Here is a 121,896-nt window from a genome sequence, read left to right on the forward strand (position 1 = left end):
GTCAGCAGAGGCCTTGTAAATGTAGCCAGAAGGGGGCGACATTGAGCTGCAAGTGACAAAATATGAGGAACTCCCTTAAGTTTAGACTCTCTTGTGTTGATGTACTGTATGTGATATCCTCCTGAGGCCCAGGAAAGTACAAGTTTTGTTTTGTTTTGTTTTTTTACATTAAATAATTGTCTTTATTGGAAACAGCACCATGCAACAGTTTTTTCAGATGCATTTTAAAATTTTTTATGAAATGTCTTTTGCAGTGGACAGCATTTTTTTTCTCCAATAAAGCTGTGAAACTCTGGTCCCCTACAGAGGACAAAAATGCATTGCTGGGTCTCAGGAGAATATGCGAGTCCACTCTTCCATTGTATTCTTCATTTCCTGACTCTTTGTAGTATGATTAGAGTTCCATAGATGTCATAAATCAAAGCTGATCCACATATTGCTTTACATGGAATGAACTGTCAATTCTCTTACAAACTTAATCTTGTTTGAGAGACCATGCAATCACAACCCCCCCCCCATCAGCACCATTTTGCTTTAAAGGTAAAGTGCATGTTCAGTATATGTTAATTGATGGCCACTGAGCACAAAACAACACTTAGATGAGTTCTATTACCTGGGTTCAAAGGTGATAATGTTACATAACTGCAAAGTTCCAGTGATGAGATCTATGTCAGTGACTCAGGAGCAATTACTGCCCAACCTGCAGTCAGGGCATTAGCTAATAGGATGAGATTACTACATTTAAAAAGTTGGTAAATTGTACCGGAGATGCAGTAAATGTAGAAAAACCGAGGGACTTAATAAACCGAAAATAATTTTGTGAAATTTTTTGTAACTCAAACAACATTGTACCACTTTTGAAGACACATCCTTTTTTTTTTTTTTTTTTTTTTTTGAAGTACTTCATGGTAGCATTTGGCAATTTGGTTGCCATTTTTTAAAATGTGGCAATTTTAAGGTGTATTTTTAAGAAATGCACCACCTGATCACCTTTACCCACTCATCAGCATCAGTTTGCATTAATCTTTTGAGACCCAGGAAAGTAAAAGTTCTGGCTTTTTTACATTAAATAATTGCCTTTATTGGAAAGAGCAGGATGCAACAGGTTTTTTTTAGGGGGGGGCTGTCATGGAGTGGACAGTGTTTTTGAGCCTCTTGTCCCGTGCAGAGGACACATGGGACAGCCATGGCTCAGAAGGTAGAGTCGGTCGTCCAGTAACCAAAGGGTTGGCAGTTTGAATCCCACTCTGTCCCAGTCATGTGCCATTGTGTGTGGTGGTTGGTGCAAATTGGCAGCCACACTTCTGTCAGTCTGCCCCAGGGCAGCTGTGGTTACAAATGTAGTTTACCACCACCAGAATGTGAGAGCGAATGAATAATGGCTCAACAATGTAAAGTGCTTTGTGTGCCTTGAAAAGTGCTATAGAAATCTAATCCATTATTATTATTTGTTACAAATGCATTGCTAGGTCTTTGTAGGTTAACAGTAAAGTGTACGTGCAGTATATGTGAACTAATGAGCACTGAGCATAAAGTGATACTCAGATGAGCTCTACTATTGTCTGGGTTCAAAGGTAATAATCTTACATAACTGCCAAATCTACAAGTTCCAGTAATGGGATCTGTGTCAGTGGTCCAGGAGCAATTACTGCCCAACCTGCAGTCAGGGTTTGAGCTAATAGGATGAGGCTTTTGAGCTCTGTCTAAAAGGGAAACGACGTGAGGATTATGTGTTTATGTCAGCAGTCACACTAGAGACTATAAATATATTCAGGAGTGATAGAGAGTAGAAACACACTCAGCAGGATGTTTACAATATCAGGAAAGGAGAGGATTTCAGGGATTTTTTGTTTAACATGAGAAGAAGAACCTGTGTGCAGAACTCTCATAAAAGCGGTAAAACAGTGGAGGTGCCTGAATGCATCAACAGGTGGCCTCCTCCTTCAGACTGCTGCATCAGCTCAGCTCCCCCCACCCCCCCACCCTTTTCCGTCCACCAGGCACATGTCGGTGATGGCTGCACTCGCGCCTGTCACCGCCGCTGTGCTCTGACCTGGTTGACAGCCTTTCTCCCAAGTACCGGGACCTCGTCAGCTCCGGGATCAGACAGGGAGAAAGGCAAGAGGAGGACAAGTCAAAGCCCAGGGCTGTGGAGTGTGTGGACAGAGACACAACCTGGACACACAGACAGAACCTCCACCAAGACGGAAAAGGACCCTGACAGCAAAAACTATATGCACTTATCTACAAAAGGGTTATGTAAGAAGATGTCTGAGACAAATCAAGGTCTAGTTGGTCAAAAACATGATTCAGCATCTCAGAAGGAAAAAAAAGTTAGTGGGGAAAAAAACCCAGGAAAAAAATGTAGTTGGGGGGGGCAGGAAAAAAATGTAGTGGGAAGAAAAACAAGAAAAAACATAATGGTGGAAAAACCCAGGAAAAAATGTAGTGGGGACAAACAAAATTAGTGTGAAAGGAAAAACCAGGAAAAAAAATTAGTGGGAAAAAAAAAACAGGAAAAACATTTGGTGGGGAAAAAAATCCAGGAAAAAAAAATTAGCGGAGAAAAATATCCAGAATAAAAATTTAGTGGGAAAAAAAAACAGGAAAAAATTTAGTGAGGAAAAAAACAGGAAAAAATTCAGTGGGAAAAAAACCCAGGAAAAAAATTTAGTGGGGAAAAAAAATTATTGGGGGAAAAAAGGAAAAAAAAATAGTGGGGAAAAATAAAAAACCAGGAGAAAGACTTGGTCAGTTTTAAACAGTCCTAAATACCTCACATATCACTAACTGATGCCTTTGGGATAATTTAGAACTGTCTTCTTCCTGGAGTCTCTGTGCTTTATGACCTCACAGGCCTCCATATAAATGGCGTGTTCCATAAGTGGCGTATCTGGCATGAAACCGACAGTGAAACTTAACTTTGGACATTTGACTCCCAGCTTCTATGCTTCTCTTTTGCTCCAGAGGTTACACAAAGTTTTCACAACTTCTAACCTATAGCCACTGGACCCCTGGGATTGCTGGGCCCCATGAATTTGTCATGTCTACCCCCCCATTACTGTGCCCCAGGGTGGCGGTATGGTGACACCATCCAGTACCATGAACCAATCAGAATCCTGAAAAGAATCACAACAAAATATTACTTCCACTATGAACCTGTAGGGATGCAAGTGATGATGTAACTGTCACGAGTTTTCCTGGTTCCGTGTTCAAACAAATCCAAGATGTGCAACTAATGCACTGCAAATGGATGAACTGGTGAGTTTTTTTTTTAACCATCACAAACTGCTTTTCTGATGTGTCTGAGTGGATGAAAAAGGGTTTGCACTCTGTTGAGTCGTACTGTGTTAGTTTTGTAGTCGTTAACAGCTGCATCTGTTTTTCAGTCGTAATTTGTTCTTTCATTTACCTTCACTGACCTGGACAGAACAGATAAAGGACTGATAAACACAGTATGAAGGATGAAGATGTGGAAACACCTCATAAAACCCTTATTCTCCTGCCTCTGACTAAGATTTATCCAACAGCCTTATTTTTGGAAGTGGACATTATTTGTTTGCTGTGATTGTTATTGTTTTCTTTAATTTCCATCCTGTGTTGCCTATAGAGGTTTGTAGGAATACACATACAGCTGAGAAAAAGGGAAAAAAACTAATTGAACTGTATTTAAATGTATACATCATATAAAATCTAATAAAAACTTAAAAAAAAAAAAAAAGCCTTATTCTATATCAAGTAAATACATGTTAAGCAGATGGGTGCTAATTAGCTAAGATGCTAACATTCACTAGTACCAAACTTCCTTATTTTCTCATTTAATACTTGTAACTTCACTTATTAGCTCCATCCTCTTCCTCTATACTGTGTCATCACATGTGACGTGGGGGAATATTTTCTTCAAAAACTGTGAAGTCCGACAGAGATTTGCAAAAAAAACCCACTTTGGCCGGAATTTTTAGAAACCATCATTTTCAGTGTGCATGCCCATCACTGTCAGGTAAACGATAGGCACAAACGCAGAGAAAAATCTGTTTTGCCAGACACCGGCTATGTGTAAACATAGTCTAGACACAGAGGTATCAAACATACGATCAGACTGGTCCACCAAAGGTCCCAGTCCGGCCCACAGGATGAAGTTTTGAAGTGAAAAAATTACACTAACATTAATGATCAAGGGTGTCAAATTCATTTTGGGAGCGGCCGTGGCTCAGGAAGTAGAACGGGTCGTCCAATAACAGAAGAGCTGTTCGAATCCTGCTCGGTCTTAGTCATGTGCTGTTGTGTCCTTGGGCAAGACACTTCACTCTCCTTGCCTTCACCCTCCTTGCCTCCAGTGCTGCTACTCACACTGGTGTATGAATGAGCATGAATGTTCGGCAGTGGTCGGAGGGGCTGTAGGCGCGAATTGGCAGCCACACTTCCGTCAGCCTGCCCCAGGGCTAGTTTACCACCACTGGAGTGTGAATGTGTGAGTGAGTGAATAATGGATCCACTGTACGCGCTTAAGAGTATGCGTTCATAGAAAAGCACTATACAAATCTAATCCATTATTATTATTATTATTATTACCTCTGCCAAGGAGGTTATGTTTTTGCTGGTGTTGGTTTGTCTGTCTGTCTGTCCGTGTGCAAGATAACTCAAAAAGTTATGGACGGATTTGGATGAAAATTTCAGGAAATGTTGATGCTGGCACAAGGAACAAATGATTAAATTTTGGTGGTGATCAGGGGTGGGCACGGGGGGGCCCACTGATCAGCCTTGGCGGAGGTCTGTGCTCTCCGAGTGCTTTTCTAGTTCTTATTACCTCCGCCAAGGAGGTTATGTTTTTGCCGGCGTTGGATTGTCTGTCTGTCTGTCTGTCTGTCTGTCTGTCTGTCTGTGTGCAAGATAACTCAAAAAGTTATGGATGGATTTGGAGGAAAATTTCAGGAAATGTTGATACTGGCACAAGGAACAAATGATTACATTTTGGTGGTGACTGGGGGGGCACGGGGGGGCCCGCTGATCAGCCTTGGCGGAGGTCTGTGCTCTCCAAGTGCTTCTACAGGATGTCCCATAAGTCTCCATACATAGGAAAAATAAACGTTTCTTGACATAAACCATTTTTATTTATATAATATGCTCTATATGACTGCCATTTTGTCAGGAACACATTTCAATGCGTGTCCTCCACTGCTGAAGAACTATAAAGAAGAAATATAAAGAAATACATGTTAGAACCATATATGTATGGAATGTATTATGTCTCCTATGTATGGAGACTTATGGGACACCCTGTAGTTATTTTAGTTCAGGGGTCACACACAGACAAATGAGATCTGGGTAAGACTAGCAAAATCATTGCTTTAAAACCTATAAATAATGATAACTCCAAATTCCAAACTTCAAAATTTCAACAATATTTTGCCTGTTAGTAATTGTTTTGTACATTTGTAGATCCACTGTGATCTGGAAGTTGTAATGCACATATGATAAACTGAGGCAAAATATTGTTAAAATGACTTATTTGTTAGAAGAAATTTCAGCTTCTTCATAGTTATTCACATTTTTTCTGAAGGGATAGTTTGTAAATGAAAACCTTTTCATAATTGAATTTAACTTTTTTTGTACTAAAACAAAGTGACACATTTGGAGTTGACATTCTTTATAGTTTTTACCCTCAGCCCTCGCCACAGGGTATTGTCATCAGTATCAGTTTGTCATCCATCCGTCTGTCCGTCCATATGTGCTAAAACTTTGGCATGGACTGAAGGCCGGGGGTTTTCAAGTGCGGGCGTGTTATTTTATGCTGTTATTTCACTGGTCTGGCCGCTTGAGATCAAATGGGGCTGAATGTGGACCCTGAACTAAACTGACTTTGACACCCGTGGTCTAAAGTCTAGAAGAAACAGCGCTGACGAAGCAAGATGTCACCAACAATCTGAAGCTGCCTGTCTGACACGTGTGTTGAGATGAAAAGAGTCCCCTGTTTAATGAGAGCTTTTTGAGGACACTGTGTCAAACAAAACGCTGATGCTACACCAGATGAATGACTGCCCTTCATTTTCTTTTACAGAGGAGATAGAACGAGGCTTTTCTCTTCAGCCTCAGGTTCAGTCTGTGGTTCCCAAGGCTTCGTCTACATAGTTAAATGATGATTGATCAGGGCATTGATTGTTTCTACTTAAAGCCTCAGGGCCGTGCGGAGCTGAAGGGTTCGTTTTAGATGCATACCCTCACATTGATTTGGCTTCTCTATCCGCTTCTGTTTCCATCGAATCTCCTTTATCGATGCGACTTCCCTGCCCGCGGACGACCCCGCCGACCTCTGATCAGTGAAACCATGTGCTCAGGAAAGTCCTCTGTCACAAGAACAGCGCCGATGAGATCACATGTCTGCCCGCCGCCACCCACAGGCTTCAGCTCCAACCCACAGGACGCCCACAGACGGGCCCCAGCCGCTAAAGACGGAGAAACCAATGGCAAACACCAACCCAAATGTCAGGATGGGTTCTATCTGTCTATCCTTCATTCATTCTTTTTTCATCTTTATTCCACTCATCCTTCCTTCCCCTTTCTTTAATCTGTCTTCTTTCATTGGTCTTTTTCTTTTGTCTTTTATTCGTCTTTCTTTCTTTCATTTTCATTTCACTACATTTTTCCTTTCTTCCTTCTTTTCCTCATTTGGTTCCTTCATCATTTTCTTTCCTTTTCTTCCTTCTTTCATCCCCTTCTAACTCCTGTCTTTCTTCCCATCCCTCCTTGTTTACATGTATTCTTCCTTCCTTCTGTCCTTTTTTCTCATTCTCCATCCCCCTTTCTTTCCCTCCTTCCTTCTTTCCTCTTGTTCTTTCATCCTGCCTTTTTTTCCTTCTTTCTTTCCTCTCCTCATTCCTCCTGTCTTTGTTTCTTTATGTCTTTCTTTTTCTATCCATCATCCCCACCTTCCTTCCTTTGTCCTTCTGCCTTGTCTTCTTTCCTTTCATTCTTCCATCCTTTCTTGTTCTTCCTCTCTGCCATCTTCCTTCCTTCCTTCCTTCCTACCTTCATCTCCCCTCAGTCCCCATTCCTTTTTTTCTTTTTATCTATTTCCTTCCTTCCTTCCTTTTGTCCCTTTTCAACCCTCCATTTTATTTTTTTGTCTTTACATCCCCCCTTCCATTGGGTGTTTCTTTCTTTCTTTCTTTCTTTCTTTCTTTCTTTCTTTCTTTCTTTCTTTCTTTCTTTCTTTCTTTCTTTCTTTCTTTCTTCTTTCTTTCTTTCTGTCTGTCTTTCTTTCCTTCTTTCCTTCTTTCTTTCTTTCCCATCCTTCCTTCCTTCCTCCAGCAGACATGGGGTCACAGATCAGGGCTGAGAACCAGCTGGATGTGCAGAATGACTGGAACAGAGACACAGATAGACACACAGAGCCGGCCGGACGTGTCTGCCTCCCTACATAAAGACAAACCCAGATCCTCCGCTCTGGGGGAAGACAGAAAAAGAGTCTATTCAGAGCTGGACAAAAGCAGAGATGTAAGGGAACGGGACTGGCCTGTTTAATGCCAGTTTGAGGAAACGATTATGAATGCAGAGGACAAGGAATGCACCCAAATCTTGGCTTTAATTCCTTCAAAAAAGCTTTACAAAAAGATTAGATGTTTGATACATAATCCCTTCTTTATGTCTATAAAACTGTGTCTGACAGAAAGACACTGCATGACAAAATCAAAAAAACCTGGTTTTTGGAAACTCGTCAACCATGTTTTACACTGGAAAATAACATCCAACCATACATTCCTGCAAACACTGAACTAGATTTAACATGAAACAATAGTTTACACAAAATCCTAAAACCAGGATTAATTTTTTATTACCCTGCCCCCTGAAGGGAAGACAAGGGGTATTGTTTTTGGTTTGGTTTGTTTGTTTATTTGTTTGTTAACACTCTAGCAGCCAAACTGTTGATTGAATTCATACCAAATGGGGTTTATAGATTCCCAGTGACCCAGAATACATCTGATTACATTTTGGGAATAGCTGGTCAAAGTTCAAATTTTTTATGAATATTTAAAATCTTTTATTTTTTTCCTCATTTACTTATAATGGCTGAAAGTTCAAATGTCTGTAGCAGCAAAACTATTGGTGTAATTCATACCAAATTGAGTTTATAGATTGCCAGTGACCCAGAATAGATATGATTATATTTTGGGAAAAGTAGGTCAAAGTTCAAATTTTTAATGAATTTTTAAAATCTTGTTTTTTTCCCCATTTACGTATAATGGGCAACATCAATTTTATTTCAATTTACTTCAAACTTACCACTAATATAGAGGCAATTGATATGTTGACATCACCACATGCATACACACGATAACATCAGCTGGATTGATGCCAAAGTAAGTTACAATATGTGTGAGGGGTGGGGTTTGTTGTACCTGCTACCACTTGTTTTAAGATTGACTCGAATTATCTTAACTGCATTTTTTTAGTTTTATTTTTTATTTTTTTAAGTTTTGTCAATTTTTTTCTGTTTGTAGTAAATTAATTTGAGTTGCTGATTCATTTTATTTTCTTGTTCTGTCTTTCGGTTAGAGTGATTATAAGGCTCAAACTTGACTGTATTATTTCATAGAATGGTTTTATAGCAGGTCACACTGTCCAAAGCAAAAACACCAATATGTGTCCATATGGTGTCTTTATTTTCCACATGCCATGCTTTAGTAATGTCACATTTCCAAGGACAGGGCCCTAAAATGCTGGTTCGGAAACGCCAACTACACAAACAGCACAGGCATCACATTGATCTGGATGCTAAATGAAGGGATCGGAGAGCTCAGTGTCGCCCACAGGCTGCCATTAGTCCATCACTGCTCCAAATGAAAATGTGAGCTCACAGTCGGACTCCCCAGTGACTGGGAAGGTCAGGCCAGAAGAGAACACAGAAAACTGCCTTTCCAGATGATCCGGTTGTTATTACACTTGTTGGCGGAAGAGAAAACTGTGGCTTCAACCCTTCGATAAACAGTAGTTAAACAGAAACCCCAGTGGGAACCAGCGTTTCCTCGTCCTCTTTGATTATAGAGCAGTTTGCCAGATTCACAGTTTTACAGCCTTCAGTTAAGATGAGGCTTTTTCTGAGAAGTGGTGTCTTTGTACAAACTGATGAGGTCATGCCTGCTCTAAACTGGCTCTGGTGGTGCTATTCAGTGTGTTGACACAGTTGTCCGATCATTAGTCTTAAATAACAGACTCCTCCAAAGAAAGTCTGAAGTGCCCTGACAGCAGGACGAGTGGAAAAATGTCCCGTCTTTCCGCTTATCCCTTGTTCAGTCCCTATGTAAACAAAGCCCTTCTTCAGCTCAGTGTACCGCCTGTCTCTGTAAAACACATTCTGTTTGTATATGGAACAGACGAGGCATGGTCACCTGCTGCCGCTGACCGGGCCAACTTCACTGGAACTCACTTGTTTGGGCTGAGGCACGGCGAACAGACTGGTTGCCCTTTCCACCACTATGGGCTGTCAGAGGAGAGAGATTTTATTTCACATGGAGGGGTTGCCAACTGCGACAAGAGAGAAAGAGGGAGAGCGAGGGTGTAGAAGGAGGGAGTGAGTAGCTGTAAACACAGAAAGGCAGCGAGAAAAGAGAAGAAAGGTCAGGGAGGACGGGGCCAGATGCAGAATGTGGGAAATGAGGAAATGAGCTGGTGGATGCTTTAAAACATCCCAAGTATGATGGGATTGAGGTTAGCCAAAAGTGAGTCAACACATGGGTGTGTGCTGAAGGGATGGAGAGGAGAGAGACCAAGAATTCTGCTCGGGCTCATTAGTTAAAGATGTCTTGTTATTTTTACTGACGGTCTCTTCCGTACCTTTCAGCGAAACACTGACCCCAGCAGCAGCCGGCTGTTAACAGCCTACAGCTGGTCATTAGTGGATGGATCTGCTTTCTAAGGCTGTTGCAGTAATTAATAGTGTTTCTGTGGTCGTGAGGAATGGGAGAGTGACTGGTTGGCTACAGAGGAACAGCAGTGGAGGAGAACAAGAAGCTAATTTACAACTAAGACTAAAAAGATGTTTAAACCACAGTTTGACACATCCTGTCAGTGAATCCTTCAACATGTACAGTATAATTTTCAATCCTCTAAACCAGGGGTGTAAAAACATTCAGTCTGGGGAGAATTTGTGATGTGCAAAAATTACACTGAAGATACACTACCTAGTCAAAAAAAAAAAAAAAGTCGCATATGCAGTATTTGACTGCACCACCATTGGTTTTGATTCCAGGAGACATTCACTGGATTTAACTGAGATAATAGTTCTGATCCTTCCATGGGTCAGCACTGCAGTGGTTAATAATGTTTCAGCTGGAACAGGTTATTGAACTCTAACTGCAGTAAGTGTCCTCTCATGTCTTTAACATCATACAGATTGGACAATGCCAGGATTGATCAGGGTCATCAGGTTTGTGACAGAATGGTTCAGGGAGAATGAGACATCATTTCCACACATGGATTAGCCCCCATTAAGTCCAGACTCTAATCTGGAATGTGATGAAGACTTGATGCAGCGGTCCGATTCTCCATCATCAATAATCCAAAATTAATGCAACTATGGGTGGAAAAAGTATTATGAACCTTATTGTGATACGACAGAAGCATTATGTGGCAAAAAAGATGTGACAGTGAATGTCTACTGGGCTCAAAACCAAAGGTGATGCAGTCGAATATTGCATATGAGTCTTTTTTTTTGGCTGTGTATTAACAGTCAAGGGTGTCAAACTCATTTTAGTTCAGGGGCCACATACAGCTCAATTCTGTAACAAGTGGACCAGTAAAATAATAGCATATTAACTTATAAATGATGACAACTCCAAATTTTTCTCTGTTTTAGTGTGGAAAACATAGAATTACATGGTGAACATGTTTACATTTGGGTGTTTCGATGAAACTGGGTTTATTTTGGTATCTGGTGCTTTGCCATCTTTTTTAGATCCAATAAGAAAAGAGAAATGTAGATATATATCCCCCCAGGATGTACCTAATGATGACCTCAGATAAATGCAGCGAAATTATACTCTTGCTCTGAGCCATCCCAACTTTAATGAATTTTTAATGAAATACTGGAGCCAAAAATAGGACCAAAATTGGGACAGGAAAAGCTACCAGGTGTCAGTGCATTTGATCTGGAAAACATGGCTTGAAATGGTCTTATATACCGCTATAAATAAAGACACTGTGTTAAATTTGATGATCCTAGTGGTTTTTTCTAATCCAGACATGCAGGTTTTTCATGAATCTCAGTCTCATTCCAGGTTGTGTGTGTAACCCATTGTGTCCACTGGTGTTACATGCGGAACCTGCCCTTTTAAACACAAATAAATCGCAAGTGATTTTGCAACAGCGGTTATTTTTGTGAAACACTATGCCTTCCATATTTACTTTGATTCCCAAAATGTACCTGTGAGAGAAAAAAAAGATATCCGAAAAAATATTAGCGCATAATTTTCATGTCCTTTTTATTGTGTTACATGTGGATTTTTGTAGAAAAATAATATAAAAATGTGTTTTATCTGAAAAATAGTTTCTCTTTTATCTCAGTAAATATTTATTCTTAAAATAGACCCAAAGTGCTTCCAAGCTTGCTTCATAACGGTTACCAGTTTCATATAAGCACCCATTTATAAACTATCCTTTCACAAAAAATGTCAAGAAAAATATGTGGAATTTTAACAATACTCTGCCTGTTACTAAATGTTTTATGTCTTTGTAGATCCACTGTAATCTGTAAATTGTACTGTACATGTACAAATGAGAAGCTGAGGCATAATATTGTTAAAAATTACACTTCTCCTTTTTTGCTCGAAAACAAAGAGAAACATTTGAGTTATTATTTATAGGTTATTATGGTGTTATTTGACTGGTCCAGCCCACTCAGATCAAATTGGGTTATATGTGACCCCTGAACTCAAATGAGTGTGACAGCCCTGCTCTAAATAGAAAATGAAGTGAAGTAAAACAAACAGGTGGTTATGCTTATAAAATGGACAATAATATCTGTACATCATCTGCGCAGCCTCTCATTTTTATTTTTGGTTCCTCTCACTCCTCGTTTTCAAGCCAAAAGCTATAATTTACCCAGCTCCAGCTGCAAGGACGGTGAAATATGCATGTCAACTGTTGCTGAGTTTTTGTGCATGTCATAAGTTTCTTTATGTGAGTTGTTATTTATGCTTCATTTGTTTTTTGGATGTGTTCAGTGGGACAAAGCAGTGTCCAGCACCATGAGCCCAGTGAGTCGGCACAACAATGACATCAGTGTTAACCCTCTGCTCCCCTTTTGAGTGGATTACACCCACTCTGACAATAGGACTGTTTGTAGGTCGGTGTCCTACTGCCCTCCATTAGACCTCAAACAGACAGTCATGAGTTCAGCTGAAACAACGTTCTCACCAGATGACAAGCTCCTGACGTACTCATATTATACAAATCCTCTTTACCGGAATGTTTGGCAATTAATGCATCATCAACATTAAACCCATTTAATCCATACTAGTCACTAACAAGTTTGAAGAACTCTCAATACTTAATATGTACTGTATTTAAAATATACTTGATGTATTTACCAATTTCATATTGTTTAACTTAATATGACTTATGAGACAGAGAATCAGTTCAAGTTTATGTTGACCTCTTTACTCTGAAATGAATAAGAATAGTACACATTCATACTTATATCATGTGTACTGTCTGTTTTCATTTGTAAATAAGTAGACTTATTTGCCTTTTTGAACTTTGTCTTCCTTTTCCTTAATGTAAATGTAATACATGTTAATTCTTTTGTAATACTGAAGATGTCAAAATCCATGGACTACCTTAACTTACACTTGAATTCTACCAGTGAAATGAAAAGTGATGGTATTTTATTGTAAGATGGCTTTCTGAACTGAAATAAGCAGTGTTCTCTATATGTATATGAACATACAAAACCAAGAGAGCCTTTTTATTAAACAATCACAGTGCTATTTTTGTTATTATTATTATTATTATTATTATTATTATTATTATTATTATTATTATTATTATCATGGCTATATTTCAGCCAATAAACAGATCCACTCATTGTAATTAGTTTGTATGTTTTTTGTTGACTGATGTCACCTCTTGGTCTCTGAATGGCTGTTTTGAAGTCAGTAGTTTGCAATTTGGAGCCTGAAATGACCATATTTGGACAAAAGTAGTGAAACTGCAGGAGTCTGAGGGGTCAGAGGTGAGCTAGTGCTAATGCTATCTTAAGCCACTTTTACACAGAGATCCCAGAAAAAAGGTGAGATGGTGATCCCACCTTTTTTCCATCAGTGACAGGAGCCAAAGGCGTAACAGAGGTGAGACAGGCTGGACTTTTACACAGCGGACCTGCGTTCTGGAATCAAAGGGGTGGTGACGCAGCATATGGTGTGACGTTTAACTTGCGCCTCGGAAATACCCCAAGCACAGGGGTGTTGCTAACCTCTCCAGAGTCGGTCCGTCTTTCACCGTCCCACAAATGTTAGCATGGATAGAGTCCTCTGCCCGAAGTGACGACAGCTTGCGGATCTCCCCAGTTTGACATCTTTCTGGTTGCGTCACACATTGGTTGCGGAATGAGAGGTGTTCCGTTTACATAGCGTTCTGGAATCATGATTCCATCTTTATCAGGGCTCTGTTACTACCTCCAGAGGTGTTACAGAACTCCGATAAAGGTGGGACCAAATGATCCCACCATTTCATTTACACAGACGTCGTTCTGGAATAAAGGCAAAATATTCCCATAACAGAAGTGCTGTGGAAAAGGGGCTTTTCTGACTTTGTAATATGCTAAACTTGATAAAACATTATGGGACAAAATAATTTTACAGTTTTGTTTGTGTAACCTATTTACCCCAGTAAAGCTGTCTGTCAGGGAAAAAAAATGTGTTTATTAAACAAAAAGAAACAAAAAAAATCTGACTCGGGTGAGCAAGTTGTCAATCACTACTGTCAAACAAAGGTTCTGGCTGACCTGAGTGCTATAAATGGAAAAAAATAATTTACAGACGGACCACCAGATCACTTATTAGACGGTCCAAATTAAACAAATAAAACTGGAGTCAAGGATTTAGTATTGTCTGAGCAAAGTCCAATAGAACACTATGGACCCAGGATGATCAGATCAGCAGCCATCGGTGGTGGTATTACAACTTTAAAATACTTCTGCATTGGCTTAATTTTGGAGCCAAAGTCGCTGCTTAGTTTAATACCACCATCCCATAATAATAAAACAGTCCCTACTTGAAGCAATGCTTAAAGTACAGTCAGCTGTTTATTCATTCTAGTGCAGTCCTCTGCATGTCATTGAAAAGCAAAAGAAGATGAATAGGTGCTTGAATTTACATTAAGGGTTGCAACTACAACATCCTAGAGGGACAGATAAAAGTATTTTAATGGGGTTTTATTAGATTTTTAAAATATTCATCAGTGCTCTTCACAATGTAAATCAAACTGCAGTCATTAGAGCAGAAAACTGATCAAAGTTCAGTTAATCCCTTTATATTCATTTATGGCAATTGAGCCTTTAATCATAACCTAAAGTATCATCTGAGTTTTTATACACTGACTTAGTGCATTTTTTCTATCTTAAAGAGGTCATATCATAGGTCTAAACCCACTTTTATTAGTCTTTGGTACATTTATTTGTGTATTTGGACCCTAACAGTTCAAAAAGTTTGAATTTGAACCCTCTAGGTGCTAATAAGCTATCTTTATATTCATTTTGGCAAAAATCTAGTAGATTTCTACAACCCGTTTTAATTCCTGCTTAATTTGTTATGTCTAAAACTAGTTATATCATGACATTTGCATATATAAGGTCAAGACTTCCGACAAACATTTCTCAGAGTACGACATAATTGTTTGTCAGCAGCAGCGGTTGTAGTCCATACTGAAAATATGTCCAAACTTCGAGCCGATTACCTAAAATGTTCAGTTGTTGGTTGTATTAATGAACACAAGTGGCTGAACAGGACAGAAAGCATGGTCAACAACCTGGAGGGGGTGGGGTGTGAAGTGGCTCATCTGCATTTAAAGGGCCAGCGCTCAAAATGACCTTTCTGCTGTCCTTACTCAGAAATAGGGTTGATGATGGGCCTGTGGAGTTGAATTAATGAAGAATTCAGTCCCAAGCATAGCATTTACAATTTAAATAGAAACCAGGGAAATGTTTTAAAATACATAATTCCTTTTTTTTTTCCTTTTTTTTAAAAAAAACAAAACAAAAAAAAACAAAATATCACTTCTTTAACATCAGTTGGCTGAGGAGTCAGGCACTGATCCTTCTGGTTCCACTGTGTTTTTGGCACCACATTCATGAGACAGCTTTACAGCTATTTTTAATGTCTGCATAGAGAAATGTGGAAATATTTCATCTCTGACCCATTGTGACACGTGTATGTATGTATGTATGTATGTATCTATCTATCTATCTATCTATCTATCTATCTATCTGGTTAATTTTTGACTATAAGACTTACATATATGAAAACCAATACAGTAAAATCTTTTGTTTTTATTTTTGCTAATTTTCTCTGTGGAGTAACTAAATATTAAATACATTAACTAAACTAACAGTATTTCATTGTATTATTATAGTATGTGTCTTGTTTTGTCTTGACTGAACAGCTATTTTTCACTCACAGTTGTTCGTTATTGGCTCCTGCTCCTGTTCTGTCTTGGATCCCATTAGAACACCACCTTGGATTGATTTAGTGCCATGAACGGTGTTAAATAAATTAATTTGCCACTTATTTCTTATGTTTCCTTCTGGCAATATCAGTCTGTCAGTCATTGGTTTCCACATCATGTCTGTAATGGACCAAACTGGCGCTGAATCTGTGCCACATGGTTTACATGTTTAGAAAAAGCGTCCTCACAGTAAATTGCCTCTGTCTGTCCACAGAGAGTCATGAATACTGTGTAGGCCTGGAGGCGTCTGTTCGGTCTGTACTCGGAGGATTGACTTGAACAGTGAGTAGATGGATTTGTTAGTGAACTAATGAGAGGAGCTGGTCTTTGTCCCCAGGGCTGCACAGCTCAGAGGGCTGAAATAATGGAAACCTTACCCAGCCCTCTGTACCACAGTATTTACAATCACACATATAATTAATGTGCAGGACTGAGATGGCATGGGGGTGCTCTTTGTAATACATTAACCCTACAATGCCAAACGTATCATATTTGATACATGGGTTTTGAAGCCCTCTACATGATCAGTGTGATTTTTTTTTTCTTGAAAAACCTGATGTATACAATTAGATACCTGAAATACACGGGGGGGGGGGGGGGGGGGTCATTCACCAGAGGCCTTTCCAGTAACACTACAAGGTTGTCATTAATGAGGAAGAAGGCAGAACTTTGCCAGTTTTTTAAATGAATTACCAATTTGTCAGACATGTTTGTATTATATAATGTTTTTGTTTGTTCAGAAATAATAATATTTGAGCATTGAGACCTGATGTATCAAATATGATACAAAATTCAAACTCATACATGGAAATTGATATTTGAAAAAAATATTTTTTTGGTTGTTCGAAGGACCAATAAAGGCTCCAGTTTCAAAGAACTGGAGTTTTCTGTCAATGATTTAATGGTTCAGCCTTTACAGGGTAAATCTGCATCTGTAACATATGAGGTGTTCTGAAAATAACACAACAGGATTTTCACTTTTTTGCTTCAAATATATGCGATTAAACAGCTGAACATCTGCCTTCAACACATGGTGACAGTCAGTGCATTTAACCCATAAAGACCCAAACAGCCACCGGTGATCAAAACCATCTACTGATCTAAAATGTTTAACACCTGTTGATCCACTAATCCTATCAGTACATGTGAATAATTGGTGTAAAATACAGTTTGTCATCTTTTCATGGTCATCAGATATGACCCATTTGGACGTTCAGAGGCTTCATAGTTACATAGAAACACCATCATCTTCTGCAACATTTATTCACCAGTAAAACCCATGGAATTGGATCAATGACAGTGGATGGACACACTGGGCTTATGTTCAGTTAATTATATTTTTTGCTGAAAAAGTGGCTTTTCCTTCAGTTTTCTCTGTTTTTAATACAATAACCTTCAACTTTAATCTGAGTTTGTATGAATATCTAAATGATCAGTGAATTAAATATAGGAAAATACCTGATTTTTACTGAAAACGGCAAAATACAGAGGATTTGTCACAACAGTCACTTTTAGTCACTTACTGTTAATCACTCACTGAACATAAGAGATTATTTTAGTAACTATTATTAACTATTAACTATTATTCCACTGCTGTTGTTGTACTCTGCTGTTGGAACGCTGCAATTTCTCCATTGTGGGACAAATGAAGGTTTTCTTAACTTAACTTAACTTAACTTAACTTAACTTAACTTAACTTAACTTAACTTAACTTAACTTAACTTAACTTAATAAATTCTGATAAATCACCTGAGAAAAATGAAATACAGAGAAAAAAATATTTTGGAATGGCCACAAAAGTAACACTGGGTCTTTATGGGTTAAACATCCAACACCTGTTAGGTCTTTAATTATGTAAAGCCTCTAATTCCCAGATGAAATACCAAGGACATGACCCGAGTACCTCTGAGAAATACTGTGACTATCAAAACCTGCTAATGAGAAGAGAAAGTAAAACAAAGAGACTACAAGCTCTACAAGCCTTAGTGGGCAGACATACAGAGTCCTCAGAGTAATCAACTGAAGATACAGATGCTACATTATATGGATTTTTACCTCTAATTTGCTCATTAAACAGCATCTTCCTCCTCATTTCTTATCTGGGTCAAGTCCAAGGGGAATGAGCTCAGAATGTACGAAGAATAAAAACAATTCCTTCAGTACCCAGTGCCCTGTCTGACATCTGAAATCAAACAGGATTTCAACAGCTGGTCAGTCCTTCAGATCATCAACGTGCAGCTCTCTGGCACGTTCCCACAATAATCAAGATGTGTCAGAGCGGAAAACAGAGGCACATGGGCCGGGGCAGTGCAACAGATGGGAGACGTCTTCTCTGGAGTCACAGCCTGATCCTTTTTAGCCTCATGAAATCACACACTGATCTCACTGGGACTAATTCAATTTCAGATTTGTAAGGCCTATCTGGGTTGGTGTGTCTCTCGAACAAGCTGCAGACGCCGCTGCAGTCAGTCAGGTCTGATGAGATCTGTGAGCACAATCCCATTAGAAATAAGAGATCTTTGTCTGGAGCTCTGCGGTGGCCCCAATCCAAGCCTGACTCAGAGTGTGTATACGTGTGCGTGTGCGTGTGTGTGTGTGTGTGTGTGTGTGTGTGTTAGTGCGGGAATACATTCCAATTCCCCCTGTTAAGAATGTGTGACCTATTCACTTGATATTCGTGAACATTACTCAGGGTGATGATTCAACATTCCTGTCTGATTTTGGCTGGCACAGCACTTCGGCCAGTCACTTTAAGCAACATCAACACAACGGCAGCTATTTAACACACTGAGCTGAGCTGTCACTCCAGCTTCCACATTATACCGGCTCATGCCTCACACAGATGGAGCGGTTAATAAATTCAGTGTCAGTCATAAATACAGAAAAATAATAAACAGTGACAGAAATGCAGTTGTATATGACATTAATTTGACACCATTTATGAGTGGATTTCCTAGTTAAAGGTCATTTCTGTCATGTTAAATGTTCAGCAGCAACCTCTGACACCCAAATATGGAGAAGAATGGTCTCCTCTCTAATGTACTGCTCTATATCTAAAAATAAAAATCTGTGTTAATGGAACAAACTGGTTGCTCTTAGGCTCAAAATAGCCACCTAAAGTAAAAAAAAAAAAAAAAAAAAAAAAAAAAAAAAAAGGAGAAGTTTTTACTCACAGGGTAGACGTTTGTTGTGGATGTTGGCTGGAGAGGAGCTCATGTTGCCGGAGAGTCAAAGGAAATCAGAGATAATCAATCGGAGATGATCAGTGAGTCCTATGAGGGTTCATCTCCCAGCTCCAAAGTGACGACCGCCCCTTCCAGATCACGATCCTCTCCCCACTTCAGCCTCTGTGGATGGACTCAGTGGGTACTGAGCCACTTGGATGAAGCGAGAACAAGTTTGTGGCTTTGTGGATCCGACCGACTGACCAATGACGGGGAGGAGGAGGAGGAGCTGAGGGAGAGCGAGGAAGGGATTGAGAAGAGGGAAGGAGGGATTTTATGTAACAGAGTGGAAAATACCAAGGAGAGACAGACACATGCCTTTGTTATTTCTGTCTTCTTCCTCCCCCCTCCTTCCTTCCATCTCTTGTTCCCCGTCTTCTTTTTTTGTTGCGGATTTAAACCCCCTCCTCTTCTGTTTAGGGTCAAAAAATGGCACATACAGACACAGAATGTCACTCCTGAAGCCTTTTTTGCTCCAGAACATTTTATCCTTATAATATAACACATGCAGAATGCAATAAAAGCATCATATTTGCAAACAATATTACTTAACCATGCTTTGCAAAAGGGGAATTTCAAGAAAGTTGTTTTTTTTTTTTAAATGAGGCAAAAGAAACATAATTTTATCATAACAAGAAATGCAAAATAATTTAAAGAAAATGTACCTGAATGTACCTTAATGAGAGATGTCTAAATGATAGTTTGCATAATTTATAAGTACTGGGGACTGTCTTCCTTAGTTTAAAGGGGAGACCATTTGTAAAACTTCTCAATTTATGCATCTTCTCTCTATTTTTAACAACTCAATGAGCACAATTTGCCTATAGATTCTGCAAGTTTTTCTATTATTGTATTTCACTTACAATAAAATGACTCAAGAAAAAATTGCTTATCCCAATGGTAGATTTTTCAGCGCAAGACAATTTAGTTATATAGTATTTAATGATGTTTGACTTGCTTTTGCAGTGTGGTTGCAGGAACGGAAATAATGATCAGACTGCTGTCTCTACGGTACTTGAATGCATCTTCATCTTAATCAAAACAGTATTAATATTTTTGTTATTGTATTGATTACATGTCTTGTAATTAAATGCTTACAAAATATATTTTCCAAATATTAAGTTTAACCCTTTAAAGGTCAATCACTGAAATACTCTGAAATTCATATTTTCAACCTTAGTGTGTTACTGGAGGACATAATAAGATTGTATTACTTTTGTGAGAATTTTCAAAAAAGTTATTGTTATGTAGAAAATCAAGATTAATGAAGTTACCATATTTGGTTCCTTATCCAAAAATCCAAGAAGATTATCTAAACAAGTGGTGCCAGGCACAACAAACACTGCCCCTCTCATGTATTGTAGTTTAATTTGGCAGTGATCCAGCTGATGTCATCATGTCTATACATGTGCTGATGTTAGCATATCAGCTGCCTCTACATATGTGTCAAGTTTGAAGTAAATTGAAACAAAATTGATGTTTTCATAGACTTTTGAAATTTCATCCGTTGTAAGTAAATGGGGGGAAATTTTTATTTTAATTAATTTTAAAAAATTTGAAGTTTGACCTACTTTTCCCAAAATGTAATCAGATCTATTCTGGGTCACTGACAATCTAAAAACCCAATTTGGTATGAATTCAACCAATAGTTTTGCTGCTAGAGTGTTAACAAACAGAAAAACCAAACCAAAAACAATACTCCTTGCCTCCCCCTCGGGGAGTGGGGAAAATATACAGGAAAAATACATGTAATGTGAAAGGAACATGTATTTTAGAACATTAGAACAACACTTTTAGAACATTAGACCAACATAAGAGCTGATCCAGACCCCTGTCCACATCCACATTATCCCTTTGAACATCATTCCTTACATTAGTACCATTACTTCATGGTACCTAACAAAGCAGGTCCACTCACTGTTCATGCAGAGGTGGACCTTACAGACCCTGTAGACCACATTGGACCAGAAATTGTTGACTCACTGTCCTCACTGGAACTGCTGCTGCTACTGTCTTGTAATGTGTGCAGAAATTACCAAAAATAGTCACTTGTCTTATAAAGTGTTAGGTGAAACACTGATGAGACTCAGACTGAGGAAATTACCTGAAGTAATGTTACAAGTGAATATGTGTGTCCTGGACACCATCTAGTGGTGGACATGTATCATCTCCAGTTCCTCTTCAGTGGGACGTGCAGGTTACACAATATTTGCATGCAGAAACTTCACAAAACAGCATTACATCATGTGGCTAAAACACTGCACCAGCATTTTTGAGAGAAGCTTGAACCATGTCTTATTTAAAGTGCACATGGGAACGGTGCTGTTATGAACCACAGGATGTGTGTATTTAAGAAACAGCACAAATGGTTTTTACAGGTTAACCTTTGATGAAGATTATCCTGATTATCAGGAAATGTTGAATTTTTTTTTCTTAATATAACAGTAGATATGTTGTAGAGCACATTTCAAATAACAAGTACAAGTTTATTTTTCACACAAGAAACATTTTAACCACAAAGTCCTTTATGCCTACGCCTACGAACGAGTGCATAAGAAATGAAACTTTCACTATCAAACCTCACACTTGGCATCTATGCCAAGCTGCAAAGTGAAACTGTAAATACAGACTATAAGGGACTGTAGCAGTTAGGTGATGGTAAGAGTGATTGGCGATTTCTATCAATAAAAAAAAAAAACACTCTTTGCAAATGTCAGTGGCTGTAGTGGTGAAAATGTGCCGGTTGTGGCAAATTCTGCAATGAAACGACTCACAATGAAGTGAACTTTCTCCAGTGAGTGTGTGTGTGTCTGTGCATGTACTTCAGAGGGCAAAAAAGGCCGAGAGAAAACAGAGAAAAAACAGAGAGAGAGAGAGTGGGCAGAGGAAGCATGATGTGACTCAAAGTGAGAAATCCTCTTCACCTCAAACTAAATTATACGTGGGTTTTTTCATGACTGGGGGTTCACCTGCTGAAGCCGTGCAAAATCAATAGCTGAGAGTCAGGATGCTGTTACTAAAGCAGTTGAGAAGCCAAAAGCCAAGTTCTTTTTGTGTTTTAAAATGAAATAGATGGAGGAGGTAAGCAAGCAAGCAGTGCAATGTAAAGAAAAAATATATAGAAGTCCAGGAAGACTGAACCGTATCATTAATCCTGTCTGCACCAAAATAAAGATCTTATTTTTCTACTTTAATGACATCTTGACCTCTGAAAACTTTGATCAAAAGCAGTTACCAAGTATTTGAAGCATGCATTTAGTGTCTGTATTGCTAAGTCAGGATAAAACATTATTAATCTTAACCCATTGAGTTGAGAACCAGCCTTAGAGAGAAGCAGGAAGTGAGACACAGCAGGAGGAATTAACAACAAACAAAGGCTGTCTGCTCTGATATCAGCAATCTGCTATCACACTGCTGATGCCTTAGCTAGATTTCTGTTTGAAATCCCCCTTTTCCTGCATGTGTGCACATCCAGCCTGGTCCAAAGTGATGGTTTCCCGCCCTCACTACACCAGGCAAAACGCCAAAGCCATCAGGCAGTCATACGCCTACCATCAGCTGAGGAGTTGCACAGCAGTCTCATTTCTAATTATACACCCAACAACAGAGAGGAGGCAGAGTGTGTGGAATATGGAGAGAGGAAGAGGAAGGTGATTACAAATGGAAGAGAGGCTGAGAGTGCTACTCAGCAGCAAACAGAGGGTGAACAAGTTCAGATGTGAGCGACTGAGAGAGAGAGAGTGAGAGAAGAAGAAAAAAAAAGGAAAGAAGGGGTGATATGAAACGTGTCTGAGAAAGGTTAACAGGACTGACTGAGTAGAGTGGGAGTGTAAAATGTAAAAGCGAGTAGGAGGGAAGAGAGAGAGAGAGAGAGAGAGAGAGAGAGAGAGAGAGAGAGGTGGAGGAGAGAAGAGAAGAGGAAAGGAGGAGTGCGTGTTAGATAGACAGTCTGTTGAGCTTGTCTGGATGCTCATTCTGCTCTGTCTTTGCCATTTCACCTGCAGCCGGGGAGGACGACGCCAGACAGACAGGTGTGTGAGGAGCGTCTGCCGTCATTCTGTGAACATGGACGGATGTGCAGAATGAAGACGTCTGGATGAGCAAACAGATGGATGGATGGAGGAACATGTAAGTCTGCAATATGAGATCACCTCAGATCTTAAAAGCAGTTTCTGTCGACTTAAGTAGGTGAGAAAATGTTGATGTTTTCGTGAATCTAGTGAAAGGTGTTTACGCAAACACAAACTGCTGCTTGTGGTTTTATCCATCAGTCAAACTGTGCTTTCATGTTTGGAAACTCTGAGGGATTCAGTGCCAGGGGTTACATTTGGTGATACTGTGTTACAGCTCCATAGATAGAAACATCAACCTGACCGAGAGCAATATCACCACTACTGATATGCAAATGATCCTCAGTTACTAAAGATTAGACTTATGTAATCAAACACACTAAACCATACTGAGAATGCATTTCATTTCCATAGATGAGTGAGGTGTGAAGAAGCGTTCACCTCATAAGGTTACAGGCCTGGTGAGTCGGTCTGTCTGAACAGTCATTGTAAGCAGACTCAGTCCACACCTGTCTGTCATTTGGATGAATTTACATTAAACCGCAGGCATTTATGCTGACAAATTCTGTTTATGTATGTATGATAATATTCGGTCGTGCGGGGATGTCAGTGTGAGGGTGTTGTCTGATCTCCAGAAACAGCTCATATCAGAGGAAGAGTGAAAGGTCCATTCAGAGGCAGCGCTCGGTGTGGTGTTATGATGATGACATATTAGCAGGTGCAAAGGTGAGAACTGCAGCGTCAGTCAGAGTTCTGAGGGTTCCTTTTATAATGTATTTCACTACAGACATACCCTTGAAGGCAATTTGTAGCATACTCTGCATAGCTTGTTCAAAGTGGGTGGCATATTTTAGATGTTTTGCATGATTTCAACAGTTTCTTACATTATAATCACACAAAACGTGTGACTTGATGGTGCTATTCACACAATTCTGATACTTAAACTCAAATGATCCTGGAGTTACTCTGATTATATCCAAGCACTGTAAAGGACAAGGAGACAGTTTTTCCTTGACTTTTTGTTATATTCTTATTTTTTTTTGTTTTTTCATACCTTTTTTTTTTTTTTTTTTTTTAATTTTTACATAATAAACAAAAATACCCACCCTAACATACCCACCCCACCCATTCCCTACCCTTGGGGAGAGATAAAATAAAATTAAATAAATAAAAAATAAAATTAAACAAAATGAATAAATAAGTATCTAAAGAGAGAAAGAAAATATTTGAATAAATAAATAACTCTCTCTCTCTCCATGAATGTATATAAATAAATAATATATATATATATATGTATATATATATATATATATATATAGAGAGAGAGAGAGAGAGAGAGAGAGAGAGAAGAGAGAGAGAGACAGAGAGAGAGACAGAGGAGAGAGAGAGAGAGAGAGAGAGAGATGATTTTTTATTCTGCACAAAATTAGGGGGCAAGTAAAATGTGGATTTACAATTAGAATATTTTGTTTTCACATTTTTTTAGTTTCTTAAGTGTATTTTCTTGTCTTTAATTAATCCTGTTGGTACCAGTAAAAGCAGTTTGTAGCTGAAAAGGGTGACAATGAAATACTGTTAGTCAAATTAATTTTCTATTTCATCAAACATGCATCGTGATTGTCAATTCCAACTCCGTCTTCTGCATTGTCTGTGACAGGCTTTTAAAAAATCAATGCAAATAATGCAGACCTAAAGAAAGTGATGTCTTTTATTTAATCTATTGCCCTTGAACATATATAACTGTACACCATATCCATATATATTCCGGAGACCCAGGAAAGATATAAAGATTTTGGATTTTTTTTTTATATCAAATAATTGTCTTGATTGGAAGCATAATACAAAGTTTTTTTTCAGTTACATTTTTATTTCTTTGTATGGAATGTCTTTTGCAATGAATAGTGTTTTTGCTCATTTTTTTAAGTGAAGCTGTGAAACTCAAATGCATTGCTGGGTCTCAAGAGGATATGTAACTGTAACTGTAATTGTAACTGTAACTAATTAAACACACTTACTCATGATCCATCCATTCATTTTGGGATTGTGACGGTGGGCTATGCCCTGGACATGTCACCAGTTCATTTCTGCTCTATATACAGATGGACATCATTCACTCTCACATTCACATCAAATTATTCAGAACTCAGCTGCCTGGATCATCAGCCACACCGAATCGTCTGACCACATCACCCCTATTCTCATCCAACTTCACTGGCTCCCAGTACGAAAGCGCATCCAATACAAAACCCCCCCTCCTCACATACAAAGCTCTCCACCATCTAGCCCCCACCTCTGCGACCTCCTCCAAGAATACAGCCCCTCCCACACCCTCCGTTCAACCGCTGCTGTACTACTAACCATCCCCACATCCCACCTCAGTACCATGGGTGCCTGAGCCTTCAGCTGCTCAACCCCCACACATAAGACAGTCAGACTCCATCACAACATTCAAATCCAAACTCCAAACCCACCTGTTCAAACTGGTATACTCACTCTGACTGAACACTGGGCACTACACTTGTTTTTAGGTTGATGTTTTGTTTTAATAATGTTTGACGTTGTTATTTTATGGTTTTATTCCCTGTAAGGTGACCTTGGGTAACTTGAAAGGTGCCACCAATAAATGTATTATATCCCGCCCCCGAAGGGGAGGCAAGGGGTATTGTTTTTGGTTTGGTTTGTTTCTTTCTTTCTTTGTTAACACTCTAGCAGCAAAACTATTGGTTCAATTCATACCACATTTGGTTTCTATATTGCCAGTGACCAAAAATAGATATCATTACATTGTGGGAAAAGTTGGTCAAAGTTCAAATTTTTTATGAATTTTAAAACCTTTTTTTTCCCCCTCATTTACTTATAATGGGCAAAATTTCACATGTCTGTAGCAGTAAAATGGTAGGTTGAATTCATACCAAATTGGATTTATGGATTGCCAGTGACCCAAAATAGATGTCGTTACATTTTGGGAAAAGCAGGTCAAAGTTCTAATATTTAAATGAATTTTTTTAATTCTTTTTTTTCTCCCATTTATTTATAGTGGTTGAAATGTCTATAAAAACATCAATTTTGTTTCAATTTACTTCAAACTTGGCACATATATAGAGGCAGTTGATATGCTGACATCAGTAAATGATGACATCAGCTGGATCGATGCCAATATAAGCTACAGTATGTGAGAAGGGTGGGGTTTGTTGTGCCTGACACCATTGTCACTATTATTATTTACCTACAGGTGATTTTAGGTTTGACCAGTTAATCTAGTTAGTTAGTGCAGGTCTTTGGATGGTGGGGGAAGCCATAGTACTCAGAGAGAGCATGGAGGAGCCTTCTAAACATGTGTTTATTTACTCTCCAGCACTGGCCTGTCAACCTGTAAAAGTGTTGAAAAGCTGCTCTAACCTCCTCCCACCACCTAATCTAAATGTTGTGTCTGCAGACGATGGGTAGTTTTAAAAAAAGAAACTGTGTGATTATTGGTGTGGCCACAGGATGCGTATATTTAGCTCACCTCAGGATGGTGACGCACTGCAGTTCACACACGTACGGAGAATGATGGTGTTTGAGCAGCTCAAGGTGTTGAGCATCCCTTCAGTCCTGGGGAAGGGGCTGTGGATTTAACACCTGGGAGTCTTTTTGTCAATTTAGGTCATTTCTTACAACAGACTCAGACATCATATTAAGTTTAGAGAATGCAAAGGTAATAATAAAATCAAACCTCTAACCATACACCCACCTCAATCCCTTCACTTTGTGCTCACTATGTTCATTTCATCACCAGCCATACTGTGCAACACTTTGTTACCATAGTAACCTTTGTAACAACCAAACTGGAAGCGGTCCATCAACTGAGACACATCAGTATAGATGGTTGGAAAGCCTTAATTTTAAGCTCAGAGTGAAGTTACCATTGAGGCAAGGAAAAAATGACTTACCCATAAAATAAAAGAGAAAAAGTCTCTGGGTCAAGTGGACAGAATAGAAAATAACATTCTTTTTTTTATTATTTATTTATTTACTTTACATCAGACAATGTTATATAGTGTTTTATTATAGAGCTGAGCAAGATAAGCAGATATTGCAGCAGATGTTACGTGAAAAAAATCTGACTATAAATAACTATTTTGATGTTGTCAAATCACTGCTTCTCCCATATTTAAAGGGTTATTTTTAGTCCTGAGTAAAAGTTGAAGATTCTTTAAAACATCAAAATATATAATGAAATTAAATGGTAAAACAGTATGTGGTATTAATATATAACAATATGATATAATAATATTTAGCGTTGATTGATTGATTTCAAGCAACTGAATGTAGAAAGAAAAAAACAATAATCAAAGAAGATGAAAAGAGAAACAAAGAACAAAATGAATGTACAATAGTGTGAAAATAGAGAGAAAAATAATAATTGTATGTATATCTATGTATACACATATACATACTATCGCATTAGATGTGGTAGTTTTTATGTTGTTATGTATTCATGTATGTTGTGCCACATTTGTCCAGTAGTCACCACCAAAGTGTTCAAGGTATAGCAGCGTGACTAATATCTTATTAATATCTCCTAAAATATTGGTCTTGTGAACTTACCATTTTCGCTAGTCTGTCCCTTGACCAAAAATACATAAGTATGACAAACTGTAGCAGTCAGCTCTTCACAGATTTTGTGTGAATCCACAGACACACACAGACACACACACGCACACACACACGCACACACACACTCACACAGTGGCCACTTGGTTTTTAGAATATAGACACACATACATACATATCTATTTACAGATGTGTACATACACATATAAATGTATACACACATGGAAATCATATTGATATATGTAATAATACAAACACTTACATCTATGCATAGATAATTTATTACGCATCCATAAAATATTATATATTGTATTTGTATTTATATTGATAAAAAGACCTAAACATTGAGCAAGAGAGGATTGAAGCCAAAAATAGCCTGCAAAGATATCCACCGTACATAAATATCATGAGACTATACTGATAAAAATGTATGATTTAAGTATAAAGTATAATTTAATGTTGAAAAGCCCTCCAACAAAATATATAAACTCTTTTTTTATATCAAGTGCACCAATATGTGCTAATTCTCCTTTTCAGGGTGGGACAAGCTTGGACAGAACTAACACCTTTCAAGAGATTAATGGAATCTGTGTCACATGATCACACCTCCTCGGTTTCTGTGTGAGGCCATGCTGTGCCAGTGGTAGTGACAGGAAGTCTGGACCAATGAGTTCCCCATCAAACCCAGCTCTGGTGGCAGACAGGGACAGCCTCCCTCTGAAGAAGAGGGACCAAAGACCGAGCTCCCCTCCACAGCAGCAGCAGCAGTGTGATGATACCACGTTCAAAGCCCCCTACCCTTACAAGAGCCAGAATGAGTATAAGACCAGACACAGCAGCCTGTTCCAGCCCATTCCCAGAAGGGTTTCTTCACTGTACCAGCCCTGGATGCAGACGCAGACCTCCAGCCGCTCCAAACCTCATGTCCTGTCAGCGTTCAGGGAGCATCACGGCTGGGCAGAGTGGAGAGACATGACCCCTCTGCACCCTGGATGGGATTTATCACACCACTATCAGCTCAACACTCACTTATCTGAACACCCAAGAGAAGCTGGCCACTACCCAAGCCATCTACGGCATCCGTCCAGATTCAGTCCTGTTTCTATAGAAACTGGGGGTTTCCATAGGTTTGGTGCAGGTTATAGCTGGGAGCAGCTGAAGACTTTAAGGGACAAGGGTTCGAGCACAGAGAGGGACAGCAACGGGAGGAGTAAAGCACCATATGTGAGGAGAAAGGACAGAAAATCAGAGTATTTGACCAGAGGTGAAAAAGCGAGCACATGCCTACCTCACTCTGCATTCGATGACCTTACACTGCAGCAAAATATGTTCCACAAAGCATCAAAGATTCACAATCATTCGGTCTCAAAAGTTTGCCCTGGTGACAACTTAAAAAGCACATACACCTCAATGACAGAGGACTCATTAAGACCAAGCCTTCTGCCCCCCACTGAACTCACCTGTGCATCCTCCTCCTCATCCTCCTCTTCATCTCCTAGTCACTTTCCTTGGCTGCTCCCTCACTTCTTGGCAGGTTCTCTAATCGAGCTCAGAGATGGGCAGCTGAGGAGGGTGGAACATCTGCAGACTGAGGACTTCCTGCTGGGGTCTCTGGCCTGTCCTGATCTACGCCTGAGCTGCTGCACGGTGCAGAGCATCTCCCCGTCAGCCTCCTCCGCCACCATCTCCCGCCTCCTCATCCTCCTACATGACCAACAGTCCCAGGTGAAACACATGAGGGTGAAGAAGAAGCAGAATGACTGTGGCATTTAGCATTTTGAACGATAGAAAAAGAAGTGCTGTTAATATTATCACAGCAGATTCACTACAAGAACCTGTTCTTCCTCTAAATTATCTGTTGCTTAAATATAGATAAAAATCATATCATTGATGACCGCAGGGTTAGATCCAAATCTACTGCTGTCTATAAAATCTTACATGTAGAATATTAAAGGTCAAGGTGGGTGGGGCATGTACACAGAAATAAACAATCAGTGATTCAGTGATACGTTCCTTATTTAATCAGAAAAGGACTCTGTATTACTGTACTTTACAAGTAGAAAGTCATGTTTCTAGGAATTTTCTACTTGTAAAAAGCAATCAAACAATGTCCAGCAGTAATAAGTTACATGACTTTAGTTTGATGAAAAAATAATTATGATAACGTGGTAACTCCTCATCTATTACAATTACCTTATGAAACATATTATTTTCCAAAAGCGCCCTTTCCATATTTAACCTAAATGCATTCTGGGTGACAATAAGGCATATGTTGTGAATTAAAACCTTATGCTTGGAAGCAATAAAAGACAAAAATAAAACTCATGTTCCCACCCAAATGTCTACGTGCTGTACTCGTAAACAATTAAAATCTGATATTTGATTTCTGTCTTAATCAATGCAAAGTTTTTGTTTTAGTTCGACCAATTTATTCATTTTAGTTCAGGTTTATTTTTTATTTTTATTTGATTTTATTAAAGTTTTTTTTTTTCCAGGTTTTGATTTATTGCAGCTGGAAGATGCAGATTGAAATAATGCATTTAATCGAACATAATTTGTAAAACTATTGTTTATTAAATATTGTGTGACACTATCTTATTCTTGTACATTCTGAACCATTAACAAAGGAGCGAAAAACATACCGGCGATTTTGTATTTTATTTAAGATTTTTGGATTATCAGTTGTATTTTCCATGTAGATTACAGGCTAAAGCTGTTTCCTTTTTTTTTTGCATTTAACATAATTCTTATGTCACTTCCAGTTTTCCTTCATTTTTGTTAACTGTGATAAGCCTGTTTAGTCCATCGCTATCCTGGGACAATACTACCCCCTAGTGAACAAGTCTATCACCTGTGTTCTAAGCTAATCAAATGCAGGGGGGTCAAACTCATTTGAACTCAAGTGGGCCAGACCAGTAAAATAACACCTACAAATAATAACTCCTACACCTACAAACAATAACTCCAAATTTTTCTCTTTGTTTTAGTGCAAAGTACAAGAAGTACAATTTTAACAATATTATGCTACATTTAAACATGGGCATTACAATTTACAGATCACAGCAGATCTACAAAGCCTCAAAACATTAAGTATCAGGCATAATATTGTTAAAATTACACTTATTTTTCTTGTAAAAATTCAAGTTGTGTAGATTAACCTATAAAAACCCAAACAGCCGCTGGTGACCAAAAGCATCTAATGATGTAAACTGTTTAATACCTGGTGATCCACTAATCCCATCAATCCATGTAAATAATTGGTGTAAAATACAGTTTGTCATCTTTTCATGGTCATCAGATATGACCCATGTGGATGTTCAGAGGCTCTGTAGTTACCGTGGAAACACCGTCATCTTCTACAACATTGATTCACTAGTAAAACCCATGGAGTTGGATCAATGACAGTGGATGGAGACACTGGGTTTATGTTCAGTCAATGATATCTTGTTTGAAAAAGTCACTTTTTCTTCAATTTTCTCTGTTTCTGATATAATAACCAACTTTAATCTGCGCTTTAAAGAACATCTACATGATCAGCAAAGGAAATATAGGAAAATATATGATTTTCACTGAAAAATACAAAATACAGAGGATAATATTAGAATAAATAGTGATGAATCATTTAAGAAAGGTGAAATATAAAACAAAAAAATCATTTGGGAACTGACACGAAAGTAACACTGGGTCTTTTTGAGTTAATCTTGTTTTTTTTTGTTTTTTTTTGTGAAAGGATAGTTTTTAAATGTAAATATTTTCATCACATAATACAAAGAGAAAAATTTGGAGTTGTCATCATTTATAAGTTATCATGTTATTATTTTCCTGGTCTGACCCACTTCAGACATTATTCTGCTGCATGTGGCCCTTGAATTTAAATGAGTTGGACATCCTTGACTGTTTATATGTTTAGTGTAATCTTTGAACCTACAGATTCCTCCCATTTTAGTCCACGGGCCGCATGTTTGACACCCCTGGTCTAATGCCACTAACATGTGCACCCTCCTCCTGCAGGAGCTGGTGGACGTCTACGTGGAGTACCCGTTCTTTGTGCGAGAGCGGGGTTGGTCGTCCTGCAGCCCCCAGAGGACGGCCCGTCTCTGTGGCCTGAAGTGCCGCCAGCTGAGCGTCGGGGACGTCTGTCTGGCTCTCACCCCCGTCTCAGCCCCCACGCCTCGACCATCAGCCAACCTGGAGCCAACAACCCCACCCGGAAGGTCAGAGGGAGGGTGTGAACCCCTGGAGGTATCACATCCACACACTGCCCTGTCCACCAAGTGCTCCTCAGGGCCACAGAGGCCAGCAGCGGGGCAGAGGAAGGAACCAGAAGGGGTCCGGAGGAGACACTATTCAGCCCCCGAGCTGAGGAGGCCAGGCACAAACTGCACCTAGAGCTTTCATGGACAGCTCTGCTATAGTGATATATATAGATATTTACTGTACTTCTACCTCCTCTACATTTTTGTGCTTGATTGATTGATTTTTTATGTGCATTTAAAGAGTAACAGCTAAAGATTAAGTCTCAGGAGGTAGAGCTCACATCAGGATAGGTCAGGGATCACATTCTGTACAAGCTGAATCAGAGTTAGATATTAGTCTCCATTTTCAAGTCTATTAAACCGCACACATGAACCATGTATAAGAACTCAGGCAAATCAATCCTTGTTTGTGAAAAAGGGCTGCTCCAGGCACAATCAATATAACTAAAGACCTTATAAACTCAAAAATATGGTTTAAGCTTTACCCTTAAATTGAATATTAATGTTTTTGCTCGCAGTTCTGACTAAATCGGCCTACGTCTCCCTCAGGTCACCCACAGCTGATAATACCATCTACAGTTTTCACTGTTATGTAAGGCTTCTTCGAGATTACAAACCATTTATTTCTGATACTAGAAACAATATTGTCTATGGCATATTCCACAGTTTGACTGACAATCATGACAATATTTGACGGCATCGGCAAGACTTAGTGTTACTCTTCTACCTCTTTTTTCTATGTATGTTTCAAATAGCTTTGTTGTAATATGCTTTGTTAGAAGATTACAGTTTTTCAGTGAATATTGGTGCGCTGCCTTTGCTTGATTGTTAAGCAGCTCTTTGCTCTTGTATTGATGCTCATTTTTCATGTCTGTCCCAAGTGTTGAGATGCTTGTAGACTTCTAACTATTAAAGGCAAAACCTGTGGATGTGATGTCACACGTCAGCACAGTGAAGTCTTCTAATTGTGACCAAACATTGTTTTACATCAACTGAACATGAAGTGAAACGTGTCGTGTGTTACGCTGAGTTTTACAAAAATATTCATAAACAAATAATTAGCTACCAACTATACAATAAACGTTTGAAAGACATTGAATTGAAGCCAAATGAGTTAAACTATGGATGGAAAAGAAAACAATCATGTCAGTTTTTTCTTTTATTTATTGAACTTGCTTTATTCTTTAAAAAACAAAAAAAGAAAGAAAAAAGTAAAATGACTTACGGTCTCAAGTTGCGTACCTGCAGCTCTGAGCTGATACAGCTGCAGAGAGGTGATGGTGCAAATTCTGATGTCTGTCTCATGAAAATTAATCGCTGTTGTCCTGCAGACCAGATGCCTTGCACGGGTACAGTAATATACTGTATATATCTGCACCAGGAAATTAGGCCCAGTGGCCGAACCTTTCAGTCACACACAGTTATTAACCGTCTGGGCTGTCATTCCTCACCGAGTTCAACATCAGCAACACAAGGACAAGCTTCAGATGTCTTAAACCTGACCTTGTTTGTCTGATGAGAACAAAACCAGCAAAGTCTGTTTGAGAATACAGAGGTTTTTTCTCTCTCTCATCAGAACAAAGGTTCATGCAGCTGCTCCACCACACAAGGTACAGCGGTACAACAGCAAAATGGTATTTCACAGTTAATGAACTGTGAAATCCGTTATCAGTTGCACATCTCCACTGTGGCTGCATTTCATATCATAGCGCCCTCTAAAACTGAATTCTAATGCAGATATTGTATGTGTTACATGATCTTCCGAGCAATTACTGTTTGGTCGAGTCTCTGAGGTAACTGCACATACTTTTAGTGCATTTTCTAGCCACACAAAGAAGCAAAAACAATGGACAATAGCCTGTGTTCAATAGTTCTCTGCGGCAAATCACTCTATATCAATGTACTGGACTGTGGTAGTGGTTAATACTGCATGGGCGGCTCAGCTGCTGACCATAAAAACACACCAGATTAAAGCTGGCCCTGTGGCAGCAGCTCCCTGGTGACCAGGCAGTCAATCATCTCATCTCTGGTTCATCAACTTTTAACTTTCTTAAGTGTCCCACTGGATTTAAAGACTTCTCTAGGTGGGGTTGGGAGGTCAGTGACAGCCACAGGCTCTCACCACCATGTTGCGGTATTTCTTAAGGATAACATTGGAGCTGTCGTCAAAGTAGAGCACAGAGATGCCATGGAGCTGTGTTGGGGCACAGCAGGGCTTAGGCACCGTCTCCGGGTTGATAAAGTGCACCTGTGGTTAGAAAAAGGCATAAATCAGTCACCACAGAGAGTACATTCTGTAGTAGAAGTGTCTGTCATCAGGGACTGTTTGGGACTTACCAGAGTTTGCACAATAGCATGATTAGTGGCATTCATGTAGGAGTTGAGAGGAAAGGCACATTCTCCCTCACAGTAATACGCTGCATATCCCTCTGGTGCAATGATCCAATCCTGATCAGGATAAAACCAGAGGCGAATATAGGTAACATATCACTTTTGGAAATGAATTAAAACTGGTATGAAAGTAAAGTAGTAAATAATAGCTCCAAAGTTTTCTCTTTGTTTTCATGCAAAAAAGTAAAAGTGCAATTTAAACAATATTCTGCCTCAGTGTCTCATTTACACATGTATTACACTTATAGATCACAGTGGATCTACAAAGACACAAGACATTAAGTATCAGGCAGAACATTGTGGTTGAAATTCCACTTATTTTTCTTAACATTTTCTGCGAAAGAATAGTTTGTAAATGTAAACATTTTCATCATGTATTTTTACTTTTTCCACACTAAAACAAAGACAAAAATGTGTTGTGATCATTTGTCATCATTTATAAGTTATTATTTTAATGGTCTGACCCACTATCCGTGTATGAAATTAAAGCAGTGTGGCGTATTATACCTGCCATCCTAAGTCTCTAAAGCTGACGTACAGCTCATGCTTTTGACATCCGTGTTTAGAGAACCCAAGATTATCTGAAAATGAAAAAAACACATATTGAACAAAATTAACCAAAGCATGAATCAGAATCATTGATGTTATCTTGTATGTTGGTGATATTTATAACGGTTGGACACCTGTTGCTGCCTCCACTGCTTTGAGTGCATCTTGGGCTGTCTTCTGGGATTTGGAGCGATTACCGTGGCGCCCCTTGTGGGCGGAACGAATGCTCCGTAAACGCACCTCATTGGCTCTAAAGAAGGCGACCATGAAGGGCTGCTTGTCCTGGGACCCTCCGCCCGCCACCAGCCCTGCGAGGCGTGGGTTCCTCCTCTGTCCTACATGGGAACATATGTTTCAGAACACAAATTATGAGTCTACTCACCACAGAATGTGACAATAAATCACATGTGAGTTTCTACTGAAGAATATTTTCATCTATTCTAATATGACCACAACAGCCACAATTAAAGGTTGAACTCCGCAACACAGATTCATACAATATGTGGAGTTTTTATGGCCAGGCTACAGAGACATGAAGTGATGAAGTGATGACAGTTTATATGCAAAAGGTCAAAGGTAAAACTCATTTTTAACAAAAAATGCTTCACAAGCAACTTACATGTCAACATATACAGTGAAAACTTTAAATTCACCACAGATACTTTACACTTTAACCCACTATTAAATTCCTTCACATCCTTTACTACATGTATGAGTCTGGACAGATGTGGATGTAAACAGACAAAAAGCTACTTGTGTTTAGTTTGGCTTTAAGCATTGATGCTGTTCAAGAAATCATCATTTTATTTTATAAATCCCTTTAAGACTTACAACAACTTTTGTGACAACTTCCAAATGAAGTTTTCACTACAATCAACCATTTATCACCATTTATTCTTACATTATCCTTTACATTTTGCATTTTTCTGTAAAAATCAGTTATTTTCCTAGATTTAATTCACTGATTATGTAGATGTTCATAAAAGCTCAGAGTAAATTCAAAGGTTATTATATCAAAATAGAGAAACCTCAAGAAAAGTGACTTTTCAGCAAAATATATCATTAAGTGACTGTGAAATCAAATGTCTACAACCACTGTTATTTCTCAAACTACCTTAGTTTTATTGGTGAATCATTGTTGCAGAAGACGACATGTGTTTCGATGTTCCATACAGAGCCTCTGAACGTCCACAGGGGTCACATCTGATTATGATCAAAAGCTGAAAAACTGCGTTTTACCTGAATTATTTACATGGATTGATAGGATTAGTGGTTCAAAAGTTATTTTACCCATAAAGACCTCATCGACTTTTCTGTCAGTTCCCAAATGAATTTTCTCTCTATTTAACCTTTCGTAAGTATTTTATCACCATTTATTATAAAACTATCCTCTGTATTTTGTAAATTTTCTGTGAAAATCAAGTATTTTCTTTAATTTTTAATTTACTGATTATATAGATGTTCATTAAAGGTCAGATTAAAGTTGAGAAATTTTATATCAGAAACAAAGAAAACTGAACAGAAACTGACTGTTTCAGTCAAATCTCTCAATATCTGAACATAAACCCAGTGTGTCCATCCACTGTCATTGATCCAACTCTATGGGTTTTACTGATGAATCAATGTTGTAAAAGATGACGTAGTTACATGGTAACTACAGAGCCTCTGAATGTCCAAATGGGTCATATCTGATGACCATGAAAAGACAACAAACTGCATTTTACACCAATGATTTACATGCATTGATAGGATTAGTGGATCAACAGATATTAAACAGTTTAGATCAGGAGATGATTTTGGCCGACAGTTGATGTTTGGGTCTTAATGTGTGTTGATGTGTGTTAATGTGATAATGTATGGTAATGTGTGCTGATGTGTGTTAATGTGATAATGTGTGTTAATGTGATAATGTGTGGTAATTGTGCTGATGTGTGTTAATGTCTGTTAATGTGTGCTAATGTATGTTGATGTGTTGATGTGTTAATGTGTGTTGATGTGTGCTAATGTGTGTGGATGTGTTGATGTGTGTTAATGTGTTTATGTGTGTTATTGTGTGTTAATGTATGTTGATATGTTAATGTATGTTAATGTATGTTGGTGTGTGTTAATGTCTGTTAATGTGTGCTTATGTGTGTTGATGTGTGTTAATTAGGGTTGGGAATCTTAGTTGTAAGGACGATATGATACGCATCTTGATACAGCATCTCCAATCCGATATATTAAAGATACGTGTGTGGCATCCCACGTTGCGATGCGATACAATTCACACCCAAATCATGATACAGAGCAATTAAGCACATTCTGATTGAACATATTCATTCTGGTAAAAATATGCAGTGCAATTCAGTAAGCTTGATTATTTATTTATCAAATAAGACCATGACTTTTTACAAAGTGTCTTTAATTCAGTTTCAGAACACGTGCCTCACATACAGTCAGTGAAAAAGTTAGGACTTCGTTTCCAAAGTCATTTCTCTCCATGTTTCTAACACTCAACTTCTTGCTCCCTCGCCGAATCAATTTGTAATGTAATGTATGTGTAACATAGGTAAAACAGAAAAAGGTTCTGTCACTTTAAGAGACACCTGTGCAAGGTATTCTGGGATGCGCTGTTAGATATGTTGTATGCATATGTATATGTATATGTTGGATATGTATGACACTGTTTAAGGAAGTATTTCCGGTATGTACAGCAGTATTCAATGCAGTTGATATAGTAAAAAAGTACACGTTCACAAACCACATGTCGTCACTTTCCTTCTGTGTCTGTCACATTCACATACAGACATTACAGTATTCATCCGCAGCGCTTGTGCCACAGTCACACGGAGCTCATACTGTCGTGTGCAGTGTACACATCCGCGAATCTGCGGCGCACGTTAACGTAGGTCTGAAGGAAAGAAAAACTTTACCCAGATAAATAGTAACACTTTAAAATGCAAGTAAAAATATATTCTATTGAACGGATCGCATTTTATCGTTACAAACATTCAATAACCACTGCATCGCAATACCATTCCAAACTTTTCATTCACTCGCAGCTTCTCTACCGGTGCACTCGGATCGTGCACGCGCGTGTCTGCGCATTGATGCGTATCGGATAATCTTCCCATCCCTAGTGTTACTGTGTGTTACTGTGTATTAATGTGTGTTAATGTGTGTTAGTGACTGACCATGGCTGTCCTCCAGGACCAGGTGCAGACCCAGGTTCTGTTCAGGTCTGACCAGCCACAGGTTACTGGTGGCTGTCAGGTCAAAGGTCATCCATCCCTCCTCTGACGCCCACACCTCACGCTGGTCCAGCAGCATCAGCTCCATTTCACTGTGAGAAGAACATTAATTCATTATATTGAAAAGAGGATTTCTCTCTGTGTTTAATAGTAGAAATGTACTGACATGTTTTTATTGGTGTCCTCATACTTGTCTGGAAAGTAAAACCTTGTACTGCACTGTGTCACTGGATGCCTTAAAAGCTTTTCTATTCAACACTAACATAACTTGTTAATATGTTTTACAGTTCTTTGTAATTTATTTTCATTCCTTTGTGAAATGTATGAAAACAATGGCCTTCTGAAAGGCAAGGAAAACATCTAACAGGCTGTGGTATGCTTGAGAAAATGGTTCTCTGTCATGTCATTATTCAATATTAACATTTAACAGCCTAAGAAACTGTAAAAACACCTGTGTGGTCCTGTAATAGCTACAGTGTGGTCTTGAGCTATAGCAGCAGAGCAATTTGTTGTACATTGTTTTGGATGTGTATGCCAGCACTCTGGATGTGAGGTAAATCAAGTTCACATCTGACCACAGTTTAAGTGCTGACTCTTAGCTTTTAAAGTTTGTTCACATCCATAAAGGTGATAGGTGTAGAAACTGTAAACATGCTCCCACAACTGTTAAATGTGCAACTTCGCATGTTTAAAAGACAGGCTAAATACACTGTATACATGGGAGTTTTGAAGGTTTTCACATTTTTTAGTTGGGAGTAATCTGCTCAGAGTCATGTATCTCCATTACATTGAGCAGTTATTAGTCACCTTTACACAGAGATCCTGGAAAAAAGGCGAGATGAGATTTTTCCACCATTGACCAATTTCCACAGCCAAGCCAAACGAGTTACAAAGGTGAAACAGGCTGGACTTTTACACAGTGGACCTGCATTCTGGAATCAAAGGCCTGTTGCCCTTGGGGAGATCAGGCCATAGGGTAGGTGGGAGAAGAGTACAAACGTGGTCACTGAACCCATGCATCACCGTGTTTTGGATACCTGAGCCAATGGTGAATTTGATCAACATCATTATGTTTGGACACTTGGACCAGCGGTTGTATTATCCACATTCCTTCATAAGATCTTAGACTTCCTGGTGTTAGTCAGTCAACTGCTCTATCTTGCTGTATGTACTTGACTCCTTGCAAGTAAAGCCTTCTGATTCCAGAATCCAGTGACTCCATCTTTTGTCTCAGCGTGTATCAGAATTTTTCTATCAGGTGGTGACACAGCGAAAATGTGACATATAACTTGTGCGTCGGAAAAACCCCGAGCAAAGCGGTGTTGCTGACCTCTCCAGAGTTGGCCCGTCTTTCACGGTTTCACAAATGTTAGCATGAATAGAGTCCTCCGCCTGATGTGACAACAGCTGTACATGGCCCGCGCTCATTTTTAAATCCCCCCAGCACGGGGGTCACACACGCAATACGTGATCAAAACATCACACCTTCTACCAAGGGACATATTTGAGTCATTTAACAGGAAAAGACATACCAAGTTAGGATAAATATTTGATCAAAATCCTCTTGGTAGCATCTAAAAAAGCCATCCCAGGAAAATGGTGTAAGGAGGAACCCCCTACCCTAAATAACTGGAAAGACATTATGGAAGAAATTCATACCAGACTAACTTGAAAAATGTGAAGATTGATGGATGAAGTGGGCAATAAACAGGACAACAACTGACACTACGTTCTAAATGTTTGTGTTGTAAAATCTCAAAAATGAAACAATAAAATATAAGTTAAAAAAAAAACATCACATCTTGGTTGCGGAACAAGAGGTGTTCCTTTTACATAGCGTTCCAGAGTCATGATTCCACCTTTATCAGGGCTCTGTTACTACCTCCAGAGGCATTACAGAGGTAAAGGTGGGACCAAATGATCCCACCATTTCATTTACACAGACGTCGTTCTGGAATACAGGTGAAATGTTCCCGTAACAGGAGTGCTGCGTTAAAGGGGCTACAGTGATGTGCGTCGTCTTAGGGGCAGATTTGACATACAATAGCTGTGTTTATGAGTTTAAGGCCCTCGAGCAGACGTCTCTTTTATCCTGCAGCCTGCATGTCTGTGTGGAGTGGCCTTTGTGTGTCTGTGAATGACAATGGCACAGCATTTAACACCATCCTCAGCCTCAGTGTCACCGGTGAAAGTCACATGACCTCCCAGGTGGGCAGATGCCAGCCAGAAAAATGATTATGTAGGTGGGTGGTGAGACATGTATGATTATCCACTTTGACTCAAGAAAACAGTGTGTGAGTAGCAGGAAAACAGAGTGACAGACAGAAACATGAAGGGGTAACAGCCTGTGTGAAAGAAATGTAGTAAACTAATGTCTTAAGGGATGAGAGAGTTCTTTGTGGTCGGAGCTGTGTGTTATAAAAGTAGATCTCCTGGGGACCGTCCTGTTCTGACTGTGTGATAGTAAACTTGCTCCGGAGAGAGACACTCTGTTTCTGTAAATGACACTAATGTCTGTGTAAACAGCTTCAGTGCTGACACTAACATCAGCAGAAATAACCTGCAGGGAAATGGAGACAGACACGGCCAAAGCAGACAGATCTGTGTTCATACAGCCGCCTAACAACTGGCTTCCACAGAAAAAAAAAAAAAAACACTGTAAAATGAGGTGTTTATTTAGATTCAACCACACTACGTGCACTATGTCACATACACAGGAGTATAATCAGACGTATGTAGCAATGAAGCAGCAAACTAATGGAAAGTTATTGGTGTTTTAGACACATTTAAAGGAGCCTTATTGTTAGCCTCTTAACATAACTGCCCACATCATATTTTTGGCCAAACTGTGAAATCAGCATAACTTTATTCTCCTAATACTGCTGCTTCATTTTATGCACATATCACAATTTGGCCAAACATATGATATGACTTAGACAATTATGCTATGAAGCTAACAATACATAACATTTATACTTTAATAGGTTCGTTGTCAGTATATTGTTTTACAAAACATGAGCTGCATTTATTTACAACCACATCCTGATGTGTCACTGTGAAAGTATGTGACCACTAGAGGGAGTAGTGAGTCACTCTAAGTCTCGCATGGCAATGAAAACTAACATCAAGGAACTGAGGATGAGAACTGTTAAGAGGAACCTTTCAGATTCAAAAGAAAGTGACAAAATGATAAACTGGATCATCATTGGACACAGGTCTAAATTAACAGAATTTGAAAGAGTTTGAGGCTGAAATGGCAGTGTTTCTTCTACAGAGGTGAGCTTGATTATGATTATGAAGGAATAAAGTTATTATGGGATATTATTATCTTTGCTAAGTTGCTGTTGATCCGCGGTTCATTCACAATTCAGTGACAATTCTGACCTTGTTTGGATGATTCCAAACAGATCTATAGTTCACTTATTGACAACACAAACTGTACAGAAAATGGAGGTGATTTGTGGTTTTACTGTGGCTGTTTTACTGTGGCTGTTTTCTGTCTAAAAACAGAGCTAAGCTAACAGAGCTAAGCTAACAGAGCTATAATGTAAACCAGGGGTCTCAAACTCATTTTCTTTCATCTCTTTCATTTCTTTCTTTGATCTCAAGTGGGCCGGACCAGTAAAATAATAGCATAATAGCCTATAAATAATGACAACTCCAAATTTTTGTCTTTGTTTTGGTGCAAAAAAAACCCCCATTAAATTATGAAAATACTTACTTTTATGAACTAACCAAACAAAAAAGGTGTGCATAACCTGAAAAAAAAAAAAAAAACAGAAATTTCTCAAGAAAAATAAGTGCAATATTAAAAATATTATGCCTCAGTTTCTCATTTCTACATGTGCATTATGGATTGGATCTACAAAGACACTAAACTTTTAATAACAGTCAAAAATTGTTAAAATTGTGCTTAATTTTCTTTATACATTTCAGATACTTCATATTTGTTCAGGTTATTCACATTTTATTGTTACAGGATAGTTTGTAAATGTAAATATTTTCATAATTTAATGTTATTTTTTGCACTTTGAAGTTGTCATTATTTATAGGCATACTGTAATATTATTTTTTTCACATCAAACCGAAAAGAAAATATGGAGTCATTATTTTTTGTAGGTTATTATGCTATTATTTTACTTGAGATCGTATTGGTCTGTATGTGGAACAAACTAAAATCACTTCGACAGCCTTGACTGTGGGATTTTTGCACTTTGCAAATTCATCCCGTGGGCCACCCCTGGGCTGTAAACTATCAGCCAGTTGTACGTGAAGATGATAAGAAATCTGTGTGATTTTACCAAATAAATTTTGATTTGAAGGAGAAAACATGATAATACAGAATTACCTTCACCTTTTATTCACTTCATTTATTTAATCATTACCACTGATATTTTAGAATCCCAAATTTGTCAGCTCAACACCTAAGAAATCATTTTTTTGTCTCTTTGCTACTCAAATTGACAAAAATCCACCGTGAGTTGCCATGATGTCTACGTATTTGGTGACTCTTATAGTCGACAAACACTGAAGTGAATACACTTCACTGGAATGTCAGAACATCGGTCACAAATATCAATGTAACATCAACACACCACCAAATAACATTATTAGTGCAGTAACACACCATCACCTCCACCATTTAAACACAAACACACAAAAACATAACTGACTTTTTCATACCACTGTCTTCACCTTCATCCAGGTCTATTTAATGTAGTTTTTGTCTCATGCCTTTTCCGTCATTTTCATTTTAACTCTTTTTTTTAATAACACCTCTGTATTTCATATGGCTTCTGTTTTTTATTAGAAAATTTATTTCACATATCATATTATTCTTATGTATTTTATTCTGACAATTGGTTGACAGACAAAAACAGCTCCATGACTCATTCCATGTTTGGATGGTCACTTTAGGCAAAGCAGATTTGAAGGAAGGCCTCATATAGGAAATAATATTCACACATACTGTATTTTCTATCTAATTCACTGGTGTTATTTTATTTTTGCTCTTCTTGATTTCTCTGTCTACAATATTTTGTCCATTGCAAGAAGACATTTTTCATTTGAGGTGCTCTGGAAAAATATGTTTACTGTGTTTAAGATTATTTAACAGTATTTTCTTTCATTCACTGGCGACTTTTTCTTCTTTCCTCTCATAAGCAGAGCATTTGCATGTCACAACACCTGCCCATAAAAAGTGTTTAGGAGATGTCATCCATGCCTATAACAAAAAAAAAATCCAAGTGAAATTCATCTTTCAGCACCCTTTAGTAAGAACAGATTTGGATTTTATCTGTTATTAGAAAATTAAGAGAACATTTCAAAGGAATATTGCTTCAGGATGCCCAATGTGTTGTGTATATTTTCATACGAAGCAACAGAAAAAAAAACAACTGAAGGAGTCAAACTTGACTTGAGCTAAAAGTAACACACTCTCACCTGTTTGGAGGCTCCTCCAGGACCTGGTAGACACTGACTGTGAATGTTTCATTTTCACAGCGTTCCTGAATGAAATCTTTGTAAACCCTGAACTCTGCTGCAGTGACAGCCTCTCCCTCTGGAATACGGGAGAGATCAAATCTGAATTCCCTTCGGTGCTGCTGGTAATGAAGATGCTCATCCTGTTCAACTAGTAAAAAAAAGTAAGAAAAAGAAACAGAGTAAGAAAGTGCTCAAATAACAAAGACATATGAGGAATGTAATTAAAAATGTACAGTAGTGCTTTAGAGGTAGCTGAAATATTACTCGAATCACTAAAATGTTTCACAATAGATGAAGTATAGTGATGTTAAAGGTCCCAGTGTATAAATCATACTCCCCACGCATTAAGGAACATGTGTTTGGACTAAAATAACTGCAGTTTGATTTTCTTTCCAAACTTGCTGCGTTAATGTAAAGCCGATCACATTTTTAACTAACAGTGACAGAGCTTAGAAGATTACATCAACGTACCGCTTCAAAATATCTCAAGGATAAATTATGGTTTGAGATTTTTGTGACACTCAATAATGCGCCCGACCTTAAAAAGAAAGAGTTGTAAAATGCAAACCGCTGTGAGTACAATCAGATGGAAAATGAGCCAGTGAACCAAACAATTCTCTGATGTGTGCCACTCATTGTGCACTGTGTCAGAAATAGGAAAAATCCTGCCTCTGTGAGTGAAGTGATTGATCTAAACATCACTTAAGTTGACTCTGCCATACATGCCAATGTGGGAGAGAAAAACCCACCGAAGGCTCAGTTTGGCTCCCTGTTTAAATTACACACATGTGCTGACCACAAGAAAAGGCCTGTTAAGGCACTGCCCGGAAAACCACAGCAGCCAGTGTACTTTTATAAACACACTTATATAAAGTATAGAGGATCTCACAAATTCATGTGTGACTTAACTACCACAGTCTTACCACCCACACCTCCCTAATCACTTTGCCATGATTGCTGTCCAGTGATTTCATTCTGAGTGTGGAGGATGAAGTCAAGCAACAGGAGCTGGTGGCACTTCAGGGTTTCCACCCAGTCCTGAATCAGCTCAGACTTTCCAGGAGAAGGGTGGTCAGAAAGACCCCAAAGCTTCCTGCAGCTTTCCAGTGTCTTGTTTTTACAGCGTTAGTCAATGTGTTTGTCCTTGGAAGGAGCAGTGGAGGTCTTTGGTGGAGGTGAGCGCAGCAGAGCGGCGATTAGCCCTTAAACACATCCTGTCCTACTGGTCTACACTATGACTTCACCCCATGCACCGACTCATGGTCCATTATTGTTTCAGCGCTTTGACAACCATACACACAGTCGTGAAACACTAGTAAACCAACAGTTTTTTCACTGTAAGTATTGCACGAAATACTGTCTCAGTCTTCTAAAAACATTTCCAACAACACAAAAAACACACAAACGCGTTCATCGTTAAGAGCGGTGCATTCTGAACCCTGCTAGTCATTTGTTTGACCGCAATTAAATGCTGGAGTGGAACAAGGGGTGTTTTTATGAAAGCAATAATTGCTTGTAAGGACTTGGTGTGTTTACGTTAGGGACCATTAGCTGCAGAGATCAGACCTCAGATATGCAAACTTCCCCCTGGGAGGCATTTCAACACTTCAGATTACTTCTGACTGCAGGGCCACACAGCCATGGAGCTACCATTACCCTTTTCCAGTCGTATAGCAAGCGAGCTTTGATATTTTTGACAAACCAGCATGGGTGGTTTCATACAGTGTCAGCACTACAGCAAAACTCTGCAGAAGTGATGAAACAAACATTTTTTAATGTTATTTAATGCATCAATAAAGTCAATTTAATGTAGTTGATTGTTTACATCCAGATTACAGAGACCACCATAACATATACTGCATCTATAAATCTCTGAATGCTATAGCACCGTGCCTTTTAATCATTACATGAACCCTGCACAAAAAACAAAAAAGTGCATATCAGGTTTATAAGAAGTGATGTATGAGGAAAAGTGTGTCATCATGAAACATCCCATTACATTTGCTACTTCAGCTTCATTGCAGAGAGTGATCCTTCTGCACATGCAAGAATAAATAATGAGAAGGTTAATGAGATTTTCTCATGGGTCAAAACACATTCTTAGAATGATCTCCTTACGCTAACTACAGAGAGGCTTAGAAGGATGAACAGAAAAAAACACAATAGTCCTTTTCTTCAGCAACAGGACCATGCCTCTGACTGTTATGAGTGTTGTGCACTCTTTTTTTAAATGAAAGCCAGAGAAAATCTGGTATTAAGCCTTTACCCCATGCACTGCAGGTGTGTTTTGGTCCATGACAAAAAAGCCACACTGAACCCATGTGTATACAAAGACTTCAACAGCAGTAAATTAATGGGCTAAAGCTGCCGACGAACAGCAAAAAGCTACAGTGACTGATAAGGGTCAGGCCTCAGCGCTGCTATTTACTTCATGAAGAACTGTTAAGCAGAAAAATATGCAATCCAATAGCAGCTGCCTTGTGTAATGTTGCATGACAATAAGACAAATGCTTCCCACTAGTGAGTGTGTTGTATGACATGTGGTTTGGCATTCCAACAGGAGTAAACATATGTAGCTGTGTACATGTATCAGCATGTGTGTAGTGGTGTCAAATACGCTCCATAAGTACAGAAACAAGTCATGTAAAAAATATTAATAAAGATGAACACCATTCCACCACAGAATCACCTGGACCGTAAAAAAGTTGAGTGATTGTAGCTGATTTATCAAAAATGATGTTTTAACATTATAAGTGTATATCCAGGTGGGACAAACCCACCTGAGTGATCCCAGACAAGGGCCGGGCAGCTCCACAGCAGCTGTCCCTCAGACTGGAAGCTGTGGTCTTTGAAAGGGAAATACCATAATCCAGTTTGGTCTTGAAACGATCATTCAGGGACCACCAAGATAGAGTTACTTCAGCAGAATGTGGACCATTTGGGTAAAGAGAGAAATAACACACACTCATTGTCCTTTTTCCTCCTTCCTCTTTATAATCAAAGTCTTCAGATGTGGAACCGCATGAATCTGGTCCGGGTTTTCAGAAATGATGTTTCCAGATCTCATTAGTTAGTTTAAAGTGCACAGTACATTTAAGACCGGGGACATAAAATGTAATATCCTACGTTTTCTGATTGTTTTACAGACTTGTATTAACAACACGTTTAGCTGATTGAAAACAAAAACCACTAAAAGGCTTTAACTCCATCTTAATGGCACACACAAACTGAAAAGGTCAAAAGTTCCTTCATCTATCCATCTCAGATGAACAAACAGGCATAATACAAGGACTGTTTTGGATGATACCTCACACTGAGAAACAAGCATCAGGCACCATGCTGTCTGCTGTTTCACCATAGTGATAACACAACCAGGATTTCCAAAGAAAACAAAAGCAAAGTAAATCAGAATCTAAACCAGCTCCCACCTGTGATCAGATATTACAGGCACTCCAAACACATAAATACAAGAACATGCAACCCACATGTACTTGCACGCAAACACCTGCACAGAGATTACCTCAGCAATTACATATGTTTAGATGCAGTTTGTATCTTCAGTTTAGTCAAATGGTCTTGCACTCCCTAGGGCTTTAGAAATGCCCATCCAGTTCCTAGTCATGCGAAACAAAGCTGGGCTAAAGCTTGTCCCCCTGAGCTTTAAAGGGATTCTGCTGAAATCGGATACAGGAATGTTGTCATAACAAGTACAACTCACAAAGGATAAAGCTTGATCCTAAGTGAAGAAAGTGACCCAAAAGCCACTTTGTCAGAGTCACACACACTTAATACACACTTTGTGATGCTTTTGAGTACCTCCCAGCAAAGTGGAATGCACAACATTAGAATAATTAAGTTCTCAGGACTGTCATTAAAAGAGTCAAGGTAGAAAATTTTGGTCAGTGACTTGAAAACAATATCACTCTTCCATTATTATTCACTTTCAGGAATGATATATTGATTTTCAAAGCCTCAGTGGATCACCTACCGAGGTTGACAAAGCTCATCACCATATCTGCGTCATCCAAGAAGCGGCTGTCCTGCGGGGTGACCACGGGGGAAGTCTGGGTGGCTAAAGCCGGTTTATAGTAAGAGTATCCGGGCAGATGTGTGTCGGTGGAGATGGTGTTGTACAGGTCCAACATGTACATCGGGGCGGCGTTGTGCTTGGTGCGCACATGCGGCCGCGGACGGTGCGGCAGCCCCAGGATGGAGAGGATTTCCCGCTGCATCTCCCTGCGCTCCTGGCTCCGCATCCGCCTCTGGATGAAGCTGGAGCGCACGTCGTTGTCCAACGAAAAGTTGGAAAAAGCCACATGTGAGGCTAACACGCAGTAACCCCACGACAGAAGAGGCATTATCTTCGCTAACGCACTTGGCACCATCTCAGCCAAATTTTACGCACGACTTAAACTTGTTGAAATATGAAGTTTGAGTTACGATTCCCTGAATAAAACCTTAAAACAGACTAAAATGCACTTCTCTCTGTGAATTCATACATGTTTTATCATGTGACTGGAGTTACGCACTGTCTTTTGGTGTAATCCGTTGTGCGCTCCTCTTGATGTAACTTGGGAATGTTTTACATTGAGGAGCTTTTTCAGAGGAGGGGCGGGAGGAATGGGACAAACCCAGTTTGGGGGGGAGCCAATTAAATGGATCAGTGTCTTATAATGACAAGCACTTCTCTGTCTTGGTAAATATGCTACATGTAGAGTTTGCAGACACTAGTATCCTACCAAGGCTAGTTTTTTTTCTTTTTACATTGACCTGTGATTGTTAATGTCTTTTCTTGTTCCTTATTTATATTCTCTTTTTATTCTAGTCCATCATACATGGCTCCTCTTTGTTCTACTCTTTAATGTTGTGTGTCTTCATCCATCTCACCACAAACACAATATATTGTATTTATGTTTTTCAGTTGCCTCATCACTCTGCCAACTAATCAGACAAAAGGTAAGGAGGGGAAATCCCATAATCCTCTCTTCAACAGTTACTTTGAACTCAAACCAAAAACTCAGGCCCACCCTAATTGTTTAGGAGCTGTAGAGTGATCAACAGGGGCAACACAAGTACAAGACGGGACATGCCAATAGCCCTGAATGACTTAAACAATGCATATGCACTTCACTGGGATGACTTTAATTGAGAGTGGGGCCTATAGGTGTGTGTGTGTGTGGGGGGGGGGGGGGGGGGGGGGTGATGAATGACAAAGTGAGAATGCACCACAGAAGTACAGGTTACAGATGCCTCATGCTCAGGTCTGCCTATTTTTAGTTCTTTATGGAAAGGAACAATCTATTCACATATAAATCATGAGCTCCATGCTGACAACCGGTGGTCACTTCTCAGTATTTTCCCCCAGCTTTATGTGACTCATTCAAGAAAACACATTTAGCTTCAACTCAAAGGTTCTGTCTATACTGCGACTCCATATGAACATCACTGCATCTTGATGCGAAGGCTATTCAGGGATGTACACTTCTGTTCTGCTCAAGGACTCTGTGAATGTGCACCAAGGTCTTTAAGCTGACCGTCTCTCCAGCAGGATCATCATCCTCCCCTTTAGAAACAACACAATTTTAACACATGCTGTGAGTCATAACACTTGATGCACACAACGGCTGAAGGAAAATATGGTGCTTTGACAGTCAGACTAGTCCTGCTTGGCTTTTGTTTATATGAAGACATCTTGTCTTTGTTCCTGTACATTTGAGGTTTACTGTACATTGTCTGTGCACTACAGTAAACTACAGTAAATCCTAAACAAATGGCCTATTTTTTGACCATCCTGGTTTGATTATAAGGTCTAGTTCCCTCCATAAGGGGGACTTTAAAACCAGAGCCAGGGTTACCCACAGAGAACTTACCAGGGACCACAAACCCCATATAACATATTCATATAGCAATCTAATAAGTAATAAATAAGAAGTATGTGTTATTTATGGGACACATTCAGTGTGGATTGTAGATATCTATTCGCACAATCCAAGGCACATGTTACTCATCCGTTTGTCTGATAGCTTTAATAACTTTTCAGATGATTTTTCAAGTCATGTACAAATGATTTGATTTGGAATGTTTTTTGTTAAACTGAATGGCTCTGTCATGGTTAAATAACCTATTTAACATGGATTAACTGGAAAATGCAATGTGATAAGCCTGAAAATTGGGCTGTTTTTCTGAGCTCAAGAAACATTGACTTTTTAGAGATATGTAATTTTCACTGAAGAGCAAACACAAGATCTTATAGAATAAGATGCACTGAAGACTAAAACTACCCAGCAGATTATAAAGTACTTGAAATGACATCAAGCTTAAACATGTAGAGCAGTAAAATGCAACATAAACGAGACACAGCAGCGACATTAACCCATAAAGACCCAAACATCCACCATCGACCCAAAGCATCTACTGATCTAAACTATTTAATACCTGTTGATCCACTAATCCTATCAATCCATATAAATAATTGGCGTAAAATACAGTTTGTCATCTTTTCATAGTCATCAGATATGACCCATTTGGATGTTCAGAGGCTCTGTAGTTACCATGGAAACACCGTCATCTTCTACAACATTGATTCACCAGTAAAAGCCATGAAGTTGGATCAATGACAATGGATGGACACTTGTGTTTATCTTCAGTTAATGATACTATATATTTTACTGAAAAAGTGACATTTTCCTCCATTTTCTCTGTTTTTGATATAATAACATTCAACTTTAATTTGAGCTTTTATGGACATCAATTGTTGTCAAGTTGCATAAATATTTGACTTAGATTTTGTATTGATGATGGAGAGTTGAAGCGCTGCATAAAATCTTCTCTATCACATCCCAAACATTCTGTTTGGGGTTCAGGTCTGGACTCTTTGGTGGCCAATCCATGTGTGAAAATTATGTCTCATGCTCCTGAACCACTCACACAATTTACATTTGATGAATCCATTGTGACCTGGGAATGTGTCTGTACCCTTGGGGAAGAAAAAAATCCAGTGATGCTCAGATGTGGTGGTTCAGTATACTCAGGTAGTCAGCTGACCTCAGTTTGTGAACATATAACTTTTGTTGCAGCTGAAACATATTAATCACAGCCAAAAATATCAAATTAAAGACTCTTACCTATTAGCTTAGTTAAATGGCTTTTTTTTTGGCCATGCAGTGTACTTTTATCTAAATAAGGTCCCACATGCAGAACTTTTACAGTTTGTTATTAGCATTTTTACTTTAGTGTGTCTGGCCTTACACACAAAGCAAAGGCCACACTGAAATATCCTCCATCTAATTAATGTACCTTTCTCCTCTGAAAAGCACAGATATTCACTGCACCTAATCGTACTTTTGCACATGTCCATTTTTGCAAACTGAGTACAAGCTTCCATTTTAATGAATGGTATTTTTTCTTCATATCCTCCAATTTCCACAAGTCAATATAATTAGCGTGTTTTAAATTAAAGTTAAATTTTCATTTTTCCTACTTTTTCCTATGATTGTTGTTTGCTGATATCTCTTTAAGCATCTGTTTATTGTATGCACCTATAGCCTTACAGGTGAAAACAAAACTATTATCAAAAACACAGAGGAAACTATAAATGGCAATAAACCTATTCGTTATCTCTGTATCTTCTTCTGCAACTAGAGACACTGAAGTCAGGTTTTAGACGATAACAACCGAACAAAACCGCACTATCGTCTTCAGCCAGTACTTTTTACTCTACCCTTTCCACTATGAGTAATGTCTTGCCCACAGAGGGATGAGCGTCTGTCCGTCACGCACGTGAACAGTGTCCGGTCACCCACTGCCCTCTAGCGGTAAGCGGTTGATTGAGCTGCTACGTCATTAGTGTGCGACACCGAACCACTGAACAAGCGCCACATTTTTGCTGCGCCAAATTATTTTGGCAATTTCAGCCTTCATCAGTTTATTACCACATTAAGTCAAATTTACGGTATGTATATTCATGTAGCGATTATTCATATAGTGCGGTGCGTCCGTTTGTACAGTGTTTGTTTCTGGTGTTTGGAAACGTTGCTGCATTTTTAATTTAACGTTAACATCTTCCTGGCCCACAGAGTATTTTTAAACTGACTGAGCTAATTTAAGATTAATTATCTGGGCAGTCCTCTTATCTTTAACCTCCATGCTGGTTGAAAAGGGGTGCATACGCTCATTCATATTACGGATGTTACACACAATGGAATTGTATTGGTGTGGTTTGCTTGTTAGCACCGAGAAGCTAACGGCCGCAACTGACGTAATTAGCATTAACGCTTGCTTCCGTGCTATTGATTATTTGTCAAATGTGAACTATTCTGTTTTTAAATAACCTTAGTCTCTTTCATGATCTACTTACAAAGATTCACAAAAATGCGCCTTTCTCCATGATAAAAACCCACTAGGTATAGCAACGTAGTGTAGTTTATCAATGCAAGTTAGCTATCAAACATTTCATCTTCACTTATGTCTTTTTGCATGTCGTCCAGTATTGCTTTCACGAAAAGGACAATTTAATGAACTTGTTTTTTTCTCTCAGGACCCCCTTAAGGAACAACGTTAATGCATCATGAGTTTATTTGGGACGAATACCGGGTTTGGAACAGGAGGGACAGGGGTGTTTGGAAGCACAACAACAGATAGCCATAATCCCATGAAGGTACACAACAAAAGGGACCCTTTTGTTAATGATTTATACGAAATAAAATCATACCTTCATTCTTTACCTTTATCTGACTTGTTCCACAGGATGTTGAAGTGACTTCACCACCAGATGACAGCATCAGCTGTCTGGCTTTCAGTCCCCCCACCCTGCCCGCAAACTTCCTCATTGGAGGCTCCTGGGCAAACGACGTGAGTGACATGAGATGTATATTAGGCTTATTTAGGAAGAAAAGCATGATTTGACTGAAACACTTAATACGGAGTGACTAAAATAATGTTCTTTATTGCTTAACAGCAAAAACAACCAAAAAAAAACAAACAAAAAACCCTGCACTTTGGTGTCAGTATGCATCATGTGTTAAAAGAAATCTAAATATTAATTAAAATATCAGGAAAATAAAACACAGATGATAAGTAATGACCAGAAAGACAAATTGACAAAGAAAATAAATAAATAAATAAATAAACAGGTTGCCGTTTAATGTTTTGTTGAGTGAAAGTCTCTGGAGAAAGAATTTAGTTTGGTTTTGCAGTTCACGCAGTTGTCACAGTTTTCTGGAAAAACCTGACTAATGAACTTTCTATATATTGCCCAACCATACCTTTCTGGCTACTCTGTTACTTTTGTCTACTTTCTGCATTTGTTTTTAGTGTGTTAATGTTCACAGAGATGAAATGTTTTGTCACTCGACCTCAGGTCCGCTGTTGGGAGGTACAAGACAATGGACAGACTGTTCCAAAAGCCCAACAGATGCACACAGGACCAGTGCTGGACGCATGTTGGAGCGATGTGAGTCACAATGTTATTCATATGAAATGCAGTACTGTTTGGTGGAGTGTAGAATAATGTATGATGCACTTTTCTCTTTATCCAGGATGGGAGTAAAGTCTTCACAGCCTCATGTGATAAGACAGCCAAGATGTGGGATCTTAACAGCAATCAAGCAATGCAAATCGCACAGGTTGGATGATGTCGTCAGATGACATTATATGGTTGTAAAAATTGAGCAAGATCATCTCAAACCTCTGTACTTTCCTGTTCACAGCATGATGGCCCAATTAAAGCAATTCACTGGATAAAAGCCCCCAACTACAGCTGTATTATGACTGGTAGTTGGGACAAAACACTGAAGGTACAGCTGCAACTCAAACAAATCTATTAAAAAACTTTTATCAACATTTAAAGTTAATAATCAGCAAGTGTAATTCAAAAACTGTACTGTTTATTGTTCCTCTGAGAATATGTATCTTCTTTTGTCTAGTTCTGGGACACTCGTTCTCCCAATCCTATGATGTCTCTGCAGATGCCAGAAAGATGCTACTGTGCAGATGTTGTAAGTGATTTGTAAAGAGCATGTTGTGTATTTTAAAGCTCACTGATGGATGGTTGCCCGGGGATTTACATTTTATTTTCTTGACTCATCTGTGTAGGTGTATCCTATGGCAGTGGTTGCTACGGCTGAGAGAGGTCTGATAGTGTACCAGTTGGAGAACCAGCCCTCAGAGTTTCGCAGAATAGACTCTCCACTTAAACATCAGGTGATTAAACACAAACTCCCAGTCTGTTTTCATTTAATGTTTTCTCTGTGGCTTTTGTAGGTGTAGTTGTGTGATTTTATACAGTGTATAATATTCACTCATAATGAATAAATGCATGTATCAGCCGTGACATTCTGATGACTGATAGGAAGTGGTAATAATATTATCTCATTACATTGGCAGCTTTCACTGAGAAGGATTTATTAGACAGCAAGTGAATATTTAGTCCTTGAAGAAGCAAAATGAGCAACGTAAGGAACTGAGTGACTTTGATAAGGGCTATATTGTGATGGTGATGACTGGGTCAGAGCATCTCCATAACTGCAGGTTGTGTTGGGTGTTCCTGGTCTGCAGTGCTTAGTACTGAAAATGGACAAAGGAAAGACATCCCAATCTCTGGACAACTGATCAACTGTGGGGGGTGTTGGACAAGTAAATCTGATCTGTGTAGGTCCACCTATCTACTTCCAGGACCTCAGGTGTCTGCTGCTAACGTGTTGGTCCAGATACCACAGCACACCTTCAGAGGTCTGGTGGAGTCTAGGCCTCGGGTTTGAGCTGTGTTTTTGGAAAAACATGAAATCTGCACAATATTAAACAGGCAGTAATAATGTTCTGATCCCATAGATGCTTGACTGGTTGAGATCCAGTTGTTGTTCTTCAGACCACTTTTGGTTGGTACAAACTACTTTACATTGGGAATGAACAACAAGCTCTGGAGATGCTCTGGCCCAGTGATTTAACCATTGCAGTTTCTCCCTTGTCAAAGTTACTCAGATCATACTCTTGTTCATGTTACCGTTTTCAATACATCAACTTCAAGGGCTAAACGCTCACTCGCTGCCCAATATATGCCATCCACTGACAGGTCCTATTAGAATAAGCTAATGAAATGAATACCACTTTGCCTGTCAGTGGTCGGAATGCTATGGCTGGTTGGTGTATAACACTACTGTTTATTTTTAACTGTGTATATTTCTGCAGCATCGCTGTGTTGCCATATTCAAAGACAAGCAGAACAAGCCCACAGGCTTTGCACTGGGAAGCATTGAGGGCAGGGTGGCCATTCACTACATCAACCCTCCAAACCCGTGAGTTTATAGGGTCTCCTTTATCAGTCACTGCAACTTTTTGTTAAATTCAAATGACATTAAACGCTCACTATAATACATGTAATTTTTTAAAAATAAAATAATATTGTATTTTTACTTTCAGAGCTAAAGACAACTTCACCTTCAAGTGCCACAGGTCCAATGGAACCAACACAACTACTCCACAAGACATTTATGCTGTGAGTTCTACATTTGAGACAACAATACAAAAGATGATTCATAGATTTGTGACTTAAGGCAGAAGATGAGTTATACAACTGTTATTTAATTCACACTGAGTTCACATGCAGTTTGGATGATTATATATAAAGTTAGTTATTTAAAGAAAGTTATTTTTAAAGTTAACACTAAAAACAAATGGACAACCCCTCGACAAATTTGGTCATGGGACATTGTTAAATAACACATGAGCACATTTGTCCCAGAGCTATGTATCTCATCCATGAACTTCAATTGGCAAAGGTGACACTACACAAAGGCATAAAAAACAAAACAGTGACTTCATTTTTAGTAAGATGGTATAGAATACCACACAAGTTCCTCAAACTCTTTGTGTAATCATCTACAGGGTTGTGTGAATGTAACGTGAACTGTATAACTCATCTCCCTATATCTTAGGCCCTAAACTCATCAACCAGTCCTTGTTTTTATGTGGGCTCAGTATCTTGTGCTTTTAACACAGATTTTTTTTGTGAGAACATAGATACGTTTTACATGTAAATCTAAAATAGTCACATAGATGATGTCTCTCACAGTACCATGTGATTCAACCAGTCAGGCTGTGTCATTGTTATGGTATCTTTCTGGTGTCAGGTAAATGCCATCTCCTTCCACCCTGTCCACGGCACACTGGCCACTGTGGGCTCAGACGGACGCTTCAGCTTCTGGGACAAAGATGCCCGCACCAAGTTGAAGACCTCAGAGCAGCTCGACCAGCCCATTACAGCGTGCTGCTTCAACCACAATGGGAACATCTTTGCATACGCTTCCAGTTACGACTGGTCCAAGGTAAGGGGACAGATAGTGTCAGCCCCCTGTGGCTTTTCTGTGTATATACAGCAGTGGTTTTGGACATCCTTAAAATTTAACACAATCAGAAATATTTTGAAATATTTGCAGGAAAATATTTTTTGTGTTTCAAAATTGTGGCTGCCTGAGACTGACACAAACAAATGCAATTTGATTAGTTTATGGTTAACAAGGCAAATAACAAAACTAAATTCTTGAGTTGCAATGTGTCATGTCCTGGATGTGTTTCATTGTCTGCTGAAACATGTGAAGAAGCGAACATATTGGTTTGGAGAATGGAACAATACTTGGTAGAGTTCAATGACTTAAGAGTGATTCTTAAAGCAATATCCTATTAACTGTTGCCTTGATTGGAAATGGCATGATGCAACAGTTTTTTCAGATAGTTTTTTTATGCAATGTCCTTTGCAGTGGACAGTGTTTTTGTTTTTTGTTTAATCTCCTGAGACCCAGGAAAGTGAAAATTGTAGCTTTTTTACATTAAACAGTTGTCTTGTTGATTGGAAACTGCATAATACAACAGCTTTTTCAGATACATTTTTAAAAATTATTTTTATTTATTTATTTATTCTTTACTGGAATGTCCTTTGCAATGGACAGCATTTTTTAAGTAAAACTGTCAAAATTTTGTCTCCTACAGAGGACAAAAATGCATTGCTGGGTATATCACAAATGCACGGGGCATCCAAAAACGTTTTCCCATTGCTGTATATATATTGTAACTCACTGTGCTCCAAATGATTTCATTATGCAGTGCCAAGTTGATAAATTTATCCATCACCACAGTAATGAATGCATGATAAACACATGAAAGAATGCAAGCATGACTCCTCATGACAAAATGTCCAAACACAACAGAGAAATAATAGAAGCCATAACTAATTATATGACCAAGGGCATGATAATTTATATTACATTTGATTTTACAGTTTTGTATTCAAGAGGTATTCTTGTTAACTTTAGAAGAAAATATTTCAAAGGAACTAAAGGAAATCAAACACTTTCATCATAAAAACGTCATATTTAAATGGATGATCTTAATTTTCTATTATAAACATTGAATTTCTTGATTCAGTAAGCATAGGCTTTGTGTGTTTGGGATGTATGTTGACAGTTTACCTGTAAATCACAAGTCATATCGTCAACACTTTAAAATGAACAATGTTATCACACACTGCAGGTTTTCCTCTTATTGTGCTGGTCTTCTGTTGCTTCTAACTTGCCCCTCATCTCTCTCTCTCTCTCTCTCTCTCTCACACAGGGCCATGAGTACTACAACCCCCAGAAGAAGAACTACATCTTCCTGAGGAATGCTGCTGAGGAGCTGAAACCTCGAAACAAGAAATGGTGAGAGAAGGGCAGCCGCTGTCCTTAAACCTGGAGGCCGAGGTCACTGGATGAGGCTGCCCTGCGTCCTCAATGCCCTTGTGACTCGTGCTGGGGCATGCACGACTGTGGGCATGATTCAGATCTCAGTACCGCCGTGTACTGCTACAGTAGCCCTTTTCGGTGGGAATGGTGCTGTACTGCCCTTAGTGAAGTTGCTTTGAAGGCTTGTGTTGTTTCCGCTTTTGTAGTGTGTACAAACTGCCTTGTACTAGTAAAGCTCTTTGAGTATGAGGCCCACTGGCTTTTTGTAGGATTTCTGTTTCTGACATCTGTGAAGCAAAGAGGCTTTGTAGTGTATTCCTCTACATAAAAAGGTTTCAGGATTGTTATTTATCGAGTTCTGGTCGCAGTGGAGAAATTTAAGAAGCATCAGCAAACAATATTTAATCTAACACTGATTTTTGTCCTCTGAAGAGCGATGTTTTAATGTTCTTTGTGCAAAAACAAGTGAAACTCCTTTTCAGAAATAAACATATGAACATCAAACATATTCTTTGCGACTGACTGCTTCTTCCTGTCTTTAGATTCATCGTGCCAAGTCGCATCTCTTGTGGGGAAATGCGGAAGACCTGCTGCTTTAGTGTGTGTGTATACGCCCAAGACAGACTCCTTCCTATCAGCAAACACACGGACCAACGCTGCGGTGCTGCGTTCAGTGCATGGACCAATCAGAGGGGCCTACCCAACCTGCTGTTGATGACAGCTGCGTGACACTTGGTCTTAGATGTCATCATAGAAGGGGAGGGATATATTTGTCATTCATCTTGATGTATCTTCACTATATTGTGTCCAGCTCTTCGAGGTTTTTTTTTTTTACAGCTTTCCAAAGACTTTTGTTTTTCTTATGATTGGCTGTTTTTCCGTGGTTTAGCTCTATTAATGAAACTGGATGTAAAATAAATAAGTGCATACTCTTCTATTTGAACATTCTTATTTCAGCCTGTGGAACAAAAGTTAAAAGATGGCGTATTGTGATTGTATGGGATTCAACTTTTTTTTTTTTTTTTTATTGTGCATGCAAAACGGTTAACTTGCTGCAGTCTCATAATTCAGCTGTAAATCTCTTCATCATGTGGGTTTCTGACATTGGAATCATAATCAAAAACATAAACTTTTAGCCACACCTGTATCCTTTCTGCTTGTTTTAACCTAATTTTGCCAGCAGGTGGAGCACCACTCCTTTACCAGAGCAACTCAATTAGATAAGATAACTGTAGATAAAGAGCTGGAGCTAAGGTCCCAGAGTTAAGCAGGACAAATGAGATCAAAGCAGGGCAGTGGGTTTTGGTGTTTTTTTTATCCGGGGTAACGTCTTTTAACGGAGAAACACAACTGGAAAAGGGGGATTTACCAAGAGGATATGAATGAGGCAGGGTGGGCAGCTACAAAGGCCGTGTGTGAAAAGTGAACCGGTTCATAGAGGAGAAGGTGTGAATTAAATGCCTTTTTATTGAGGTCATTAGAGTATCACCTCACTGTTAACCTGACCTCTGGTACTTAACAGGAGAGCACCAAGGCTCCGACAGTGGAAGACCTCATGCCGCGGTCCAACAGCTCCCTTTTTTTTTTCTTTTTTTATAGGTGGTAAAAACTGGGACCACTTTTTAAATCCACTATAAAGTACAAACATTAGTGTTTCTCTTCAAACTGCACTGGATTTCTGTTAATAAATCATGATTAAAAGGTTCAACTGACACATGGAGATCAATGTTTATTTGAACAATCAAGTAAGAAAACTTATCAGGTTGCTTGAGACCCTTAGATCTGAGGTTATCAGGACTTAAATATGTAAAAAGTAAACTAATGATTTCATACTGGTAGAAAGCAGACTACCATTGACTGTTCACGCTTAAGATTTCAACTATTCTTGTGAAATTTGCAAATCATTGGCTTTTATGATGGGGTAATAAGTGCAGTGGGAAGCCCCATGAAATTTCTCATGTTGCACTTTAGCCAATCTGTTTTACAGATATTTAACTTAACAGATACATGACTGTACAAAAGTCTCGGATCAGTTAGGTTTTGTTGTTTTAGCTCAGTTATCAAGGTACGCCTGAACATACAGTAAACTTGCAGGAGATATGTAAATGGCATTAAAAACAGAAAGCACAGACCAAGTGAGGAGCATTTACTGTGACCTCCCTTTGCACTTAACATTTCTTGAAACGTTCTTGGCAGAAAACCCCATATGTGCACTAATCCTCTATTTCTTTATTATTTGCCCTACATGGAAACAGGTCACATGAAATACTGGATTTGCCTCTTGAGGCCATTTAGTTCAGATTTTCTGTTTTAAATCTGCACATATTTGACTGAGAAGTATGTAAAATAATGCAAAAACAAACCTCTTAGGCCACCTTTAGCTTTGTTTTTGCAGTATTTTATACGTGTTTTTATTCAGATACAATAAATCGCAGGAAATATGCATACTGTATATTATAGGAACACAGAAGTCAAAACTACACAGCCTCTGCAGCAGTGTTGTTGTACATACTTTAGAACAGGGGTCTGAAACTAAAATAGCAATAGGTCAACTTAGCTGTCCTCTCCATCTAAGGTCTGAACAATTACAAATGCAGGTACAACACATAAATGTTATCAGTTTTAAGTAGATAGATAGATAGATAGATAGATAGATAGATAGATAGATAGATAGATAGATAGATAGATAGATAGATAGATAGATAGATAGATAGATAGATAGATAGACTCAATATACCGCTTACAATAGATTTTACGATTTCATGCAAGATTGATGAGGAAGGTGTAAGCCATCTTTTATACTTCAATAATTTTTAATAACTATTGGATTTTTATTTTATTTTTTTTTCATTGATGTACATATACAAATGAAATACAGCCATACTTTTTGGATGGAAATGAATGTAATTCTCTTTGTCTTCTTATCTCAGATGCTTCTTCCTCATCATTGTATTGCTGTTAGTGGTGCTATTCTTCAATTTTCCCTCCACTTCCACACTTCTCTGGCAGAATAGTGTCACACTTGGCTGGCTGGATTTTTTTTTTTTTTTTTTTGGCCAAAGACAAGACTAATGCAAAGCAACACCAGATATGTTTATTAGAAATTTGGAAGCAAATACTTTTTTACAGCAATAGGTTAAATGGAACCCCTGGCTACAACTGTAGTTCATAGAAATTTTGTAAATAACTCCATATTGTATCAAATAATTAGGTTTTGTTTTTTGTTTTTGTTTTTTATCCAATACTGTTTCTCATCTTCCTATTTAAATGCCATGCAATTAAAGAAAAGAGACAAAAAAATAGAATAACAATAAGTGGTATAAAAGACCTATCAAACCTATTTACAGTTTTGGTGTAACTGCAAATACAGTGACGAAAATAGATATGAAAAAGGCCACAGAATGTACAGTAACTTAGTCTAAGTGTCTTTAAAACCAGTCTGGAGGTCCTCATTGTTTTTTTTAAATCTAACTCAACTCAACTTTACTTATAAAGCACTTCAAAAACAAAGTGCTGTACATGAATCACAAATGACATAACTATAAAACACATAATCTAAAACAATATAAAGGGTAGAAACAATAAAAACACTAAAACAAGATATTAGTCTCAGTCTGAGTCAAAAGCCAATGTAAAGCTCGAGTTTAAGATGAGTTTTTAAAATGGACAGTAAAGGGGCACTAAGGTTAAATGGAAGTCATTCATTTTCACAGTTCATTAAGTTTAGGTGTTTATTCAAGCCACGGTTATACACAGAGTGACAGTGAAATAAGTAGACTCCACTAAGTGCTTTTTAACTTCAGGTAAACTAATCAAAGCCACAATGACTTCCTCATTACTGTAGTACAATGCACCATGTGGACTTCTTCTTCTTCTCTTTGTGTTTTAAAGGACAAAAGCAGGTGCAGCACATCGGCCGGCGGGGCGGGCCAATAGGAGGAACCGCGGGGCAAGTTGGCACTCAGAGCCCGCGCTGATTGGCCAATAGTTGTAAGTGGGCGTGGCCGTGGCACTGGCAGATAAAGCGTCCCGGCGCATTTCCGTAACACCGCGAAGAAGCAACAGCCAGTGTCACCTGGTAGCTCCGAGTGTGAGTGGTAACACAGAAGAAAACTACTTCACACAGAGAAAGACGGAGGCTTTTACTGATGCTGGGACGTCGCTGAGCGTTTCTTGACTTAATTTTGTGTGTCCGCTGTGCCTCCGGTCCTCTCCTCCCCGGCTGACCAATGCTTCTGCATCAGTTCATGAACGGAGCCCTGGAAGTCATGCATCCCACACCGCTGCAGAAAGACACTACTTTTACCAAGATTTTTGTCGGGGGGCTGCCCTACCACACGAACGATGCCTCTCTCCGAAAGTACTTCGAGGCCTTTGGGGACATTGACGAGGCGGTGGTGATAACGGACAGGCAGACCGGTAAATCTAGAGGATACGGATTTGTAAGTACACACACGCACCGACTACTTTTCTATCATCTACTGCACATTTACTCTATTCCAAGTTGTCGCCAAAACATGCCAGAAGTGTTTTTAGTCCTATTTCCACAGCCCTGTTGCATGTGATCATTAATATCCATGTCAAAGGTAATCCTCCACTGAAGCATGAATGCATAATTGCTCTGCATCCCTGTTTTTTCGCCTGACTGGCTGTTATTTTAGCTTAATGAGGATGAGGGATCACAGGGGTTGATGGGTAACTAAGAAGATTATATTTCAACATATGTCTGATGCACCCCCCCACCACCACCCTTTAGAGTGAAGTCCCCCCTCTACTCACTCACCCCAGGCTTATGTCTTTGGAGGTGTGTTTATCTGCATGTATGTGTCTTCTCGGTTGCTTTATATGGTTATTTTGGAGCAGTGGGGAGGCTGACCTTGCACACCCTGCCCTCCATTGTCAAGGACTGGAGCACTGCTGTTTGTACCACATGATTTACACAAAGTCTTGGCTGCTGGGAAATAAATTCCCATACCAACAATTGGTCTTTCCAAACTTGGGTTCAGCCCCTTCTTTGATCTAATCTTCAGTAGGAAATATTCCTCAAATAAACTGTGTCCTATCACAGCTGCACTCTTTCATTTTATGGTTAAGGTCCATTACCGCCACATTAATCAAAATTTGACCCTTGGCCGCAGCTGTATTAATGAAAAATACCCCAAGGAACCTCCAGATGTCTGCCTGTTTTTTCCAGTAATGGGTGACTTATTGTGCTCCAGGCAGATAAAGGCCGCCGTTCTGTCTTTTGACACAAAGAACAGAAGCTGCCCAAGAAATGCAAATATTTACCAGAACCTTGGAAAGACGCATCAGCTCGAACGTTCTGTCAGGCCAAAGAAGGAATGGAAAACTGTTATGTGTGCATGTTTACTTGTAAAGGCAGAATAGTAAGACAATTGTGCTCTGTGTTTACACATCAGCTCCATAACTCCAAGGAGCACTGGTTCTGTGAGCAGCTCGGCTGAGTATGGAGGCTGGTGTTTCAGGTTAAACAGGCTCGATTATGGATGTGGGTGCCGTTTGCCGCTTGGGGTGAACTGATCAGCACTTTCTGCTCTTGTGTGGCATGAGGCAACCTGTTAGTTCTGTTTCTGAGAGGAGGGAGGGAGGGAGGCACCCTAAAGCTGAGCTCACCTTTTTTTTTTTTTTTTCTTTTTCTAAACACACTTCAGAGGTGGATTAGTAGAACCCCCCACAGCAAGGCTCCTCACAGTGTAAACACAGCCTCACTCCTTCCTGTGTGTTCACAACATAGGCCCTGGAGTGGGCTTTGTTCTGGATCCTTCCACTGTGAAGAGGCTTACTTACTGCCTTTTAAAAAAAATTGTCCTTTTAAACAATGCGAGCCATGGCCTACATTCTCGGTCCACATACAGAGGTGACTGAACCCTCTGAGTTGGCAGAATGTGGCAATCAAAACAGAAGGGCTTGTCTAATGCCAGAAGGGAGAGAGGAGGGGTGGACTAATACCAATCTCCTTAATATTTTGTCCCTAATTGGATAAGCTCCTTGTTACTCTTCCCAGATCCATATTTCAGCAGGTCTGCCCATGGCTGAGTGGCAGGCGAGCGGCTGGCTACTGCTGCTGTGGGCAGTTTTCAAAGCTTATCATTGTGCTTTGTTTGTTGTTTCCACTCGTCTTCAGACAAAACAGAATCTTAACAGTGAAAAGCCTGTAGGGAGATTTTTCTGATAAGAGGGCCAGACCAAAGCCTGTCTCATACATTCTGAGTGTCTTCTTGTTCTCTGTGAAATGCATTTTTTTCTTGTAAAACCTTTTTGTTGTTGTTGATGATGATGACCGGTCTGACTCTGCCTTCAGGTGACAATGACAGACCGAGGGGCAGCAGAGAGAGCCTGCAAAGACCCCAACCCTATCATCGACGGGAGGAAAGCCAACGTCAACCTGGCCTACCTGGGAGCCAAGCCCCGTAGCATACAGACAGGTGAGAATCTGAGGGATTACAGTTGGGATGTGTTTTCAGTGTGGTACTGCATTCAGAATTGTTGTGGTAGGTCTCAAACAGACTCTGCCTCTGTCTCTCTCCATTGCCCTCTGTGTATTGTTCTCTGGTCCTCCTCTGTAAATGCAAATGTCTGACAGCCAGCCTCCTATCTTCCAGGCATATCCATCGGAGTGCAACCCATTCACCCGGCTCTTATCCAGAGGCAGTATGGGTAAGTGAGCAGGAGCGGCCGCTTGTTGTGTTCTCTTGTGTTTTTACGCTCTGTGCGATGCCACTAGGGTTCCCATTTCTTTGACAAACAGGGCCTCTGGACAGTACATGTCAGTTTCTGTGTCTGCGTGCAACTCCACAAGTACCCCATTAGCATATTTGAGTTGTGTAGGGCTGGGAGATGGTTCACATATCTGTGGTAATAGATGAGCATTCCAGAGGTAAATGTGTGACTCACTTGTTAACTCCTGTCAGGAGCCTCTTGACTCTCGTGCACCTGCCTGAGTGGCTCTGTCACTGAGAAGCCTTCCTAGAAATGGTTGTGTTGTAGAAACAGGCAGGATAGCGTCTAAGAGCCACGGTCTGCTGAGAAGTTAATGAGCATTTCAGTCACCCCCTGCAGCTCTCACATATCAGCCCTCAAGCTCCTACAAGGTACATACCTCAGATCTGTGCACAAGAATACCATTTAAGGAGAAATGCAGTCAGTCAACAAGCAAGAACTACAGATGCAACTCTATCAACAGATAATCTACAATAATGATAGTTTTTACTTGTATCATTACTTATGTTTTCAGGGAAAAAGGCTGGCAACAGATTTTATAGATATACAATAATTTTTGTAAGGTTCTCAGCTAGAAAAGGAGATTTTACTGGTCTCTAGTTTTAATACATAAACATTTGCTGTTTATCTTTGTTTTCAGTGAATATCTTGATAATTGGCTCGACAAATTTAAAGGAATTTTAATAAATCAGTTTAGGAAACTGTGAGGACTTTCCCTTTTTCTAGATTTTTTTTTTTTTTATAGACCTCCAGTTAATCATTAATGTGAATAATTATCTGTTGCCACACTATGCATGACTTCAGTTGTCAGAGCACCATGGAAATCCCAGGGCGCTCCACAGGGAAAAGGACAAAATAAGAAAATGGTGGTTTTGGAGGTTGTTGAACCCAAACTCACACTGAATGTACAGCAAATTGGCTCAATTCCCTTGGGTGAGATGTTACTTTCTCCAACTGACAAATGCAGGGCTCCACTGGGGACATGTCCCATCATGTCCCAGGACCCTAGGAGGACACTGGAAAGTCCCGTCCTATGTCCATAGTCCTGCTGCCATGGTGAGCGTAGATGGCACCAAAGCCCAGAGGGTTTGAAATGTGTAGCACAGTGGTGCTTTGAGGCATGTGCCTGACAGGTGTTGGCTCATATTACAGCTTTTTACACCCCCCTAATCTCCCATGACCACTACCCCCGAGACGTAGAGAGGCGCACAGAGCACCTGTCCGCCTGCCTCTGAGTTGGCGGGTGACAGACGCAGGCCTCCCTAAGATGCAGAGAGTGGCTTTTCTTTCAGCCCCTTGATAACATATGGTGCGAGGACATGGTCTGAAGTAGGATTTGAAACACAGGACTTGTGTGTAGTCGTGGTGTGCCTGGTTTGGACTTAGTGATGTGTTTGTGTTTCTGTGTGCGTATAGCTGTGGTCAGCAGATGCTGTGGACTGAGAGGGCCAGAGGGGGTCACTGAGGCCGGGAGCTTTGTTTTTTTGGGGAGGGTGCGCTTGCAGATTCATCTCCTCTTCTCACACATCACCTCCCCCCACTCAGTCCACAGACTGCCCACCCTCCCATGTCATATTTATCCCCTTTGAACTCCTTTCACTTTAATTTCTCCCATTAGAGCGCTGTCACTACCAGAGACACAGAAAAGTGACACCTTTGTGAGACTGGGAGGAAGAAGCAGCAGAAGGAGGAGGAGGTGGGGGTTGAAAAAGAGATTCAGGGGGGAGGGGTATCTGAGGTGTATTCTCAGACTAATGCTTAATGAGGCAGGGTGCTCCCTAGGAAACACACCTCTACAGGTGTCAAACAAAACACCTTTTTTTCCCTACTTGCTTTCAAAGAATACTCCTTTCAACCAGTCCTGCTAACAAAGACAGAGAATCGGATCATCATACACGCATTGAAAGGTGTCGTTTAGTTCCCCCACTCAGTCCAGTGCCTTCTGTTTTCAGAATTTGTGCCGCAGTAGTGACACACTGAAAGTCATGTCTGGTAGGCATGTCACAATGAATACCTAGTAATTTTATGACAATTAAATGACAGAATTGAGTTCATTATTTTGCATAACTGTGATATTCTTCTTAGTTAATCTGTATAAGAACAGCTGGGGAAGGAAATGTAACATTTTCTATCATTTCAGATCTGACTGTAGCTCTTTGAATGCCATCATCTTGAGGTGCTTATCTTCTACTGATTGTCAGATGTGACCATTTACAACTAGAAATTCAGGTTCTATATCTGTCTTTCAGAGCTCAGTGCCAGTTAAAGGCTGCTCTTCTTCATTAGGTATATTGTACGAATAATTAATTATCCTCATATAATATGTCTTTGTCCTAAACTATAGGTGTGGCAAAGAGAAAATGAGGAGTGAATCAGTTACAGTTATTTGTATGACAAACACCAACCGAACATTCATTATCATGACAGGCCTATTATCAACTACAGATATTTAGGTGCTCTGTGTGATTATCGCTAAGATCAATCCAGATTCACCACAAAGAGGGTTTTAAGAATTATCTATATGCTTGAATTAATGTTATGTTTTGTGGCACTGTTTTTGTTTATTTTTTTGAACTGATATAGATGTTATACTGTGATGTTTATTTTATGAGTTTTCCTAAAATTAGATGTAAATAAACTCACTACATCACCTTGGACCTTAACCCCTGTACCTTATAACCACAGACTAAACCACAAATGCGACTTCTAATCTTTGACCAGAGTGAAATGCTTTTCGGTGTGCGTGCTTCACTGGTGTCTCACGCTGCTCTCCATACAGTGCCACTCTGTCAAACACACACCGACTGGCCGTCAGCACAAAACCAGCTGACCTATGATCTTCTGGCCATCATCCACATTCCCCTGCCACTCTCCCACAAACCACTTGGCATCTGGCATCTCTGTGGCCCAGGGACCTTGTTAAAGTTCACTCCCAATCACTCTTTTAGTTAAAATTAAACCTCTCCATCTATTTACCAAAGATACTGGAGAACTCCCTTAAGGCTTACATTATTTTATGTTACCTACACAAGGTCATGATTTGAATCCTAGATTGTGATAAACTGCCTGTGGCCAACCTCTGGAGAAGGCGTCTCATTATACACAATGTGAGTGAAAGCACATATGCCCCGCAGCATTAATGTATGGTCATCTTTGAAAGCTCCATGTGAATGCCTCTTTGTAAGCAGCTCAGTGCAACTGTGAGTGTAGACTGAACTGTGTGGGGGTTGCCTACATTTGCTTATGCTTACATGCACTGTAGTCTCCCTTTTATATGTTAAAGGCTCTGACACTGAGGTTTTCAGCTTTAGTTGCCAGATGTCTCGGGAAATATTCTTGGAAATAGTCAATTAGTTTATTTGTTTGTGTTGTAATATCCAATTTCCTTTTTTATTTTCCTGGATTTTTTAGGTTTTGGTCATGCAAGTTGTTTCCCAACAGTTGGAGAGTGCACTTTTCTGTCTTTTTGCTTCTTTGTCCCTGTTTAACTTGACTGACACAGTAGAACCTGTAGTATTTTGTTATCTGCCATCCTCTTATCCTTATCTACTGTGGTTGCTCCCTGCTGCCAGCTGACCAGTGTGCACCAGCAGAGGATCAGAAGATGCCCACAGTACAGGACTAGTCCCAAGGAGGGTTTAACAGCCCCCCCTCTCTGCCAGCCTCTCTCCAAGGTGCCAGTGATGGCTTGAGAGTGCAGTGCGGTGTGCTGTGATGGATTGAAGTGCTTTTTTATCTTTTCCTTTTTGTGTGTGTGTGATATGAACTGAAGAGGTTATGCTGATTGCAGTGTGACTCTTTCCCTATTATGGCATGGTTTGGGGTTTGCAGTGGTAACTGGTGTGTGGGTGGAAAAAAGGCAGGGGAGGAGGGGGGTAATTGTGGATTGGAGAAGGTGTATGTGTGTGTGTCAGTGTGAGTGTGATGACATCCCTATCCGTGCATGCTTCCATCTTTTGCTGTGCTGACTTCATGGCTGCCTCTCATTACGGATATGACTTTTTCTCTTCTGGACTGAATCTGTGAGAGGGAAATGAAGCCTGAAATTTACATACAGTCCATGTAACAGGGTTTCAGCAGGCTCTTTAAAAAGTCTGAAATCCAATCATCTGAATTTTAAGCCTCAAATGTGATTTTTGACAGGTTTAAAAACTGATTGGATTTAGCGTTTGGTTGAAACCGCTTTAAATAATAATAAATAAATTGAAGTAAAACTGAGCAACATGGCAAAAACTGTTATGACACCGGGACATTTCCATATCAGATGATGCCTATAAATCACAATAAAAGTCAAATCATTATTTCTTTCAACTTTGGAGGCAAGTGAAAGTTGGTGAAACCACGTGAAATGATAAAATGTTTAAAAAGTAATGAGTAAAATTATGTTAAAGAAAACATTAGTTTTGTATGTTAATGTAAGACAAAAGAAAAATACATGTTATCACAGAAATCTACTGTAATTTCTGTTTAATTTTTATCACTCAGCTCTATTTGGAAGCCTCATGTAAAAAAAACAAACAAAAAAAACCTCAAATTAGGAACTTTGGGCATAAAGGCTTATGAGCTGCATAGGAAGTCAGAATAACAGAAATCCACCAGCTTCCATCATCTACCAGTACAGTTCTGTATTCACAGAACAATTACTGAAGTCCAGCCCCACTGCAACAAAAAATACTTTTCATTCCGTTAATATTCCTAAAAAGTGCTATATTTAACCTGTTGAAACCTGCAGAAACCCTGATGTAAGGAAGGAGTTTTATCAGTGCTGGGATGTAGCTGAGTGCAAGTCAAAGTGGTGTCTGTTGTAAGCGTCTTGTCTTTGTCTCAGGTGTTGATGTTTTCCTCTTTAATTGTTTTATTAAGTGTAAAGTCTCTCAAAAAAGTCACTTTACATGGAGGATAGGTTTTCTCCTCACTGCCACTGCCATCCCTCCCTCTCGGGAGTAAGAAAAGCCGAGATACTCAAGTAAAAATAGCATTCTCTAAGGCTTTTCTTCATGGATGGAGTCACTAGGCAAAGAAATACAGAAAAGGAGACAGTTCAGTCCCCAGACTCCACAGCTCTAATCAGCTCCACCTGAGTGTCGGCCCACGAGGCCTGGCAGAGCCTGGCCCTGATGAGCTCCCTCGCCACTGTCACCTCCTCCAACTCGCTCAGTATCATCTCCTGCGATAGTCTGCACGAGATTTATATGTCACCTGTGACTTCTGCGCTGCCTTCACTCACTTCCCTTTTTGAGTGTGTGTGTGCGTTTGAGTGTGTGTTCGGCGAGTGAAGAGCAGCAGCTGTTAAAACACTCCGCCGATGCCTGAGCTTGAAAACCTGCCAGTAACGGCTGACACTATGGTTCACCCCACCCCACTGCCCCCTCCTTCTCGTCTGTCCCAGGAGGCCCTACCTAACAGGTTTGGTAGGTTTTACTAACTGACAGAGACAGAGGGTTGAGTCACCTTCGCCTCCTAACCTCCTCATCTATTTAGTTGTTAATAACAGTGGAAATCCGTGTGAGCTCTGTAAGTTCAGTACACCTACAGAGAGTTTACACTCCCAACACGCTCACCGTCTGGGAACAATGTAAACAGTAGGAGACAGGCCTTGGGATTTTTCTGCTGTGCTGCTGCAGCCCCTCATCTAACCCCCTCTGTTTGCTCTTTGTGTGTCTGTTCAGGTTGGCCCAGCCGTATGTCTACCCACAAGCCTTTGTTCAGCCCAGCCTGGTGCTGCCCACTCAGGTTTCCACCTCCGTCAGCACCAGCCCCTACCTGGACTACAGCGCCGCCTACACCCAGTATGCCCAGGCCGCCTTTGAGCAGCAGTATCCGTACGCCGCCTCCCCCGCCGGCTTCCTTGGCTACAGCTACGCCACCAGTCCCTCAGCGGCTGCCACCGCTGGTCCGGCCGCCGCCGCCACGGCCCCAGCCACCGTCCACCCCACGCTCCCCTCTGCTAGTGGCCCGGCCCCAGCTTTTCTGCACTACGCCCCCCAGCAGCACATTCAGCCGGACCGTATGCAGTGATCAGAAAGGGAGAAGCAACAGCGAAATGGAGGAGGAGGAGGACAGCAGCGGCGGCGAGGAGGAGAACCTTTGGACAGAGGATGGTGACACTCCCTATGGGGGATTTCAGGAAAAAAGGGTGGGACTATTGCACTATATGATCAGGATGGGCTGCCTGCTCATTGCGTAAAGATTTGGGAGGACTGTTGAGGATCAGATTGGGAAGCTAAACAGCATAAAGTATGTGGTCGCTTCCAAGGGCTTCCAGAAGCTGACACTTCAGTTTTTTACCATTATTATTGTTATTATTATTATTATTGTTTATCTTTATTATTATTATTATTATTATTATTATTATTGTATTAATGTCAATGTCAAAGTTTGTATGCCATTATTATCAATGTTTTCGGCTCAATCAGTGGAAGTTCTGTGTATCTGTGGTTCATACCAATGTCTGGGACAACTAACGCCTCTTTCCTTCAGACTATCTGGAGTGGATATGAAAGACACTGCTGCTTTAAGACACTGATGGACATTTAAAGATGGGAACATGTGAAGACAGCCCTCTACCATTTATCTGTGTCCCATATCCACGGTGAGGTAAAGTACTGTCCCATGAACAAAACTCCCAAAGCTCCACATGGGACACTGACACAGAGTGGGATGTTTCAGTATACAAAGCTGTGGGCGTTCTTTTGTTTTTTTTAGACTGCGATGTCAAGACTGCATCTTTTTTTATTCATTAAAGTAAAGAGGCCTTAATAAATAAACAAAAAAATCTTTCTGAATCTCCTGATTTTTGAAGTGCTCGCTCCACCGTCACGACCCTCTGAACACAGCGTAGAGACGCGTCTGTTTGCAGCTGTCAGTCACACCAATCCGGCTGGTCATTTCAGACGGATGTAGATAATCGCATGCAGTACGTGGGAAATGGGGACCAAGAGTGCTATGTATCGATGTTGAAAGGTAGCCGACACTGAGCTCAAACACCAGTGTATTTTCTTTTATTGTCTTTTTCTTTTATTCTTTTCACACTGTTCTTCAGAGATTGTGACAAACTGTTTTTTTCTCCAAAGGACATTCATGTACAGCATTTTAAAAATGTTTGCATTCAACAAGTACATTTACAATATTTATGTTAGGTATTTATAAGAGGTACTAAGTTAAAATAGACTTTTTTTATTACTGTGACTATAGTTGTGGCACTGATGTCATTTACCCTGCAGAGGTCCAGTTCATCTGCAGATTCACATTGTGTTTTATTCATTTTGTCCTGTCACCATGTCAGTGGATTTGCCTCGGTGTATGGCAACAACAATAGACACTCGTTTGTAGATCCTTGACTGGTTGCATCAGAAATTGTCTAGATTTTTTTCAATGAAACTGTCTTTTACAGTCCCCTCAAGAAGCCATAACAAAAAAAAAACTGAAATAAAGAATTTGTACATAAAACTGCCTCTTGACTTTTCCTTTGACTTTAGAGATGAAGCAACAGAAAGTAGAAGTTAAATGAGGGTTTAAATGCCACCATGGAAGTTGTTTTTTACAGTTCGTGTCACTGTGTTCATAATGAAACTGATCATGCTTTGGCAATACTCTGATGAACCCTGTGGGGTTCAGATGTGTGTTTGTGTTCTTGTTATCAAGTCTGTGTGTGCTGTTAGATCCTGTTTGGGGGAAGGGGGGCAGAAGGGGAACAGGAGGCCAAGACTTTTATCAAGCCACAACACCACCACCTGCCAGGGGTGCTGGGTGTTCCCGCAGCCAACACATTCACGTGCACACTCTGCTGCTGAGAGTTTCGAGCAAGAAAAAAAAACAAAAAAAAAACAGGTTTTTTGAAGTCCTTTCCCTGAGCTGCAAGCAACTGTTTTTTTTTTTTTTAAATTCACTCAAACAAACTCGGCTCTCTGTTACCCAGCAGCGTCTCTACATGTTTGTGCTTACATCAGCTACTTTAAAAGATGTGTCACTTCTAAGCCCCACTTAGGCCCCAAGAACAAAACACAGGCAAGGTTGGCAGAAACAAAAACACATCCATTATCTTTTTGCCCTTACCCAGGACAAAAAGGGTGTAATTTATTCCACCAATGATGATTTACAATATGGCTCTGGTTTCTATAGTTTTTTGGGGTTTTTTTGGGCTGCTTTGTTTTGATCGAAATCGTTTCAGAGCTTATTTACTCCTGAAATTCTGCACTTAAATTGCAGAGACGCGGACTTTTTAGTTCACCTGATAGTCTCTGGGTTACCTCAGCTTTTAGAGCTACGTTCTTTCTCAAACTAAGTGGCTCAAGTTTGTCACCAAACACAAAGACAATGTGTAAAATATGTATAAAGCAGTTCACAAATGATGGTTACCTAAGCATTAATATGTTTTATTCATTCAGCTTGTGTTTATAATTCACTTAGGATAAAAAAGGCTGTAATTTCTCCTGCCAATGACTGTTTACAATAAGGCTTTGGTTTCCATAGGTGGTTTGTGCTTTGTTTTGAGTGAAATCCCTTCAGACGTGACTCCTGAAATACTGCCATTAAATCATTCTGAGACACCATGTCCTTTCATTCTTTTCAGGTTTAGTTCGTACTATTGTTTCGTCATCTTTCAATCTCAAAGAGACTCAAGGTTATGAAAAAAACAGATGGTGTGTGAAATATGTCAGCCTTTTGTGTCTGTGTGTGTTCACAAAATAAATGGAAGTTTCATGCAGTTCCATTTTGTTTATGTTTGACTGTACAATCAAAATCTTCCCGCTAATATTTTAGATTTAGATTTTTTTGGAATCACATTTAAAAATTTCTTCCCTGTTGAGAACACAGGAAAAGACCACTACATTCAAAGTCTATTTATCAAACATGAATCAACAGTTACGTATGACATTTGAGTAACAGTACAAGTGAACTCAGGTTACAGCCAGAGTTCTGTATTTATCACCGATTAATCCAATTTGGTCTGAATTCATAAGAGCCAGGCTCTCACTTCTTTCATTTGTCAACAAAGGTGTGATTTAACATTCTAATGCTTTGGTTTCTGTAGGCTTTTTGTGCCATGCAGTGAAATCACTCAGTTATTGTCTCTTCTTCTTTTCACTTGTATTTCACACTATTGTTTCATCATCTTTAATGGCTGTATTATGACTCAAACACAGTTTCTCAAGTTTGCGAAGACACCCACTGAAGGTGTGTAAACTGTCTGCTTTTTGTTTTTCTGTATGACAGCGTTGTGTGCTCAGGAGGAAACACTGGCGTTGCAGCAAGCAAGCTTAAAAAAGGGCTTGCCAAAAGCCATAGAGAGTGTTAGGACATGCTGGAGAGAATGGCAGCACAAATGACAAGAGCAGTTTTATAGCTGAATCATGTCACAAATTGTTAAACACACTGTGTTCAACAGAATTGATGTCCTTGCTATTTCTGTGTTTACTGTTTGTTACTGCAGTCTCTTTGCTTTGTCACTGTTTATCTTTCACTATCTGACCTCCCTCTGCTCTGGTTCTGTTCTCACTCGCACATTTATTTACTCAACTTTTCAGCATGTCATTTGTGTTTTTCCTTCCAGCTCATCTTCCCCACTCCGGTTTTAACAGTCCTGTTTCTGCTTAAGTTCCTACCTCCCTCCCTCCCTCCTTTCCTCACCACTCCCTTCCCTCTCTTTCTCTTCCTCTATCTCTTCTCATTCTTGACTTCTCCTTGTGAATCACAACTGGGAAGAGGAGAAACAGAGCCGGGTGTCAGTTTGATGAACGAGGTCATCCAAGCCCAGCAGACCTTGTTATGCTGAGTCACCATTAGGCCTCTCGGTCTCTAGCTTTGACTCTCCCCCTCTCTTCAACCCCCCTGTCTCTCTTTCACACGTACATACAAAGTAGGTTGAGTCAAATCTCACTCTCCACACGCTTCTCGCTGTGTCGTGCAACTCTGACGTCAAGGGATTCCTCAGAACTGTCATAAATACAGTGCCACCTTATCAGACCTCAGCTTGACTTTAATCACGACCTTGTAAAGGCATCTTGTTTGTCGCTCAGGTTCACCAGCATCTCTTCACCTCATGTAACACATCATCTAAGTGGCTTGTGTTAGTATGAGAAAAATGCAGTCTAACTGTATCATCACATAGGTTTACATAAACAAAACTGACACACAGTGATGGAATGTAAGAACAAAGAAGTACTTTTAAGTAGTTCTACCTTAAGCATCTATCTTAAAAGGGTCATATTTTGCTAAACCCACTTTTAGTAGTCTTTGGTACATTTATTTGTGTATTTGGACCCGAACAGTTCAAAAAGTTTGAATTTGAACCCTCCAGGTGCTGGAAAGCTATCTTTATATTCATTTTGGCAAAAATCGAGTGGATTTCTACAACCCATTTTAATTCCTTCTTAATTTGTTGCGTCTATAACTAGTTACGTCACAACATTTGCACATATAAGGTCAAGACTTTCGACGAACATTTCTCTGAGTATACCATAACTGTTTGTCAGCAGCAGCGGTTGTAGTCCATACAGAAAATATGTCCAAACTTTGAGCCGATTACCTAAAATGTTCAGTTGTTGGTTGAACGGGACAGAGCAGCACAGCCAACAACCTGGAGGGGGTGGGGCATGAAGTGGCTCATTTGCATTTAAAGGGCCAGTGCTCAAAAATGACCTTTCTAGTGTCATTACTCAGAAATAGGGTTGAAGATGGACCTGTGAAGTTGAATTAATGAAGAATTCAGACCCAAGCATAGCATTTACAGTTTATGTAGACCACAGGGAAATGTTTTAAAATGCATAAATAAAAGCTAAATATCACTCCTTTAACACTTTTACACTATATTTTTCTACCAGTTTTTGTTACTAAATGCACAAAGTGTTTCTTTACAGTGTTTCTTCATGGGTTAATATCAAATTATGCTCCTTCTTACATTAACCCTGTTGGATTAGCTTTGCATTGTCACAAATGCATTCTGAGCTCCTAAAAAGTAAATTTTTCAGACATACATGGTTCTGACACAGTGATGACACAACAGACCTATAATGATTTTACAGAATACGATGCACTGCTGGAGATCACATTCTGACTATAAAATAATTTCAAAGCAACAATTTCTAAGATTCTCACTCCTTTAATCTTAAAAGAAATATTCATTTGACATTTATCCTGATAATTATTGACAGCTGACATCATGATTTTTACTTAAGTAAGGCTTTGAATACTACTTTTATTTGTAGTGAAATTTCTATAAAAGATGTGATTACTTCCCCTTGACTGTCAAAATCCTTCATTTACATGTAGTTTATGGATTATGGTTGCGTAAAATGTTAACGCTACTATAATATTATGTTACTAAAAAAGCCACAGTGATTGTTCTATGATAAGTAATAAAAGTAACAGTATTATAATAACATCACAACATGAATAATCTTCTATTTTAAAGATGAATAGATTCAGGATGATAAATGACACTTATGAGCATCCCTTTGAGCACTTCTCATTTAACCTTGTTTGGAAATAAATGTTTGTAGAGGAATCATAAATAGTGATTTTATAGCCTCATTATTTTCTTAATGGTTAATGATCTTGCATTAAGCTCATCCAAACATCCCATTCACAATAATGTCCCCTGTTAAATGGTGCCTATAATGCACCTGACTGGGCCTGTCTGTAGATCCTGCTGTGTCTGCCGTGTCCTGCAGATTATCAGTGCTGTGGCATCAGATACTTGGTCTCAGATACGGACTAAATTTATCGAGATTCTCTGGAGAAATGACCAGGCCTCACACGTGCCTTCTCCCATGGCCTTTTTCTCGCACCAACAGCCAATGCAGATAACATGGACACAAGTCTGGAGAGAGTCAGCAGATTACTGGGAACAAACAGCAAACCAACCTCTGAAAGCATAGGTGTCAAATTTATGGCCCATGGACCAAAAACGGCCCGCCAAAGAGTCCAATCCAGCCCATGGGAGGAATTTTTGGAAATGAAAATTACACTGAAGACATTACCAATCAATTGCGTTAAAATCTTTTTAGTTCAGGTTCCACATACAGACCAATATGATCTAAAGTGGATCAGACCAGTAAAATAAATAAATAAATAAATAAATAAATATTTTTTTAAACAAATTTTTCTCTTTGTTTTAGTGTAAAAAGCAAAATTTCATACAAATGTTAACAATTACAATGTTGATTTACAAATTATCCTTTCACACAAAATGTGAATAACCTGAACAAATAAGAACAACATGAAATGTCTTCAGAGAAGTAAGTGTAATTTTAACAATATTCTGCCTGTTACCAAATGTTTTGTGTATTTGTAGATCCATTGTGATCTGTAAGTTGTAATGCACATGTGTAAACAATAAAATGAGATATTTTATTGTTAAAACTGCCTCTATTTTCATTATGAAATATTAGGTTGTTCATGTTATTCACATTTTTAAAGAAACTTTGTAGATGCAAACATTTTCATAATGTAATTTTACATTTTTCACAGTTGATGATTTTACTGGTCGGGCCCACTTCCGATCATATTGAGCTGAATGTGGTCCCTGAACTAAAATGACTTTGACACCTCGGTCTTAGAGCCACTGAAAGCATGACAACACAATGAAAGAAAACAGTTAAATACTTGCTAAAAAAAACACTGAATACAAACTTGTTAACCATAACCATGGTTTTGACTGTAAAAGCAGAAACTGGCACTTATAACCATAGTCACTCATTGTCACTAATAAATAACTACCCTATAGCTGGAATTCCTGAGCCTGTAATACCGCGAAGAATGGCGCGAAAAAAAATACTCAGCTTGTCACGTCACCTTGATGACATGGTTGAGTTTTAAGTTTCTATCTGACAGGAAACGTAGGGATGAAATAAAGCCTCTACATAATAATCCCTTTTACTCAGGTGTAACAGACATGGAAAAAGGCCAAAAAGCAACAAGGAAATAATGCTTTAAAAGACATACAACGGAGCCCAACAGTGTCAATAAACTACCAACAAGTTGAGGAACCTGATCATTGAAATGCACAAACAAAATTCAGCAGGTTCAGCAAGAAAGATTAGTCTAAAACCAATGTTGGTATTTGGTAAACACGCTCCTTTGTCTTGACAAAAATTGTTGTTTTGGCAGCAAGTGTACCATGAATACCTGGTGTGGGATCACAAAAAGAAAACAGATAAAACAGAGCACACCCATTATCTCATCTGTTACTCAAACAAAAACAAGTAAGAGTCTGTCTTTTATTCTGTCAATGTGAAAAAGCAATTAAAAAATGGGTATTTGTACAAGTTTGGCAGGAAATTTTCCCTATAAATATGTGATGATGAAATGGTTCAGTCAGTCTCATTCTTATTCTAGGTCTGAGCTTCTTAAAAGTATATGGACAGATTTACCTGAAAACAAAAAAAAAATGTTTTAAAAAAGACCAATATTTGGAACTGGAAGAGTAACTCAAACATAAAAAAAACAAAAATACTTAAAAGCCTTTATGCTGAGTGTCACACCAAATGAATAAAGTAAAACTCAATATTTAACAATATCTACTGTGAGTTTTAACATTGAACTGGAGGGATTATAAACACAGTATTACATCATTATAAACACAGTATTACATCGTAAATAACAAATACTGTAGCTTATATCAGGTATAAACTGATAACTGTCTGGAAAACAAACAGCAACACAAACTGAACTGAACACACACAAACCCTGAAATATTAAAAAATAATTGTATTTTTATCATTTCAGGCTTGATAAGTTATAACTTGGGATGTATATCCATTTAGATAATGACGGAGTCTGAGAAACAGCTGGAAAGATTTGGAATCAGGGTGTGATAAAGCGTGAGGTATTTATGGATCAGGGCTCTCGAAGAAACAAGTTCTTATCCGACAGCAGGTCTGTATCCTATCAGCTGCCCTACATGCCACTCTCACACCTCCAGCTCCTTCTGGCACTTCCACTGTGGCTGGTGATAATGAGACGAGCCAGAGGACATACAGACCCCCACAATGAACTGATACTTGTGTATTCAGTTTATCAACACAAATGGGAGTGAAGCGGGATTAATTAGTCGATCTGACAAAGAAATGCAGACGCAAAGCCAGCTGGAGCAGGTTGCACTCCTGAGTGGAGTGAAGTGATTAACTGTATGTCACTAGTGGGCATCTGTGGATGTGAGTCTATGAATCTATCCATGTGCAGATTTCATAAACGTGTTTCCCATTAACACAGTGGTCTTCACTCGCCATCTTCTGCTCTGTAATGTGATCTGAGTTTGCCCCTCACACTCCCCTTACTCACAAACCCTATCCCACCCCCACAACTCCCAACGGCAATGTTGAGGCGCCACAGACGCTTTCAGCCCCACATCTTCCCCCATGTCCATTTCACACCACGCTACAGCGATCTGGCAACGCTGGCGTGCACACACAGAAAAGATTTCATCCCCTCAAACATGAAGCAAGAGAGAGGCTGTTTGTTCTGTGTCATTCTGCATGTGAGCAGCTAATGCAGCATGGGTAACACCCTGCACCGGGTAAGACAGGGTGGATAGAATACAGGAAGGCAGGAGATGAGGGGAGTTGGCGAGAAGAGCTAAATCCAAGGGTGAAGGGAGGTCAAAGCCCTTGTTTGTGAGATTCATACAATAACCAGCTGTAGACGCTGCCCGTCTCAGAGCTGGTGACACTTGTTTGCTGCATGTGTTGTAATGTAATGTGTGAGCGTAGCATTTTCAGTTCAGAAGAGGGGGGGGGGTGTTGGTTTTGAGCAACATTTCCTTATCTCTGGGCAACATGCTCGCACCAAAGAACAGGGCCTCCACCTCGACCTCAAATGCAGCCTGTCAGGGGGCAGAGAAGAGGAGGAAGGCAAACAAACGGGTGTATGGGGAGGGGGGTAACTACAACAGGTTCAGTAAAGAAAACCAGAAAGAAAAGAGAGGCCCACTGCTGACAACTACTGACAGCTGAGTTTCCTCTCTCTGTGGGGCTTTCATGACCACAAACTGACACAGTCACACACTCACACACACATACACACACAGATTGATCCACTTCAGCTGTGCACACTGCAGCAACTGAGTGGTCATGCACGAATTATGCCCATTTTCTCCCTCATGCAGAGTTTGACACTGACTCTGTCAGACTGCGCTGTTGTGCTGAGTCGTCTGTGTGGAAGAGGAGCTCTTATGTAACAAGTGCTGATGTTCTGTGTGTGTCTGTGTATGATGTTTTTTTAGGCTTTCCGTGCTTGCCTTTAGTGCACGGCCTCTGATCAAGACAGCCAAAACAAAACCACCGCGTGTGTCCACATCAGTGTTTGGCCATAAACACACACACACACACCACAGGGGACAGTAGGCAACAGGTGTAAAAGAGGATGACAAAACCCACAGTAAACCTTTTTTCCCTGCGCTTGACTTCTGAACTTCTGCTGTCACCACTGGCATATGAAGACAGCTGCAAAAATGACCGCTTGTTTACTTCACACAGAGCATGGCAAACACTTTATCTGTGTCCACGTGTAAAATTACTGCACTACAAGTGAGCTGTTAGTGTTCAAAGGCGGGTGTCGTCTTTTCAGTATGACTTACAGTGGGCTTTTATTCAATGAAAAAGTGGCGGGGGAAGCAGCTGCTAATGTTATAGAAAGTGCACTTCAGACAGACTGCAACAGTGCATGGGATGTAGGAGGAAATCATATGAGTCACTTACACTGATGAAATTGTAAACATGTTGTGAAGGACACATCCAGAATGAAGACTTCATCTATTTGTGGCTGATAAGCCGGCGAGTATCAACATTTTTCTCTTTTAACCCTTTTAAGACTGCCATTGTAACAGATTGCCTAGGTTTCTTCATGTTTTCTTTGCAATAAAAGTGTCAGAAAATGTCTTTTTTGCCAATTCTTTTGCACCACTGTTTTCAGCTTAACTTTCAATATCTGGCCATTAATTATCATTATTATAAATAATACAGGCTTAAAAGGACTTGAAGTTTTTAGCATATTATTATCAGAAACAACTGTAAATGTCCATAACGAAACTTTTTGAGATTGCAGAAATAAACTATTAACTATTTTACATCTGCTCAAACATGCTTTTTTGCCTTAAACATTCAGTATCCATATTATCGCTTCATATTTTTTGTCATTTCCAGACGTTTTTTAGCATGTGTGGAAGTCTCTGAAACAGTTCCTTTCTACTTGTAATAGAGTCTCACACTGCTGCCATAAAGTGTTATATAGTGTCAGAAAGCTCAGGATGTCATTCTTCTAATGCCATTTGAATTTTGTGGATAGCACAAATGATTCAGGAGTTACAGTAATTTGAATGCTGTAAAGTGTAAAATGCAGCATCGGAGAGATTGCTGTTGTTAAAGGGTTAAACTGTTGGAAACTCCATTTTAGGGAAAATATCAGATGTAAATACAGTATATTTGAAAAAAGCAAGGGAATTGTTTCTTTCTCACCTACAAGGAGATTACAGCTACTTGACAACACAAAGTTTGACCATGAGCACATTTAGGCCTCACTAAATAAAACTTTAAAAGCAGTGTTGGAGAAACTACCTTGCATCTACCAATCAGTGGAAATGCAGCAAATATAGAGAGAATTATTGTTTGAAAAATGAAACCACAGTGCTGTGCAAACTTCTTAGGGCAGCATTAGGTTTGTTGTTTTAGCAGTTTCTGATTACAGTACATATGCATTCATCAGTCTCTCTATTAAGATACAACAGGATTGTACAGGAACAGCAATAAAAACAATCTTTTTGGGGATTTCTGAGATATGCCATATGGTATGCACTGCACCAACTTCCATTACTTCTTATTATTTATCACAGGTTGAACTTCATTTTCTCATGAGAACAGAGGTCACACTACATACTGACCTTTGCCTAAAGGAGCAGTTTAATGCTATGTTTTCAATACTCTGGACATATTTCACCTTACATAACGATACTGAGTAAATAAGTAACTTCATTACAACACCAACAAAAATTAAAATGTGAGCTTACGGTAGGTGACTGTGCTGAAATTACAGCAGCATATAATACATAAAAGTCACATGCTAGCAAAATGCTATCTGATGAGGTTTACTGCAAAATATTTTAAACTTAGGATGAAATGGTTAAAAACAATAATAACAACAGTTCCAGTCTTTTTATCACTCTATTTCAGTGGTTACCTACACAAACAGGACCTTTCAGAGGATATCATATCCCCTCAGCCCCCACAAAATCTAAATGTGGTAGATGTTAATGACTGATGAAACAGCACAAGGCAACACTTCAACACATAACTGAAGATATGGTAAAAAAAAAAAAAAATGCTGAATGGTTTGCAAGTGATGCTCCAGCAACAGAATACATGTGGATGTAGCTGAACTACCTACAAACTACATCAACATCCTTCTCTGGTCCCAACACTGGTTATATGTGGATAATTTTACATGATGAGATTCAGGAAGCAGTGACTTCTTATTGTCTTGCCTCACTATTGAGCCTCTCATCAAACTGTCACCAATTTGACTTTTGCCAAACTTATTCCTTTAAGACACTGCCAAGTTTACAAGGCTGTAAACTTCTCTTTAGAAAAAGCACAGTGACTGTAAGTGAGACAGGATTAGAGCATTTCGACAGAGCCAAAAAGGGGCATCTTCAGACGGAGGCTGAAGATGGTCTGGGTATGAATTCAAATATATAATCCATCCACAGAGATATTTTTGGCCACAACTTCAGTTGTATCTTACATCTTAATCTGCTGCACTGTCTTCAACCTTCAGGACGGGAACCTCCCTACATCATTTATTCCCCCCCCTCGTTTCTTTTTGGAAGTTTCCTCTAACCTCTCCTATTTTAGTATGTTCCTCCAAACATTATTTACCCTCTCTCTGATGTAATGAAAAAAATCAGTGGGCTTTCAGTTCCTTCTTTCCCAAAACAACATAGCTCAGTGTGTCTGTGTGTGTTTCCACGCACTAGCAGTTATGTTCTCCATCCCGGGGTGGGGGTAGGGTTGGGGGGGTGATCAGCTCTTGTCCATCCGGATCCACCAGCAGCTCTTTATAAGGACAAGAGAAAAAAGACCCTGCTGCCTCTAAATTTAGATGGACTTTATTGAGCCTCTTTGGGGTTTTTTTTCTCTCTCTCTCTCTCACTCTCTCTTTCTCTCTCTCTCTCCTGTGCTGCTGCTGTTAGAAATCTCTCACCAAAGCCATGTGGGCGGCTGGTCCTCCTCTCCATCGTGGCAAGGGGAGCATGAGCCTGATAATGATCTGGGTGATAATAACAGAGCAGAGGAAACGAAAGAGACATGGGGAAAAGGATGGAGGGAGGATGACTGAGAAGCAGTGGGTGGCGAGAGAAGTGTTTTTCATTGTGTCTCTTCTGCTCCACAATGACTATTATCAAACAATGCCGGTGATGTCCTCTCCCTGCCCCGCGTATCGTAGAGAAATGGCAGTCCCAAAAACTGCTGGATCCAGTCCCTCCTGCTCCAACGTACCCATTATACCAGACTGAGGTGACAAGAACTGTCGCAGAATTACGTGCATGCATATCCATACAAACTCTTTTTAGTACTCTATATACTTCTGTTATCTGGGCTGTGTCTGTAAAGCCAAACATATTTCACAAGAGCTTTGACCTCTGCTGTCCAAATTTACAGCCAATGACACACTGCACTCTCACATGGAACGCTCTTATCCACCTTTCTCGCTCTCACTCTTATCTGTCTTATTGCCGCGTGATTCCAACAAAGTATAGTCAAACAGTGGCGGCACTGAGTCAACACCCGGGACTTTGCTACCGAGGCAGAGGTGAGGAGGGAAAACAAGAGCTTAGGAATGAATAAGACTCCAAACTTGGCATAACTTTGATCCTTTTGATGAAAAAAAAAACAACACATAAAACCTTAACCCTTCTGTTGAATTCTGGGTCAAAATGTTTAACAGCAGAAAGAACACCTTAAGTTATCCTCTTCACTGAGTGTGAAGCTTGCTAATTATTTACACACTGCAAAAACACATGAAAAGAAAATGAGAAATCAAGATTAAAAAGCAAAAAACTTTCTAGGACATGTGCAGCATTTCCATTCCAGGAACCACATGATTCAACTCAAAAAAAAAAAAAGAATAAAAAAATCATTCACATAATGGTTTAAAAAAGGGGCCAAGATATGTTCTAGTTGAATTCCTTATTGTAATGTGAGTGAATGGTTGTTTGTCTCTATGTCAGCCCAGTAATGAACTGACCACATGTCTGGGGTGGGGTGTACCCGCCTTGACCCAAAGGTAGCTGGATCATTTTATTGTTTCTGTTCAATAAATACGTAAACCTACTTTCGACTCACAAATCTACTGTTTTCTAATCGTACTCTGATTTTGTCTTCAGTGTAAAAATTGTTTGCTTTATACAAGTGCTATCTCTTGCTAAAAGTTATGTTTACATCTGTGAAGTGCCTTTGGCAATAACAAGAAGAAACCTCTAATGTAGTAGAAACAATTATAACAAGTGTGTTAAAAGCTGAAGACAAAGAAGAAAAAGGAAAACTTGGATATTCGCAATTGTGTATGAATGACAGGCTTTTCCATCATTAACAATAGATCTGCGGTTTGACACTCTACTAACACAAGAAAACTAAACATGGCACAGCTGTTATGTTGCGTAGAACTGGGACAAACTGCCAGTAGATCTTAGATACAAACAACCCAAATTTAGACTATTTTAAATCCAGGTTAAATACATGTGTGTGCCTACTGTTGAACTCTACATGTTCTTTATTCTAACTGCACTTTAAGTCTTCTGCACCTTAATTCTGTATTACTGGACTTTCCTTCCATCATACTAATCATGCTTTAATTACATTATTGACTTATTATTTCATATCATCTAGACTTTCCTTTAATTGTATTTCTGTCTCTCAATTTCATGTAAATGTAAAGGTTGCTTAATAAGTTAAACCCATTAAATTGCCATGAAAAGCATTATGTAATTACATTTGCATTCCCTTAAGATGCTTTTTTTTTTAGGTATTTAGTGAAGGCTGTCTGTTTTTTTACACTTAGGATAAAGGGAGTAAACAGAGCATTAAGACTAGACAAGTAAACACGTGCTTGAAATGTACCTAAAATGTTACTGTAATGCAACTTGTAGTTCATCTCCAGAACCTAATCCAGACAGAACTACAGGTGTCAAGGCTAGGATCATCAGTTTTCTTAAGGATTATTATTTCTCTAGAACTTTCACCTATAATATTTCAATTGTTAGAGAATAGCTCAAACAACTTTCTTTGTCAGTTTTTCAGATAATAGATGACTTCACTTTTAAACACTTCCTCAGAAAAAACGCTGTAATTTTGTCTTTTTTTTTTTTTTGGTCAGACTGAGGGATTACTGTCAGCAGAGGTTTTCTTTTTCAGAGAAGGTACTGAAGAATATGTCTTATAATGGTGGCAATAGAGAAAACATTAGTTTTACCCCAGATGCCTTCCAATAACTCTACCAACATAACATATATTTTCTATGTCAATTCAAGTGTTTCTGGTCAATAAAATGTTGTACAATGGAAAAAAAATATTGATCTGTGTTTCCAAAGTTCAAGGTGCACCTACAATTCAACTATATTCAGATTACTGTCATAGATGAGTCAAGAAACCATGAGATATTCAAAGTTAAGAAGCTGGAATAAGAGAATTTTTACAATTATTTTGCTTTAGGAAATGGCTGAAGAAAATTATGTATAAATTTCTCATGGATCCTCAAGTTGTATGTCTTCGATTAATACCTGAAGACAAAACTCAAATGGAGGATATCTAACCCTTTAAAGTGAACCATTAAGACCTGAACAGTGTAGAGGAAATACACTCTATGGATGTTTCATCTGAGGTATAACATGAGGACCTTTGAACAAATATGAATGAAATGATTCCATTCTTCTCATATTTGAGGGAAGAAATAATCTAGTGTAAACATTAAAGCCCCTGCTTCCTATTTTTGTTTTGTTTATGTGCATTTTTGCATTTACTAGACAAAATGAACCAATCCATCAGTTACCAAGATAGTTAGTGCTTATCGTTTAATGGAATACCTGATCCCCATCGACTTAAAATCATAATACTGTAAGAGAATATCTTGCACCTGAAAGGTCTTATCTTGTCCAAAATGCCCTGAAAACATGACAGATAAGAAAGAGGACCCACAACAGCAGTCATGGTGACCTCACTGATGAACAAAAACCCAGGCCGGCAGGAAGGCTTGATTTGCATATGAGCTGCCAAATTCAGGAGACACACAAGAAAAGCTTCAACTGCCATGCAAATGAGAAGCAAATAATATTCAAACCAGACCAAGACGAGGGAGGGGTCAAACAGGTGAGAGCACAGGAGTGTTTTTGTAATGAAGATCCATGTCTTGCATCTGTCCGATCGTTTGTATTTTTAACTGCAGGCTTAAAAAAATCAGTCATCGGTTTTACACAACAGCAACACTCGGCCCTCTGGGAAAGGACAAACCATGACATCAGAATAGTGGAAGCAGCGCTGAAGACAATAGGTCTCTGTACAGGAGGAGAGCTGAGGCGTGGCCTGCCTGGACAGAGGCTCTTCTCAGCGGACCAGCCGGCCTCAGCAGCTGTCTCAACCTCTGTCTACATCGCTCACACAATTTCAATCCAGCATGTGTTATAAGCATGAACGCTGACATAGCATTAGGACAAAGGATCAACAGAATTATGGCAAATCCTTTTTACCCTCATGTATATGTGTGTGTGTTTCAGTGCTCAGTTCCAGCTCAGGAACGCAGGGACGGAGGTGGAGTAGGAGGAGAGCCCCGGAGGATCATGGTCCATACAAACTGAAAAAACAAAGAGCCAATGGAAAAGAAGGATTTGTGGTGTGCGTGTGCTCGTGTAAACACATTTCACACGACGCGCAGCCTACCCACATGATATTTACACTGTTTTTGTCCACCCGACGTCGCCTGCGGAGATCTGCAGAAAGCCTCCAGTCTGTAAAGGAAAACTTAATGCTGATTTAAAGTATTTACCCCGGCCCTCCAGTGAAGAGGCTCTTTTCCAAACAGCAGTAAAGGTTTACAGGCCATGACAGAGAGGAGTGAAGAAGCTCACCACAGAGCTGAATTTCACATGGGGAGAGGAGAGGCGAGTAACGAAGCAGAGCTGCGGCTGTAGTCGAGCCTCACAGGTCTTAAACAACCTCAGGGATGCACCACCTGGGTCATGAAAAAGGTGTCTGGCAAGCCTTGAAAAACAGCTCAATATGGGATGTGCAAACAGTGGGTGAGCATCACTGAGCATGTATGAAGTGCATCAACACAAAACCCACCTGCCCTTCAGTTTAGGTCTAATGACAACAAATGCAACAAAAGCAGTGCACGATACGCCCAGCCTCGAGGGGCCACAGCAGCTACTATCTATTCAGCCTCTCATTCACCTGTGAGGAGGATTCAATAGGTCTGCATGTTATTAAAAGCTTTCATACATACAGGCCGTGGGCATTATTCATTTGCGTAGGGGACACCAGCCTAAATTGAAGGGTCTTTACATGATGACTGAGCTTTTGTTAGTCTGAGATGTGTTCAAGGACACCACACATGGGCTTTTTTCAACCATTCTGTAAATAGTCAAGTTAAATTATAGCAGATTGAATAGGCTTGAGTAGACAACCTACTAGGGGTCTGGCCATGATACATGCAAATGCTGATGTCATTTCTTTAAAAATAAATCAATCAATCAAATTTCAGTATGATAAGATGACTTAGATACATGAAAGAAACCATATTTTCTTAACAGGACAAACCATCACCATCAAATTCATACTAGATTCAATCATATGTACCTGTGTTTCTCAAACTTAGGGTGGACAAAAGGTGATGTAAAAGAAGCAAAAAGATTAGAATGACATACAACATGTGACAGAATAACAAATGACAAAAAAGACACTTTTAGAGGTTGTTCTTGGTACTTCTTCCCGGTTCAACTCGGTTCAGAGACGAAACGTTTTCAAGAGGTTAAACTGGTCCAGTTGAACCGAGAAGAACTACTAAGAGGAACGATGACCTGGGCAAATGAGAACCTACACAGACATTTTAGAGGTTGTGTTTTGACAGTGGAAGACTGAAAATTTAGCTCGATGGCAATTCATGACCTACTTTTTGTAAGTTTGAGGCCTGAGGATATATTGACTTTCACTTTTGGGTCTGTAGCTGTAAATGTCTAAGAACCACTCCTATGTCTCTTAGTAAAAAAAGAACAAACAATCCAAACTTTATCAAATGCTGCACTTCTTATTTAAAGTTCTTTACCCAAATAAAATCTCATGGATGTCCTAGACTGTGTCACTCCTGCCATGAGTATCAAGTCCAACACAATTTTGATAAGATGTCTGTGACTTTGCAGACAGAACACACCTGTCTGCTACTTTGCACATGTTAGTTTCAGACACATACCTGTTGCACTGATGTTGCCTTTGCATCTGTGCATGAATCTGAGCAGTTGTTTTCCCCAGAAACTCTTGAGTCACAATGACAGGCTGCAGAGTCCAAACAATCATGTTACAGCCATGACTCATACATGACAGCTAGGCAACACAAAGTAAGCCACAGACAGAATTCACAACGAAGGAAAACAGTAACAATAAAAACAAACATTAGATATAGAGGTAAAAGTAGCAACAGATAGGTTTTACTTTGAATGTTTTTCTTATCATCTTCTCTGATAGTAATTAGCATGATGCTAGCTAGTTCAAACTAGCTAATTTTCTACACTTCCTCCTACACTTTGGGGCTGAACCCTTATGATTTTAGGCAACTATTACTTTTAGGGAGTCTTGACCGAAATGATTATCACACAGGTACAACGATGTTCAAAAATACCGTTAAAAACAGATGTAACCTGCTGTGAGATATACTGACGGGGAACCCTTTTTTTTCACATTATATGACCCACCTGTGAGACCAGTAGCTGTGGATGTTGACTGTATACACACTGGTCTCCGTGTGGAAGTGCGTGTCCTTCAAACTCATAGCTATAGGCTGTAAAACTCAATGACTCTGCTTTATCCTGGGATGGAACTGGATAAAGACTGGACACACATCCCACTCACACATGCAGTATATCAATATTTAACTGCTCTGAAGAAATGCAGGCGACCACATGCCCTTTGATATGGAAATGCTGACATGCTACACTGGGCCGTTTGTAAAGATGGCGGCTGCCATCTAGTGGAGTTAAAGGTGAGAGTAAACTAGGACAAAACTTTCCTTGTTTCCTCCAGGAAACAAAGATGGAACCGAGTGTAACTGACCAGTGAACCAGTTGAACCACAGTTTCAATCTAATCGAAGTGTTTGTTTTTGCTTTAAACGGCACTCACCATTAAAAACCGTAAGTGCTAGCTAGCTTTAGTCGAGTTGTCTGCAGGTATTTTGTCATTTGAGTCGTGGACAATATTTTACCAGAGTTCAAATAAAGCATTACATCCACACACATAATTGAAACATTTATTAAATTTAGATCATACAAAATATTTTACTAAAGAAAGAATTGTTAGCTTAAATACTATAGCTTTTACGTCACAGGGAAAAGTAAATCAGGTCACTTTTGATCTCAAAAACAATTAAGTACATAATAAAGACAAAATCTAAAATTCAACAAAGTATGTTTTAAATACTGTTGTAGGCATTCACTTTCTTGTTTTCAATAAACTGCATTCAGTAAAAGAAAAAGTCACACCCTACTTTGTGTGAAATATGGCTATTAAATGTATTGTGGAATATTTATAATTTATACTATACTGTAATTAAGTGGTTTGCATTTTGTTTCAATATGGACAATAATAAAAATGTCCTTCTGTGACCTGCGTTTGTTTTCATGAATTTTTAATGGGAACAAGACATTGTGTTCAGTGTGTCCCGAAGAATCAAAAACAGGCATTTTTGTCACAAAATAGACAAAATGTTGGAAAAACTGGTGCTCTTAGATTGCTGAACTTTTCAGCTTATACTCAGACATGGGGTCATTTTTTGGGAAACATCACTGCCTCACTGATTTCAATTTTATGCTTTTCCCTGGACAATACCCTGTACACACACAATTTTACATCAGCACAGAACAAAAGACTTCAGTGCACATTTTGCATTTCATACACATGCACAAACCGTGTGTATGCTGCACCATTTTATTCAAACATTCAAGTGTAGTTTTTTTTCTCCAAAATATTACAATGATAAACAAAATAAAAAAGCAACATAAAAATTAAACCAACAAAGGAAAGAAATACAACAAAAGGTGAAAAGGTCTCTGATGTGTACTCTGTGTTACCAATGAAATGAGTTTGCTGCTGTACGTGACATAAACACTACAGAAATGTCTCTACTCAAATAACACAGGCCTGCAGTAAACGGTACCATCCTCTACTGCAGATGTTACAAATGTCCAGTTTGCCTCATTCTGTCAGAAAATGGTGACTCCAGTCAAATCTGTTCTCTCCACTCAACCTGTTGCTTCCTCTATCCATCCAGTAGCTTCAGGATGCTCTCTCTCTCCTTCAGCGCTTTCCAGGCTTGGTCCTTCTCCTTTTTGGTTGGAGTACGTTTCTTCTGCCTGGCTGCCATGATTCGACGAAATCCTTCCATGACTTCGTTGTCAGACACACGGACTCGCTGCCTCAGTTCCTGCTTTCGCATCTCCTCCTTCGCCAACCTGGCAGACAGAAATTAAGACAAAAAAAAAAAAAAGTAATAATTCCAGTTAATTACAAGTTCAATTCTTTTACCAGTATTTGCCAAATTTTAAGGCCTTTGAAAAGAAAGGTATCCAGTTTCTGTTATGTTTTTATATTACAGTAATAACTCTCATGTAGGTAAAAGATACTTTTAACAAAGAATAAGTAAAAAGGTATTACACAAGGTAAAAAGGTATTAAACACTTGAATTCAATGACTTTAAAACCATTCAAAATCTTTTGTAACCAATTTTAAGGCTGGGTTTTTTACAAACTGGGATTTTCTTCAAGTATTGCAGGAAAATATAATACTATACAATATATGTGTGGCCCTGTGCAGAGCAAAATGTAGGAATACCGTTACTAGAGAGGATAATCATCACAAGGTTGCCAACAGTTAAAAACACAAGTGTCAACAGGATTCTGTTGGGTCTCTGTAAACTTAATTTGATTCTGATTTGAATTGATAAAGCACTTTGTGACTCTGTCTGTGAAAAGTGCTCTATAAATAAATAAAATAAATAAAGTAAAATAAAGTATTACACTAAACTCAGAGAAGCCTTGGAATCTTTGTAACAAAAGAATAGTGGATTTTCATGCAGAAGAACTTCACTCACATGACAAAATGAAATGACATTAAATAAACTGTGTTGTTTAGACAAGTTAATGGCTTCTAAGACATAAAATCTATAAAATGTAAATCTTAGTATGTTTCTGTATCCTCACCGGAGCAGCTCCTGCTTGCGGGCTCTGTTGTGGGCACTCAAGGCTTTGAGTTCTGCCTGTCTCTTCTGGAGCTCAGCCAAGACCTCATCCTCTGAGTCTCCTCCGGGTCCAGGTCTCTCCTCAGAGTCCAGCAGCCCTTGAGCTACCAACTCCTCTTTAATCCTTGCCTCCAGTGAACGAGTGTGAGGAACGCTGGAAATGTGGAAAAAAAACCAAACACTTTATCCCTTTAATAAACTTTGTTGAGTCAAGGCATCAAGAAGGCAAAATATAAGGCGTTTATACTTAAATTGAATTATCGTAATTTATTCTGCTTGATATACTTCTACTACATTACACTACAAAGACAAATATTAATATTTTTGCTTTGCAACATATGTCCAATGATATATTATTTACTTAAGTGCTTTCACTATATATTTCTATGCCAATACATTTTGTACTTTCAGTTAAATAAGGACTTTTACTTATAACAGTACTTTACACTGTTGTTCTTTAGAAATTTTCCTTTAGATTTTTCTACATTTGTGTAAGGAATGCTATGACATGTTTGTTAGTCGTGATAAACTGGCACTTTAAAACATTTTGTACATTTTGGCTGTAAAAATCTGAGCCTACTGTTTACACTTTTTTCATCTTAAGGCCTGAATAATTCCTCCACTTCTGCCAATGAAAGCAGTTCAATATCATTTAGAAAAACACAGGCAGGATGTTGCAGCCTGTACATGAGTGTGTGAAAATTGCAAAAAATGTTTCTGACACTTGGGTATAACATTAAGCCTGTGTTTGCTCACATATTGATGCAAAAATACCTGAAAGCTTTTCCTTGGCTTCGAGGGGAAGTTCCAGCACCATCATTAGCATCCTTCCCTGAAATATCTGGTATAGGAGAATCCTCCATGGGGGATATAATGTTCTCCTGTGGAAAAAAAGCAGAAAAATATGATCCTTTACAGTGACAATGAAGTGTTTTCAAAGTATATTTTCATTCAGTTGGTCTATGATATGGCTGACCTCTACGAGGGCCTGGAGCAGACGCTGTGTGAGCGGACCAAAGGGACAGCCGTCTTCTGGAGATTCATGTTGAGCTTCTGACTTTTTCAGCAGAGTCTCCACATCTAGATGAGGATGAAGGGGGTAAATACATGGTGTGCAATAACAGTAGCCATCCAAGGGTAAGTCCACAGTAACACATTTTTGCAAAGCTTTTGCTGCGTTTACACCGAATGTGTGCAGTACTCCAGTGTTTTAACCTCCTTTTGAAAACACTACTGACCCTGTTTTAGGTTGGAAACTCTGGAGTTGTGCTTTTCTGTGGAGAGACAAAAACACTGACTTGTAGAAACAATGGTACAGTCACTCACATTCACGGCCTGATTGGCTCTCATCAGTCATTATATATCCATCCCTGATTGTTTAATGCCCTTTTACACAACCCTTTCCAAAAGAAGAGAAGAAGTTGTCGTTGAGTTATTAATTTTATACAGACACTGAATTAGAGGTGAATTTGTTTTTGTTACCTCTGCTTTTGTGCTCCTAAATTCTGCTTTTTAATCATGATGCCACTGCTTACATCGACAGCAAACAGTATGCAATATTTCCTATATCTACTGGTGTTATAATCCCTCCAGTCATGTGATATGCAGAGTGTTAGAATGTTGGAGACTATTTCTGAAACCTTGCTAAAAGCCTAATGCTGATGGAAATTGTTTTAAAATGAAAGTGATTCAAGGAAAGCAACACCCTTAGGTTATAAGCGCATAAGTGTGGATGTAACCTAAGGGTAAAAGCTGCAGTAACGCTCACCTTTTGCATCCAGCTCTGACAACGGCCCTCCCATTAGATTCTTCTTCTTGTCGTTGGCTCGTGCTCCTTCCCTCTGCTCTTCCAATAAATCCTCCTGAGCCCATCGCTGAGAGTAGTGTTTCCCCAGTGCTGGAATCTACACATAGAGGAAAGAGATTCAATCTTCAAATGTGTAATTTACCTGAGTACATATGTTTATAAAATGGTTACGGATACAGGGGCTTTTTGTGTCATACTTTGAAATACTCAGCTTCATCCTCTGGAGGTTTCAAAAGTTCCTCAAGTAATCGAATTTCTTCATTTGTGATATCAGCACAATATGGCTCAACTGATGCCCAGAACCTGAAAAATATTCAAAAATAACCAGGCAGAAAGAAACTCAGATGAATACAACCAATGCTTGACGTTAAGAAATAAATTATGTAGGCACACCAAATATTACACCCTTTCTTACCGATTGGGAGCATCGTTTTTAGGAGTGCGAGGAATGTCTTGTGGATCATCTGTGAATTCATACTCTGGGACTTTAGGCTGCAGGTTTTTGGATTTGGGTCGACCAGGGCCTGGACCTGGCCCATGACTGCCTTTGCCGTCCAACTTCTGCTTCTTTGGTTTGTGGCGAGATGTTGCAGCAGGGTCAGGGTCTTTACCTAGCTTTATAAAACGTTTATCTCCTTTTTTGTCCTGCCAGTCTGTGAGGATCTGAAAAGAGGAAGAAATTAGTCAAAAGCAGCATCTGAACAACTGATAATTTCATCTCAGTTATCTGAGAATTGAGCCTGTGAGGATAAGTAGACCATCAGTCTGCAAAAAATAACTAATGCGTAACTTTTGCAGACAAAAATTTGCTAACAAAAAGTTACAGGACGGTCAATGCAGTCCAACATACCCTTGGCAGAAATAATGTGAAAACTGATATTGAGTTCATGCTCAACTCTAAATACTCATAAAATAGTTAAGTATGTTTTAGTTATGAATCAGACAGCTACAGTTCATCAGCAGTATGTGGATTTTAAACTCACTATTTTTAAATCTAGATTTAGTTAGAATTGGTATTTAACACCCAAGGAATCCAAAAGACAATTTGCAACTTGTAGTAAAGTACAAAGCTACTATTATTATTAAGCTACTCTCAATAACAATTATTTTTAGCAAGGTTGAAGGTAAAATTATATACATATATATATATACATATATATATATATATATATATATATATATATATATATATACATATATATATATATATATATATATATATGTAGACTAATTTTTTTAAATTCTAGCAAGCAAATTTATAATTCCCCAGGGTTTCCCTACCATTTTAAAGATGCATCCAACTGTACTGAAAATTTTCAACCATATTTTGTTGTCATTGATGGCCCCAATATTAAATATGTGAAGGGATTAACTGTCCACAAATTAAATATTAAATAAGTGTTTATTTCTTCCAACTCCTTTTCAGATGTGTAAATAACACCAATATTGTTTTAACTTCTTTATTATAATAGGTAGATTTTCTTTTTTGTTTTGATTGTTTTCTGTTTCTGATCATTTGCTTTGGGCATTTACTTTGTTGGTGGTTGTATTGTAATAGTCACTCATTCCAATGGTGGGGCCCATGGTGATATTTTCATAGGGCCCCAAACCCCTGGAGTCCCCCCGTGGTCATGGAGGTCAGTCTCATCCATGTCCTTACCTGTCTCTGCTCCTCCAGGGCTCTGAGACGGCGGCTGGCTGAGGACAGGAGGGTCTCCAGTTCCAGCTGCAGGGTGTCCAGCTCCTCAATCCCGATCCCATCGTCCTCTGAGCGGCCGAGCACAGCTGTGTACCGGGGACAGACTTTAACGTGTTCAACGGGCTTGAAGTCATAGTACTTCAGAGGAGGGCAGTCCTTCAGTTCACTCATGGTGCTGAGCAGCAGAGGCCAGGCAGTGTTGAAGTAAACTGTGTGAAGAGGAAGGACAGGTGACGAGACCCATAATGCAGCTGTGATTTTTAATGTTTAATGTTAATATCGGCCTCTCAAACACACACATACACACACCCCCATCGACGCACATTCACAAACAGATCTGCCTCATAGCAGCGACCTCACTCGGGCCCAAAGTGGCCAAAACGCTACAAAGTGACAATTACCGTCTCTGTAATTTCTCCGTTTGCAAGATATTAGTTTCATATGTCAAACTTTTAAATCAGCGAGACTTAGATAGCGACAAAACAGTCGCATCCACTCACCTCTTTAGATATTTAAGAGATACGATTGTTACCGACGGTGAATGGAGGCCATGATGGAAGAAACCATTTCTGTAAAAGGGGTGTGGGAAACCAAATCAGAGCATATTATAGCCCGTTTTCACAAAATTTCAGCATAAAACAGCATATTTCACCGAAGTAGCACCGTGAAAATAATTGCCAGGAGAATTTTAAAATCTCGCTATCCATCAAAATAAACCCGACGAGGAGAAATTAGATAAAACTAAAGACAAGATGGTACAATCGGAAGAAACCATATTGCAACAAGGATGCTGAAATAAAATATCTTTCAGTTTAGTTCATAATCCAGCTCTTTAGCAACACTATATATGTGTGGTGATATTTCAATTAATATATTATTTCCAAAAATAGGTTACAAGTGATTATAATCACCCATAAAAGAAAGTAATGTGTCTCCAATTCAGGGAACAGTTGAGCGACTCAAATGTTGCGTTTGTTTTGAGTACCATACGCTCCACACGGGCGGAGTTAATCTAGTTGGACAGCTGCTTTTAGGCTAGCCACTTCCTCATATCGAAGTGTGAAACACAAAACCGAAGACACCCCGTCTTTACCCGACGATGTAGGATTTACGGAAGAGGAGTCCCAGGCGTGGCAGTAGAACTTCCGTCTTCTACGGCACAAAATGGTAAGAGCACCACTAAATGTGTCTTTATTTCTTATATTTAGCTATATATCCATGCTAGCTGCCGATACATTCAGACAGAGATTATTTAGCTAGCGCTGCGTTTGTGTCTGTAGGAGTTTGTGGCTCGTTGTGCGGACGGGCATCCTTGACAGGGTTTGCAGACACTGAAGTGAGATTGAGCTGAGCTGTCTTTTCCTCTTGGTCAATTTTTTCCTGCCTTTTTGACCGTAAAACCTATCGTAAACTTCTTCTATTAGACGGCAGAAAAGATGTGAATACCTTTCGTGCAGACACAGTAATGTATCTACATAAAGTAATATGAACCACTACGTGAATCTCGGTCACCTGAACGCATCACACCATTAATCTATGCCTTATGTTTTATAATATACTTCAGCTGTTAATTTGATGCAGACTGTCATAATAGTTTCTTCATTAAATGGGCAATAGTAGCTCAGTATTAAATATTAAAGTGATGTTGTTTTGTTAGGGAGGTGCTTCCCTGCTCACAGATCTTTTTGGTGATAATCCAACATTATCTCATAGTCTGACCCTGCTGTTTGCGTCGTCTCTCTCTGGCAGGGGAGGTTCACTTTGCACATGTCCCCATTTCTAAACAGCAAGTGCATCACCCCCTGAGATCTCCTCTGTAGTGTGATCCACCCAGACACTGATTTTTTTCAATTCTTCCACAGACAGCGACTTTACGCCCCTACCTAAACGCCGTGAGGGCCACCCTGCAGGCAGCCCTCTGCCTGGAGAACTTCTCCTCTCAGGTGGTGGAGCGTCACAACAAGCCAGAGGTGGAAGTCAGGTATGCCCCCGCCCTCTTTCTTTCTGGTTTTGGTGCTTTCAGGCTATTTGCAAATGCAGTCACACCTGTACAGACTTGTGCAAACTTGTAAAAGAAAATCTAGTGGTTCAAAAAAAAAAAAAAAAAAAATGACACAAGCATGGGCAGTGCTGTTAACTTGGGTCTTGGGGACTTGCTGCTGCCTGTTTGCAGGTGCTGTAACACAGTAATAAAGTGCACATTTAAACTCCTGTTTTGGGAGCATTATTGAACCACAAACCACAAAGATAACAGTGTGTGTGTGCAAGTGTGAGGCAAAAATATGACAAGATACATATGAAATGTTCAGTTTGTAAAGGAAATAGACTGTGTATGAATTACTGATTACCAAAAATAATTCATAATAACAAACATGAATTAAGAATAATGTTAAGAATCAGAAAACAGAAAAGCTGATGTGATCAAGGGTTTTCCTGCTGTTGAATGGCTTAGAGGAGCCACTCAAGCCACTTTGGGCACAGCCTAAGTCAAATAAATGTAAAATCAATGTGGCATTAAAAGAATCTAATAGTCACAGATTAGTCCTTCTTTAGCGAGTTTTGTTTAAAACTATTTGGATATTATTTATTTTTATCTGTTGCAGCTTTTCCACATTTGTATATGCTGATGTAATAATAATAATAATGATAAACATCCAAAATGATGTGAAATTCTGTACTTTTTGTATTGAAGAACATGCCTCACCCATGCACTGATATCTTCCTCAAAACGCTGGCGCCCAGGCAGCACATCAGACACAGGGAACCTCAATAGCCCTCATGGACTATTAATTATTTCCAAAGCCATAAATTAGCACCATAATATGTGAGGCTTTATGTGTGCTTGTACTGAATTTGTGTCTGTAACGGATGTATTACAGAAGCAGTAAGGAGCTTTTACTTCAGCCTGTGGTGATCAGCCGTAATGACAAGGAGAAAGTTCTCATTGAGGGGTCCATCAACTCTGTCCGAGTCAGCATTGCCGTCAAACAGGTGATTTAAAATGAGTTTCATAATTATGTGCTGCCCTAATGTGCTTTTGCAACTGAATATGCATTACTAAATAAAATGTATGTTATTGTCGACTACAGGCTGATGAGATTGAGAAGATCCTTTGCCACAAGTTCATGCGTTTCATGATGATGAGAGCAGAAAACTTTTTCATTCTGAGGAGGAAACCTGTGGAGGTAAAAGACACAATGATGGGGAGTACATAATATGGAACGTGGGTTAAAGGAAGGTTTAAAATAGCACTGAATGATACGTAAAAAAAAAAAAAAATGATATTGGAGTTATTTTTATAAACATTGTGGTTGAAATGTGGTTTTAGCAGACATGATCATGTTCACATTTCATTTTCACTGTCACACAAACATGTTTAATTTTACATTGGGAGACTTATTTGTAGGCTGGGACATCTGTCTCGTCATAACGCTTTTGTTGTAACAGAGCTGCTGTATGAACATTGCACTTGGTCATATTGCTATTTTAATTCATCGTTCAGCCTCAGATTAAAAATACTGTACAGCATGACGGGAAGAATAAACATGCAAAGAGAGTGTTCTTAAACTACATATGGAAGGAATTCAGCCCTATTAAAGGCATGAAAATACACAATTTATATTCATTCATTCATTATCTGAACCTGCCTGATCCTCACACAAATTACAACGTATTTAAATTTTAAAAAGTAGCAATGTAAGATGGTATGCACATGTCCAGTTATTGCACAAGAACTCATGGTCATTGTGGTCACAAATGTTGAAGAAACTTCAGCTGCAACTGTTCTGAAATAAACAGAACAATCACAATAATTCCAATCTGCCTTTTTCTTTGTGCTTTTTGACAGAGTCTGACTCTCTCTTTTATTTCCTGTCTTGCGCTTTAATTCAGGGTTATGACATTAGCTTCTTGATTACCAACTTCCACACGGAGCAGATGTACAAACACAAGCTGGTGGACTTCGTCATCCACTTCATGGAGGAAATCGACAAGGAGATCAGCGAGATGAAACTGTCCGTCAACGCCAGGGCCCGTATCGTTGCTGAGGAATTCCTTAAGAATGTAAGAAATGCGTCCTCTATACAGAATGTTGTTACGCGGGTGTATTCTCCATTTTTGTTAGTGACTTTTTTTCTTAAATTGCGTAACAATTCTCTCTTGTCCACAGTTCTGATGACAGTGTTGACCGATGGTCCCAAACAAGCCGGCGGGACGCTCAAGGGCCAAATTAGCACAAGAGTGGAGAACTATAGGAGGAAAACAGCCAATCAGAGAGGAGATGAGACGAGAGGGAATCGACCAATCTGGCGATGTCACCGTTTGCACCCGTCTGGAGCATTTCCCTGTACTCATGAATATCAATGACTGTATATAATGAAATATTTACCCGTTTCATTTTTCTGCCACTTAGAACAAATCCCCAAACAAAGGCGGGTCCTTAAAGTATTAATCGAGTTGATAGCCATGAATACAGGGGCCGCTGAGAATGTGTTGCTGCAAAATGAAAATGGCCAGGTTTTTTGTATTTTGTGTACGTGAGTCTGTGTGTTCTGTCACCGTTGTCTCGTTCCAAATTTATCTTTAAAACTGTTCAGGAAACCCAGAAAGTAGTCTGTGTGCCATTGAGTCACACAGAAAATGAACTGTCTGCTATGAAGCCACCAAAACCCATGTCAGAAAATACTGAAAGATAATAAAACTCACCTGTTTATACCTTTTGATTTAAAGCTGTCATCATTTTCACTCATTGTTGCATATGTGCTATAAACTGTAAGACTATAAATGGATGAGGAAGTTCAGTCAGCACTTTGGCCACAGCTCAGTTTAGGCACCGCTACTGTGTTTTTTCAGCTGTGAGGAAAGGGAAGTAATACCTTCAGACTGAAGCTTTTTTTCACTACAGTATTTGTTCACAGCTGGTGTCCAATAAGAGGAAAGTGGTAGAAAATCATTAAATACTGAAAAAAAAAATCACTTCATTTAGCATAATTGCACACAAACCTCCTACATGAGGCTGATTCTGTAGCTCAGCAGCTGAAATAATAATGTCGACAGGGTTTTTTTTTTTTTCACTTCAGTTGGACTAATCAGCCTCCCTGGGAGGTAGAAGAGGAAGTTTCAGGTTTATGAAGGTATAAAAAGGACAGATTTACAGTTTTAGTCATGTAACCTCTTAACTCGTCACTCATCTTGCACTTCCTCTCACAGGGATCCCACACATTTTTATAGTTTTAAAATATTTCCATAAATGTACAAGGGCTGATGATATCATTTCTGTGAATGTTCATAAACTTTAAGTATTTAAACAGACTGAAGTTACCTAGGGTATTTTTATTGGTTATTTCCATTTTCATTTCTAATACCTAAAATGATATTTTCTAAATTTTGTAATAAGATAAAAATCCAGCAAACATTAAGTGTTTTTGTCAAATAATGACAACAAACAGCCATCACAGCTTTTTAGACTACAAACCCACAATAATTCTTAACATTTCTATTCATCTTAACACATAAAGACCCAAACATCAACCACCTACCAAATCCTTTACTGATCTAAACTGTTTAATCCCTGTTGATCCACTAATCCATGTAAATAACTGCTGCTGTAAAATGCAGTTTGTCATCTTTTATGGTCATCAGATATGACCCATTTGGATGTTCAGAGGCTCCGTAGTTACCATGGAAACACCATCATCTTCTACAACACTGATTCACGAGTAAAACCCATGGAGTTGGATCAATGACAGTGGATGGACACACTGGGTTTATGCTCAGTTAATAAGGTTGAACTGAAAAAGTCCCTTTTGCTTCAGTTTTCTTAGTTTTTGATGCAATAACCCCCAACTGTAATCTAAGCTTTTATGGACATCTACATGATCAATACAATAAATATAGGGAAACAGGCAATTTTCACTGAAAAAACACAAATACAGAAGGTGAATTCACTTAAGTACGGTTAAATATAGAGAAAATATATCTGGGAACCGACACAAATGTCACACTGGGTCCTTATGGGTTAATCTGACCTGTTTACGTTCCCATTTTGTTCATTTTTACCAGAGAGAATACAAGAATGTAAACTCATCAGGGGTGGAAAAAGGTGACAGATAAGTGAAACCTCTAATGAGGTCTGGGGTCAAGCTCTGCTATGAAGAAAACGTTTAATATTTCAGCTTGGAACTGGATTAACAGTCAATTTTTTCATCAGGAAAAATTGAAAAACTACTAGAATTAATGTAATTTTGCAGCTAAAAAAAAGTCACATAATGACTTGTGTTTGACTGGGATGTTTGACCTAAAACCCCAATTTTCATAATTTATTACAAGTCAGAAGTGTGAGAAGTTTACATTCCTATAAAAGAAAAGCCAAAACTTGAGATGATTTTACATAATTCAACAGTTTCCTGTATGATGTTATTCTGTGTCCTCTATCATATCACACAGGTAATTAAACACAATAGAGATGACAGGCTGGTGTATAAAAATAACACATCTTTATTATATTTCAGTTGTGTGGGGACTTACATTTTGAAGTCACGGCCCATATTAACACCAACAGCTTTGAGCTGAGATTGCATTTCAACATTTGGTACACCCAGATTTGTCTTCCTTACTAAAAAATACTAAAGATAGATTGGAATTTCTCTGAATATCTGAGTGTAGGGTCCACATTTTTAATACATCTGAGAGATGATCAGTTCGCTGCACACCACACAAATAAAGAAAGCCAGGTTTCCATTTCATCCATGAGTAGAAAATTGTTTTTAGTGTAGAAAACCTGATAATGGCGCAGGCATTGATTGAATCATCACATTTAGTTAAATAAGCTTCATAGTATTATTACCAAGTAGGTTTTCAACCTTCAAATTGCACATTATTAATGAAGACACCACAAAAGGATAATTGCACAATACAGTAACAGCAGTCACATCATTTGATGAAAACTACATGATTCATTTGACTTAAAAATATATTACAGTAACATCTGTTAATTTTACTGTTGCACAATGTGAACACACTGAAATCATGAGGAATCTACTGTGACCTCGATTCCTCTGTGCAAGACAACAGTTAATATATATATAAATAATCAGGACCACAACTTCAATCCCTTAAAGACGAACAGTAGGAAGCAGAGATTTGGAACGGAGGTGATGATGGTGGTGGAGGAGGAGGAGGCACAAAAACCCAGACTGTGTGGAGGTGATACAGAGTGGAGATAAATGGACAAACACCTGAACCAGTGGTGTAACTTCAGTGCGACCAGGCGACGGCGGCCTGTCAGAGGTGAGCAGGGACAGTCTGCAGGGCGTCTTCTGTCGTACGATGGACGTTCACATTCTGGAAAGAGGAACGCATCAGTGTCAGGACCCATGTGAATGAACGGTGGTGTTCTATTTGCATCAGTGCCTATTCATCTGGTTGATACTCTGTTTCAGACACCAAGATATACTCTCCATTTATTTCCTGCTGCTTTAAGTGTCCGACACATGAAGCTGCACGTCTCTTATTCATTCATGCGTGTTTTCATAATGTTTGTACAGCCTCTTTTTCATCATACACACCACAAACACCCTTGGAAATCTTTTATTCCCCAGCAATGACTTTGCACTTTTAATCCCCATGTAACTGTTTTGAGTAATAGCCGTACATTTACTTAACATTCTAACTCTGGTCTGAAGGAAATGTGTGCGACACAGTACATGTTCTGTTCAGGCTGATGAATGGAAGTACTTTCTTGCACCACAGTGGAGCTTTTGCATATGAATGAATGGAGGAGAAGTATTCCAAACAGGAAGGGCACTACACTGCACATTTGATCTGTAGATAATAGCGGTAGAAAAGGAAACGACGAGCCTCATCTGAATTCGTGTAGTAGAAATCAGTTACAGACTAACTGAGATTTGTGTTCAGTTTACCCTAAAGGAAGAGTGTTATTGATTCCTGCTGTTTTGTGAAAGGGGAAAAAAAAAAAAAAAAAAAAAGACGCAACGAGGATTCATGAAATGCAGCAGCACTGGTTGAGTGGAGTTTATTAGAAACAGTAACAGAAAAGTACCTTCCTTATTTTCATTCTGACCACTGATGATTAAAAGAACCTTCACATAGTTAAACAAAAAAATACAAGTGTTTCTCTAGTTCTATGGTGTTCATGAAGACAGTGTTATCTAAATTTATTTGTAGACATCCTAAAGACAAACTAGAAGGAAAGTACACTTAAAAAAAACATAAACAGTTAATTTTTATGTGCAAATTGCAGAAAACGCACATCCAGGTTTCTTTTGTTGTGCACTGCTGCTAGACTACAGTATTATCCTAACTATGAACACAAATATAATGTAATAAAATACTAAAAATTAAGACGTAAATCAGTTCAACAGATAAAATAGATTAGAAAATAAAACACACAATCACTGCTTCAACAGAAAAGGTGGAGTTTCATTGCTTCACAGTTGAGATCAATTTAATAAACCCGCAGTGGCTTCCATTCAGTCTGAATGAGAACGTGCACGACACAAGATCAGTGTCAAAGGATTAATAATCAAAGAGTAGTAACTGGATTCCAGTCAATTACCACCATCATCATGTCTTAAAATATAAGAAGGAAACACAGTGAAGCATAAATCAGTGAAATTAATGTGAAGACAACAGTTGCTCATTTTGGCAGGTACATTGTGCTTGTTGAGGGTAAAGTGTGCATAGTGAGGGTAAAGGGGAGGGGAGAGGGGGTTGGGAGGGGGGGGGTGACACTGCCTCATTGATGAGCTGGAACTGTTAGCAAAGCCTCCTCTGACATCCGAGATACTTGTACGTTCTGTTTGATAAAAATAAAAACACACACAACAGGGGGAGGGATCAAAACACATGAAATCCACTGCAGACACAGCGCCAACGACTCACTGGAGAAATGTTGAAATAGCAAATAATTTCAGCGATTTATGTCTGGTGTTGTTAGGGAATCTTAGCAAGGAAAGAAAGAAGTGTAACCGGTGCACACAGGGGTTTCATGTCCGGTATCAGAAACAAGTGCATACATTTGCTTTTAATATCACTGTTATCAGCGCTGCACAGGGTCAAACACAGTCAGACAAAGCACAAGCTACACTGAACCGCATGTTTATTTACAGGGTGTTAAATTACAGTTTATTGAAGTATAGTTCTGGTAACCTATGTGTAACAGTATATCCACCACAAATGCCTACCTTAAATGAAATCCACCTCTTTTTCTCACTTAAATCTGACATAATCTATGTGTTCTTATACCCACCTCTGGTCTTTCTCGATGTGTGTTGACTGCGTCCACATTTAGGCTGATGGACTCCACTTTACAGCCTGCAGAGGATGGTTTATTAGTGACAATAACTGACAATGCACAGAATTCAACAAGATCAAATACAGTATTTTCAAATTGCACTAATATGAGAGTACAGCGTTCCTACCGTAGGCCACTGGCGTTAGCTTCAGCACAGTGTGCAGGGGGCACTTCAGGTATGGCAGCTCCTCTGTGGAAACACAAAGAGTTCATGAAAACAAACTCCACACCTGTACAGACACTCTAATATTACTGTGAACCAAATCATTCTGTTATCGTTATTAAGAAAGAAATAACATATTCTTTCATTGCATTTCTACCCATTTTATGGGAAAAACTAAAGAGGATTAAAAAAAGAATCAGAGTAATTTGGTTATTTTAATCTGACATTTCTACTACAGTGGCCTGGTCTTCAACAGGAAAAATCAGGTCAGTCAGCCAGTATCTATCTGGGGGCTACAGTGGGAAAGTATGTTACAGTGTGTGCACATTTTCTGCATTATGTTATTTAGAACAGGAAGAAAACTGCATCCTGTATGAGGAGAGGAAAACATTGACATGTACTGTTAATGTGTAATGTTCACTTAATACTGACACTGTGATAAAGGTCATTATCACTGATAAGAGAGACCAAAAACAGAATGAAATTGAAGCCAATGTAGGAACCTTTAGGTGTAATACCATTAATGGCCACTAGATGCTGACTTTGATAGATTCCCACCCATGAAATGTCAAATTCTCTCTAGAAATGTTTTTTTCTAGGAGTCATTTTTGTTGTATTGACTTTGTAAGAACTCCGTAGTAAACAGAGGCGATTTCTCAAAGGCTGCAAGGGAAGCTCAGCTTCCCCTAAAATTACGAAAATTAAATGGTCAAATATCTACAGTTGTGTTGAGATTTCATTGACTACAAATGTGTTAGAACACGTTCATCTCAAAGACAAGTTTGTTCACAATTAGCTTTATCACAAATCAACGGACTCGATGTTGTTCACTTCTCATACATTCCCGTTGCGCTGTTTTCTTATACGATCTATGGTCAATGCATTTGCCTGTAGACTCTCAGCGTCCATGCACTTCAATGGGACTGAGTGGAACAGTTTTTTTCATTGCCTCAAAACTGGACGGTAATTGGATAAATGCCACAATGTTGTCCCGCCCCCCGAACACTCAGTGTCTCTGGGGGTGAATGGAGCTGTGGGCAGACCTCGGCTGGGCTGGACGCTGAGCTTCCACGTGCTGATTGGAGGATCAGTCGAAAGGCTGAATCCTGTTTGACTGATACCTATTTTGAGATATTCTCCCTCACCTGACAGAGTTCAGTTTAATACCGCCGCGCATTCTGCTTGTGAAATCAAGAGAGATACCACTACGAAATTACTAGTTCATTTCTTGCACTGTAAATAAAACACGCTCATTGTACTTCCTTGTTTCAATTTAACATAATTTCAATGTTTTCTTGTTTCAGTTACATAATTTAATCATTTCTTGTTCGAGCTACATCAGGTGTAGATAGTAGCTCCTCTTCTTTAAAAAGGCTACACCCACAACACAATGGGCCAAGGTTAGTCTTAGCAGCCTAGCTCTGCTGGCCATTGAGAGGACACTGGTCAGTCCCTGGAAAAGACGCCTACTTGGTACAATAAGGTCACTTACCATTTTCTCAAAAAGGAACGGAGGGCCGAATTTATGTTTAAGTAACTTGACAATTTTTTTGATGTAAGCTGACATTGAGCTACTCCTCTCTGAAAGACGAGCAGCCGCCACTGGTAGTAAATGTGATGAGTGATTTAATTGGTTTTCCCCTGTAAGTCGCTTTGGAAAAAAGCGTCTGCCAAATGCATAAACATAAACACATAAACATAAATGTAATGTGATCTGTTTGTACATTTTTTTCCTCTGTTAATAAAGTTGTAAAACAATTAGAAGGCCTTGATGTCTGCCATGGTCATGATGATTAACAAACCTAACTCTTAACTTTTCTCATAAACAAAGCCCTGTTGTGCTTCATAAAGTTTACATACACTGCAAAGCCAAAGGAGTATCAGGCTGGACTTCTACACAGCAGACCTGCGTTCTGGAATCAAAGGGGCTGTGACGCAGCACAGCACATAGCGTGATGTATAACCTGCGCATCAGAAATATCCCAAGCATAGCGGTGTTACTAACCTCTCCAGAGTCGGCCTGTCTTTCACTGTTCCACAAATGTTAGCATGGACAGAGTCCTCTGCCTTAAGTGGCAATAGCTGGCGGATCTCTGCGTTTTCCCAGTTTGACATCTTTCTGGTGGCGTTGATATATTTGTTAACTGTAAATGGCCCGCGCTCATTTTCAAATCCCCCCTGGCGTGGGGTCGCACATGCATACATCATCAAAACATCACACCTTGGTTGTTACACCTTTATCAGGGCTCTATTACTACCTACAGAGGCGTTACAGACCCGTGACAGAGGTGGGACCAAATGATCCCACCATTTCATTTACACAGACGTTCAGGAATAAAGGTGAAATATTCCCAGAGCAGAAGTGCTGTGTAAAAGTGGCTACTGTTGTACAGTTTACCAGGTTGATGAATCAATAATAACAGGGTTAGAAAGGCAGCTTCATTCATTCATTCATTATCTGAACCCGCTTTATCCTCACAAGGGTCGCTGGAACCTATCTCAGCTACTTATGGGCAATGTCGCCAGTTCATCGCAGGGCTGACATACAGAGGCAAACAACCAATCACTCTCACATCTACACCTATGGGCAATTTAGATTAACCTATTAACCCATCAGTGCATGTCTTTGGATGATGGGAGGAAGCCGGAGGACCCAGAGAGAATCCATGCAGACACGGAGAGAACATGCAAACTCCACACAGAAAGGTCCAACGACCACAAGTACTATCCACTGCACCACCGTGTTTTCATCTTTCCCATAAAACCCCTTCCTCAGATATGTATCCGTGTATGAACTGACCTGCTGTCTTGTCCAGGAAGTAGGCCAACAGGCAGCGCATGACAGCCTGGTGACAGATGACCAGCACGTTCTCCTGCCTCTCCAACTCCATGATGACAGGCTCTAACCGCTGCACCAGATCCTCATAGGACTAAAAGAAAAAAAACCCATCATAAACCAACATAAAAATGTAAAATCAGACAGGGATCGGTGTTAAAATGCAATTATTTCAACTGAGAATCTGCATCAAAGCTTTATCCATCTCATTTTTCTACTAGAGATATTTCAAGAACACACATTTACACCATTTCACTAATCCTCAACAGATTGACATTATAGCATGAGGGAAAATCCATACAGGCCGCCTCAACTAAAGGCTCTAACAAGATTCCCCAAAGCCTTACATCAGCACCGTCTGACTGAGCAGCCACTTAATGCCCACATCCATCTTCCAGTGTGAAATTAATGGGAAGGTAATGGGATGGACTAAAGGTGAGAACAGGCTGGCAGGCATCTAGTCCCACAACAAACCACCTGAATACACATTTTTGGCAACAAACACACAGGCTAAAGTCTTTGTTTCCCAGGATGCGGTGTCCAGCCAAATCAGTTTGTCTGCACTAAGACTCATTAGTGGAGTTTAAGTGACCAGTTGCCATCTGGAGACCATTTAATTGTGTTTGTGGTTACGTGTGTGGTTTAGAAAGAGTGGCTGATAGAAGAGTGCTATTCCCAGTGGAGACACAGTCTGGGTTGGGTAATATCAACTGCCAACTCACAAGTATGCTGCCTCCATGTTAACATCCAAAAAACACACTGGATGACCATTAAAGGGACCCCACAGACTATTGTTTTCAGATTTTTTTCCCTTAGAATCCACTTTTAAGATGCTAAACAACTGCAACCTAGTTCATAAATCTATACATAATGTGTTACAGGGCTTATAAAATCTTGAAAAGGTAAAAGAAGTCATTTTGAACAGACGGACATTTGATGAGACAACTTATTTCAACACAGGTATTACTGAAACATATGGACAACTTAATGCCAAATAAGTACATTAAGATAGAAATAACAGGCTCTTTTTTCCCCTTTTATTAATAAAACAAAAAGGTCTACACAAAGTTATCAGATCAATAAAAAAGAGTATTATCAAAAACTGATTGAAAGGTTTCTAATTTATGAGCACAAATTAATTCTTGGCCTTTCGGAATAGATACCACAGACTTTATACTCACAGTGGGCATCTTCCTGTGATGTTATGCTCAGAAGGTCAAGGATTATCCAATAAGATAATGTTGGCTGTGTTACACTGGTATAAAAGGCAGAGAATCTAAAATTGTTGACCAGTGACTAAAAAAAACAATAAATAGTGAAAAATAAAGAGGAAAAGTGGGCCATATATCAAGATAAACCAACATATTTTACCTTTAGACATCATAAGTATTCAAGTGCGTACTAGTTTTGTAATGGTACATAAAACAATGAAAGGAATGAATTAACTCTGAATAGTCTGTGCAACTGTTGTGCTGTCTTTTCCCAAGACTTTCACACAGCATTTAATAGTTTGTGAATTTCTTCTTCCTTTCCTATTATGCAACACTCAACGGTAACGAGGGTAATGATGGCAAGAAAGTGGTTGGCTGATAGTGTACACTGTTGTACAACCTTTCACATTTTCACTATCAAATGTCTTTTCAGTAGGTGATGAGGAAACAGTGACATGATATCATTAGGAGGATTAGCCCTTTGACAATAGAAACTTTCCACACTGAGCGTGACATAAGAGTAGAATGGCAGTCATGTGACTCTGATCCATTACAACAAAAGCAAACTGTAGCCACTCACCTCTCCTTTAGGGTAGCGATAGCGGTATTTATCCTGGTCCCTCAGAGCAAACTCCACAGGATAGTGATCTTGAATCTCCTCATACATCATCTCTTCACACACACCCTGAAATTAAATCACACCCATTAAACTCTATGAAGACTGAAGGCAGACTGTGCAGCTGAGCAGAATGAAGCCTAATACTCACTGCATCAATTTCATTCAGGACCTTCCACTGCTCATACGGTACACTGAGGGCCTCGGCCGTCTGAATAGTCCTCTTCATCTGGCTGGTCCACACCTTCAGGTCGCTGATGCCCTGTGCCTGGATGAACTGGCTCAGCTTCTTTGCAAACTGCCGAGAAGAAATCAGTGGAAACAGAGAAAGAGGGTTTGTCTTGTCAAAACTGAACAGAGTAAAAGCTGTGTTTGAAGTCATGCACTGGAGGGTCGGTTTTACATCTTTGCCCCGAGGTGTGAGGCCGGAGTCTCCTCCGATGCAACCCTTGACATTGAGCTCACTCTCGCCATGGCGACACAGGTAGATGGAGCGAGGCGTGATGTGTATGTTCATGAGGTAGTAGACAATCCGGCTCTGGATGTGGTCCAACACGCGGTTTACCAGGAAACGCTGACCCACGTCCATGATTTTAATGTAGGACAGATCTCTGAGAGAAGAGCAGAAGACATGCATCAAGCCTCTTGTTTCACACTGGGAATACAATAATGATATTTATTTGACTGTTTTAGATTCAGAAATCAAACATAATCACTGCCTTTGGTAATACACATGTTTTAATAGAAACCAGAATGAACCCAGTCACAATACAGAGCCATAAGATGTTACAGTTTTTCCCAATGCATTAAACAAAGCCTGCATTATGAAGCATTTTCATGTTAAGACAAATGGTCAGTAAATATTATTTTTTGTAAATACAAACACAGTGGACCAATCTAAACAACTGATGTTTATAGTCATGCAATATGATGACTGATATTGTGTGGAGACAGAAAAACATCTATTGTTTCATATTATCTTCTATTATTTATTTCTTCATGTCAAAAGTCAGTCTTTGAAACAGTATTTCTTGTCATCTGAGTGGTACTATGTGATATTCTTTGTTAAACAGATGCAGATAGTGTTTAAACAGATGCAGACAGTGTTTAACGAGGCTTACAGCGTCAGGGGCCGACAGCAAGGGTATTTCACCGAAATCCCCCAAATCCTCTGCTATATATAAATCTATCCATGATAATTGTTAGACAGTCGATATGAACTCAATTTGAGCTATCTATGTATCTATCTATCTATAGGTCAGAGAACAAACTTGTCTCCACAAAACTCCACCTTGTGAATAAAAATGCCACCATATGAACTCTGGATGGTAGACAGAAAATGGACATTTGGAAGACCATCAATATGAACCAAATTTTATCTCAAATGGCCCATTATTGCTTGATTTATGTCTAAAAAAACTGATTTTCAACTAAAGCGCCCACATTTGGATGACTTATAATACTCATAGAGAAGCTGAAATCAACAGGGTTCTTCTACTAGGGGTCCCCTATGCTGGTTATCAAGGGATAAGAAATCCAACCAAATCTGTCCTAGTTATGGCCAAAACACCAAGTGGATACGGCGGCATTTCATATTTTGTGTATTTGTATGGTGAGACTTATTTTTCTGCTATAGTTCAAAGTCAAATTCAAAGTGTCCTTTGTCCACATTTAGTACATTTGTTAATTTTAGACCACTACGCATGTTAGGCCTTCTGTTTATTTATGATTTTCAACCGCATCAACATTTTAGGGCTGTATTTATTTTCATTGCAAAAACACTCAAAAATAGCTTTCTGTTTGCATTGTTAAATTTTATACAGACATATTTTGTTGACATGAATACTTGCAAACAGTCTCTGAATAAAATGTTAAAAATCATCAAATATTGGGACATAATAAAGATACTTTTGTGTATTGACTGATATGTACAAATATTCATATGATTATATCTGGAATTGAGATTTTTTTTCAGATCACACAACTGCTGTCAGAAAAGTGTTTCCTATACTTCATGCTCTTGTCTCCATTTCCACCTCACCTGTCCAGAACTTCATCCAGGGTTTCATATGAGTTTTCATAACATTTGATCCTCTTCATGAAGTCTTCCACTGCCTCCTCTGTGTTACAGTTAGTGTAATCTGGGCTCCCCAACTTCACTTGCTACACAAAAAAACAACAACAGATTCAAGGACATCAATAATAGAGTGTAATTTTCCTCTAAAAAAAAAAGACAGATAATGTCTGAAACCTCTTACCACTATGTTCTCCTGTATGACGTCAGGGTCTTCACACACAGATTCTACAAAGAACACCTGAGAAAAGAGAAGGAGGCTGCAGCTCAATGTGACTATACATTAACACAGCATCTATCCAGGACGGTGACTAGACAAGTTACCTTAAAGCCATTTTGTTCTGCAAACTGGATGATGGTTTCTCTTCTTTCCCTGGTGGTGTTTGTTGCATCAAAAACCTGAAAGAAACAGATTAAAAGAAGAAATCATCAATACTGTATTTGATCTATATCTTGAACTAATAGGACATTAGTTTAACATCCAACTCACAGCAACTTGTCCACCTTCTGTGAGGTACTGTCGCACATCGTTCAGTGCAGCTGATGCACACTGTCTGTTGAATCCACAGAAAACCTCAGTCATGAATACATATCAAGTTTGGTGGAAAAATTAATTGTAAAGACAGTACGGCAGCTAATCACAACTCTTACCGCCTGATCTTTAAGCCTTCTTCATTGTCCGGACGAAAGAACTCAAATGACTTGTAGATCTTCACAAATTCCCTCCTATACTGGCCAACATTGAACTCTGAAGAAAAGACATAGTCATGCAAAATCTTTATTACATTTCATTCTGTGGATTTTCTTTAATGACATGTTTAGACTCTACTCAACATCACCAGTCAAATCCTACCTCTGGTGGGTACCCCAATCCAGTTGAGATAACGGGTTAGCTTCTTGGAGATATAGGTCTTCCCCCTGGCAGGAAGGCCCACAGTCACAATCAGGGTGGGACAGTTGGTCATACATACTGAAATGGAAGCAGAGGAGGCAAACAGAGAGTGAGTGCTTTAGTCGTGTGCTGATCACAGGTGAAAAACTCAAAATGCCTCCATCACTTTAAATGTTCTGTAATATTCCATAACCGATATAAATTAAATATCAACACAAGATTGTCTTTATCAATGTGTATTTGTAATCCAGCATTATCTGCCTTGAAGACAGACAAACCACTGTGAAAATGTTGTCAGTGAGGAACAGAGGCCATGGAGACATTTGATTGTGAAAGAGTTTAACTGAAGACATCTGGAGAGAATAAGTTTCCACACTAACGCAGATAAATGGGTCAGAGAGCGAGATGTTTCACTGACAGAGAATTATCATCTATTGACAGAAAAAAGAACAAGAGAGGAAGGCAGTCTAATCACAGCATCTAGTGAATGTTTTTCTAACACTAGACTTGTAAAATAAATCACAATATCAGCATGAACAACTATACCATCACAAAATGTATGTATGCCAGGGTATCTGCAGGAAGGCAAATGTATGACTTTTTAAGACATTTTAGTCAAACGTAATCCTTTACATTCACATAGATAACAGTACAACAGACTTAACAGATATTGCCTTGAACCAGTCTTAATCATGTTTCAAATAAAGCTAATGTTACATTTCCATTTCTCCACGAATAATGTTTCTCCTAGTGATGGTCAAGCTGATGAAGCTCATACCTCAACCCCTCCACCCATGAATGACTGATGACAGCTACACTGATTTTGATCTTTCTTAGGATAAAATGCTCAACAGTACCTACACATTTGACAAATTCCAAATTTCCAAAGCAAAAACACCAATATCATTTGTTGCTTTTGCAAGATTTTAAGACCTTTGAGTGCCAGATTTAGGGATTAATTCTGAATTTTTGGGGACAATTAAGGATCTGTGGACATGCTGGTATGTAGATATTTTGGACTGATTGACAAAGAAATGAGGTAAAAAGTGGAAAATTAAAAGCTACTTAGCAGTATGTGTGCATGTTTCACAATGCTCAGTAATCTCTGTTTTTTCCTTGCCAACAGTCTCAAATCTCAACACATCTTTATCATTATTTTCTTAACATTTGAGGAGAAGGTAGTGTTTTTACTCTGAGCTCTGAATAAAATTTGGCATGTATGTGCAACATTCCTCAAAAATAGACCAATTTATGGCAGCCTAATTCATTTATTATCCTTTCATGGTCTATTCATTCACAATTCCTTCCCCATTCAGACACTAATGAGCGACAATATTCATCAATCCGCAGAGTAATAAAATGCTATTCTCTCACATGACTGCAGGGACACAATTCCTGTTTACAAATAGCCGGTGCTCGACTTGGCAGACGGACATCCCCGGTACCAGTCCTTTCTCTTCAGTGCGAGCAGCCTTGTTTTTTTGTTTTTTTCGTTAAACATCATGTGAATCCTTACATAACAACAGTGGAACCAGATGGCTGTAGCAACAACAACAACAGCAGCAGCAGCAAGACATCTGAACTCCGTGCCCTGTCCGTACATTAGCTAACACATAAAAACACACTGAAACATTCATGAGGAGGACGGTAGGAGTGCGAACCACGGACAACAAAACACGGAAAATGAAGGCGAATTCTTAGCTAAACCGGTTTGGGAGGAGAGGCTTTGCATACAAACGCTAACTGTCATGCTAATCCGCTGTGTCGCCACGTCGCCATACGCACCCTTTCTTTGAGAAATGTGTTTTTCGGGGAGACCGTTTTTACACGGCATCCATATCTTCTTCAAAGGGTTCTGGGTCAGTTCCCGCGGATTCGACGACGCTTTGTCCTCCATTCCTTCAGCCGATGAGGTGGAGGGACCCTCGCCGGGAGCACGGGCCCTTTTCCCGTGATGCTGTTCTGAAGGTGACCGGTGTTTCATCCGCGAGCCTTAGCATGGGATGGAGAGATGGAGCGATCCGCGCGCTGTACCTTTCTGACCGTGCCACTGTCACGTGCTCAGTCTGGCCACATCCGAGAGCGACGTAATGACGCAACGCAAGACGCAGCGACTTTTCAGGAAAACCGTAATTACATGCGCACTGCTCACCCACTTCAACAAAATACATGTACAGTAGTGCAGTGGTGTCAAACATACGGCCCAAAACCGACCCACCAAACGGTCTAAATCCGGCCCGTGGGATGAATTAGTGAAATGCAAAAATTACACTGAAGATATTAACAATCAAGGGTGTAAAATTATTTAAGTTCAGAGCCCACATACAACCCAATTTGATCTCAAGGGGGTCAGACCTGTAAAATAATAACATGACTTATAAATAATGACCACTCCATTTTTTTCTGTTTGTTTTAGTGTAAAAAAGTGTAAAATTACATGAAAATGTTTACATTTACAACTAGCCTTAGAGTCTTGTAATTTCAGTTTTCTGTATGCGATGGACATATGGCAAAAACTGACAAAAAAGCTGACTTTGATTTTTTTTTTTTTTTAAGGGGAATAACATGAACAGCCACATACAACCTGAAATGTCATATGTTTATGTTTATGTTTATGCATTTGGTAGATGCTTTTTTCCAAAGCGACTTACAGGGGAAAACCAATCAAATCACTCAATCAATCAAATTTGAGAACTAAGTGTGATTTACACAATAAAAGTACAGTAAAAGTACTAATAAATACTGAAAATAGTAACATTGGTAAAATATGTGTATAATCAGTAGGTTATTCATTATTCAGTACAAAAGTCAGTATTGTACCATTATATCGGACTATTATATTGAGCTACCATGGATTTATTTGAGTGCTTTTACTGCATTTGCCTATATGCTTGCTACTACTTTATCCAGTGCAGATTTAAAGTAATGTAAAAGTTGCAAGAATTGTATTCTGATTGTACAAACAAAGGTCTAATGTGGAATTGGCCCAGATCAGAATGGATGATAAAATTCCATATGATTTGTGCTGTTTACACTTTCTTGAAAAAATAAATCAGCAGTGTCAAATATGAGTATAAAGAAAATAAGATTTGAGCCAGTTTTGCATCTAATATGAACATAGCCATGGATAACAAAGAAGGACCCAGAGAAAACTGTTACACAATAAAAAAAAAAAGTCTTGTTAGGAAAAACATGCCTGTTTTTCTAATTTATCTGCTGTTAGATCTCAGATCTCAGATCAAGATCTCAAATTGTTCAGTAAATAAGCAGCTGATCACAACCTTTGGATCGAGGACATTGTGTTACAGCTCATGCTCAAAGTACTGTGAAATAAATAAAAAAAAAATGCTGCCAATATCAGGTGAAAATCAGGTGAGACTGTGCTAGGCCTTATGTGCACAAGAATAAATCAGCATAAAAGAAGGTAATGTCAATTATGGTCTGATGTGAAAATGTGCATTTCTGTTTGTTTTTATGTTTCTACTCAATTAGCATATGTAAAAATCCAAGCTGGAAGAAAACTTGAGTAAAAATGAGTTTGAATATAATTGTTTCAGGCATAAGTAGATGGTTAAAATAATATGTATTTATTGTTTCTCATTTCCATGAATGAACCTCAATATTTACAGAACAGTACTGGACAGAAACACACACTGAGTCACATTTTCTTTGGACAATTTTCTGAAAATTTGGTTAAAAGTGTATGATACACGCAGACTGAAACCTAACATTAATCTACTTGAACTCTATGGGACTATGTGGGACACAGTCTCAAAATGAGGGACGATTATTATGAAATGGGACACTAGGTCACCTTACCTTCACTGCATTTTCATTTGTTATACCTCAGTCTCAGCTCCAGCATGTATATGTTCTTGAAGTTATTCATGTTACTCTTTGCTGAAGGAATAATGTGAGCTATATAGCAGGAAAATTAACAGGCTACAATTGCTGAATCAACATTATAATTAGACTGTGACATTACATTTTTTTCCCACTGAGTGTTTAATATGCAACAAAAAATGGGTAAAATATATTTCACCAGGCAATACAGGGGTTGGACAAAATAATGTAAACACCTTCACCTCAAGATGATAATGCCCCAATCCATACAGCTAGAATTGTTAAGAATGGCATGAGGAACATTCTAATGAAGTTGAGCATCTCGTATGGCTGGCACAGTCCCCAGACCTCAACATTATTGACCATTTATGGTCAGTTTTAGAGATTCAAGTAAGACGTCGATTTCCACCGCCATCGTCTCTAAAAGAGTTGGAGGGTATTCTAACTGAAGAATGGCTTAAAATTCCTTTGGAAACAATTCACAAGTTGTATGAATCAATACCTCGGAGAATTGAGGCTGTAATTGCCGCAAAAGGCGGACCTACACCATATTAAATTATATTTTGTTGATTTTTTAAGGTGTTTCCATTATTTTGTCCAACCCCTGTATGTTAAGGCAGACGTGGCCTAGAGGGCTTTAGAGTTGGCTTGTGACCGAAGGGTCGCCAGTGTAATTCCACGGACTGGCAGAAAAAAATTGTTGGCTGATGTGCCCTTGAGCAAGGCACTTAGCTCCTGCCATGGCAAGCCTGCTGCTCCTAGTCTGCAATGTGTGGTGTGTTCCTGCATGTTCTAGTGATGGGTTAAAAGCAGAAGTTAAACTTTAGTGTCTGGTGCATGTACTGTATACAATGACTGACAATAAAGGATCTTAATCTAAAATATATTAAAGTTAATTTGTCTCCATTTATAGTATTTACTGCATCTGGTTATTGTATTTTTTGTTTATTTTATCTTTAACCACACGTAGGCAGCAACGTATCACAACATTGGCCACAAATATACAACAGTTGTGGAGCATGTTATGCAGGATGTTTGTTTACATTTTCAGAAACACAAATATAGGCGTTGATTTTGAGGTTTTGAGCCATGCAACGAAGTCTAACCAGTCATATATAAATAGGAATAAGAAACAAATACAGAAGCATCTTTGTTTACTGTTTACTTTTTACATTTCCCAGACAACATGCCAGTATCCTGACATTAAATAAGGACAAAGACTGTGTACACCACATGCAGCATGCACCTCCTCTCAGCTCTCTTTGACTTGGTACAGATTTTGCTGGGCTGACATGAACTCCTCTCTCCTGCTGCATCTATTAAGAAACCTCTTTCACCACTCTCTTGTATAAACACAGTGGTTTGCTTTAACAGTTGCTTAAAATGTGACCCCTGGCCATCTTTGCGTATTTCGCTGAGAAAAATGGTTTGACAATATGAGAGTCTGCCAGGAGGAGCTGAATAAAAATGATTAGTAGTTAAATAAGTAGAATTCAGAGCCCAGTGAGTCCTCTGCTCTCTAAGTGTCAAAAGACCTGAAGTGCAAGATTAAAATGAAAAACAGCCTCAAATTTGAAGGATTTATAGAATAGACTTCAACCTCTGTGGCTTTGAATAATGGCTGACTTTGAGATATGCTGCGGAGGAGGTTTCATCATTTATACTCTGTTTCAATGGAAGATACAGGAGCTGAAACCTGAGAAAAAATGACCAGAATCTGAAAATACACAACCTCCTTCTGCAGCTTTTCTTCTCAGTCCAAATTAACAGACTAAGTTTCAGACATTTCATTCCACTGTGGGAAAGCGAAGGGACTTTTCTAAGCTTCTGTGTCGAACAGTAAAATCACATCGGACTGAATCTGAACAACCATCGATCACAGCTGTCACCCTTAAAGACCTACAATTATTTTTGCAACAACCTCCAAATAAATTTATGCCTACATTTATCCTTTTCTGAGTGATTTATCAGCATTTAATATAATAATAGCCTCAGGATTTTACATTTTTCCGTGAAAATCAGGCACTTTCCAATATTTATTTTACTGATCATGTAGATGTTCACAAAAGCTTGGTGTATATTCAAGGGTCAGTATATCAGAACAGAAAAAACAGAAGAAAAAGTGACTTATTCAGCAAAATATATCATGAACTGAACATAAAAACAAGCGTCTACAACCACTCTCGTTTATCAAACAATATGGCTTCCACTGGTGAGTCAATGTTGCACAAAGTGGCAGTGTTTCCATGTTGACGTTACCTCTGAACGTCCAAATAGAAACATTTGATGCTGCTAAAAAGCTGAGAAACTGCATTTTACCTGAAGTATTTTTGATGTATTGATAGGATTAATGGTTCAAAAGTTTTAGATCAGAAGGTGTTTTTGGTTGGCTGTGTAGTTCTGGGGGTTTAACCTCTACCTGCCGAAAACAGAGTCCAGAGAAGGGGGTAGAAGTCTTATTTGCTGTCAGACTACTCACTGAGGTTTTAGGACAACGTGTAAAACAGGCTATACATGTTATAAATGTAGGTAGACAATGTTATGACATAAATAATACCTGGGTGACCTCTGAATGACCCGCTATATGACCCTCACTCATTACACTGGTCTAGAAGTAAAAAGCCTCCAGAACAAAAGTAGTGAAATTTTACCACGTGTGAGTCACTGATAAAGAAAAATCCAGTCCTAAATGCTGGTCGGCTGAAGTTTCACAGATACAGTCTTGGATCAAAATGTTCGAGAATTAACGAGAGAATGGGCTTAACTCTAAAGAAATATTAATTTCAGAGCTGCCAGATCTACGTCAAAACACTGTCTGCACATGATAATACATTCTCTTTACAGGTTCTATCCAGTGGAACATTTATGAATCTATTGTATAAATGTTCATAAACCAATATATATGTGTAATAACACTTTATCATATACCTGGAAAACATCAGCAAACCAGCTCTTTGGTCATTTAATCTCATTCTCACATTCAATCTCTGAAGCAGATAATTTCCACAAAAAAAAAAAAAAAAAAAAAAAAAAATTGTAGACCAGTATTATAGACGCCAAGCCCCCTCTGTTTTTAACCCTTTGTCCTCTAGAGTTGTAAAAGTTTGCCACATGTATGCATGACAGTGACTGTAAGCAGGCTTTTCATGGAGCTACTCATTGACAGATCTTGATGTTTTATTCTACCATCTGACCTTAAAGCTTCAATTAAAGGTTTCCACAAACAAACCAATGGACTCTGATCCTCCTCATTGCATCCCATGACAACAACATGTACACTTTCAACTGATCATAGTGTGCAGACATGTTTCTGATTATAGTGTGTGCAGAAGATTTGTAGATATAATTCAGACCTTTATGCTTATCTTTGATAGATATCGTAGATAAATTCTACCTTAACCTGTGGTTTTCTCCATGTCTTTGTTCTGAGGTCAGGCTGTAGTCATGGTGCTGCTGTCTGCACACTTTGCCTTGTACTCTGTCCTCACTCTGGGTCTGCAGACAAGATGTCTACAACCCCAGGTTCATAGACATATTTTGCTTAAATTATCTGTTTCTGTCTCCTCTAGGACTATTGCGTTAGTTGCTATATTTTCTGTAAAACTGAGTGGGTCTATATAACATGGTACAGAGTGCATTCAGAACTAGATTTTCCTATCTCTTGTATTAAACGATCACAGTAATCATGAGCTTGTCCCAATAAATGTTTCCTGAAAGTGTTTCTTACTCTTCAGGTTCTTCCTACAACAGCTCAGGGAAAAACTCAATCAAGATGTAATCTATTTTATACTGAAATTGGGATCCAATCAACAAATATCAGTGGACAAAAGGCTAAGGCTGCCTACATTCAATTATTTATCTCTATTGCAATTATAGAAATGTACTGTTTTTCACTGAGTTGTCATTTTCTTTTAGTATAGATTAATCTAGTTCATCTCTAGCATATTGTAGTTTTTCCACAACCGACCCATGTAACAATCTGCCTAATGTGAGTTCTCTTGGATTCTCTCTCTTTTCCTTTTCTTGTCCTTTTGAGTTCTCTTTTCCATCTTTTATTGACCTCATGATGCTTTCCATCAAGGTCATGGAACGATAACAGCAAACAGAAAGTCTTTTTTTTTTTTTGCCTTTTTGGACTTATCTGTGCTTGTGTTTGATGCCGTCCATTAGATGGCAGCATTACTCTCTCTGCAAATGTGACCCAGACCAGAGTATATGAACACCTGTAATGTAATCTAACTCCACAGCAATGGAGCAAATCCTGTGTTTATGATAGTTCTAATGTTTTTATATCAACACTCACTGTGTCAGAAACATGTCGCCTCGGAAACTATCACAAAAATCAGCCACCTCTACATTAAAACTCCCTGTGAATAGAACTAAATTAGACTGAACAGGTAAACCTAAAAATAAGTGGCTGAGTTTACAAAGCTTATCTAATCATCTGTTTATGTGTTCTTCGTGAACAACGTGATGATGTACAGATATATTAAGCTTGTGAGACGGTCTTGGTAGTGGAGCAACAGGGCATGCGACCTAAATATGGTGAGATGAAGGTTGTCTAATTAAATAGCTCCTTGTCTCTCAAATTCCCTGACTGCTAGTAGACTATAATATGTGTCAGGGTTATCAGGCCCACAAATAAATGGCACACTAACTCCTGCTGAGGACACATTGTCAAATTTCTAAAGGGAGGAAGGCTGAAAGATAGGGAAAAAATCCAAATAAAACAGTAGATTATGGTTATATATTTGGATACAGTAGCCTATATGCAAGTCTAGCAGATACTAAATATATCTTTGGTTGTGAGGAGGATAGCTTTCATTTGTATATGCAACTGTACAACATGAACAGGAAACAGGTCTGAGCTCCTCCTCCTCCTCCTCTTGCACTGATTGTTGCAGCTAACAGTCTTTAGCCTGAACTGTAGTGGTTTCAAACCGCCTTTTCCTGTGATAATATGCAACTCTACCCTGAGATTGACCATAAGAGGACAAGGCTTTGGCCCATAAAGCATCACAATGTGTTTTATAGGACAGCAATGAGCAGCAACAGAGGCTGCAGGAGCACAGCGACCACAAACACAACATGCAGACTGCAAAAACACACACCATCCACATCTGCAGATGCATGACAGGGAAGATCGTAGTATGGAAGATGCGTAAAAATAAAGATAATAGAAAGAAGGATTAAGATAGAGGAAGGAGGAGAGGAAAGAGGAGAGAGGGGAGGAATGATCGAAACGCAGGGGATGTTTTATTAAAAATCTCCACATCTGTTTAAAGAACAGTCCATCCTGTGTGTATGAAAGCATCTGCAGCTGTTAGGATGGAAGTGGTGTGTGTGAAAAGCAGACATTCTCCTGTTGTTGTTATGTAGGGGAAAGGTCTCGGTGGCAGCGTCAGCGCACCGAGTCTTGTTTACGTCTCTGGAGGCAGCTCGAGCCGCCACCCCCTCCTTTCCACTATAACAACAACAATAATAATAATAACAGTAACAAAATGCATGGCCTTGGACCCGAACCGCCGTCTCTTACCCGCTCGGTCCTGGTTCTGTGTGTTCTTGGTTCGGCTGGAGGAGCAGCCCCTCATCGTGGGCGTCAGTCTGATGGAGCGCACTGGCTGTCTCGCGCTGTGGACGTGCGGACACTGATGCTCACTGTGCGCACACCCACCGCCTGCCTCTAAACGGGACCGTGGGGTGGGAGGGAGGCTTTCTCCAAAACGGGGCAGGATGAGGGAGGTAGCATTCTAACCTGCCCCCCACCCACACCCACACCCACCCTGAGACCTCCTACTACACCCCTCCCACCTTTTGGAAATGTCTCCACTAGGGTTGAACTGGGGTTAAAGTTTCCCATGACATTGATGGTTAAATTTAGGGGACATAAACAACAGAGTAATACATATTTATAAGACACACAGATGTTTAGGTTTAATATAATATCACTATAATACATTAAGTCACACATATTCTCATCTGGATAAACCATTCTGTACAAAGATTATAATAACCAAACCATAAGCATACAAATACTACTAATAAAAAAACATCATTATTAAATAAAAAGATCATATTTCACAGGCAAGAATGATCTTATGTCACTAAATCATGTGATTATAATAGTTTAAACATTTTATTTTATTTTATTTTTAGTTTAGTTTAGTTTAGTTTAGTTTAGTGTATGTCCATAATTTATTTTATATGTGCATTTTTTATGTGAAACTGTTAGTTGCTGCAGCTTGAACCTGGATTCTCTGAAAAAAGAGATACTGAATTTCTCTTTGTATGTTGTACTCTTCCTGAATAAATAAATAAAAAAAAATAAAAAAAAAAAACAACAGAAAATCTTTAAACTACTCTGTTCTGTTCTATTTACACTTAACATAAGATTATTCCTGTCTGTGAAATGTGGCCTTTTTACACGACGATAATGTTTTTTATTAGTGGTATTTGTAGTAATATTATAATATTTGTATAGAATGTTTACTTTATTATATTCTTTTAACTAATAATGACAAAGCACTGAAAAGTTGAAATTTGTCAAATGTGTGACTTGTTATGCCATCAAGTTTTCTTATGTGGAAGTGTGTGGCAAAAACATTGAGAAACATACATGACATGTTTGTTTCACAAACTGAAGGTTTCATCTTATAAATTATGAAACAGGAAATTATTTTGATGATCTGGAGATGGTATTGAATGTAGTGATGTCTTGAGTGATGTGAATAGTGACTAAAACTGCAGCAGTAAGTGATGGTAGATACTCTATAAAGAGATTTGATTCCACAATTCTTTGTAAAATTATGACTATAAACACACAAGTATTTGGTTAAAGAGGAAGAAAAATATAAGATTGTTCTTCATTCTGCTCCTTTTCATCCATAATTGGTCATTTTGCTATCAAGTAAAGGCAGATTTTCTTTTTCTGTGTGTTTCTTTTATCTTATGACTAAACTAAACTAAACTAAACTAAACAAAAC

General features: G+C 39.1%; 8 protein-coding genes across 15 annotated transcripts in view; 4 read left to right on the top strand and 4 right to left on the bottom strand.

Moving 5' to 3' along the window:
* The window catches only part of LOC115419771 (dysbindin), a 22,563-nt gene extending 3,419 nt beyond the window's left edge, over positions 1–19,144 (bottom strand). The window contains exon 1 of the mRNA XM_030134764.1: positions 18,891–19,144. Within this exon, the coding sequence (XP_029990624.1) occupies positions 18,891–18,933 (43 nt within the window). The 5' untranslated portion in view covers positions 18,934–19,144. The remainder of the gene's footprint in view (positions 1–18,890) is intronic.
* A 3,802-nt stretch (positions 19,145–22,946) lies between these two features.
* On the top strand, positions 22,947–33,049 carry LOC115419769 (uncharacterized). Its single transcript, XM_030134762.1, has 3 exons — positions 22,947–23,069; positions 28,145–29,332; positions 31,619–33,049. The coding sequence occupies exons 2-3, from the start codon at positions 28,274–28,276 to the stop codon at positions 31,994–31,996; spliced, it is 1,437 nt and encodes a 478-aa protein (XP_029990622.1). The 5' UTR covers positions 22,947–23,069; positions 28,145–28,273; the 3' UTR covers positions 31,997–33,049.
* LOC115419770 (bone morphogenetic protein 7-like) lies at positions 33,037–48,138 on the bottom strand. Its single transcript, XM_030134763.1, has 7 exons — positions 47,506–48,138; positions 43,476–43,665; positions 37,977–38,125; positions 34,938–35,138; positions 34,762–34,835; positions 34,201–34,311; positions 33,037–34,111 (listed from the first exon to the last, which is right to left on the bottom strand). The coding sequence occupies exons 1-7, from the start codon at positions 47,900–47,902 to the stop codon at positions 33,962–33,964; spliced, it is 1,272 nt and encodes a 423-aa protein (XP_029990623.1). The 5' UTR covers positions 47,903–48,138; the 3' UTR covers positions 33,037–33,961.
* A 3,218-nt stretch (positions 48,139–51,356) lies between these two features.
* rae1 (ribonucleic acid export 1) lies at positions 51,357–58,376 on the top strand. Of its 3 annotated transcripts, none has more exons than XR_003935426.1 (13): positions 51,357–51,468; positions 52,054–52,173; positions 52,263–52,367; positions 52,876–52,968; positions 53,054–53,140; positions 53,225–53,311; positions 53,441–53,512; positions 53,610–53,717; positions 54,702–54,808; positions 54,933–55,008; positions 55,643–55,837; positions 57,120–57,367; positions 57,772–58,376. XR_003935426.1 is itself a non-coding variant. In XM_030134046.1 (13 exons), coding segments are annotated over exons 2-13 (1,107 nt in total). In that variant the 5' UTR covers positions 51,357–51,468; positions 52,054–52,083; the 3' UTR covers positions 57,773–58,376. The 3 variants fall into 3 exon arrangements, 2 of the variants coding, with proteins under 2 accessions (XP_029989906.1, XP_029989905.1); XM_030134046.1 differs by having other exon boundaries at positions 57,120–57,205; XM_030134045.1 differs by having other exon boundaries at positions 57,120–58,376.
* Positions 58,377–61,258: 2,882 nt separating this feature from the next.
* LOC115419338 (RNA-binding protein 38-like) lies at positions 61,259–71,419 on the top strand. The gene is made up of 4 exons (XM_030134047.1): positions 61,259–61,671; positions 63,552–63,675; positions 63,853–63,907; positions 69,640–71,419. The coding sequence occupies exons 1-4, from the start codon at positions 61,459–61,461 to the stop codon at positions 69,986–69,988; spliced, it is 741 nt and encodes a 246-aa protein (XP_029989907.1). The 5' UTR covers positions 61,259–61,458; the 3' UTR covers positions 69,989–71,419.
* A 17,762-nt stretch (positions 71,420–89,181) lies between these two features.
* On the bottom strand, positions 89,182–94,469 carry tada3l (transcriptional adaptor 3 (NGG1 homolog, yeast)-like). Of its 3 annotated transcripts, none has more exons than XM_030135112.1 (10): positions 94,367–94,469; positions 93,927–94,174; positions 92,682–92,929; positions 92,464–92,569; positions 92,228–92,363; positions 91,698–91,733; positions 91,436–91,539; positions 91,234–91,340; positions 90,422–90,613; positions 89,182–89,674 (listed from the first exon to the last, which is right to left on the bottom strand). In XM_030135112.1, exons 1-10 carry the CDS (start codon positions 94,404–94,406, stop codon positions 89,482–89,484), a joined length of 1,410 nt encoding a protein of 469 aa, XP_029990972.1. In that variant the 5' UTR covers positions 94,407–94,469; the 3' UTR covers positions 89,182–89,481. The 3 variants fall into 3 exon arrangements, with proteins under 3 accessions (XP_029990972.1, XP_029990973.1, XP_029990974.1); XM_030135113.1 differs by lacking the exon at positions 94,367–94,469 and adding an exon at positions 94,275–94,305; XM_030135114.1 differs by lacking the exon at positions 91,698–91,733 and having other exon boundaries at positions 94,367–94,467.
* Positions 94,470–95,000: 531 nt separating this feature from the next.
* On the top strand, positions 95,001–98,683 carry arpc4l (actin related protein 2/3 complex, subunit 4, like). The gene is made up of 6 exons (XM_030135278.1): positions 95,001–95,132; positions 95,828–95,946; positions 96,845–96,956; positions 97,055–97,150; positions 97,857–98,027; positions 98,134–98,683. The coding sequence occupies exons 1-6, from the start codon at positions 95,130–95,132 to the stop codon at positions 98,137–98,139; spliced, it is 507 nt and encodes a 168-aa protein (XP_029991138.1). The 5' UTR covers positions 95,001–95,129; the 3' UTR covers positions 98,140–98,683.
* Positions 98,684–100,437: 1,754 nt separating this feature from the next.
* pfkfb4a (6-phosphofructo-2-kinase/fructose-2,6-biphosphatase 4a) lies at positions 100,438–120,654 on the bottom strand. 4 transcript variants are annotated; one of them, XM_030134604.1, is made up of 14 exons: positions 120,450–120,654; positions 111,032–111,148; positions 110,830–110,926; positions 110,669–110,732; positions 110,503–110,577; positions 110,363–110,419; positions 110,146–110,267; positions 108,508–108,715; positions 108,256–108,402; positions 108,069–108,173; positions 106,242–106,371; positions 103,406–103,468; positions 103,234–103,298; positions 100,438–101,306 (listed from the first exon to the last, which is right to left on the bottom strand). In XM_030134604.1, the coding sequence occupies exons 1-14, from the start codon at positions 120,502–120,504 to the stop codon at positions 101,247–101,249; spliced, it is 1,365 nt and encodes a 454-aa protein (XP_029990464.1). In that variant the 5' UTR covers positions 120,505–120,654; the 3' UTR covers positions 100,438–101,246. The 4 variants fall into 4 exon arrangements, with proteins under 4 accessions (XP_029990464.1, XP_029990463.1, XP_029990465.1 ...); XM_030134603.1 differs by lacking the exon at positions 120,450–120,654 and adding an exon at positions 112,856–113,121; XM_030134605.1 differs by lacking the exon at positions 100,438–101,306 and adding an exon at positions 101,964–102,780.
* Between the last annotated feature and the right edge of the window lie 1,242 nt (positions 120,655–121,896).

This window comes from Sphaeramia orbicularis, chromosome 5 (assembly GCF_902148855.1).
Source record: "Sphaeramia orbicularis chromosome 5, fSphaOr1.1, whole genome shotgun sequence".
Lineage (NCBI taxonomy): Eukaryota > Metazoa > Chordata > Actinopteri > Kurtiformes > Apogonidae > Sphaeramia > Sphaeramia orbicularis.

What these genes read in the sequence shown, in the direction of transcription:
- pfkfb4a (XM_030134603.1), bottom strand. Translation starts at nt 113,054, where the DNA reads ATGAAACACCGGTCACCTTCAGAACAGCATCACGGGAAAAGGGCCCGT. An exon ending in GAAGGCTTAAAGATCAGGCG is followed by an intron (nt 110,733 to 110,829) that starts GTAAGAGTTGTG and finishes TGGATTCAACAG; the next exon opens with ACAGTGTGCATCAGCTGCAC. An exon ending in CACATCGAGAAAGACCAGAG is followed by an intron (nt 101,307 to 103,233) that starts GTGGGTATAAGA and finishes TCCTCTTTCCAG; the next exon opens with AATGTGAACGTCCATCGTAC.
- LOC115419338 (XM_030134047.1), top strand. Translation starts at nt 61,459, where the DNA reads ATGCTTCTGCATCAGTTCATGAACGGAGCCCTGGAAGTCATGCATCCC. An exon ending in AATCTAGAGGATACGGATTT is followed by an intron (nt 61,672 to 63,551) that starts GTAAGTACACAC and finishes CTCTGCCTTCAG; the next exon opens with GTGACAATGACAGACCGAGG. An exon ending in CTTATCCAGAGGCAGTATGG is followed by an intron (nt 63,908 to 69,639) that starts GTAAGTGAGCAG and finishes GTGTCTGTTCAG; the next exon opens with GTTGGCCCAGCCGTATGTCT.
- LOC115419770 (XM_030134763.1), bottom strand. Translation starts at nt 47,902, where the DNA reads ATGGTGCCAAGTGCGTTAGCGAAGATAATGCCTCTTCTGTCGTGGGGT. An exon ending in GGTCCTGGAGGACAGCCATG is followed by an intron (nt 35,139 to 37,976) that starts GTCAGTCACTAA and finishes GTTCCCATGTAG; the next exon opens with GACAGAGGAGGAACCCACGC. An exon ending in TTAGAGACTTAGGATGGCAG is followed by an intron (nt 34,312 to 34,761) that starts GTATAATACGCC and finishes TATCCTGATCAG; the next exon opens with GATTGGATCATTGCACCAGA.
- rae1 (XM_030134045.1), top strand. Translation starts at nt 52,084, where the DNA reads ATGAGTTTATTTGGGACGAATACCGGGTTTGGAACAGGAGGGACAGGG. An exon ending in GAGGCTCCTGGGCAAACGAC is followed by an intron (nt 52,368 to 52,875) that starts GTGAGTGACATG and finishes ACTCGACCTCAG; the next exon opens with GTCCGCTGTTGGGAGGTACA. An exon ending in AAGCAATGCAAATCGCACAG is followed by an intron (nt 53,141 to 53,224) that starts GTTGGATGATGT and finishes TCCTGTTCACAG; the next exon opens with CATGATGGCCCAATTAAAGC.
- LOC115419769 (XM_030134762.1), top strand. Translation starts at nt 28,274, where the DNA reads ATGAGTTCCCCATCAAACCCAGCTCTGGTGGCAGACAGGGACAGCCTC. An exon ending in TACATGACCAACAGTCCCAG is followed by an intron (nt 29,333 to 31,618) that starts GTGAAACACATG and finishes CTCCTCCTGCAG; the next exon opens with GAGCTGGTGGACGTCTACGT.
- tada3l (XM_030135112.1), bottom strand. Translation starts at nt 94,406, where the DNA reads ATGAAACTAATATCTTGCAAACGGAGAAATTACAGAGACG. An exon ending in AGTTTCCAACCTAAAACAGG is followed by an intron (nt 91,540 to 91,697) that starts GTCAGTAGTGTT and finishes ATCCTCATCTAG; the next exon opens with ATGTGGAGACTCTGCTGAAA. An exon ending in TGCTCCAGGCCCTCGTAGAG is followed by an intron (nt 91,341 to 91,435) that starts GTCAGCCATATC and finishes TTTTTTCCACAG; the next exon opens with GAGAACATTATATCCCCCAT.
- arpc4l (XM_030135278.1), top strand. An exon ending in TCAGCATTGCCGTCAAACAG is followed by an intron (nt 96,957 to 97,054) that starts GTGATTTAAAAT and finishes TGTCGACTACAG; the next exon opens with GCTGATGAGATTGAGAAGAT. An exon ending in TGAGGAGGAAACCTGTGGAG is followed by an intron (nt 97,151 to 97,856) that starts GTAAAAGACACA and finishes GCTTTAATTCAG; the next exon opens with GGTTATGACATTAGCTTCTT.